We start from the raw sequence: 144,179 nt of genomic DNA on the forward strand, positions 1-144,179 counted from the left end.
AAAGTCATTCCCCAGCTCTCCTGTAGACCCCCTTTAGGTACTGGAAGGCTGCTATAAGATCTCCCCGGAGCCTTCTCTTCTCCAGGCTGAACAGCCCCAAATCTCTCAGCCTCTCCTCATAGGAGAGGTGCTCCAGCCCTCGGATCATCCTCGTGGCCCTCCTCTGGATGTGCTTGAACAGGTCCATGTCCTTCTTATGTTGGGGACTCCAGAGGTGGATGCAGTACTCCAGGTGGGGTCTCACAAGAGTGGAGTAGAGGGGCAGAATCACCTCCCTTGACCTTCTGGCCACACTTCTTTTCATGCAGCCCAGGATATGGTTGGCCTTCTGGGCTGCGATCACACACTGCTGGCTCATGTTGAGCTTCTTGTCGATCAGCATCCCCAGGTCCTTCTCCTCAGGGCTGCTCTCCAGCCATTCCCTGCTGAGCCTGTATTTATTCACCTCTCCAGCCTGTCCAGGTCCCTCTGGATGGCATCCCTCCCCTCCAGTCTGTCTACCTCGCCAAAGAGCTTGGTGTCATCGGCAAACTTGCTGAGGGTGTACCAACCCCACTGTCCACGTCACTGTCAAAGACGTTGAACAGTACAGGTCTGCATGACTCTCTTTCCTTACTCACAGAAAGAGCTTGACATAGTTTCCTTGGATACTATCCAGCATGTATCTCAGACAGTGGTTTTATTTTCAGATATTTTTTTTTTGTAGAAGCAGGTGATAGATCCTTTTATTTTTTATGAATAATTGGGGATGTGCGTGCGTGTTTTCTGAATTTCTAGCATCTAAGTTTCAGAAAGATTGAGATGCATCTGAAATCTCACAAGGATGAAATACCTTCATATCAGCAATTATCTCAGCATCTCATGAAAGGGTCATAGAGTTGATTTTCCCTAGATATGGCTGGACTAGGTTAACCTGTATTGTAACGCCAAGGACAAAAATGAAATCTTTACAGAATCAATTCCATCATTGCATGTTTATCTGAGAATTTTGCTGATACAAAATTTGTTTCTCTTTTTCTTCAGAAGCTTGGGCAAATCATCACGTACTAGATACCTAGATCATCACCTTCCTTCTGGAGGAAGACAAATTGAATAGGAGAACAGAGACAATTTAAAAGAAATTTCTGTTTGATAGAGATAGTTCATTTCATATTTCATCTATGATTCAAGTACAAGTTTGGCTCAAGCTAAAAGAGAAATAGCACTTCTTATTTTTATTTTGCAACCATCTCTAAAAGGAAGGAATGAAGTCCATCTGTAAAGACTTAGCCTTCTGTTTTTGCTGATACTCAGTGTAGCCGAGTACTCCAAAATGAGTGCCTTGGTTCTAGTTTGGCTCTAGAAATCTTTGTCATCATTTTCTTCCTCATAGAAATTGTGTGCCTTATGTAAGGATGATTACTGTTCCTGTTCTTTTGCTTTTCCATTGTTTCTGTTATTTCTGTTGTGTTTTTGCATCAGACAGGCAGGTTTATGTAATATATTCTTAAAATGTAATACGAATTTTCTGATGTGCGTACATCTGGATTTCACCCATAATTCCTGCCCCAAAAGGGAAAAGTTTATCTTCTAAACTCGAGGCATACAAGAGATGTTAACACAGAGGCAATGTTCTGATCAAAGAAACCAGGTGTGTAGGGAAAGGAGGTCAGAATATGTCCAAAAGCGTTTTATATCACCATAGTTTGCATATTTGTGTGGTTGATCTTTGATCTGCTGGTGTGGTTTGGGGTCAAAAGAAGTGCAACCCAAACTCTGTCAGTGGAAAACTGTGCAGAATTTTCTTTTAAAAAAATAAAATCCTTTTGTATAATCATATAAATCAGAAAACCAGCCAAAATTCTTTTTATTTTTAGTTTACCTGCAAAAATGGGGTATTTTTGCAGTTCAGTAATTTCATGCTGAAAACAATGGTGATGAAATATTTTTGATCAGATTTGTCTTTTTCCTTTAAAATATGAAATATACTGATTATCTCTATAAGAAGTGCATAAGCATATACATAGAAGCACTCAGACAGATAGAAGACAGATACAGATGTATCTTCACCCCGCTTCAAATTCCTTTTAAAAATTGCATCAGAATTGGATAAGTAAACAGGTACTGCTACTACTTTTCCCATACCTTTCACAATCGGCTTTTTTAGTTTCTTCTTATTCAGTGTGGGCAGTGGTATGGAATTATGTCTCATCCTTTTGTTTCAGGAAATATTGCTTCTTCCATAGTAGCTTACAATAACCATTATTATGTTATTTTCTAAAAGGAGACTTTCTTTTGCAAATACCAATTGTTTCTTGTTCCAAATCTTGCTTACAAGATTCATGGATTTCTCTCACTTCCTTTTTTCTCGCCTACCCTAGATGAGACATTTTGTCCCTGAACTGTGTCCTAATTCTATAAAAAAAAGGAAAATAAAGAATGTTCATGGCGAGCCCACAACATAATACATGTTTTCAAAATTACATTGAATCGCCCACCTCAAATGACTCAACCAGTGGGTAGCAGCAGAGTCATTTCAAGTGGCTGTTTTCCAAATCAGTGATTACTTACCACATTTCACTGTGGGCTGACTTTCTTCTTGTAAAAGGTATATTTTGGAGCCCAGAGACAAAAAGGTAACATCAGTCTCAGTCTTGAAGGAGAAGTGCTGTTGCATTCATATCCTTAAGCCCTGAATGGCAGTACAGACATAACAAACTTTAGTCTGTCCCTGGAAAATCCACCTCTTTGACAGGTGGAAGACCTGGAAATGGAAATAAACATCCTTGTGCATGGAAACATATATATTTTTATAATCAGCCTCAACCAACGTGAAAATAGTAGAAAAAGTCAGAAATTAATTGAATCTACTTCAATGTATATTTTGGGTGTTAATATATAGTCATATATCCAAATAGGCATTGCATTTTTTATCATTTATTTTGGCTGGCAGAAATCGTCCCTTTGAGAAGAGAATAGGAGACCTGGTAATACAGTTTCTTTTCAGAGGGCTTCTATTCATAGAATCATAGAATGGTTTAGGTTGGAAGGGACCTTAAAGCTCATCTGGTTCCAACCCCCTTGCCATGGGCAGGGACACCTCCCACTAGACCAGGTTGCTCAAAGCCCCATCCAGCCTGGCCTTGAACACCTCCAGGGATGAGGCATCTACAACTCCTCTGAGGCAACCTGTTCCAGCGCCTCAAACCAGGACAACCGCAACTCTTTGAATGCAGCCATCCAGCCCATTCCTTTTCCGCTGAGTGGTCCATCCATCAGATCCATGCCTCTCCCATTTAGAGACAAGGATGTCGTGCAGGACAGTGTCTAATGCTATGCACAAGTCCAGGCAGAGGATGTTAGTTGCTCTTCCCCTATCTGCCAGTGCTGTAACGCTGTCATAGAGGGTGACCAAATTTGTCGGGCATGATTTGCCCTTATTGTAGCCATGTTGGCTGTCACCCCCTTATTCTCCGTGTGCCCTATCATGCTTTCCAGGAGGATCAGCTCCATGATCTTGTTGGGCAGAAAGGTGAGACTGACTGACCTGTAGCTCCCCAGGTCTTCCTTTTTTCCCTTTCTAAAAATGGGGGTTATGTTTCCCCTTTTCCAGTCAGCGGGAACTTCACCACACTGCCACGGCTTCTCAAACATGATGGATAGCGGCTCGGCAACTACGTCTGTCATAATTCATCCATATTAGCAGATGGCAGGCTTTTGCAAGTGATTCCCAGGCCTCTCAATGTATAAAAACACAGAGTTTTGTTTAATACACCCATCTTTCAGGGGATCTAGTCCATTTTAAGGTGTATCAATATAGTATGGAATAATTTCCCTGGAGCTGTAGAAGCTGCTGTACTTTGAAGCCGTTAACCGTTAGCCATGGAAGTAAGCACACCGCTGGTATGACTAATGACAGGTTTCTAATTGTTTATAATAGATTATGTATTTATGTAGGAATTACTTCAAATGCAGCACCTCGGTCGTATGGCCTCCCCAGGGTGCTTCTCAAAGACTTTAGTCATTCTTACATCACAATCATTTCTTTTTAACAAAATATTTCTCGGTGAGGAATATTAGCACAGCAGGGGAGGCAGCTGCCTGCTGCATTTTCACTAGGGCTGAATTTTAGGCAGGCCACAATTTGGCTGTAAAATTACAGCTGCATATAGCTTGGGTGCAATTATTATCTCTCAGATGATGAGATCTCTCATATGTGGGTGCAATTTTATAACTACATAGTAAAGTAATCTTAATTACAGCTGTGCACATGCACAGAAGGAAAAATGTTAATTCCAGACTGACCTTTTAACAAAAAAGCCTTCCACTTTAATTCCAATATTGAACTCGCCTCTACTAGAGCCAAGTTCCACAAAAAAAATCTGTGATGAACTTTGATTTAAGGGCATTATCACATTTGTGGGACTAAAGGATTTTTTCAGGAAACATTTAAGTCTGTGATTCCACAGGTCCCTATAATTATCTGAAAAAGCTGGAGTCTTAGCAGAATTTCCAGCCTGGTAACCAGGATGTTGTTTCCTTGGAGTCACAAGGCATTAACAGACACTTTTTTCAGCCTCAGGACAGAGGAGAGATGGAGAGAAGCACGTTAATAAGATTCAGTTTTAGGTATATCTTGGTATGATGCTGGAAGTGTGGAGAAAAATTTTAACATATCTGAAAGTGTTATTTTAACCTAATCAGCTTAAACTGATATTATTATTTTGGTTTGTTTTTTTTTATTGTGATTGAAATATTTGTCCTTTTGTGGATATCATAAGCCAGAGGGAATGATTCTTTCCATATGTGATCTTTTCTTTTAAGTGAATATTGAATTCCTTGAGTTGCTAGCACCTGGTCCTAAGATGACTGTAATGACTGTGTAATGTATCCTTCTCTGAATAACTTAAATATGATCTCATTTTTCACTTATTTTCTAATGTTGTTTTGACAGGTCACTATTAAGGCTGCCTGATGCACCTGATGATAAGATGATGATTCACGTGCTGATTATTTTGCCAAATATTAATCATTTGTACTGAAATTTTATGTTCCAGATGTCTATCTGGGGACATTTTTTGTTTTTTGTTTTTTGTTTTTTTTTTAGTTCAGTTGAAATGGTCTATTCATTTCTGGCAATGAGTTAGAAAAGGTCTTCACTTTTGATGTTATGAAAATACGGTGATCATTTGTTAGGGAAATTTAAAACCTTTAATGGGTTGCAGCAATTTACTTTTTCTATGTGGTGAGCAGAAGTCTTTTGTCAGACATAATGCTCGTAGTCACATACTCCATTTTTCTTTAAAAAATCTGAGATTTTATGAGGCCAAGGCTTCTGGTTTATGGAACCAGTGACTTTAGGAAAATGAGAAGGTAGCCCAAAGTGCTCCATGGGTGAAGGACCCATGAGCATTTCCGCACAGAAGGGTTTCTGCTGAGACACTGGGGAGTGTGGAAGGACAGTCAGCCTGTGCCATGAGCTAGACTTTTGCCTTGTTAAAGGAGCATTAACCATGCCTCTTTGAGGCATATTAATTGTGCTAATTTTTGCTTAATGCATGTTTATAGTATGGGTAGAGGCTTTCCTAACACCCAGAGATGTCAGTGGAAATGCTTAGATCAACCAGGGCGCATACATTGGGCATGTATCACCCTTATGTTTTAAAAGACGTTAACAATATTATGTTGATGATGCAATATGTGTTTTTGCAAATAAGATTTTTAGCTGACTTTTTGCAAACAGCAAAAATCGCACAACATTAGTGAAGCTATAAATTTATTTTAGTTTGAAGGCAATGTATAAATTCAGTAATGTTAATTAAAGAATAAGTATTCGCAGATTTTAGCATTCCTAGCATGCTTTGGGGATTGATTAATAAGGGTAATACTTAGCTGGCACAATGGAATGATTTTCGACATCATTACCTTGTCCCATGAACGAGTCAAGCTAGAACCCTTGGGATTTGGCAACACTTTGTAAAACAAACATTACCAAACACATATGACTTTCTGAAGGACGAAACTTTTATAATTATCAAAGCATTTGAATGTACTAAATTGGGAAGTGATGCAAACCAAAAGGAGTGACTTGAGGAGATCAGGATTAGAGGAACTGTTTGAAGGAGTCAACAAAATGTTCTTCAGCCTAGAAAAATAACAGATAAACTAAAGTTAAGCTTAGATATATGATGGGATATGATATATGACATGGCAGCACTGGAGTCATAGCAGCCATCAAATTAGATACTAGGTAAAGTCAATATAGCTATTGATGAAGTTACTTATCAGATCTTTACATGGATAAGGAATAAGAAAATAAGAATATAATGTAAATAATAACACACGTAATATATACAAGATAACATATAATAATAGACATTCAGAGGGCGTTGCTAGACAACTAAGACACAATCTATGTGGTTTCATGCCATAAAATCGTTACAAGTACATCCCACAGGCACCTTACTAGATGCACCGCTAGAACAAAGTGAGAGCAGCAATCTCTTGGTGTCTCCCTAAAGACATCCAAACCAAGCAAGTTTAGGTCTTCTGTAAAATAGGCTTGGTAAACTTTCATACGGGAACTTTATATGAGAATATTTCCTGAGATCTGACCCCTAGGAGGGTTTAGCCTTGAAGAGAAGCACGTTCAAATAGGCCAGAGTGAAACCTGAGACAGAGCTGAGCTTCTCCATGGCCTTTCAGGACCGAGGTGCTTCTACACGTGCTCAGGTGTAGAACGATTTGCAGAGAGCTATCTTTAATAACTGAAAACTGAAGATGAGGTGTGGTTCCCTTCATGGCCAGCCCAGCAGGGCTTACAGCTTTGGACTTGGACTCCCAAATGTTGCGACTGATTTTATATTGTTTTTCTTAAACTGAATCTCAATACATAACGGTTGTAACATTTTGGTGTCTAACTCAGTTTCCACAGTGTCTACCTACATATTCGTGAAGACATTACCTGTAAAACACAGTCCTATGCCATGACTTCATTTGATCGATGCTCTTACAATCATAGTATCCTCAAAGCAGCAAAACAACTGCAAGAAAAGCACAGAACTGCTTGGGCTCACACAAATCAAAAGCACATGGATTGGCTGTGGGAAGGACGCAACACGGAGTTCATTATAAACAGGCCTTTGACAGCTCTTCTGATATTACCATATTTCCTGGTCACAGTATAGAAAGACAAGGACCAGCCAGGCCCCTACTGAAGCAAAGGTGGTGTTTTTTCAAGTGCAGGTGTTTAGTCTTGATAGCTGGGAGTACGAGCCCCAGCTGAAAATCAGTCAAGTGACTGCCTGAGACGTACCTAATTGCCATAAAGGCTGAAAGAACCCCGTCCCAAGAAAGTGCATTGCAGAATTTAAGTTGGTTCTTCTAGTCTAGGTACTTAGGAAGAACTGCTCTGAGTAGGAAAGAAGTCTTTGATTTAGGAAGGGTATCTTTTGAAAGGCTGGAAAATGTATAGATCTGTTCCATTAGGGGCTTAGGCCTAAGAAAGGCGAAATGAGGTCTTACAAAAATTCTGGCCTCTTATTTTTTTCTTTTCCCTTTTCTCACCTTCCCTTTTTTAATGTTTCCTAAGCTAAGATCAGTTTTCTAAGGTCGGATTTCACTGGTTTATAGAGCAGACTTTTTTTTTTTTTTTTAAAAATAGCTTTGAAGTGAATCCTTTCAACCTGGATAGGCTCATCTCACCTTTGCTGAATATGCTGCATTCTTCTGCTTTATTCTTACTTTTGTGGCTTTTCTCAAGAGAACAATTCTACAGATTAAATAAAAACAAAAAAAAAAAGTTAGTGTTTTGCCACTGGTGAAAAGAGGGCGTTTGCAAAATGAGATGGCAGGTGAGTAAAGAATACCAGACAAAAGGATTCCCAAACTGACATCATGTAGATAGGTTTATATAATTATTATATAAAAGAGGAAAACAGGGCTATTTAAGTAGTAGTCTAGTTTCACTTTCTCACATGAAAGTTATGCTAAGGTAACAGCTTGATTTCTTTCCAACTTGCCCAAACTCCTGTCTTTCACATTTAAATAGTTGGTAAGATGACTTGCAAGCAAGTTGTCATCCATAATGAGACCTTGATTGAAACTGAGGGAGAGAGGGAGCTTTTGAGATTGCAGAGAATGGATAACCTCCTTTTTGAGGATGCATCATCCCGAGTACAGTGTATCGTATCTCCAAACGTGTCAGAAGGTTTAGTTTTTAAGTGTGGTAATCTGTGTCTGTCGTTTTCAAAACTTGGTTCCGGCAAACCAATAGCTATGGCTGTGCTCAAAATCAGCCATCAGGCTTCAGGAGTGAAACTTCAGTTGTCCTGGATGTGGCATTGCCCCAGGTATTACAATAATGAAACTTTACAAGGGGTTTATTCTTTTTTTTAATCATAGGAAAAGTTTCGCTATGTTAAATCTTACATGGTATGCTACCTGTCAACTGCTATGTAAAATAATATTTAAAAATATTTTTGTTCTTTAACGTTTCTGTGATTGAGCTGTCTGCTCTTGCGTACTTAACAAGCCTTGTAAGTCTCGCCCGCTCTCTCTGTGTACCTACATGAGCATTGATGTATCTGCATAATGTCTTATTTAGGCCTACATATGGTTTGTGTAGATTTAGTGAATTAGTCTTCTAAAACAGATTTCCTGCCACCTTAGCTGTATTAAAGCTGACCCGTCTGTGTATCGTAACGTTCTCTTGTTTTAGATAATCACAGCCTATTACACCTCCTGTTGTAGAAACTGCATCTGGGACTTGGCCAAGTTATCCTAAAAATCACCCATCCCTGACAACTAAACAGCAATGACAAAATGGAGTAAAATGAAACGGCCCTTGAGGCGTCACCCAGCAGTCTGCTAACTGGGCAGTCTCAAGAGCAGGAAGGCTGAAAAACAGCCTGGCGTCTTTCTGAAGCTATTTTAGTGTCGCTGATTTATAGATCTGTTATTTTGTTTAGAGGATGAGAAAGAATAGCAAAGTAAACATGACGGAGAGGGCATCCACTTAAGGCTAAGGTCAATTACTCAAGGGAATAGATGTGCGTAATTGTGCACCTGATAACTAACATCATAAATAGACTGTTGATTTATAGCAGAGTCTTAAACTGCAACCCTTTTATCCAAACAATTATAATAATAGGAGGTTGATTATTTGTATTTGTTCCAAGTACTTGTGATGATCATCTCTGCAAAGATACAGGAGAAAAATAGACCAGTGTTCTCTTTGGCAGATATCCTTTCTCATTAGATGATAACTGGCGTTGTGGATAAACCTTTTATAGGTTAGGACAGACAAACAGTTTAATTATGCTCGGGAAGATATTAATTCCCAGATGCCTAGATCAGAGAATCTTCTGGCATCTCAAGTCATTGAATTAAAAGCATCTATCTGTCTTGCGAGTTCAATGACTTTTCATTAGCAATGATGTTTTGCCGCTCTTCTCTATTCTTAGCATAACTACAGTAATTAAGAGGCAATTTTTAAAATTCTGTGTTGGAACTCAGCGTGATTCGGAGTTTGCTGAGCTCGGGAAACCGATGTCTGTCAGGCAAACCGGAGGCCCAGTACCCAATTTCCAGGCCAAAATTGTCACTACTGAACAGTATCGGCATCCCCAAGCAGTGCAACTCCAATCCTGGAAATAGCTGCTTCGACAGACAGGGTTATTCTTTTGTTGCATGTTTCAGTTGTTGCGGGTTTTTGGGGGGGAATGAGGGCTTGGCAAGGGACTGTTGGCAGGGAATAGGGACTGCATGAAACTAAAGCAGTTTTCAAAAGTCAGAGAAGTCAGTCTTCCAGAGAAGATGCATCTTTTTTGTCTCCACCCAGACTTTTTCGTGTCTCTTTGGCTGTCTCTAAGTCTAAATCGAGGTCCAAATTTGAAAACTCTCATGCATTTCAGTAACCTTATAGATCCACTACACAAAAACATTAGAAGATAACTTAAGATCATTTGCAGATAATCACACTTTATTTATCGTTAAACCTTGTCTAAATTTATTTTCTATTTCTGTTTCATTGTAAGTCTCTATTTCCCTTTGCAGATAAATACAGGCATACATTTTGCTGTTCTCTAATTTTGCTGTTATGCCACTGACTAGTCTGCCTGAATTTTCCGTACTGTTTCCTGCATGCTTCTCTTTTCTGATTTTGGTTAGTGAGTTGTAATTCTGAGTTGTGTACATAAAGGCTCAGCTTGGGTTTTTCTCTTCTTCTCCAGAACTGAGGAACTTTACAGTAGTTATTAGCTAAGCCCATAATACTGTAACAAAACCTAGTTAAGCTTCATAATATGGTTCGGCTTTATCAAAAAAACTGCTGTGATCTCAATAAACTCACAGACTTTTGAGGAAACCATAAAGGAAATAAGTTTTTCTGTATTCAGTATTTATTTTGGCAGCTAATCCTCTGAATTCTGCAAAAGTACCTACAAAAATCTGAATTTGAGGGTATTGTTTCAATATGTAAAAAAAAAATTACTGGTGGATGTGGAAGTATTTACAGAGTTCAGTCCAAAAGCATATTGTTAATTAGCAAAACTTTCCTAATTTTCTTATCCTTAGCAACCAGAGAAATGGTATTCCAGCTAGGTAAAATGTTTAACACCGTAGGAAGGTACAGAAAGGAATTGCAAAGTTCTTCCTTCTGCTTCTCCTTTCAGAAGCTGCCACATGTTCAGCTCTCTTCTTTTTACCCGGTGTCCCCTCGTTATGGAGCTGATGAGCAGCGGGGCACAGGCATGTATTTTTTTTCCCTTTGGGCTCTCGTTACTTTCTACCCTCTTAAACCCTGAAAATGACTATGGAACTACTTCTTGATCACTGAGTACCTAGCTGGCATGCATCCTAACAGGATGCACCATTCAGTGGGAAATTGTACAAGACCATTGTTTGAGGACTTGTTTTCAGGACAGAAAAAAAACCCAAGTTTTGCTTGTCTTGGAAGGAACTTTCCACTTGGGAAGAGGGGAAATATTCTGCCCTCCCAAAGAGGAGTAGTGTTGTTATATGAGAGTTATATTCTGACCTTTTAAAATGCGTCTCCTTTCTCATGTGTTACATCCTGCTTAAGACCCAGGAACATTATTTACGCTTGATCTATTAAATGAGTTAGCGTTTAAAATGTGTAAAGCTCCGTGAATTACTAAAGTACTGTTAGTAAAATGTGCGTTTGGACCAGATTTTTCGAAGGGCTCTAATTTAATATTAACCTTTTTAAGATTTATAATTTTTAGCCATGTATTTGTCTGTGAGAGCAAATTAGAGAAAGAGGTGGCTAAGTAATGCCATTTTAACCTGCTATTAATTCAAGAACAAAATTATGCCTGTGGAAGCGTAAGACACGTTGACTCCTGTTTATGCACTTTGAAAATCAAAAGTCTCTTATATCCCATTGTTAAATATATGTTTTATATGTTCAGCAGATATGTACTCTAATACAAGCAAGAGGTCATAATTTCTGAACAGACTGTAGATGTTATTTTAATAGCAGATAAGCACAGCAGTACACGTTAAAAGGCTATCCCTTGCTTCAGCAGATTGTGCTCAGCTATAAATTCCATTTTCAGGGGTCTCCTTTAACTCAGTTTGGTATGAACTGTGTCAACCTCTGCCTTGCCCGTAACTTCACCTTCCTAGGCGTGAGAGTATAGGAAGTTCCACCTAAACATGGGGAGGAACTTCTTTACCTTGAGGGTGGTAGAGCACTGGAACAGGCTGCCCAGGGAGGTGGTGGAGTCTCCATCTCTGGAGACATTCAAAACCCACCTGGACGCGTTCCTGTGCAACCTGCTCTAAGGTGGCCTGGCCCTGCTCTGGCAGGGGGGTTGGACTAGATGGTCTCCAGAGGTCCCTTCCAACCCTGTGATTCTATGATTCTATGAGAGCATCCCCTCGTTCATTAAAGCATTGGATTATGTCTAGTGATGAAAGACTGAGGATTGCTCCAGAATGGTGCTATCCAGAGGATGAAGATAAACAGCTTTATTACAAATTCAGAAATACCTTTTAATGACCTCCACCCCCTAAGGAAAGGGAATTACTCGCACACTTTGTACTTGTTTTCCGTACAATCCCTTAATACAAGAGTAAAAGATCTTGTCATTTCTGTTTCAGAAGCGTTACTAACTGAAACTTCACATCCACTTCTTGTCTCGCAGCCACAGCTGACGTGTGGCTTTGGCAAAGCTCAGCATATTTCTCGCTCACCCCGTTCATCCTTCATGAAGAATGTGGCACGTGCCAGGAGCACAGAGCTCGAAGCCTGTGGCTGCAGGGTGGAGGCGGGTCAAAAAGCTAAAGTACAGTAATGTAAACTAACAGGCTGCTAGATCTGCCTGCGAAAATTCCTCCTCAGAACACAAAGAGGTAAGGAAGGGTTGCAGTTTGCAGCCTGTGAATGGGAGAGTGTTAAGATAACACTTTGTAAGTCGCTGAAGATGGAAAACATCTGTCTCTCTTATTCCTTCTGAGGGTGTCTCCTGGGACATGTGAGTCAGCCGCTCTCAGCCGAGCGATTCCTAGGCCCACACTCACCCTGCCGAAGAAGCATTTTGGGGAAAAAAGTAAGGAACATGTCGCTCAGTCTCCAGAGAGCCAAATCAAGGAAAGAATCTCTGCGATGTAATTCACTGACACACTAGATTTGCTTTCAGAGAGGCTAAACATTGACAAGGAAGAATGAGAGAGAGAGAGAACTGGGACTGTTTTCCCTGTGTTTTATACCCAAGCAACATACTTTTAATGCTAAAATGGTGGTGGATGAATAGGATATGGACCACAAAAGTGTTGCTTACCATTCTTGTGGATTAACTTAGTTTGGTTCTGTAATCAAAGTGCTAGTTGTAATGACAGTCAGCATTGAAATGAAAAATCTCTTCGGATTTCTAGTTGTGACACAGTTTTTTTCAACAAGAAGAAAAAACTTGGCTTTTGAAGAAGACTTTGATGTGAAGTCAAGGGAGTAAATTTATTTCAGCTAAGTCAGAATCGTGGCGTTAACCCCAGTATCTGATTTTAGGAGCAATTCTTCTTTTCCAACCTCTCTATAGTGTTTTATATTACGAAATATTTGGATAGAAATTCTCAGGCTGACTGTGCACACAATATTTGTGGTAATATCATTATTTCTTTCTTGAAGCCACCAGGCAATGAACAAAACAGCGATGTGCCACATCCTGCTTTGAAATCAAAAGTTTTCTTGGTAGTGAAAAAGAGAGGGTTTAAAGCGTCTCACTTAAAGGGACCTCAGGGGCCTTAAAAGGGCCTCACTTCTAAATGAGCTTTCTTGGTGGGATTAATAAAAATAGTTGGACATTTATCTTAGGCTATAATTCTGTTTTAGCTTCAGAGCTGTTATTTCACGTCATTCTTGGCTGCCAGGAGTCTCTCACTCACAATTAATAACGCATACAATACTATCAGCACAGAAGAATGGATTTAGAGCAAAAAACATTAGTTGAAATTCAGTTTTTCTCCAAAAAATAATAATGCCGTTGATGTTTTCTTTGGGAAGGAAAAAATTAATCAGATATACTTTCAAAGTAGAGTTGTTCGTTACTTGTCTCGTACCAGCATAGAACTTCTGTTTTTTCTGAGTACCTTAGAAGCTGGAGTATAGAAATGTAGATGTACTGTGAAGATCTGAGGAAAATTTTGACCTTAGCTGGACGCTGCTGACCCATTCTTCAAACGGAGTCCACTGTTAAAATCTCTTATTTATGCAGTTAATACAGTTCACCGTTATTATGTGATGCTGTTGACCTGAGTGCAGCCAACGGCTGTAACCAGCCTGAGCAAACTTGTATAAATATGTGGTGAGTAATGGGAAGCATGCCTTAAGCCTGTGCCTTCACAAATTCTATGAATTTTCAATGTGCTAAGTGTAGTACAATTTATTTGTTCACAGACCAAGGCGAAGCATTGGAATCTAAAGCTGTTGATATCCTTTGTTTGAAATAAGAAAGCACAGTCAAAACAAACAACTAGCATTTTAACAGAAAGGCACAGAAGAGCAGTCACATACAATCAAAGTCACCAGGGTTTTTGCTTCTCACACACTATTATATCACCCTCAGACAGAGGCTTTTGCTGCTTTCAGCATGTAAATGCAGTCATTGCCCCAGCAGGGCGCTCTGCCTTTCACACTGTAAAGCTCTTCTGCAAGATTGGGTCATGCAAAGAGATGCTCACCTCTCTGCCTCATTGTTTTAATATGTGGAGCGATGGTACTTTCCTCCTTTGTAGCATAATATTAAGTCTTTGACTGAAAGTGGGTTTTGTAGGAGTATTCTTCCTATCTTTTCATCACGACGTTTTTCCATTCTTGCAACGATGTGGAGTATGTTATTATTATGTTATTATTAGTTATTTTTTATTAGTTAGTTATTATGGAGTACGTTATTATTATTATGAGGGGCGGCTGAGGGAACTGGGGTTATTTAGCCTGCAGAAAAGGAGGCTCAAGGGAGACCTTACCACTCTCTACAACTACCCGAAAGGAGGTTGCAGAGACATGGAAGTCAACCTGTTCTGTCAAGTAACAGGTGATAGAACAAGAGGAAATGCCTTCAAGTTGCACCAACTTCCCTAAACCAAGGGAAGTTTAGATGGATGTTAGGAAGAATTTCTTTACCGAGAGGGTCATCAGGCATTGGAACGCATTACCCAGGGCACTGAGGGAGTCCCCATCCCTGGAGGTATTTAAGTTTTCTGTAGGTATAGTGCTCAGGGAAGTGGTTTAGTGGTGGGCTTCTCAGTGTTAGGTTAAGGATTGGACTAGATGATCTTACAGGTCTTTTCCGATCTAGGAGATTCTGTGATTCTATGTTCTCAAATACCTCGAAATCTCAGCATAGTTTTAGAGTTCTGCCTCTCATGAGGGGATCTGTTGGATACTTAGATATCTCCTCATCTTGAAAAGGGTTTAAAATGAAGAAGCAACTGAACTCAGTCTGGAACTAGGGTTCCAGAACACGAACTAATAATCCTGATTTTACAGTTAAACTCTGCTTTTCCTTGATCAGTTGTGACATTTATTCCCCAAAGAAATCATTTCGGTTTTGAGTGGTATTAGTAGCAGTAGTAGAAAACTGCACAAAGTTGGTGTTTTCAGTGGTTCTTCACGTGTGCCAAATCTCTGTGAGTGATATCAGCATTTTTCTGGAAATATGCTCTTGCCCATCTATAGCTGTTCTGTTCATTTTTCTCTGGTCATTGTTGTTAGTGGAAGAAAGAAAAGAGATAAAATAGTTTATTTCTTAATAAGGACATGTATAGTATGGCAAAACATTTCTACTGCAGGGACCAAAAAGTGCTTACATCCAGCAGAAAAGCAGACACATGGAGACACACTTTGAAGAACACCAAGAACAATAGAAGAAAGAGAGGAGTAAGTAGGCTCTTGACAATTGCAGAAATTTCTGCTGACACTAGAGAGATTAAAGTACTTTAGAGAGAAATCTGACTTTAATTCACGGAAAGTGGGGAAGAGGTGAAATAAGAAAAAACAAAGATCAGGAAGGACTCTTTGCCTGGAGTTTTTGCCTTTGCTAATGATCACCGAAGTTCTGCCTGTGTCTGCATATCTGTTTGTGCTCATTTACCTTTTATTTTCCGTCACTTGCAATCGACCAGGTGATGTTCTGGTGATAAAAAGCTAGGCTGCTTCACGTCTGCTGGGGAGCTGTCTCTTAAACAGTGAAGTGATTCAGGAATGTTAAAAATAAATGAAGATAATGTGTAATTTTGATGGGTATGACTTTTTAGTTTCCTTCTATACGTCCTTCCCCTTTACATTTCTTTCCATTTTTTTTTTGTTCTGTGTTAGTTCTCATTTGTCTTCCCCAGTCAGGAGTAGAGATCACATGCTATAAGCAAAAGCAACTTGTGACCGTCTCTTTGTGTCGGTGATTTCGCTTTAACTCAGGCAATAAATAGCGTACTACAGACGGTAAATCACATAAGAAAAGCTCTAGATGAGAGCTGTGACCGGCAACAGTGTGCTCGCAGCTCTCGTTTACATCTACCATCTGAGAGGTGTCTAGAACAACTGCTGTTAAAAAGCAACACCTCCAGTAACAAAGGGAAATTAGTCGGTAGGCATATGCCCAGCTAACTTCAACATCATAAAAGGAATAATTATAAATCATTATTCACTAAATAGAAGGAAAGTTAAGCTTGCCATAATACCTTTCATCTATCTGAGTATGTAGTATATAATGGATTCCGTGCTGAACGGAGCCTGAGAGATACCCCAGGAAGCAGAGCAATAGCTTACAAAACAACTATGAAATCAGTCTGTAACCTGAGGAGAGTTTAGATTTTTTTCCCCAATATAATTGCATGTTACAGTAATACACACTATTCTAGAACAAGGCATAAATTCAATTCACTTAATTTTAAATACTGTTTTTAGAATTCTCCTCTGCTATTTTCTAATTATTTCAGGTGAGACTATTAAAAAAATGAAAGAGAAACTCTTGGAAAAAGGTAAATAATTCGGTCTAGCCTAGCATGAATAACTAAGCTGCAAATGACTGTAAACTGAGAATAATAAACGTTTGGTAGAAATGTTTTTTTCTGCTTGAACTTGGGAAATAGAAACCATAGCGGATGTTTCTGTTCTATTGTTATGCAGAGTTTACCTGGTATCAGGAATAGGATTTACTGTGTTTGAATACTGTGTAGGGAAATCCCGATGGTACTGTTTTGTCTTCTGACTTATTGTCGCATCTGACCACAAAAGACAAAAAGGGATAGTGCAACCAGATTAAAATCCCCTCCAAGATTTCCTCTTCCAGGGGCTGCGTACCTGGAGAGCCCCCAGGCAGCGGGCTGAAATAGGGATTTAAGGCTGTGGAAAGTCGAAGGGATGCAAATTGCTTACAGTGACCAGGAGGCTCAGACATCCGCGCACCATTTGCAGCTTGTCTGCTCAGTACGCTCCAGGGAACTCACCCCGCTCTCCCCCTTTGTAAAGATCCGTTTTGAAATGCATCTGTCAGGAGTGGAGACCCTCCTCTTGCCACTGCCGAGGGAAAGCAGCAAAATTCCCCTGGAGAACTGCGTGACTTCTGTATTCGTGTACCTGTTTCACATCGTCTTTCAAACCGTCTGAAGTATCTTTTTCCGGCTTTTTCTCAATCTGAAAAAAAAAAAAAAAAAGATTCCATTTTACTTGTGTAATGTTGGAGCCTTGCAGGTTGCTGGGCTTTTTTTAAGTTTTAGGTAACTTTTATCTCGAAGAAGTTTACTATTAATAATATATTATGAAATCCACACAAAATAAGCAAAGAATCAGTTGGAAAAAAGACATTTCCATTTTCATCCAATTCTTAGCAACTCTTGGCCCGTTTTTAAGTTAGAGAGCAAGGAACAGACAGAACAGAAAGGTCATGGTAGGTTTTCATAGTTACATTTGACCTAATAGATTGTCCCAAGAGTGACTCTCTCTTTTGCTGCAGAAGGCTTTCTCCATGTGTTTGCCCACTGAAGGCCCCGCTCTGTGATCAGCCCCACAGCCGGGTCTCTTGTTTCCTTCTCTCACCATCATGGGTGTAAAACCTCTTATCCCCTCTAATTTGTGCCCCAGGCCATCTCACTTTTTCATCTCCCTCTACTCCAGACCTCCCTTCAGGTGATATCATTACCATTCAGACACCTTCGTTTTGTGCTCCTGAGCTCATGCTCATTAGCTCTGTTTGGACTGCTCCACTTTTCCCTGTTTTATGGGATGATATCACCACTTGCTCTTAGTTTCATTGCCCTGAAGCCACTTCATCAGCTGTGTTTGACCAGCCTGGGACTCAAGAAATTTTATCTTCAGATCCTTTCTGTCCCAGACAGTCCCTTCTGCTTTCAGTGAAGGCATTTTCTAGAGTAGTACAAAGTTCTAATATGTAAATAAAGGATAATGAATAAGGGATAAATCCCATGTCATTAAACAGCTAGGTGATCCACCAAAACAATAAGAAATGTCATCACCATGAAGGAGTTACTGTGATAAGGCAACTGTGTAAGTATTTATTTAACATTTGCTGTTTGTCAGTGACTGGTTGTCCAGGCTAACAAGGTTTTCTGCCTTCGGAAGGGTCAAATGGAAACAAATAGTTTTCATACTGATAGAGTTAGGATAAGCAGAGATTCATCTATGAAACGTTCAATTATTCCAGACAGTAGTTAGTAAGGGATTAACTTTTGAACAATGTTAATCAAACAACAACAAAAAAATAATGCCAAATTTATCATAAATGACAAAAGTCTCTCGCTTGCACAGAATGGCAAGAGCCATTGAAAGTCTGAATTTATTATAGGAGAGTTAAACCCTTCAGGCAAAGATAGGTCACTTACTAGAACAATTTGGTTTTCATTAACCTAAACCTGCCTGACCTGTTCATCTGTTTGTGTCCTATAAAATATCCTGTTAGTACATGCAGATGCAGTATTAGCAGCGGAAATTACATTGTCTCTTTGAACCTAAGAATTCTTGGTACAAGTCAATGAAAATTATCATATTCCCCAGAATCCTGCCCGGCAAGCCTGCTGGCCGTCTGGAGCGGGCTTCCAGGAAATAAACTGGATAAGATACCACAGAATAGAGTTAAAATTGGAAAATTTTACTCCAAGGTAGCCAGGAGTGCTTTGAAAACTAGAAATGACGTGATTTTATGAGGAAAGACTCCTGAAATAGCTTAGAGAGATTTAAAAAAAAAACCCAAAGAGATCTCAGAGCAACAGCAGTAACTTTGAATTCCTTACAAAATCTCCACGTAGAGCTGGTCTGTCTGCATCTTAAGGCTCACAGGACAGCGAGTTGCTGTAAACAGCTGTTCAACTGGGTGACACCAAGATGTTCTAATTTTCCTTGTCTAGGGAAGATCACGATGGTGACTTTGTATTTTGTGAGTATCCTAACACATACACACACATAATTTTCCTTGTTATAACAGGGAAGGCCAGGATGGTGACTTTGTATTTTGTTGGTATCCCTAACACATATATACAAATATAACATATATATACATGGGTAATAAAAAAGGTGAAAATACTTTTCTTTCAAAATCAAACTGGTCCTTTTTAGAGGACGTATTTGCAGAGATGTTTCAGCTCTTCAAACGCAAACTCACTTTCCCTTCAAGTTCTATATAAATAGCCAGGCAAATAACAGCCAGATTCTCAATCAGTAAATCTCAAATAAAATTGTTCTTTAAGTGACCATCCCATTCCAAAGCTTCCTGTATATTTTGAGAGTGCTGCATACAGAAGATATTAAAAATTTAACGTAAAGCTACTTATATTATCTACACCTAAAATTTAGGCATAGATCTAAAATTAATTGTCTCATGTTAAGCTGTTGTAACATCATTACTCCATTTTTGGAAATGGGAATAAGTCGGTTGTATTGGCTAAGGATTTGTCTGTAATATGTTAAACATTGGATACTACTCAGCTAAGCAGTAGGTGGTTTTTGTTTATAACATGTAGAAAATATTCTGAAAATATATTGCAGAAAGTGCTGGAAGGATGCTACGAAGCTGGTGAAATTTCTAGTATGTTATGCATACCTATTTATAGTACACATTTTTAGTGTCAGTAAGAGCTGCTAAATGGAAGACATACACTAAACCAGAAATGTTTTCATGGAAATTCCTAGTAATTCTAATGATGGGAAACACACACATCTTTATCCTGCTTGTTTAATAAACGTGTCTTGTAATAAACCTCAAAACATTTAGACTGTGAGACCAAGCAGCCAAAGGCATTACAGCAAAGTCAGCATTCCATTAACATTTATCATAAGGCTTTATAAATGCTATGGCAAACAACCTAATTTTGGTGTTGCTACCATCTTCCTCACAGCCTGCCCGAGCAGCTCCCCAGGACCACTTGTCCTCTAAAGTCCTTCTAGATGTGGTTCCCTTCTTCCCTTCCTCCCAAACTCGAAGGTGAAAAGGTATTTCTTCTCTCTCCTTAAAAGCATCGATGATTTTGCCAAGAGCCCTTTCTCATTGTGGGTCTTGGTTTGTTAGGTCCAGGGACCTGTTCCCTTCACCATTGCCCACAGGCTGAGGCAAGAATCATTTAGGTCAGAAAAGACCCTTAAGATTGTCAAGTCCAACTGTTAACCTAGCACTGCTGAGTCCACCACTAAACCATGTCCCTAAGCACTACAGCTACACGTTTTAAATACCTCCAGGGATGGTGACTCCACCACTTCCCTTGGCAGCCTGTTCCAGTGCTTGATAACCCTTTTGGTGCAGAAATTTTTCCTAATATCCAATCTAAACCTCCTCATGTGCAATATGAGGCCATTTCCTCTCATCCTATCACTTGTTAGTTAATGTTTTTTTTGAAGTATTAAGATCTGTGTTAAAATTTAAAAAAAAAAAAAAAAAAAAAAAAGGAGCATTTTCCTTTACTATTTCTTCCATAAGACTGAAATGCTACAGCATGCAGGAAGACTATGAGTATGAATGATGGGTAACTAAAAGACCAAGGGCAGGAAGATTTGTATTATCTCCAAAACAGTATTCCCTTTTAGGCCATATATAACCAGAACTGAAAGTTAAAAGTTTAAAATTCATCCATCAACACAGAAAGGTCCTTTTTTTTTTTTTTGGATGAACCTCCACTACTAGCATTCTTCCCGCCTATAATTCTGTGGGAATACTGGGAAATGGAAAACCCCAGGTATTAAGTATGATCCTGTAAACTTGCAACTGAGAAAGAGCTTTCCTCCCAAGCTTGAAGTGATAGGTTAATAGAATTTCCTTTCTCAAAAGCAAATATGAAGTTGCCAGAGAGATGTTGTGAATAGTTTTATTACCCATCTGCTTTGCGATTATGTACCCATTGGCAACCTGATTGCTCTATGCAAAGACAAGATAAAGGCTAATACTATATGGGATCAAGAAAAAGGACAGATTTTGATTTTACCTCTGCACTCCAGCGTAACTCCACTGACGCCATGGACGGCTTTGTTATTGTACTGGTGTGAAATCACATTCTTAATCCTGGCTTTGAACATAGAAATATATTCCACTGCGACGGGAAAGTGGGGACATGGTGGGGGGCAAAGAAAAGAACACTCAGTGCATGCAGTCCACAGAGTAATCCCCCATGTGCTTTCACATTAAAGTACAACTTGCCAGGTCGCAGAGGAGGGAACACACTTCTGAGCAAAGAGTAAACATTTGTCTCCCAATTAACGGTTTCTGCTCTTAAGCATTTCACATGCTTGGAAAGCCGAGATGCTTTAGGCAGAAATTGCATATGTACTTGTGCAACACGCTTCTGCTTATTTTGTTCCTTCAGATATTTTCAAGAGCTTTAATTTATGATTTTGAATTTCCAGACATTCCTGACAACGTTAAAGAGCTCTTCACCAACTTTACAAGAACTCCGCTGCGGTTTCTTTGTAGGAGAACGGTGTGCTACTTCACTCAAACTTAATGAGTTGAATAACTTGGCGTCTAATTGGACTTTAGATCCCTGCTTGTCTTGTTAATGCAGTGTTAAAACTGAAGGTGACCAGATGTAATCGCCGTAAAGACTCAGTATGCTATGTCAGATCATATTTTAATTCCTATTAAATGGACTTCATTTAGTGATACGAAATCCCAAGTATCTCTCTGTGCAGGTACCTGTTGAGCACCCCCCATGCTAATTTGTGATACAACACTAAATAATAATGAACTTAGAGTACTTAAAGTGCCAAAAATACCCCTGGAAATATAATTGCAGCAGATAAAACTACACGCTTTTTATTTTCTCTGGATTTCCAATCTACTAACCTGTGGTACGAGATGGGCTTCCTTCCGTCTTACCGTTCTGGGAATGAAATAGGATGATGGCTAGGTGCTCTGTAGTTATTATAGGCAGCTTTATATCACATTAATATGCTTTGGGGATAGATAAGGATCTCGGAAAGATATCCCAAAGAAAATAAGAAAATTAATGAGGAGGAAAGAGCAAACCATGACCCTGAATGGTAATGTGGGATACAGAGGAGCGAGAGGTGAATTTGAAAGCAGTGCCAGTTTGGATGGAGAGAGAATAAATGTGGAACTATTGAAGGCCTCTCTTCTGCAGTACTTAAGCATGTGTCTGTTTTGAAGCATGCGACCCTGTCTTACCCAAAAAACAAATACAAAACCACATATAGACATACTTAAGGGTCTTTCATCAGACTTAGGTCCTACTTAGCGATTTTGACTATACCCTGAGGCCTAAAAAATTTCCATTGCCGGTTCCCAGAGCGCTCACCATGCTGTTTTTTGAACGCTTGCCAAACTGCGTGCCCTTGCGTTGTACAGTCCATGCAATGCAATTTAAGAGGGAATATAAGGGGAACAGACATGACTTGAACTATGTCTGAAAGACTGATCCAGATTTGATTGACGCCTTATCTTTTAAAGCCTTCTAATCTGCCGGACAGAATATTGTAGGTGCTCATCTGCCTTGAGAGTTAGATTATGTACCATACCATTTTATAGCTACAGTCTAGTGATTTATTCATAGGAGGAAGCTATCAAATATTAACCATTTCAAGGAAAAAAAAAGTTTATGTAAGTAAGGCAAGCACTTGGAACGGTAAGCCTGATGAGTGAACACTTAACTACATGCGCTGTCCTTAATCTTGGTTAAGTAGTACACCCTGTTTGTGTCATGCAAAAAAATCTGAAATACTTAGCACTTTGCCAGTGATTTTTGTGCTTTATGAACTGTACCACAGGTAATGTGTACAATCTGAAATGTTTGTGAAGCCTTAAGATTTAGGTTACCTAGATCTAGTGGTACTAAAAGTGAAATGTGGTCAAGGTGGGACCATTCCTTCTGCCTTCAGACAGTAAGAATTCAGTCAGATACAGTCTGCTTGAAATAAAGGAAAAACTACTGGGGCATAGTAAGCAGGCTTGTATTTTTTGCACTTTTTCTTCATTCTTCTAATATTCCATACATATTTTAAGGTGCTTGTCGCTTCTAACATCACAGAAAGTTATTATGCGGATACTTGATCTGCCCCAAAAGGAATTCAGCATTTCAAGAAAGCCATTAAATTATGCACAATGTTAGCCTATGACTATCTATTCTTATCTCTATTACAGTTGCTGCCTATCTTCTATTTCTGCTCCCGTTTCACTGCTTTCTTCCCCCACTACTTAGCTGTGTCCTAGTTAAAATTCAATAGCCAGACCTTCGGGAGGAGTATCAGGTCCTCCATTGATACAATTCTGTGATTTATGAGAACGGTAGTGAAAATAAGTTTAAATAAGAAAAGTGTTGGTGATTTTGTACATACTATATTGTATTCCTGTTAAATATTTCACTTAATGATTGGAGGTGGAAAAAATACTTTCTCTCTAAAACCATTTCTAACATGTTGAAGACAAACAAGTTTGATCTGAAGATTTCAAGTTCATCCAGGAGGTTTTCAGCTGGAAGACACTTGTATCCTACAAGATCCAACAGACTCAAAAAAGAGACTGCTTATTTTACTTATGTAAAGCGTTTTTCTCAGCCGCATTTGAATGTGAACTTTCCCAACTGCTCAGACTGATGTACGTGCTTGTTAGGCCTCCTTCTAATAAGACTCCCAACTCAGAAACTGCAGTTTGGACCTGAAATACTTTTTTGTCAAAGCTTTTCTTGATCCTGCCGTTTAATCAGCAATCAGCTATCCAAAAAGACAAAAAAAGATTTCTGAAAACTTTTCACACAGCTCCACTGGTGATGGTATTCCTATATTTCAGAAGAAACGTGGTGCACCTTTACTAACTATTTAACTTAGCTCCTCTTCAGTAGGGGATGGTATGAAGACAGGTATTTAATCGAAGCTTTTGAATTTGCCTAAATATTTTAAATTGGCAGGTAATGGACTTGTGCGATTACCAGGAACTTTGATAAGCTAGAAATACAACAGGAATAGGGACTTTTTCTGAACTTGGATGCTTCTGTTCTCCATAATCAATTAGGAAACTTGGAGAGACTCTGCAGAGACTTTTTCACTTCGGTGAGGATATGTGGGAGGTATATGCAGACATCTTTGTGCTGTCTTTGGCAGTGATAGGTCCAGGTTACATTAGGGGAGCATTTCGGAGCATATTTGGAGTCTTTGAAAATGAAGAGTCTCATTATTTTCAAACGATCCCACTCTTCCAGCTCTGAAAATTCCATGATTCTGTGAATGCTAGGCACCAGTATAGGTTAGGGGTGGATATGCTGGGAAGCAGTTCTGAGGAGAAGGATCTGGGGGTCCTGGTAGATAGTAAATTGTCCATGAGCCAGCAATGTGACCTTGTTGCCAGGAAGGCCAATGGAATCCTGGGCTGCATAGGGAAGCGTGCGGCCAGTAGGTCGAGGGAGGTCATTCTCCCCCTCTGCTCTGCACTGGTGAGGCCACAACTGGAATACTGTGTCCAGTTCTGGGCTCCCCAGTTCAAGAGAGACAGGGAACTGCTGGAGCGAGTCCAGCGAAGGGCAACTAAGATGATTAAGGGCTTGGAGCATCTGCCTTATGAGGAAAGGCTGAGAGAGCTGGGACTCTTTAGCCTGGAGAAGAGAAGGCTGAGGGGAGACCTTATTATGGCGTACAAGTATCTAAAGGGTGGGTTGAAGGAGGATGGAGCCAGGCTCTTTTCAGTGGTTCCCAGTGACAGGACGAGGGGCAACGGGCACAAGTTAGAACACAGGAAGTTCTGTTCAAATACACTTCTTTACGGTTCAGGTGACAGAGCACTGGCACAGGCTGCCCAGGGAGGTTGTGGAGTCCCCTTCTCTGGAGATTTTCAAGACCCACCTGGATGCAGTGCTGAGTAATGTGCTCTGGGCAATCCTGCTTTGGCAGGGGAGTTGGACTAGATGATCTCTAGAGGTCCTTTCCAAATCTGAAGATTCCGTGATTCCATGGTAATGCAGCACTTGTCTCTTAGGTGGTGTTTTTTATTCCATTTTTGTCACCTTCCCAGGGAAAATAAAGTACGCATACATTTCTAATTGTGAACTACACATGCAATGTGTGGCAATGTGTCCTTTCATCACGCAGGAGCTCTTTATCCATCTTTTGGCCTGATAAGCTACCTTTAGGGGCATCACTGAGCCTAGTCTATGACAGGGGAACCACAATAGTGTGTTTATTGGTGGCTATTAGTCTCCTGAGGAATTGAGAATTTAAAAAGACAAGCCTGGCGTAGCCCAACCACAGAGCCTTCGTGTAAAGGTGGAAATGTCTAAAAGGTCAGCTGGAGAGTCAAGTGGTCCGAGAAGCCCTGTGGACCGGCAAGCTTTGTGGACAACAGCTACTCTCCGTAGACATCGCTTGGGTGCTGCTTGCAGAGCTATCTCTTTAGACAGATTCATAATGACCTGACACTGGGAGGTACTGGGAGCTCTCAAGTGATACATGTGTTTGGATATGGTGCATTTCACAGCATCAGACCTGCGAGCAGGAAACTATCTTCAGAGCTTTGTCATTTTAAAATAGAGCTGTATTTCTTTAATCTTTAGGACTGTACCAGGAACTGTAGTGTATATTCTCATTAAATTCAAAAATCTGGTTTCTATTAGTGAGTATATGAACTTTATTAAACAGAATATATTGGTGGGAAGGGGAACGTAGTTTATACAGTAAACATATGCCTGTGGGACTGTGAAGAAGTGACTCGTTAAAACGGCTCCAACATGTAAAGGATGCATAACAATCTCACAACAGCCTGAGATGCAAAGTTAATGCTGACAGTGTATAGTGCAGTAAGTTAATAGTACCTTTATTGTAGACATCTGCAGCTGAAGGATCCTCTTGGGATCACCATTTGCTTACCCAGGGAATTTGTTGACATGTTAGATGTCAGCATCCACAAGTTTTATGAACTGGAACAGAAGGGTGTTTCCTGATCTACTTTTTATAGGCAAACTCTTTGGTTAGCGATGTAGCGTTTGAGAGTACTGTTGGACTGGGCAGGGAGACAATTTGTCAGGTGATAGCTGGAGACTGGGTTTGTCCATGTGTGCCAAGGAAGATACTCTGGTGCGGAATACTCCTGACGTCGCATAAAGTTTTCAACGTTAGCTTTAAATCACCTGTACTACTCTCAGACTTCAGTAAATATTCTCAAGCAGTCATTAAATTACAGAGAAATTCCAATAGTATTGCATTCTATATCAAATATCAAATGAAAGCAGCATCATTAATGACACACTAATGAATACCACATGAATTAATAATAATCGGCTACTTTTTGAAGTCTCCCTGGCTTCCATCTGTCTTTTAAATCACTTCAAATAATTAATTGCTTAATGCTTGTCACCTTTGACAGACAGAAATAAACTGCAGATTAAAAATACCTGTGTTGGCAGTGGGCAGAGCAACGTAGTATGGCTGTTTGCTGTCAGTCGAGAGGGATGATGCGTTTTGCCCTGCTGAGCCTGCCGTGCCCAGGTAGTAATGCACAGAGAAAGGGGGTTGATACTGTATTGCTCGCTTTTGTCAAAAATTCACCCAGGCCCACAGATTTTTTGCATTTTTTTTCTTCTCTGCAGAGCCGAATCAATACCTCTGAAGACTCCGGTCCTCTCTTTGTAGCGCTGCTGCAGGACAATCGGTGGCAGTAACTTTCCCCTTTGGCTTGTCTGTGTCAGGAGGTGACGAGGCGGTGCAACAGAGCCTCAGTCCCTTCTGCTGAGACGAGACGGGGTGTCAGAGGTCTTTTTTAGGGTCGCTTCACTGTTGAGAACTGCCCTGACATCACCTTGGTCCATAAGTGACCAACCAATTGCAAGAAATTCCAGTCCCATGGACTTGGGATAAATATAAATTATAGTCTTAGGTAAATGCAAGCGCCTTAATGTAACATTGTTTGTTCTGGAAACTGCCTGGCCCTGAGGCAGTTTTAATAAATATTTATTGATTGATTTAAAATAATTAAAAATATATTCATTTGATTGTTTTTATTTATAGATACTAAGGAATGCAGCTGCTTGGAGACCTGCATCTTTTTAGCTGTGCTTAAAGCCAAGTAAGGTCAATTATTGAAATAAAGTTGTAGGGACCAGAGAATTCATGAGAGGCACGTTAATTTTTAATCAGTTTGAAAATGGGGAAGTCAGTCATGATGATTCTTTCTTCTCAAAAGATTTCAAGTTGCAGATTGTGCAGTCTTGCAGTTTCAAAAAGTACGGGAAAGCGTCTGAGAGAGGTTGTGGCAGGAGTTCGCCCCCGTTGTGTATTCTGCTTTATTCCACAATTGCAACCTTATTACAGTGCTGGATGCAAGAGTATCACTTTTATAAATTTTATAACTGGCAATACCGATATATATTGTACTGCTTAGGCGATGTGTAAGTTTCATAGCTTAATTTATTATTTCTTAGTCTTTTTTTTTTTTTTTAAACTTTGTTTTGTGGCTTTATGAGAAAGTGTGCAAGAGCGAGAAAAGGCGCAGGTGCTCTGTGATTCAAAGTGAAGGAAAGCCCAAATGATTGTCTCAACCTCTGATAAACACAGCTCGCAACATTCAACTGCTAATGCAAAATTTAATCCTAGCTCCACATTTTCCCTTCCTCAATCTTTTAAATGTGATACAGAATGGCAACCTCCTCCTTTATACTAAATGCTTTTTAAATGCACATTTTCAAGCTCTAAAGTTACTGGAGTAGTTTTTTTCATAAAATGATGTTATCCTGTGTACATAGAGAAAAATGGAGGGTAACAGGAATTTGTTGTGCTGGAGGGTGATAGCCGCTAGACTTTTGGATATTTAAAACTCTGGGAAAGATACTACAGTTTAAAAAAAACAAACAAACAAACAAACAAAAAAAACCAAAAGGCGGGGGGGGGAAAAGGTTCTTCTACATACTTCTGCGCCGATAATCACCGCAAATTCCTTGCAGAAAATTCCCCAGGTCGAAATGGTTTCTCACAGGGGTAGTTATGCTGGGCAGAAGGAGCTGCGGGGGCCAGGTCCCACCCTGGAGAGCCTGTGCTCTGCTAAGCAGCAGCTCCATCCAGCTCTAGGACAGCCGGGCTGTACCTGCCTGAAGGATTCCTGCCCTCTCTGACGCTGTCAGGTGCGTAAGCACAGCATTTGAGGAGGGGGCGGAACAGGGGAGAAACAAAGTCGGGTATTAATGGCAAAGGAACCGCACGTAGAACAAGGCAGTGGTGGAGGGACAAGGGGGCTTGCAGTGGCCCAGGTGGCGGTGGCAGTGCCTGGGAACCTGTGACCTCCTGGCTGCGCAGCCCCGTCCCCACGCTGCTGTGCTGGACGAGGTGTTGGCGCAGGGACTGTGAGTTGGTAGCAGAGCTGATAGTAACTTCTGCCGAGGAAGTAACATGGAAGTCAGGAAAGACATGACTAGAAGGGAAAGCGAAGGAGAAGGGAGATGTGATCTGGAAAATTGCTATGAAGCCGAAACGGGAAAGAAAAGCAAGGAGAAAAAAAAAAAAAAAAGAAAAAGGGGGCAAGCAAAGTAAAAGCAAAGCAATAACAACATAAGGCATAAGCTCAGAAGTGTTTTGCACTGGTATTACAAAACAAAAATTCCACTGGGAAAGGAGGGCAAGCTCTGGGTTAAGACAAGAGGCAGGATTTCGCTGTGCCTGAAAGCATCTTGTTGAGATGAGTTTTCTTTATGCATCCATACCCTTCACCTAAGTGCAGTAAGAATGGTTTGGGGCTTTGGTATGAAATGTATTTATGATTTTCTGCTCTCAGATAAATGTTCAATTTTTTTCAAAAATTGTTTTCTTTATTTAACCAGGACATGTACTTATACTGCCAAAGCTAAATGTCACTCCTATCTGCTAGAAATATTTTGTTTTGGGTAATAGCCCAATGCCTTTAACATTCAGTGTATTACGCTTTAGTTAAAAATAATGGGCAATATAGCTGTATTTCACAATGAATAAGTGTATTAATTACGAGACCAATCACACTAGACGCTGTTTGCTGCTCAATTCCCTTTGAATTTCAATGAATAATAACTTGTTTTAAAATAAAGGACATTTTTAATGCATCCAACAATGATGAAGTAGACTAATTACAGGTAATAAATATATTTTTATTGAAATCTGAATGACTACACTTGTCATTGGCTCTCCGAAGTATGCTATACTCATTTGATTTATATACCTTAAGATACATCAACTAATTAAGTGTTTGTTCCATTCCTAATTAAGAAAAACAAGTTAGAATTTCATCGAACCCAATTTTTCTTGAAGTCACGGAAGTAAAGCTGCTCTTGACCTAAATGGAAGCTCTGCTCATTCTGCATTTTGAGGCAGGAGCAGTCTGTTTACCTTAAAACTTTCGCAAAGGAGAATATGCAGCACTGGAAGCTAAGTACAAGTTTAAAAGACAGGGAGAGAGCAGGGAGAAGAAAAACGATGCTAACCCAAGGTAGCACTAACCCACGCAAAGTTTGGCTTCTTGCGGTGTGCTGGTTTACAGGCTCTCTCCGAAATGAGCTGACAGGCTTTAGGCTGCCGTTAGCCCCAAAGTTGGAATGCAGAGCAATCAGAGCAATCCTTTTCCTCATCGGTAGAGAAGAACTGCAGGTTCCATGGAGTGCTGTGGCCCTTTGTTCCCCCGATTCAATAAAAGTCATAAAGGCATCTTTAGCCTCCTGATGTTGGGGGCACCAAGCAGTCCCCTTGCCCCACTGTCGTCGACAAGAATTTCGGAAATGCTGAAAGTTCCTCTGCCTGGCTGTCACAAACATACGATCGTTTAATGGCTACTGGAAAGAGTTCCTAGTTCAGCTTCGAGGAGACCATTTATGGTCCAAGACAGGTTGCTTCCTGAGTTAAAACATAGCGGCGAAGTTGTTCCGTGCCTTCTGAGATTCCCCGAGGCAATAGGAATTACAGCCCCAAATATATCAAAATAAATTGTGCGGCCCCAGCCCTGGCAGCTGCCTAGTCCCACCTCAGGGTGGGATCTCACTTATTCACCTGCAGGCAGAAAGGCTGTACCATGAGGCTCCAGACCAATGACCGGAAAAGAAAAAAAAAATCAGAGGCTGTCATCTGAAGTTTTAATTTTGCTTTGTGTAAGCCTCAGCAATGTTCACTTAAACTTAGCTGTTTAAGCACTTATACCTGCTAGTAAATTCATATGCTGGAATATTAATGGAAAGGGAGCACAAAGGGTACAATCAGTCTAAGTTAATTTCGAAATTCAAATAAGTGATCGTGCATAGGTTGTTTTTTTCCAGTATTCACCATTTCTAATTAGGATGCAATATGACATGTCCTGTTTTCACATTTCATATGCTGCATATTTCAAGTAGCAAATCTAGACTCTCGAGATGATGGCTGGCAACTCGAGAGAAAGAAAAACATAAACAACTTGGAGAAAAAATTGAATATAATAAAAATAATCTTGAAAATATTCCAAGGCTAAGTCAATTCAGAAATATGTTCAAAATATGGAGTGTGAACATTGGCTTTCCGTAATACAGATGGAATCAATGCAAGGAGAATATTGGCTACAGATTAAGCTCTCCTTATCGATAAAGACGAACTTTTGCAATCTTCACCTTCTGAGGGATCCATCATGCGGTTTCTATCAATCCTGAAAAAAGAATCCTTCCATCGTTAGCAAGGTTCCATTTTTCACTTTAACGGAGTCTGAAAACAGTTTCTCATCAACGCAGTTCCTAAAGAAACTTAGCTACTCTGTTTTTTTCCATTTCTTCATATATAACAATATTCGGGTTTTTAGAGATTAATATCCATTTCTTAAGCACTATTGAAGAAAAAAAATATTTAATAAATAATAGCTTTATCCTGAAGGTAGAATTTAAAGGGCACAAGGGACTCCGCAAGAAAATATTAAATTATATATTAAAACATAAATACCCTAAAAAGAGTGAAACAAGTATCCTCTAATAAGAATACGAAGTACACATTCCAAAACGCATATCTATAATTGGAATAAAAATAGTGAAGCTAATGTGGTATTCAGATCTTACTCTGTTCCTACAATTAACTGGTTGATCTAACACACATTTAAAAAATAATATTTTCATTTGGCAGCAAAGAGCTGCCAGTGGAAGGAACATAGCCAAACAATGAGTTTGTGGTTATTTAAAATGAATGTTGAACTGTTTCGGTCTTAGATGGGTCGTAAGAGTTTAGAACAAAGCATCTGTTTTCCAGACTGGTGGAGATGGCAGTTATAGTACAACTCTTCTAAGCAGAGCTAAATAGGGCCGAGTAATCCTCGTCTCAGATACGGCTGCTTTCATCAGAAGTACAGTACAGATGCGTCAGGAAAGAGGTGCGCTGACAACTACCTTGAGGTAGTTGTCAGCCGAAAAGCTCATTTGACATGTAACCAAAACCCACAAACAGAAAAACTGACCAAGTAAAAAAGCTCAACGTCTTTTCCCTTCCATATTAAGCAATAGATTGACTTGCCCTCAATAGTTCAAGTTCAAACTAAGTCTGTGTCCCCCCCAAAAAACCAAACACATCGTTTAAATAACACATAAGGTCCAGTGATGACTCTATAAGTGATATACTTTAGTCCTGTATTCTGCAAGTACAGAAATTGTTTGTGTTTGATTTTTACCAAATAGAATAATGGCATCGAGCTTGATCATTAGTACTTAACTTACGAAGGCATCAAGAGCTTCAGTAACAGTAAGTGTGTTATCAAGGCTAACTGCTCATTTCATTAGCTTGTTCTCAAAGTTGTGCAATTCTTATTCAACAGAATAGTAATACTGCTTCTTTCAAGCTACTTTATTGATAGTTTAACAAAATGACAGAGGAATTACATTTTTCCCTGAAGAGAAAGAAAAAACAAAAGGTTGGAAAAAAATTAAGAATGGAGAAATTAAAAACAAACTGCAATTAGTTGTGCAACAGTGAAGCATTACGGAGATTTCACTTTGCCATTAGAAGGAGTGGTTCCTGAAAACTGGAGAATAAGATCCTTTAAGAAAGCAAAGATGCGTTATTGAGCTTTATGGACTAGGAAATCACAAGAGACCTCTCTCTGACATTCAATTTAAAAGGACTTTTAAGTCTTGTTTTTCGCTTCTCTCGGTGGCAACTCAGGAATGTTAGTTATCATCGGAAAGCGCTTCTGCTAAGTCCAGAACTCTTTCTAGAAATGTTTCTCTATTTCAGAATCTGTCTCCCATTCAGACTTCCCTGTCGCTAAGGTTTCCTATGCATGAGCTAAATATAAAGAGGTTCTAGTTCAGACTTTTCGTAGTATACTTAAAAAAATTCATCTTTAAGTGTCATCTGGTAATGAAATATGCTATTAACATGACAAAAGCAAACTTCATATATTATAAAATTATGTTTCACTGTGATTATTTAGAAATACAATATGCCTATAAGTGCATTTAAATCACACTAAGCAAAACAGCACTTTGTGAAGAGTTGGGTAGTGTTGGGTTTGGGGTGATTTTTCTTCTTAATGGACTGAACCACCCACTAAAAGATTTCTGGTTTCTTGGATGATTCATTAATGCTTCCTTCATTTTCCAATTTCTATGGGACCATCTGGCCCATCTTTGTAGAAAGGCATTTAGCTGTAAATATATTTTACAGTCTTTCTCAATTTAAAAGTAGTTGCCCAGCTGCTTCACAGAAACTGTCAGCAATTGGTAAACTCCTCAGAATTGCCAGCCTTCATTAGTAATCCAATCAGGATGTAGTTTAAAATACTGAAAATCAGATTATGCTCCATTGGACAGGAATTGGAGTGACATGATGTGCTGGGTTATCTTATTTTGCATCTGTGATTGCCTTTAATCCAGGAGATGCGTGCACTTGCTTTTGAAGGGAGGGCACTTAGACTGAGATTGGCTGTTCCTATGCATGTATGTGGTCATGTGTGCGTGTCCCCCGCAAAAGGCTACTGTTCAGGTTTTATCTGTCTCATTGGATCAAATTCAATGTCAGGCATCGGTAGCGTGGGTTGTACGCAGTAGCGGCTATGCTTTTGAGTTCCTGCTTTATCTGGTTCAGATTAATTGGAACTGTAAATTTGTGTTTTCTGATTTAAGTGGATTTTAGATCACTTCCCTTCTCTCTCCCTATTATCTTCTGTGCTATCAAAACCATATTTCTTTAACAGCTGGCAGTGCTTGCTGGTAATAAGATAAAAATGTGGAGGTAAGGCAATAAGGCTGGCACTTGGCTGCATTAAACAATTACATTAGTACATCATTTCTCTAGTTGCGAGATTCTCTGGTACAATAAGCAGGTGGGGATATTTATAAGAACAACGGTCTAATTAAAATTAATTTCCACACATGGAGAAAGTTACGCATTAGAGATCAAGCTGTATAAGGGCTTGGATGGATACAGAATTCCGTATTTATTTATAAGGCATCTATATTGCTCAAATATGTGCAGAGGAAAACTGCCATTTTACACTGGGCTGTACACCGTTTGGACTATTACATCCAGTAGTGTTAGATTTTCTGATGGGATAACTCATGTAAGTCATTAATGAAGGAGTAAAGTTTACCTCGTCTGGCCACATGGTGTTTCCTACAGTACATTTCACTATATTGCACTCAAAAGTAACTCTGAACTCTGAACCTGCTTTACACAGGTATTCTGAGTTACCCATTGCTATAATAAAAGAAAACAGGGCACCCAATACCTGCTACTTAGCTGTAGGAACCTCATCGTTTGTTAAAGGCTGAAAAGTCTGTTCGTTTTTAGGAGTTGGATGCAATCAGAGTTGTATTAGAGAGCTTTTATCAATTGTATATATGCCTCTAATTAGATGAGCCTTCAGGAACAGCTTTGAAACCATGAAGAGGACACGAAAACTTTATGTAAAAAATTCTATGAGACATTAATACACTACTTCCAGTTGAACTGAAGATTTTCTAGGTGTGAGATATAAAGAGAAATGTTAACAGAATAACGCGATGTCAAAGAAGTTTGTCTAGTCCTTATTTCCAAGAGAAATTTAGAAAAGTGTGAAGATAGGGTGTGACGGACAGGTCTACACAGAGTGGATAAAAGAAGATAAATTTCGAGACAATCATGTCTTTGGGATCTATTCAGTTAACAGGACAGAGGGAGAACATTTAAGTGAGTAGAGGAAAAGAGAGAAATTGTGTTAGAGGTTTGAAATCATTAAAATAGCATTTCATTAGTTTTGCTGAATCTGTAATGGACTAGTAATAGTAAAAAGCACTGAAACTAGATGTCTTAGTGGTATGAAAAGGTTAAAGTTTGGCGAGTAACTTCTCTTTGAAAATACTCTGTTAATAAATCTAATTTCTGACGCAAAAGAAAAATCATCTTACAGTTCATTGTGTAATGCATTCACGTCCTCGAAGCAATATTTTTGTTTAGCTTTAGGGAGGAAGTTACGGAGAGCTAGAAGTGACAAGTATCCATTATCAGATATTTGGTAGGGGTAATTTTCCTTAATTAAATCCATTGTTTATGGAGTCATTGGCACTCAGCTAGTGGAAAGTTTCAAGATAAGTGCTTTTCTCATAGGCAGTTGCATGGAACTATTTGACTGTGTTTGGTTACTTTATTAAATTCAGAGAACTCTGCCGATTCTGAATTTCATGTATCTTTTCATTTTTGTCTGCTATCAATGTGCTCTGTGAAGACTTTGGTTTTTCAACTAAACCCCCCCAGTTCAGTTCATTCCAGGCATAGTTTGGAGACTCATCCTAGAGGATAATTACACATTTCATGGCATTTTTATGAGCCTTTGCTTCATAGCTTGTGGATGTCTGTATTTCATAAGCTTTATAGTCCATGAAATAAAGGGGTTGTGTTGCAGTACCTTCAACAGCTTATACATATAACCTGAATGCTAATTTTTAGGAACTGAGACTTTAGACAAGTGGCATCATTTTCCTCTAGCAGTTGGGAGTCAGGAATGACTCTACTGAAGTGATTGGAGCTAGGCTAATAAAAAGCTTTTGAAAATCCCCTTGGTTCCTAAATACGGTATGGGTCCCAGTGGAATTTCCTCTAATCTCCAGGGAATTAGGAGGAACTCTGTATATCTTCATACATTTTTGTTGACTCTGAGACTGCTAAACACAGACGGTTCAAGCAAACTAAACAGTAATGCACAACACTTTTTCCACAACTGAAAAACTAATATGTGAAGTAGTGATTGTATCAATACACACTCAGCTATCAAGAAAAGTAAGCAAAAGGGAAATGAAAAATGGTACATGAAGGGAAGAATGAAAAAGGAAGAAAATGCAATCCAGCTGTCGTCTCCAAAAAATGATCCAGAGGAACAGCTGCTGTCAATTCTCAAGTGTGAGAAAACAGCTCTCGTGTTCGTGTGAAGACTGCTATCGTTCTATCCTTGTCATGTTTAAATATTAGGCTTACTTTTGTTTAACTATTCAGTAAAGAGCAGTTATGAAATTCCTTTCCTACTGGATTTGGTGATTGATCCTTTATTCAGATCTTCATAAAATATCCACCAAGATCTACCAGTGAGTTAGCTCTTTTGACTGGTAACACTGATGATTTTATTAACATAAATGCAAAAGTGAATGGAATATTTATACTCAGAAAACGATACTATAAACCCCATATCTTATATCTCATGAAATGATTTTGCTATGGATAAAGCAATGGATGCATTGGATACATAGGCTATATCCCATAGCTCTGGCTGAGTCTTCCTTTGTGATTTTACTGTCATAAATGATGGTACAGTATACTGGGGTAAATCACAGAGATTGCATAATTTCTTCCCTTTTTCTCTTTTGGTCTGTTCCTCGTTTCTCTTCTCTCTTTTGCTCCATCTACACTAGTGGTAGGAAAATGAGGTAAAAAGATCAATGACACGGTACGTATCCTTCCATACCACTTTCTATTCCAGTTGCTAATGTTTAACTCACGGATTAGGCATTATTTAGCCTTAAAAGTTCTCTATACTGCTTGAAAGCAAAATACACACATATATGCAAAATACACATGCACATATTTACATATATTTATGGATTTTTACACAATTTGTGTAGCAGTCAATTTTCAGCAAAGCTTTTGTGGTTATACAAAAATCCAAGGACATTTATTGGACAAAATGAAAGAAAGGGAAAGCTGATAAAATATGAAAAGTATAATTGTCTTGAAGAGTGCTAAGAAAATGAAATGCATGTTTCTGTTGCAATCCAAGAGTAAGAGAGAGATCTGACCGAGTAGAGAAATGCCTGTTCCAATATTACTTTTGAAAGATTTACAGTAACTAATGAGATAGTTCTGATTTGATCCATTTTGCGGGGGTTCAGCTCTATCATGTGAGAATCTCACTCATTCTAATACTTGATGAACACAACACTGAAATTCTTTGTCTAAATATTGTACAAAAGGTTATAGACTTCTTAATATGTTCAGTGTACCTTATAAGAAAATGTGAAGTATTTTGGCATCTCTTTCCCTAGTCCCAGCCATGACCAGGAATCACAGAACTTGAAAAGGAAAATAATCCAACAATAAGTTATGCAAAACTTGCTTGAAATTAAAATATTTTACTTGACAAAGATTCAAATCAGCTATTGTTTTAAATGATTCCTCAGCTTTCGCTGGTCAAATAGGATGGAACTACTAGAACAAGATTTGATGTAGGCTGCATTTCAATGACTAAAATGATAAACTGGCGCATTCTGTAGGAGGATATGAGCTCTGTAACTTGACCATTAGTTCAGCTGAAGATCTGAAATATTATATTTCAACATCACTGCCCCTTTGATTATGGACTGTTTAAAAAGAGTTTCTAATCCCAGGTGACTTCGAGTGATAAAAAATATATCAAAGAAAATGAAAAGGACATACGTTGTATCAGTTGCAGCTGCAAAAGTCTCAAGAACCATATGTGAGAAATAAAAGCATAGTTATTTAGTGACTGAAAGCATGTCACTGGACAGAACGGTGACTTTGATCCTGATGTATAAATGGGGAAAAACTAAGTAGCTTGAGAATTATGGACATGGGCTCTGAAACTTTTTTTTTTTAACTGAAGTAAGAAATTGAAAAACAGCATCATAATGCTCTTTCTGAACTTAATTCTTAATTAGCTTTGGCTTTACTTTTGGATGGCTTACTTTGAATTTATAAATAGTATTTATGAGCCTATTTTACAAAACTACTCTTTTTTCTGGTCTGTGTTTTTAAAACAATACATTAAAAGTTAATATAAAAAAATCTACAAGAGAACCATAAATTATAAGTAAATCAAACATCTAAAGTTAATTTAGTATTCAAGGTTTGGTTTGAACCTGTGACACTTTGAAAAAAATCTGAATCTAAACCATACACAACAGGACATGCATTGATTTTTGTGTTTTCCATTTTACATAGTGGACATTGATTTGCATTCCTAATAAGGCCATTAATAACACAGTGAAAGGAAAGGTAATCGTCATCCGGTATATCTGTAATAAGTTGGAATATCAGTCATTAACTGCTATGCCTGTAGTCACTTAACTCAGTACAAAATGCCCTCTTCCTAGATGCAATCTGAGATAGTATACCACAAAAGAGATTTTTGTGAAGTTTTTACTGGTCTCAATCAAAATCAATATTTACTTCAGATATTACTTATTTGTGCTCAAAGAAAGATGAGAATCGAGAAACTTTAATTTAAAGGAGACCTTTTTAATTAGAAGGGTCTTCATCGGAGAAAGAGGAGATGGTTTAAACATGGTGGAAATTTAATGGTGAAGAGCATTGCTATTTTATTGGCTAGAGTAAGGGAGCAAGACAGCAAATATGAATTACAAAAGGAGAAAACAGCAGGTCAGAACCTCAATCTACTCAATGTACTTTAATATAAACAGTAATAGTGGCACTATCAGCCGGAAGGCAGGAAGAATCCACCTGAAAGATACTTGAGCTTTGGTATTCTACGAAGTCCCAGGGAATATGGATTAGCAGATGGGGAGAGATGGTACAAAAAGGTGTGTTGTCACGTGGTTACCATCACAGCATAGCTAGGAACATAATTTAGCTCTAGAAAACACAGCTACTAATGATGGAAGTGTAGAGGTCATCAAACGTAACACATTCGTATTCTAAAAAATCACGCCTATGTTACCAGCCTCCCTGTTGTCTGTCCACTCATATTTTTTCAAGACACAGAAATACACCTAAGAGACACTAAAATGTAGCTTAAGCTGTAAGTAGCGGTTTTATAAAGGAATTACATACCTAGCTGTTTCACATAAATATTAAATAGATAACATGTTACATAGATGAAATTATAAATCTCACCTAACATAATTGTTAACTTGTAGAGACACCATAATTCCATTAATTTATCCAATAACTTAGATCTTCTTTAGTCCTTCTCTCTGTAGACGGTTAAAGGTAGAATGTGGCAAAAAAACATTGGTCTAGAAAAACTTTTGTTCTCTTCATAATCACGGAATCACGGAGTTTTCAGAGTTGGAAGGGAACTCTAGAGATCATCTAGTCCAACTCCCCTGCCAAAGTAGGATTGCCCAGAGCACATTACTCAGCACTGCATCCAGGTGGGTCTTGAAAATCTCCAGAGAAGGGGACTCCACAACCTCCCTGGGCAGCCTGTTCCAGTGCTCTGTCACCCTCACTGTAAAGAAGTTTTTCTGTGTATTTGAACGGAACTTCCCGTGTTCTAACTTGTGCCCATAAGGATGAGGTCTATCAGTTAAAATCTTATATCTCGTTTCTTATTTACTATTTTTATCTGTGTTGGACGTAGTACTGAGACTGGCTTGCTTACAGTGCCACAAACTCCCATCAGTCTCTTGCATAATTTCTTCACAATTTATTCTTTGCGGTTCCTTACCTAATGCTATCATTCCATGTTGGACACACCATTTCATCTCTCCCGTGAATGGTGCTGACTTGTACTTCCTAATCCCCTCAGTCCCATCCTTTCCAGCTGGCTCAAGGGTTCCTTTTCACATGATTTCGTAAGTATTTCAAATCAAAGTAATGCTGGTTCCGATCAGTGCTTACCGATCCTTCTGTATCCTCATGAGTCGCAATTCTCACGGTTATACAAGTATACTCTCTGGTTTGTTTTGCCCATCCAGTCATTGTGTACTTCCCATCGGTCAGTGTGGAAGATTGTATATTGAGCTGCTTTCCTAAAATGATAACCACAGAATTTAGTTTGTGCTTTATCTGCCTATTGGATTAGTTACCTACCTGTTTAAATATTTGTCAAAAACAAATTCAGATGTTAGCCAATGTATACGTAACCAAAAAGGGAGAAATTTTCTGGCATTCGTAGACTTCCCCAGGATCTCATGATGAGATGAACAGAAGCAGACAATCAATTCCACTTCTTGCATAAGAAGTTCATGACACTGTGGGAGGTCAATCTTTGCTTAAGATCTAACCAAGTTAATACCATTTTGCTGTTGAAGAAAAAGAATACCTGGTTAGACAGTTGCCGTGTGCCCATCTTCTCATTCTTCACAATGAGAAAAAAAAATTTAGGCAGTTTTGTCATCTTACATGAGTTTTCTCTTCATTCCTCCTAGGCCTTCTCACAGTTTGAACAACTTCAGAATAATTCAATGTCAAGGATGTTGCTTCTTCTGAGAACTGCACATCTGCCATTTTCAGATAAGTGTGGAGTTGTCTCCTGCCAGCTGCAGTACAAGTTCATTAATTTTGAAGGCATCAAAAAGGCCACCATAATTGATTGTTTAAATAGAAGTACCTCTTTTCCACACCTGCAAACATCAGGGCAGACCCTCTTTGTCTTGTCAGACCTGACAGCCACCATCACCTTACCAAAGTGTCTCACCTACTCAGCATCATTTCAAAAACCCTTTTAATAGGAATTACTGATGAGAGTCATAGCTTAAAGACATTTTGCAACAAAACAAAATGCTAGATTAATAATGAAGGTGGTAGGCGGTACCCAAAAGTGTCACTTGCTCCAGGGTTGGCATTTGTGCTAAGCTTCCTCTCAGGTCTTAACTCTGTAAGCTTGACAAGACTAGTCCAGTAAATATTGCGGAATACCCTGTGGCATTCTGTCATTTTCTGGACAGCCACTGGTGAAGCCCGAAGATGCAAAGCAAGGGCAAGAGGGCTGATCTGTGTGACTCAAGATTTGGTTTAGTCCAGGGAAAGTAGAGAGAGGAAAGTCTGGTATCTTGTTGGAGCCAACCACCCTCTCCTGCTGACCAAGGAAGCTAAGGCATGTTTTTTCCCCTATTTTCTCATGAGAACAATGATCCTTCCTTGCCTTCAACCTTAGCACCCCCAAAAGATGTGATGAGAAAGGCATTTTCAGGCAAAGACCACTTTCTTTCCCCACGTCTGCTCCTAATTTCCCTTTTCAGGGAACATGTTCTGTCTCTAGTCTTTCTTAATTTTTCTCGCCTGAGATTGTTTTGATTTCTGGTCAATAATTCCTCTCCATGTATCTCATGTCAATTAAGCACAGTGAGTAAACCTATTTTTGTACAGGATTACTGCTGTACTTTAAGTAATGTTTGTCTCTATGTTAGCAGAGTTTGAATGAATTATTAGTTTGAATAACTCATTAAATTTACTAAGACTGATTAGCATATGTTTAAAAAAAAAATTGGCTTTTGCAATTCTTTAATACCCTCTCATCTTTGAGGAAATCTGTGAAGGATCACATATTTAGAGTGTATAAGTGGACATGAAACGTGTATTACTTACACCCTAGAAAAATTTCAATCAAATTAATTTCATTTTTGCTTCCACATTTTAAAAGGTTACCATGTTACTCTGGCATACGTGCTTGGGAAAATAACTCACTCTTGAGGTAAGTGGCAAGGCATAAATCAGTTTGACATATTCTGTCTCCATGGTTAGGAATGGCATTGAAAAGAAGGTAACATAATTTTAAAGATAAAGAATAATATGGGCCACAACAACTGAGACAGTAATGAGTAAAAATTTCTATTCATTGTGCAAACTTGAATATAAAAGAAACCGTATCTGAGAAGAGAATCTGAGAAAAAGGATAAAATCCGGCATCGGTTCGTATCTGCTTTTTGAAGTCTGATTGTGTCCATGGAAAATGAATAAAAGAAACTGGGAGTGCTTTTTCTGATGAGCAGGTTTTTCAGCTGTTGACAATTCCAGATTTTTGCTGGCTAATACACTGTGTCAAGTGTATATTTAAATATACATAATTGGAGATCAGGAAGATTCCTTTTAATCTTCCTTAACTTCATTGCCAAGTGTAGTGCTTCGGTGTTGGAATGACATGCATATTGCTGTTGAACTCAGCAGAGCAGGAAGGATCAAACCATGGAGGCACCACTCTTCACATCCCAGGACGTTCTGCTTTATTAAAAGAGAGTCTTCGAGAAGCAGATTTATCTGAGAATTGACAGTGTTGTAGAAAGACTGGCAAAACTTTAGTTTTATGCAACATTTATCATGACCTTTTTTAACTGTATGGTAGAGGAGCTATGGAAGTATTCAATATCAGATATCAACTAGAGGAGTTGATATCTGATATTGAATACTTCCATAGCTCCAAAAGGAAATAGGAAAAATAGGCTGAAGGTATTAGGTATTTATTCCATTTTCAGGTTACCATGCTTTTGCAGTAAAACCACCGTTCATATCCTGAGTCCAATGTCTTCTGACTGTGTTCTTTTAGATACTGCCCACGTGAAGGGTATAATGTGTAATATGAAATATACTTATTTGTTCCTTGTTCAGTTTTCGTACTCTTACACTGGGCTGAGCCATGTATACTTTGCCATACCGGTCTGGGTAACTCCGGAAGTCATATATTTGCATTCCTTTGATTAAGTCAGGGACAAACAGTTACCCAGCCAGTTGATTGCCTCAGCTGATGTAGCTGTTTATCGATAATAAAGACTGCCCTCTTGCTCTCTCGTTGTTGAGAAATGTTCAGTTTCCTTTGTATCAGCTGTGGTCGATCAGCCTATATGTTCTTACCTAAAGTTGACGAGGAAATTGCCCTTACCCATCACCTGAGAGACGTCTTCCACTGTAGGGTTTGCTGGCTCAGCATACTCTTTCTCAAATTAGCACCGTGGTAGATACTGACCTCCACTTTCAGGAAAGAGATTTCCTTCTTCTTCCAGGTGTTGTCTCTACTATCAGGTCATGAACGCCTGTTACAATGGTTTAGTTGAGTTACAAATAAGCCAGTTCTCATTGTGAGTGACTGAAGTGAATAAGGCACCTGATCTGGGGTTGAAGTTAGTAGAATGAGATTGTCTCTTTTCTCAGATATCTATTGCACAATGTTTAGCACGATGCAGCTGATAATGACTGAAATCTTTGAGCTGGTCCTTAATCAAAAATAACAATGATGAGATTATCAAGTGTAAAAATAAAAAATGAAAGCATTTTTCTTTTTTTTCCTGATAAATATTGGCTGGGTTAAGTGTTTGCGAGGCAGCAAAAGCTTTGCCAGTTGGGGCAAACAGTTTACTTCAGAAGTTGCAGCTGTGTTTGCCGGGAGTTGCAACTCTCCCAGCTTCCTGCAAGCTTGTACCAGGAGCTATGCAGGGAGAAAAGGCAGTGGTAAATATTAGGTGAACCTCTAACTGCTATCGACGTACCTGGTGTGTCATAGGATGCAGTCACCATCCACACCAGCTGCATTTGATGTGTGCTTGGGACAGGATCACGTACGTGCGGGGGGGAGTGTGTTTGCCTCTAGCCTCCCCTTATCCTCCTAGATGGACACAGGGGTTCAGGATTCGTGCTTGTGTGCGGTTTAATGGCTAGGTGTCATGGAATACTGTGCTGGCTGCTGTTACCAAGGAAACTTGCGATACAGATTTTAGAAACTGTCTGGGAAAGAATTAATGAGCAGTTAACTTGGTTTCAGATCTAGCTGAGCAAAACTATTTGTGTGAAAAACGAGGGTTCATCCACACCAAAAGCCATTAGTGAAACCTTGATTAGGGCTCTTTTATGTGGTTCTGTAAGTGATTATTTTGAAATCTATTTCAAAAAATTAAAATATTTTGTTTCATATTTTTTCTAAGACATTGAACTTTACAAATGTTAAAAAATATTTTCATTTCAGGAAGACTTTAAAAGCGAGAATAAGGCTGAAAAGGACCTTATCTTGTCTTCTAGTGTATTTGCTTGCCTCAGGACAGGAGCAGTTATAGCTGAACAATTCTTGGCTGCTGCTAGTCTAACCAACCCTTGAAAATCTGGATTCCTCCACTTCCTTAGCCAATTTAATTCCTTCTTTATCCTCTCAATGATAAGTTTCTCATAACATCTAGCTTAAACCTCCATTGCTGCATTTTATGCACATCACTTTCACCTTATTCCCCAAGGGGTACAGAAGGCAATTTATTACCAACTTTGCTAGAGTAACCTTTTATGTGTGTGACTAGTACTCCCTTGTCTTCATTTTTCATTTTAAGACTGACCAAACCAATTCTTTCCAAATTTCCTTTGATTTCAATTCAAACTATCCTCACAGATAAAAATCAATATAAACAAAAACCTGTTGACAAACAAAGCGGTCCTCCACTTCGCTTGGAGCAAACTTTGCTGAGAGCTGAGACAATGTTCCAGATTCCTTCGTGTGGAAAGGAAAAGCCAAGCATCCAGTCTAATAATGTGCATTACAAACAAAATGAAAATTTGAGAAAATTCTGTAATTGAGTGATTTAATGGAGAGTGTTTTTTAAACATTATGAGGAAAGTAGTCTGTAACGTAATCACAGGCAAATAGCATTCCTTCTGGTTCTTGTATCTGCATTCACTGGATGATTTTTATTCGCTCTTTGATTTTAAAGCTTCTTATTGTTACCTGCTTGCAGTTAAAATCTTATTTTAAAAATTTATGTTTGTACATTAGAGAGTATAGTTATGTGGATACACCCCTTCATCATTACAGCTCAATTATAAGTGAGATGTTTGTTCTTGAACAAATCAGACTGAAGAAAATATTACTGGGAATTAAATCGTGTAACCAAGCATATTTGCACTTGAGGTACACGGCTGTAATTTTTGCAGAATAAAAGATGCCCTACTTTTCCAAATGTTGCTATTAAAAATAATTTTCTGAAGTGGCCATTAAAAAATATTTTGTGAACTTCTTTGCAGGAAGGAGTTTACAGCAAATTAAGGGAACCCCAAGAGACGTCATTTATTTCATTCCAACAATACATGAAACAATGACAAGTTTGCAAGCCATAACTTTGTTTTCCCATGTAGTTTCTGAGGCAGGCATCGTGTTGCATGCATGGGTACAAGACTCTTGCCATGTAGTTTATAGTTGGGGATGCCAAAAGCCCTCAGTCTGATCAGGAACTAAGCTCCGGAAGTAGATGACAGATGCAGGTCAATAGAGGTTCTTCAAGTGTCTCTCCTTGTTCCCAAGACTTAAGGTTACCAGCTTGCTACACGTTAATTACTACTGAGAGCTAATCCTTTTCCATCACGGAACTGCATGTGTAGGAGCACCTGGTTCTCCACTTGCTCCATTTGATGAGGAAAAGAATTTGTTCAGCTATTACCAGGGAGACCTCATCAGAAAGAGAAACCCTTTTTATTTGTGCCAACGTTGGTACTCACAAAACAGCCAGTCTTAATCCAGAGAGGCAAATGGCATTTCCTGCCCTTCTCATGCCCCAAATCAGTGCCATACAGTATCGCCTTCACCCAGAAGGAGTTTCGTCTGCTCACCTGGGATGCACGAGTGCATACAACTTTCACCCTGGTCCCTGAAATGGAGGGAACAGAGCCTAGAGCTGAAGTATAGCAGGAATGTTGTTCTTTCCTTGAATTGTCTCTGCTGTATGTCGTAGGTTATGGCTTACTAGGAGAAAACTGTAAGACTGGCACTTGGAAACCTTGGAAGCACTTTGGAATATTCTGGTATCTGCTTGAGTTGTACTGATACTCAAGCACAGTCTAACGATCTAAAAGAAATCACAATATTAAAAAGAGAAGTGCATAATTTTCTGAAAAATTGAAGAAAAAAAAAGTGGGAAAATACCTTTACACTCAAGAAACCTTTCCTTCTGTTTGGCAAAGCTTATGTGATTGGAGTTTATTGCTCACGTTCTTGAACATATGCACTGCCCAGGGATTTTTGGTTCACTTGCTGCTTCTTGAACTGGCACACATCACCTGCTTAAAGCAGCTATTTTAAAGAAAACAAAACCTGTAACATTTAAAAACAATAAGAATTTATTCACAGGATGGGGGAAGTAGAAAAAAAATGCAATTTCAGTCCTATGGGATCCTCATCCTTTTCAACTGATAAGTGGGAGAGTATTTTTTGTTTCCAAGGATTTAATTTTAACTAAACTCCTTTTCAATATGATAGCAAGAAAAATGAAAAATAGTTTGAAGCAAAAGTGAGAAATATGATTTTCACATGTTAATGGCACTGTGAATTGTTGGTTATTAAGCATCATTTTAATTTTGATTGGTCAATGAAACTGTGAGACTATGCTGAATGAAATTAGCTGGCTGTATTCCAGTAGTGACATCCTTTTTTTTTTATATTTGTATGCACTGAAACAGAATGCAAGTTTATATTTGGTAAATACTTATTTCACTCATTTAATGGCCTAATCTATAAATTAGAGTGAAAAAATCTTTTCACCCCTGTATTATAGTCAACTTCTGTTTACCGCTAAATGCTGTGAACATACTGCATTGATCATTTTTCTAATTAATTTACATTAAAATAATGGAAAAAATAATAATCGTTGTCTATGATTAAAATGTGCAATCCTGTATCCGCATATGATGCTGCTCGTACTTGACACATACACCTGACCCATTCAAAAGAAAAAGCATGCAGCGAGGCGTTCTCTCCAAATCGGGACAGCTCCTGACAGGGCCCTCTGCACCCTGCATGCATTTGGGTGCCACTTTTAAGTGTTGTAGTCTGGTAAAGTTCTATGACAGCATGTATGGTTGATTAAACTGTTCTTAGAATCAGTTCAATTTTGTGAACTGCAGTTATATCTTATTCCTGGATATTTTTTCACATAGCTCCCTTCCCTGTGAAGAAAGAATGAGCTGCTATCAATAGTATTCATACACGTGTACTTATGGTTTTGTGGACAGCCCTCTTTTTCCACGTTTTATAGTTACCGGAATAAAGTAAATATCTCTGTGAATTAAAGTGAAATAGTCCAGGTATTAGAGTGAAATGGAAGGAGCAAGAATTACGAAATATCCCCTCAAATAAAAGGGCCCTAGCTTTTTAGAGCCCAAAGGGTACATAGAGTAATCTCCAAATAGAACTACAGTCTTTACGTCTGAAATTGGGAGAGAAGCCTTCCTCATCTTTGGAAGTTGAACAGTGATTTTCGCCACAAACTTCTGGAACATATACATGCATATTGTTATTATCGTGTGGCTAGATGCCATTCAAGAATAGTGTATTCTTCTTTACTGCTAAATAAATTTAAGGCAAACTACTCTGTTTAGAGCCTGCAGTACAAAAAGTATGTAATTCTTTACATTCCTTATGAGCATTCATTGTTAGGAATACCCCTCTCCTTTTAAGTACAGGATGATGCTAATCATGTAACTGGTGTATAATTGTGCATACCCTCTTACAGACACACTTTAGCAACATAGTTTAATATAAATATATATCATTGTTCTCCTTGTAAATTTTTTAATCAATATGAAAATATTACCCTGTAATGGTTTATCCATAGTTATTATAATTATTATATATTTACTTACATAGTTATTTTGGCTGTATCTAATCTAGAAACACACAAATCTGAAGTAAAGATGAAAGGAGGTAGTCCTCAAATGGCGCCTAAGTAAGGAGCTCTTCCAAAGAACAAACAAACAAAAAGTAGTAAAAACATTTTCTTTTTTATGTAAGTAGCAAGAAAAGCAAACTCAAATCTCGTATTCAGTTCCTAATGTCTGCACCTGCAGTGTACACTATGGAGAACCCTAATGACTTTTATAAATGTTGATTAGCAGGTAAAAGCATTTATAAGTCTTGAAAAACCAACAGAGATCTGACAACTAGTCACCCTGTCTCCTGCCATGTGCGTGAAAAGATTATTATTTTCTTAAGGCAAAAGACAGTTTCAATATTCACTCTCCGTTCCTAAAGTAAACCAATTTAAAATTTGATCATGACTGTCAAGAATGACTACTAGCATGAAGATACAAGAATCTTGAAGGGATAAAATTCACCAAAAAAAAAAAACCAAAAAACCACACCAGGAAAATGTAGAATATAACAGTGTCAGAGAGATTTGAGTCTCATTCCTGTTCGTAAATTCTTATCCTTGATCAGATTCTTAGAATAGGCAAAAAAGAAGTGGGTAATTTTTCTGGCTACGATAAACTTAAACTTGATGCAGAGGCAGAAGGAAAACAAAGGAATCAAGTGCCTAAGTGACCTCTGAGCAAGTATGTCTTAAAAGCTAAGTTACAATGCATAGCACTGGAGGTAATGGGAGCAAAAGCTCTTTTTTTTTTTTTTAGCAATTCCATTAATGCTAGTCAAACACTTGCCTGTCCGATTGATCTGTCAGTGCTGTAGAAGAGACTGCGCTTAAGTATTTTTCCCATCTTTGCGCTTATCAGTAAGATATCAGTTGTCAAAGTCAGCCAAAGTGTGAGGCTCTTAGTGGAAAACACTTGCTCCAGAAGACGGAGGAAGGGAAAGAACAAAGCCAAATCAGGCTTCGGATGTTTATTCTGTCAGTGGTCTGTGACATCATATGAGTTTAATAAGAGCTTAACTGAACCCTTCTTGGGGAAAGGGAATTCTGTTGAAAGCCCAGGATTTTAAGAGGTTATCAAGGGACACGGATTTAGTTGATGAAATGTCATGTCATGAACCTTGCTCGTTGCTAACAACATAAAACAAAGAACGCGCTGTAGAACCAACCAAAGTAGTATTCTCTTTACTGATTTCCTTCTGACTGAATGGCTTCGCATCTATCAGTTGCAAAGAGCTGATCCCTTCTAAATTAAAACTGCCGTAGGTGTTGTGTGCTGTTCATAGGCTTCCACAAAAAGAGGTGTTACTGCACACGCAGAAGAACATTTGAAAGAGTATTATGCTCCCAGCAGTCAGCAGGTTATCTTTACACTAAAAATACTTTTAACAGTAACGATATCCCTGGGACCAAGAGTCATTGATTGTCCTAAAACCCAGAGATTATCAGTACTTCTGCAGCGAGAAAGCTCCTTTGCCAAACAGGCATGCAGATACAGGAAAGGCATAATAGCAGGGTGATAAAAATCTGGAGGTAATACAATGCAATGAGGAAGGTAGAACAGTTTGTCTTAGTTCTGTCATCCAACAATACTTCATAACCCAGAGGACATGGTTTTAATCAGTGGGTCTGAAATGTAAATGAAGCAAATTCTGACGGCCTTTGATCAAAGGCAAAGAGAAGGATGGAAAGCTTCTCAGATAAGTCTCTAAGGGAGCAGTCAGACTTAGTCAGATAAACAGAACAAAAGTAAAATAGATTCACATCCCAAATTTTTGCTAAATTTAGCTTTGACAAAAGAACTGAGAGGTAGCCTTAAGCCAATGTAATTAACTGGTTAAGAAAGTAGCAGTGGGCTAATACGTTTTGGTGGCGGACAATATGCCCACTGAAAACCTGTCTGATAAGGTGTGGGCTACAGAGATGACACCATCAAAGCAGTTTTGAACCCTTTGATGGGTGCCAAGAGACACAGTTTCTAAATGGGTATTCAGTTACTTACTGATTGGTAATTCAGAAGAATCAGGTTAATACTGCCTGCTCTAAAAACTCGGAATTAGCGATGGCTGACTTAGGATTCATTAAAAAGGCAATCAGCTGGAGTCAGACTTTAGAGTGCTTTGGTTACTGTAGAGAAGAAGAAAAGGCACGTTAGGGTGTGAGTTCCATTGCCGTTTTCTTTCCAGCAATGGACACCAATTCATTATTACCGTTAAGTGCCAGACTAAATACGTTCCAGGATCTTACAGTCACAGAGGGTATCCTACAATCATACAAGTCTGTTTCTTATGTTTAAAATGTTTAAATATATGTTAATACATTAATAAAATACAAAATAAAATCATAAATATTTAAATAAATTAAAACAGAAATTAAATATATGTTAATGTGTTAATATGCTTAAAAAGGCAAAGCAAACAAACACAGACCTCGTGTTATTTCATTGATTTTGACTCATTTACTGTGGGAAATGGATTTGAGTGAATTGGCTTCATAATGATCTAAGTCATTGCTCCACTTTTAGACTGTAAGTTTGGACACAAGGAAATAGGCTTCAGTAGGCATTTAAATGAAACGCAGTTCTGAAATGTCAACAATTTTACAATAATTTATTTAAATAATATTTTAAACAATATGATACAAGTAGAACATTTTGACCAATATATTTTTCAAAGTCACTCTTAGAATCAACCGGTCTTGTTATGGAGTATATTCTGTATATTCTAGGTCTGGTCAGGCCTATTGTGTGAAACTCTCACCGTTGTAGAGGCTCAGTTGTAGAGGCTCAGTTTGATTTCAAAATGTTCTGGTGGGCTATGAGGAGGATTTTAACAAAAATTAATCAGATTGCCTTCCAGAGCTCTCAACAGGCTGCTAAGCCAGGAAATAGGCTACTGAGGCGGATGTCTGATGATTTCCAGGTTCCCGTTGGGCCCACCAGCCAAGCTGCTGAAAATCTAGGGCTTCTTTCAGCTCCTTGACTTCATTAATGCCTGTTAGGCAACCACCAGTGTGAAAAACCGTAGGAGGTGAAAGCCAATAAATGATTTTTCTTAGTTTCCTTGCTGGCCATCAATGAGCAGTAGAAATAAAAACTCACCATACTCTTCTGGTCAGATTAACAAGAACACGGTCACATTTTTCCATCTCATGTCTCTGGTGGGCAGCGGGGAAACCAAGCTGAATTGTATAATATATTATATAATTATATACATGTATACTTTATATATATAATTATATACATGTATACTTTATATATATATAATTATATATAAATATATATATCACATAATTATATATTATATAATTATGTATAAATATACACAAAATATATATTTTATATACCTATATATATTTATATGTCTCTCTTAATCAGCAGTTGCCAGGACCATTTACCACCTGGCAGGGAAAGACTGCAGGTTGCATATATGATTTTGGTAACTTTAAATTTCGTTATTGCTCGGTCAAAATACATTTTCGTCAAGTTTTATGATTTTTGGTCTTAACCTGGGACAGGATTTATTTATTTCTATCATTTTTATGAGGTTTGTTTATTATATGGAAAATTTGCTGCTATTTGTATATTTAAAGCACAAATACCTTTTTACCCATTGTTCATGTGTAGTATCATTCCCAGGAATTTTCACAAACGAATTGAGAACATGTTCATGTACTGTTTGATCGCAGACTTCCTCATCAGCCTTAAACATGTAGAAACAAGGTCTATAATCCAATGAATGGGTATTTTTTTACTACCTTATTGTTCCCAGTGGGAATGTCCAATTCCACGTGGGCTTTTAGGTGCCTGTAAGTGAGGGGCTCATGAATTGTACTCATAAGGCACTGCAGGACGGTGGACAGATATATCTCTGTAGCACAGTGCTCATGCGAGAATAGCCTCGACACTGGTCTCTTCATTTCCACATGTCTGGACATCCTAAAGTTTGGCTTTATGAAAAGCTACGCGGGTTGTGTTTTTTTTCTAGAAAAAGGACTGTTGTGCCTTCAAAAACACGGGAAATCTTAAATTATTTTGATAGCGCTTGGGAGAGTATACAGTGGCTCACTTAACTAATTAGGAAACATTTCTTTCAGGATAAAAGAGGTATGGAAAATACATTATTAACATTTCTCAAATATTCATTAATGAAACTTCCAGTGTGCATTTAATAATAAATGGGCATTTACTAATAAAAGTTCATGTCTAGTTTTTGAAAAAATGTTCACAAGAGAAAGTCTAAAAACAACACTGTGATTCAAAAAGTAACAATGTATCTACTAACATTATTTTCTTTATGCTGGAAAAATGCTTTCGTATCATTCCTCAGTATCAGAACAGACTGTATTTGAAAAGTGAGAGTATCTGTGAAGAAATCCAAGTAGTGTACTATTAACATTAAAATAAGTTATTGATCTGTAGGCAAATCAAAAGAACAGTTCCTGAGTTCTGAATGTTGTGACCCAACACTGAGGGCAGTGGAAAGACTCCACTGATTTCAGTAATCATTAGGTTTTGACTTTATGTCCACCTCCAGGATTTGAACAACTCAGAATCATAAAATCAGTATAAAGCATATCTACTTGTACAATGTGATTTTATTGACTTTTAAAATTATTTAAGATGGGCCAATATTTTCACAGTTTGGAATAATTCCCACTGAAGACAATGGAAGTTATAGGAACCTCTATCTACACAAGTATCTAAATGTAGATGTAAAGCCTATCCTACAAACACTAAAATTACTCTTAATTCTGTGTATTTAAATGCACTAAAAACATGTAGTTTCACAGGTTCATGAATGTGTGCAACATTTCAGTCATCAAATAAATATGAGTCCTGAAGTTACTTCTATCTCCTGCATTAAAAAAAAAAAAAATCATTGGATTATATTTTAAGGCCACAAGCATGATGTGATTTAAACTGTCTGGCTCAGAGTCTTCAGATTACCTTTCTTTTACTCTGAACAATAATTTTCCATGGCAGCTGGATCATAAACCTACAAATATTTTCCTTTTTGAATGTTATTCTGCATTTACTTGTGTTTTTCATATCTGATTCTATATTTGTGTTGTGGAAGGCACATGTCAGCAACATGTGAGAGCTCACACTTGGGAATATTGCGTATATATTTCATATGCCTATCTAAAATCCCCAACTCCCAAGCTCACTGCATTTTTTTCTTGTTTTATAAATTCACTAATCCTTCTGTAAATAGTTCTGTGTACTACTGAGAGACTGGGCTTTTGTTTAGACTGGCTTCTGCATGTCCGCTCTATAGAGAATATCTTCAGTATTCTTTTAGGCTTCAACTTTTCCTTCAGTTAAAATCAATTTTTTTTTTTTTTTTTAAAAGACATTTTATAGAACAGAGCTTCAGAAAATTGGAAATAATTATATTACCTCTAAAAAAAAAAAAAAATTATCCATCTTGGTTATAGGAAAAAAAGGCAAAGCTGAAGAAAGAGAACTTGCACACCAATTTTGGATACAGGCATGTTTTACGTAAAAGGAGTTCAATGTTGCCATGGACTTTAGTGAACAGAAATGGGCAAAACAAAGTGGCAAATGGTGGGGTTTAAGTTACGGAGTCATTAGTAGGTCATATGAGGAGTATGTCACTCTTTAGGAACAGCCCTATGTACAGGCTGACGTGCAGCTGTGTCTTACCAGGACAGTGGCTCAGGAGACCTCTTTCAGGGTGGCACAGACGCAGCCAGGCAGGGTGTTTCTTCCTGTACAGGGGAAGAAGCCTACAGAGAAAATAAGAGTCCTTCTTGAAAGAGATAAGACCACATGAATGCTCGTGGGCAACTGGGCAACCTGCCTTACCTAGTTTCTAGAATACACGAACAAACAATTTGTCATGAGTAGAGACTACATCTACTCCTTCGTAGCCCTTTTTGAAGAGCTCAGCATACATGTTAGGATCGTTTATCACTACTTCCTGCAGACAAGTCATTGTTTGACTGCAGTTTTATCTTAATTTACAGTATGTTGACTTTAGTTTGCTTAGTACTAAACGTCAGAGCTAGAAGAAGTAAAAAAAATAAATAATCATAGGCTAAGTTTAAACTGTGGGATTTATTCTCTGATTTTACGTCATAGAAGTTAAGAGCAGTAAACAGAAGTGAGTTAAAAATCATAATAGAAACAAATCTCTACCGTAAAGTACACTTGCTGCTTTTTTACCATTTAAGAACATATTTTCACTTGGTTCATAAAACTAAAGTGGTCCAAGAACTATAGAATATCTAATTAGTGGGAATAGTGGATGTAACTGATTCTTTTTGGCTCTTACTTTCATTAAACTTCATATTCAATTACATGACTAGAATATCGAGCTCTGTTCCACAAAATCCTTGGGGGAGGGAAGGCCCTGCAGAAACTTTTGAAAGGGCCACAAAAGAAAAGCAAGGTTATTATTAGCTATCTTAATTTCTCTATATAGGCTGTTGTATCTCCAGTGGCAAATTGTCAGGGTGGCACCTCAACAAAAGTTGAAAATCAGCATTATGATATTAGGATCACAGAAGTTTAAGATCTTGAAAAATTTTAGTGTAGAAACTATTTTTTTCTCATATTGTCAGAATGTGTTTTAATTTTTAATTGAGCACAATTTCCAGCTGTCATCCGCAGCATCCCTCCATTCTCAGCTGTTGTCTCATAAATGGCTAGAGAATGCTCTTTCACTGTTTAGCACTAATTAATTTTGTTAATTAAATGTCACCCTGCTTTTTTCCTTATTAGAGTTTTTGTACCAAAATGGTTCCCAGGACATTGCTGCTAAAATCACTAAAGATTAAAAAGAAAGGATGGAAATTGAATGTGCAAGCGCTAGAGAATTCATTTAATGCATTGTAAGACTTGCAAATGCCTCTTGACAAGCAGGATGGGAACTATAAGACACTTCCCTCCAAGGGTGAGTTAATAGGCTAGTCATTCATGTCAAATGTTTTGTTGGTGGGCAATAGTACTACAAACTGCTGAACTCAAGAACCGGTGTCAACATGTAATGCTATTCTGAAATTTCTCATTATTGTCTGGGAATTTCCCCGCATTAATTACAGAAAGCCAGTGGACAAACATCTTGTTAGTTCTCGTTTCCTTTTTAGATCTAAAGTAGCAAGTGCATATAGGAAGAAAATGAGAAAGGCAGACTTTGTCTTGCTCCAATTTATTGGCAGCTCATCCATCCATTAAAAAAAAAAAAAAAAAAAAGAAAGGAAAAAAAAGGCTTGGATTGCTTTCTGGGGGCATGCCGACGCGTGTATGTGGGAGCTGGCAAACAGCCACGTAAAGATGAATGCTGCTTTTTGAACCCCTATAGTCTATGGCAGGCCATAATACATATGTTAATATGCTCTTTTGTAGCGTTGAAGGGTTTCGCTTTTTTTTGCTGGCACGATACCCAAGTACAGGGCAATTGTATTAAGTAACACGGAAAGCTGCCAGTGAGGAGTGTAGTCGGGGATATTATCAGGGGAAACATGCAATCTTCATTGATTTCTTGACACTATCATTAATAACGAAGCCAGGGTTTTCCTATAAGTCCCTGAAGTTTTTAGTCAGCATGTTCAGTTAGTTCTTTTTATTGTCGTTCATCTTTCTCCGAAGGCTTTTGGGGGAGTAGGGAGAGAGGAAGAGCAAACGCACCTGGTTGTGTTTCAGTGCTCTGGTTCTGCTTCGTTTTTCTCAGCTGCGTGGGCACGTGGATAGAAGGTGCTGTGTGTTACGCACAAGGCGGCGCCCTGGGAGAAACGTCTGCTGGGCTTTGCGTGAAGGTTCAGATGGTACCAGAATTAAGCACAGTGTTTCTGTCAGCTTTCGAGGGAATTGGATGGAAGCGTCGGTGGAGGATATTTTACTCCGTGCCCTTTGCTTGTCTGTGTGCATGAAGCGCACAGGGATGGCCTGGTTTCACAGAATGGTCAGGGTTGGAAAGGACCTCCGGAGATCATCTAGTCCAACCCCACTACCAGAGCAGAGTTTGTCAAAGGCGATATGGCTAGGAGTTACCATGCGTACAAATAAATTAAACTTGACTTACTTACTTAAATATCATGTTCAGCCCGAGCTAACTTTTTCCAGACAGCACCTGGAAATGCTTAGAAAGGGTTAGACACGCAATTGGGGTTTATATAGCTTAGCTCTCTAAAGCATTGTAATTCAACATAAAGCCTTTCTTTCTCTACGGACTCTCCCCCCTGCCTTGCCCCCCCGCCCCCAATAGATCAAGATCTTGGGAGGGGAAAAGAAATCTGTCTTGCAAATAAATATAGTAGAGAGTCAACCCATGTTCTCTTTCAAGCCAGGATTTAATTTAGATCTGCTTCTTGAACTTTCTAACATTTAAATATGCATGCACAGAGACACAGGCTCCTGTGATTGCTAATCTTCGTGTGTTAGTTTATTAGTTAGTTTAGGTAGTGTATTATTTAATACATTCTATGTAAGGCCTCTCTTACCTGTCTCTATGTGAGCAAAAAGTTCACAGTTACTATTTCGGGGACATAAAAACTGTATTGCCAAAGGAACAACAAAAGCGTCTTCTAATTCCAGTGAGAAACAGAGACAAATAGAAGAGACAGTAAGTCTCCAGTAAAGCTGTAATGTAAAATATATATTGTGATATAAATATATTCATGTTGATCTTAAGTAAAAAAGCATATTTTTTGATTATAATAGATTTATCAAATGGATTCTTTTGTCTGCCGGTGCATATTCAGTTCTTTAACTGTTAGCTCTTGAGTGTCTGCTGGTGTTTAAGCTGCTTTCATTGCCCACGTGCACATTTACATATGACTGTCCAAAGCGTTCTTCAGAGCTTAGTGAACTGCTTTGGTAAATGAAGGAGGGTAGTGCAGGTCAGCCACTAACTAACTAGTTTACCTCCTTGCCATGCTGACGCAATATGGAATGGGTTTGCTTTGCAGGTTTTTACTGACACCTTAGAGATGCTGAAACTGGAGTCTCTCAAATATGCAAATTCAGCAAAATCAGTCCCTACTTTTCTTCATTTGCTGTGTAATTTTTTTCCTCAGTGAAGATCTCTTCCTTTGGTAAAGTCTTAAGAAATTCAAGCAGCCTGTAAGCACAAATACATCGAGCTGATCTATTTAGTAAATATTTCAAAGTAATGAATGCTTTCCGAGAGTTTTGAACAGATTATCCACAACCAAACAAACATATAAACACAAACTCTTTTCAAAACAATTTCTTTATGACCTATAGTTCAGCCAGCCCTAGAGATGTGACAGGAGTATAAGAGTGATCAGGAGAGTAAAAATAATTGTGAGGAGAAACTTCAAGAAGCTGGCAACATTGCGTGAATTGAATAGAAGAAAAATGGAAAAGAAAAAGACAAAATTATAGAACAGATTTTTAAAAAGTAATAGTAACTGTAAGTATGTTGGCATCCCTAAAAGAAATGGAGGAAAAGAACCCCTTCCAACTAAATCATAAAACAGCTGGCTAATGTATACATATTACTGGATCTCAGTCATGCATACTAATAGGAGAAAAGCTAATATATTGTTCATATCCTAAACTTGTGTCTGGCTTAGAGTTACAACATCATTGGGAAATTGCTTAGAAATAAACTAAAGGATGAAGACTATTAAGATAATCTTTCTGCACTGGCAAAACTGTACAGTCGATACTATAATAGTAGTAATAATAATAATAATACCCTTTATCCTTGACATTGACATGCTAGGAATATTGAACAACACTATGTCCAAGCAGCTCACATGCGAAACTAATCCATGAACGCAGGTGTTTGAGATGAACTGGTTTCTAGCCACAGGAGAAAATTAGGTTGCCTGTGTGGATGGACAACAGGAGTATTATAACCTGCCCTTGGGAACAGGCTGTCATCAATTACCTCTCTCCTGTACGGGTCAACGGGGGGGCAGGGAAGTCAAAGCCATCGCCGTAGTGAGCAAGATCTAAACCTCTATCATGTCATTGATCCACCCCCAAAAGCCCTTTCCTGCGAGTTCCTCGTGGCAAGGTAAATACAGTTGTTTTTCTGACTTCTCACTGTTAGATGTTGTACGCGGTCTAACAGAAACAGAGTCAGCATCTCTGGTGCCGTATATGCCCTACCTATGCTATTGACGTATATTCAGCAAGTTTAAGTCAATTGCAATCATGTTCCAGCTTAAATGCCAGGGAGCATTCGGTGCCTTACAGCGTAATGCCAGTCTGAAGAGGGCTGTAACAGGAGATTAACTTGTAGGAACATCATACTAACTGAAAGAGAGAGCACAAAAATAAGAGGGAAAGCAAAGCAAGATTGAAGATTAAAATACGAACATCAGGAGATCATTTGAGAGCTTACTGGAGACTGGCCCAAAGTGAAGAAATGTGAAAGAGACAATAAAAAAACCGCTGGGGTTGTAGGAGAGGAAGTGGGAAAATATTACACACATTATGGTCATGTCTGAAAATGCAATCCTTCTGTTTGCAGAGATATGAGGGAAGAAAGGAAACACGAACCCCTTGGGTTGTGACATTCCTCTGCAGCCAAAATCTGGGGGATTTGAGGGATCTCATAAATTGAACAGGGCACTGAAAAAATCATTCTAACAGCTTCTGCAAATAGCAAAATTTTTATACTAAAACTGGGACTTGGCTATAAAACTCCTACGTCTGAATATGAGATATACTGTGAGGAAAAGGTTAGTGGATCTAAAAAGACGATAAAAGAAAAAGAAAAATGTGGGGTTAAATGAGAAGAGAAAAAACTGTGCATAGATGATCGGTGATCCATTGATTCTACAATCACTCTCAGAAAGGTTAAATCTTTCCAAATCCCAGTGACAGCAGTAGTAGTCCAAGGTAGCACTCTCACATATATGTAACAAGTCTATAAATTAGTCTATCTGTATGCACAGCACTCTACGACTGAATGTCTGAATGACATTGAATAGAGGGTTGGCAGCTGGATAGTTGGTAGTAGAAATTAAGCGATAGGTAGCTTCAGTTAAGGTGCAGGACACGAGTTAGTAAAGAGCAATTGCCTTAGCACATGGGAGCTACTTTTGAAATGGGAGAGAAGATAAAGCGCTCCCACGCCAGAGTTGGCAGGACTGGAAAGTCTCGGAGCAGCAGGGAAGTTACTCAGTATAAGCAAAACCCGTGCAGTTTTGCTTGTATTTGCGAGGAATAGATAACATGGATAAACCAGGTAATTTTAGTTATTCTGTCTCTGGCCGGATTCCTGTTGACATCATAAGAGCCTTTTAGCTATACACGGCCAAAGATTTACAGGGTACTGTTACGGAGGAGTCAGTTCCACAGTACGCTCAGGCCTATGTGCAATACAGGGGGAAAAATACCTGTTGGCAATTACACGGGGGTATGAGGTTTTGAGCATTTGATGGCAACACGTGAACAGCACAGGAGCAGAGAGATTTGTAGCCACTGAGCACTGGCCTTTCGTCTCTTTAAAATCCTCGGTAATTCCAGGAGTTTGAGCGATTCTTTGTGAGCGCTGTCCCGTTGACTTCTGTTTCACCTGCATACATCAAAATTATTTTGTTTGCTGGTGTAATCTTTTTTGGGGGCTTAATACAATCTATGTAGTTATGGTTAAGAAATTAAGTTAGCTGATAACATGATTTGCAATCAGAGATTATTTTCTTTTCTAAGAAATTAAAAGACTTAGTGAAAACCCATCATTTAAGAAGAAATGAAGAGCCCCGCGCAAATGTGGAATAATGTATTCGCTTCCGGCATTTCAACTACCTTGTCTGAGTAGCTTTGGGTGACTTTCAAAGTCGTGGTTGCTGGAACAAGATCTTGTGCTCCCTTTCATTGACTTGTATGCAACATTTATACTTGAAAGGCATGCTAAACTAATATTTTGGAGATAGTTTACAATTTTAGGTTATCTACCATTTAAATCTGTAAGTGTCTTGTAATACTGGTGAGATTTTGTACCATCTGGTTTCTCAGAGATAAAGTCCTCTTTTTATTAAAGCTGGCAAACAATCCACTTGCCAGACCTATCGTTGCATGATGTATCTGTGTCTTGGAATGCAGTTACAAGAAGAAAATATTCAGTGAATTTGTGTTTTTTTTTCTATTATTTTATGCTGTGATGCTGAAATACTAATACGTTGCCTTTCATCCATACCTTTAATGTTTTCTCTGCTTTATTTATTTTGCTATACAATATCTATTGCTTCTGCAAATATACACGTATGAATATAAGATCACTGGTAATATCTGCGTGCATTAAGTGAGTCATACTTAGTAATCTTGGTATTGAAACCTGTATTTAGAAATCTAGTGTCTTAGATAGATTTCCAAGAATACAACAGAGAAACAAGCACAGCCAGTGTTATTCATGGTGAAAGCTATTGGTTTGAAATTTTAAACTTATGGAAAAGTAAAACATATTAAATGGGGTCTGTCTCTAAGAACTAGTTTGGTGCAGGGCAGTTCTGTAGGTAAAACAGGTAAACTGTGCAATGAGACCAAAAAATAAACTCATGAAAAATGAGACAGTTGAGCTGTGCCATGTTTTATATGACTCACAATCCATCATCTTTGGTTTTAACCTATTTAGAACAGTTTGGTTAACATTCTTCAGGAGGAAAGGAAAACTAATGTTGACATAGCTGCTGGAATCTTTACGGACAGATACAAAAGTAGGGACTAACACAGTTACAGGCTGCAGGCTATTATGATGTGCTCATGTTCACTCATCAAATTCAGGTCTTCGGTTTCACTCTGTATGTGTTGCTTTGTATGTGAGAAAGAAGTAAGCATATGACTTCCATGATAGGTACAAGGTGCTTCTGCTTGATGTATTTAAAGAGCTTTTGTCTTCCTTCTTCTTTTTCTCCACTAAGGAAAACAAGAAATATATACAACGCTTATATACAATTTTGAGCAGGGAAGAGAGAGTTGAGGGAAATGGCATCACCTGCAGTAAAAGGGTACACTGTTCGATGTTACACCACTTGACACTTGTGGGTAATTTCATGAGCAAAAATCAAAACCTGATCTATTTTTCCCTGTGTAACTTCTGCTTCCCAGAGAAGCAGGGTTTGGGAGCTTTGTTCTGCTATGGTGCTCCCAGTGGTGCCTTAGAAACCGAAGGAAGCCACTTCAGATTGGACTACACGTAAGAGGAGAAAAGCTCAGGCAGGCTCACCACAGCTCCACCATGCACACCTCTGCTCCAAAGCAAGCAGCAACAGGGCATAACCTAACCTGCCAAGCCACAGGGCGAACAGCTTCTATTTCATAGAATCATAGAATGGTTTAGGTTGGAGGGACCTTGAAGATCATCGAGTTCCAACCCCCCTGCCATAGGCAGGGACACCTCCCACTAGACCAGGTTGCCCAAGGCCACGTCCAACCTGGCCTTGAACACCTCCAGGGATGGAGCTTCCACAGCTTCTCTGGGCAACCTGTGCCAGTGCCTTACCACCCTCAAAGTGAAAAATTTCTTCCTAATGTTTAATCCGAACCTGCCCTCTTCCAGTTTAAAGCCATTCCCCCTCGTCCTATCACTACATAACCTAGTAAAAAGTCCTTCCCCAGCTCTCCTGTAGGCCCCCTTTAGGTACTGGAAGACCACTATAAAGTATCCCCAGAGCCTTCTCTTCTCCAGGCTGAACAGCCCCAACTGTCTCAGCCTTTCACAAGAAGAAGAGGCAAAAGAAATATCAACATAGGCGTTTATATAATTCTTAAGCACTGGAGTACATATGTGCTTGTAGCAGCATGAGGATCTGGAGGGCTTTTAATTTAACTGGTACTGAGAAGTAGTCATCCTCTCTTGACCAGGGAGGGAGGAACATGAGGACGCTCACTGGGAAGGTGCAGCTCAGATGAGCTCTGAGCTCTGCCCTGATCACGGCGGTAACTTCAAAAGTGCACCCAGCTCTTCTGCAGGTGCTCCTCCCACCCTACGGGTGATCAGCCATACAGACTTGTGCCATGCAGAATTATACAGACGTACATAAATACACAGATACACACAGAAGAGATACAGGGAGAAGTATATACGCATATACAGTACACATGCATGTTTATATATAGTACCAATAAAGAACATTTCTTGATCATTTAAATACTAAATAGTCTATCTATGTTTCTTTTTACCTGTAAATACATCATAAACATTTATCTGTATGAATATAAACTCAGTAATTTTATTCTTCCTCCTTGTCATTATCAGTAAAGTATTTTTAAACATATTCTGTTATATCCTGTTGCTTTCAGTGAAATCATAAGTATTATTGCCTAACGAAGTATAATAATTTTTGTAATCTACCAGACTGTAATTAATACATGCTTTAATACCTAGCAACAGAAAACCAAAAAGACGCTCAGATGGACTGTGAGTTAGGTATTTTAAAATCATGCATTTCAAAAGAATGAAACAGCGGAACCACGCGTAAATCATGCTACGTATCAGCCAAAAAGGCCCAAAGTGTGTTTTCTTGCAGGAAATACAAAACATCTGTATTAATGGAAGTAAGGTGGAAAGATAGACTACACTTAGGAATGTTTTCCTTCTTCTTGCAAGTGTTTTTAAGTTACTCCATTCTCCTGATGTAAAGACCAGTGAACAAAAAAGGTAGTTTGTGACGGGAAAATTGAGTGTGAAATCCTGGCCTCGCACAATCAGTGTGAGTTTTGCCGTTCGCTCCAGTGTGGCCGGCTTCTCTCCCAACATATTTTCCCTGCGAACATACAGGCCTAATCCTACAAGTCTCTTCCAGAGTACGCCTATGCAAGCATGCGAGGCTTCTCAGTTTGCATTACCCGTGTCCTCGTTTTGTGGAACTGCACAGGGAAGTAAACAAAGGTACCTAGGAGAAAATAGAAAGTTGTTCTTTTTTTTTTTTTTTTTTTCTAACACTGAAGATCAAGAATAATAAATCTTGGCTCCTGAATTTTGGTATATAGCACTGGCAGTATCTTAGTGGGTTTTCTGTTGAAATCATTAAGCCAAACCACTTCTGCGGAGTCTAACCCTCAGTGTACGCTGTTGCATACAAAGCGTTTTCTAGTACAAACTTCTGATCATGTTATTAAAGCTCATCAAAACAAATTACGCCTTTTCAGATTTTACTGAAAAGTCAATTCTTCTTCCAATATCCAGTAAATTTTTTATGTCTAGGATTTTGTCTATCTAGGATGGCTATACTGGGTAGATTTGGGGGATAACAGTAGATGTACTTTTCTTTCCCACTACCCATTTAAATGAAGTTTTAAGTTTTCCTTAGAGAGAGTTAATAAAAATTAAGAAGTGACAGACAGCACAAGAAATCTAGCATTAGAGTTAGGATAATGCTCATAACAATGAAGAAATTTATGAAGAAGATTTATTTTGAAGGATTTTTAAAAATAATCTTTTACTCTTACACCTACTACTTTGGTGCTTCAGTCTCATAAATGTTTCTTCACATCAGTGATCATAAAAGAATTTTAGCTATGGTTTAATTATCAGAAACGGTTTTATTTGTGATTAAAACAACGTTTACATAAGAAATTTGTAGTTTATATCATTTCAGTAACAGTGTTTTGATGTCCACTCTTAAAAACCACTGGCAGTGATTAGTCACAGGGATTTTTGGAGAAAGCATGCAAATAGCCATCAATAGACTGGAACATACCTTCCCCCAAAAAAGAATACCTCATCAATACAAAACTGTTTATCATTATCAGAATAATGATGATTATTGACATGGTTATCAATATACTTTACAGACAATCAATAAGTTGGTTTAGAAACTCTCAGGAACTGAAAAGAAAGGGTAATGCAAGCTCTCATTTCCTATTGAGCTACTTTGCACCAACAAAGGAAAAGTTCACAACGGTCACGTGTTTCTCCACAGTGTTTTGCTTTCTCAGTTCTCTGCCAACTCTGTTTGTCAAAGAAATGTCAAATATACAAACCAAATAAACACACGATGTTTAACCTAATGATTCTGTAAGCCAATTTCAGAAAAACATTTTAAGCATAAAATTTTACCTATTTTTTCCAAAATTCTTTTTTAGCAAAACCATATGAAAATATTTTCCATAGTCATTCAGCTCTTACAAGGCCTCTCTGTGCTTCTTGTTACCGGTACTACAACGCCGTCATACCAATGACAATAAGGTACAAATTCAAAGCATGAGAATAAAGATAATTAAGAGTGAACAGTATCCATTCTGGATAATAAAGAAAATAATGGCTGACAAACTACACGCAAATCTGAGAAAAAAAAATAATCCATAAATCAAGCATGTTAATTGTTATTTCCACTACTTGTTAAGATGAAAGATGACACTATGTAGGCATTTTCTCAGCATGATCTCTCATAAACAGATGTCCAATGCCTTGGGTAAACCTGTACAAACTGAGAAGTATCTACTGACTGCATCATTAGTCTTCTTCTGATTTCAAGCCAGGGATGCTGAAGAACAAATTAGTCAACTGATCCTTGCCAAAGTCAAGTTTTATTAAGGAAAAGCATTTGTTGCAGGGTAGAAAGGAATGCTGAGAATATACTGAACTTTATATAACAAAATCCCAGTGAGAAAATATTTTTGTAATTTCACATTTGAATAATAATTTGCAAAGTTTACATTCTTCTCGCTGTGTTCAATTCATACCGTACATTCATCTTTCCTCTAAGAGATGCACTTTGAATCTGTTAAAAATACGAATATGCTTGAGGATACAACAGTTGATATTCAAGTAAAATACCACATTTTCCCAGCATCATTATTCACATGTACTCTATTAAGCACCGTTTTCTTGCCTACACCTAATAAAAGTGAAGTGCATCCCCAGGTCACCCATATGTGAATTCTCAGCTCTAATAAGCCTGCAGGTAATAGCAAGCAGCAAAACCACTTTTGATTTTGCAAGGCAGTATTGCCTGAAAAGAGACTGATGCAGATTGTGACATTTTTCTCATAAAAATGTAGAGAATTAACATGTTCTTCAGTATGTTTCATTTTTACTGAAGCTAACTTTTTACAGTATTTCAAAAGTGCCATTTAAATATCAGAAAGAAAAAATAATTGTTTAGGGATACACCTATCTGAAAAGTGGGGAACGATAGAATGTAATCAAGAAAAGAATAATTTAGGTCATGGAAAAATACTGCAAAAGACTTAATGGAAGATAGACATTTTAAGCTCTTATCTGTATATTTCTAATAAAAATAATATCTAGAAAAATAAATTAAAGAGATAATTATGCATTAAAGAATGAGAAGGTCTGGATTTGATCAACTCAGCATTTCTTCCTATCTTTACTATCTATAACTTTGTGCTTATTTTGTATGAACACAAACAACAATGAATTGCCAGAAACTAATTATCAAGGAAGGAAGTGGCCTTAAGAGAAAAAAATTACAGTTATATTGAAAACAGGCTTAAAAGAAGGCTGGTTATTGTTTTGTGTCATTGTTTAGCTTTTTCTGTTAGATGAGACAACATAAAAAATTAGGGACTAAAATACAACACTTTTGTACAGAAAAGCCGCGAGACGATTTCTCCCAGCAGTCCTTATTGCAAAAAATCCCGCTGAATGCCATGCAGTTGCAAAAATGCGTGTGAGCAAATAAGTCACTTGGAGATCCCTGCAGCATCTTCTTACCACTGCTTCAGAAATTAAGCTAAATGGGAGCTGGGTGTACCTACGGAGATCTGACCTTAATGGCTCTAATAGGCATTTGCCCGAGTACAGAATGAATAAAACCAGAGTACAAACCCAGGCCCTTTAACGAGGCATATCCTCATGACACAGAAAGATTAGGGGACGTTTTCCTGCTCCTAATGAGTTCGACAGGAGTTTGGCCATTGGCTTCAGCTGCAGCAGTATGGTGCTGTAAGCCTCCAGCTCTGGGTAGAGGGGGACATTTACTCTGCACAGGCAGTTCAGAGCTGCTTTGGTCATCCCCTGCACGCCCTCCCCAGCTCCTGGTCCTCGGGGGCTGCTCTGTGCACCTCTTCCTGTTCCAAAATTACTGTATTTTCCCACCACACTGATTGCTGAATTCATTGCCTTGCACTGGAGGTAGCAATACACTAAGCAAGTTCAATGTGCACAACTATTTCTTTTTTCCTTTCTAAATAATAGCCTAAACTTGCTTGTGTTATGATAGTGCATTAAAGGTATTCTGATTTTTCCAAACAGTAGTTCCTTCCTAAACTCATTGGCATTATAAATATTAATGATGCAGGTTTGATTAGCAATTTCATTAGCTTTGGGTAGACAGCAGAATAGCAAATGTCAATGTTTAACTTTATCTCCCAAGGTATGATAGTTAAAAATAACACTTAAAAAATCATAATTGCAATAAAAGCTAATGCTTATTAATTGAAAATAAAAGTATTGGTTGTTTCCATCTCTTTGACCTATTTCACATTTCATAGTAACAAATTAATATGAATTGGATAACAAAACCAAATATCTTGCTGGAAGCATTTGAAAAATTCAATTGGATTTTGAAATTACAATATTTAAGCGCATGGAGTCTACAAGTAAAATATGAGAAAGCCCTGTCAGTGAGTGCTTTACCAGTAGCATTAAAAAAATACATATTTTTTGTAGTTTTCATCACATCTGGGAATTAATTGCAATGCATCCATCAAATATTGCAGGTGATGTGACAAGTCATATAGAAAGATATTTAGAGTTCTATTATTTGATACCGCATTTCTCACTGTTTGACATTAGGATGTCTTTGTTTAGGACTATCAATGTAAAGCAACACTTGGAAGATTTTATCTACCACCAGTCGCTTTTTTTTTTGGTGATATAACACCTACTTCCTTTTAAGTCACATTCTCTTCCAAAACCGAGTTATAAGTGTAGGTAATTTGGATCTGAGCTTTTCTGAATTTGTGAATACAATTTGTCTACAGTAGCTGTAAGTACATGCATTAAGGCACTGTATGTTCTAAAATACAAACCCCAGATATACTAGAAGTATAACCTAGCATAAAATGTGTTAAAGTTTGCCATCAGAGGAAATGTCAAATAAATGTTTTAAAAGACCTTGTGAATCTGAATGTTTGCTAAATAAAAAACCTACAGTTTACTAAACTGAGATTAATGTATAAAAATATTCACATACAAAGCATTTCTTTACTATTTTAGTTATGACTGCTATAATAATCTGAAAGACTTGGATGCTTCGTGCTTCTAAGTCAATTTTATTTTTCAAAGTGTTAGAAAATTATTATTTCGAATTATGCTGCATATTGCTGAATGAACTGGAGCTGAATCAACAGCATATTTAGGTAGAGCTATGTATTTTTTCATACGGTGTAAATTTAGTAATTCCAAGTTTCATATTATTTTAACTCCGATCCCGAACCAGAACTGTGCTAGAGGGCCTCTTATGACAATACGACCCAAGAGTAATGGAAATGTCTGATGCCAAAGAACTGCACACAATAACTCAGGAAAAGCTTGTATGTCTAATTTCATATGCAAGTTCTCACTGCACATGAAAGTACCTGGTTACCGTGCCTCTGGGCAGCACGACAAAACTCTCAGCGCAGCGTTATGCTGGAAATGACTCTTGCAGTAACTTTATTAAATATTTAGCTTCAGAAAAACTTAGCAGAGACCTCACGATCCTCATTTTCCATGGATTTACATGCACCTGTGTGTAAACGTTCATGGCTAGCATGACCAGACATTTTGCCCCAAATGGTAAATCTCCTGGCCTTTTTTCTTACTGAATCGTGCTTACTAGGGTGTTTCATTACATTGGAAACGAGTGTGCTGGTTCTGACAAATTCGGCTTACGGACTCAAACCTCAGTGTGGCTATCGCCTTTCTGGGGAGTGGCTTAACTACGACTCTAGGCATTTAACTGCTTTTCTAGGAAGGAAGGTGGCGGACAGTCCTTCTTTCTCTGTCTCTTTCTCTCTCGGTTAGGTATTCTGCAGAAGACTTTTTATATTCTTTTAAAAAGAGTAATATTGAAAATGTTATTATTCTATCAGAAAAAGGACATTGACAGTAGCTCAGTGATAGAGATAGTTGCTTCAGCTGGAGGAAGCTGAGGTTAAATCCTGAGATTTATGGACGTGTTAAGTAGTTTTATTATTCACCTTTGTGCATGAAATGTGGGTAAGACATAGCTAATTATAGCAGGAGTTTCTCCCAGAGATAAAGCGCAGCCTCAATTTAAATGTCTCAAATTTCAAAAAGCAACATAGGTCTAGTTTTTGTGTACTTTCGTTCTACAACAGGAAAAAATGGAAGAAAAAGTACAGAAAGATAATTTAAAAAACCCAGGAAAAAAGATGTTAGGTAGAAGTACCTGGAAGTTAGGAGTGTGCAAATCTTGTAAACTCGCCCACATTCATCCTTATTGCTTACAAAGCTGGGAAGAACATGTGACAGCTGCTTAGAGTCAGGGTGGAAAATGATGAGTCGGGTAGAAAAGAAAAGGAAGTAGTAAAAGACATCTTATTCTCAAAGTACCTACTGAAATGCGGAGGAGTCTGTCATCTGGCACCCATCAGGATATAAACCCTGGCAACAAACACAAATAAATCCCAGAGGGAAGTTAGCAATACTTCAAAGACACCAAAGTAAGTTCACAGTTAGCTAGCAGTAGGCAGACCTCAAAAGTTTGTCATTATGGAAATATGAAATATATTTGCTGTGAATATACAATCCAGAGATTTAACTCTTTTTCTGCTGCTTCTTAGAATGGTTATTTTTTTGTTAGTGAGTCTTTGATGAAAAGCTTATTCTAATAAATTTTAGCCTATATGGTATCCATGAACCATTCATTAACTATTTGCTTTTATAAAGTGCACTTTGCCATTCAATTCATGTGCTGTTATTTTTGCTTCCTTATTGAACAAGTAAAATATTCAAACAAACAAACAAAAAAAATCAGTACCAAATGCATAAAAATTTTGTTTTTCTGTGAATGCTTAACTCTTCATGAGGTCTATACAGGTATTAATGTAGGGAAGAGCAATTCTTCAACCATTTCTGCAAACAGAATCTTAATAGTCCAGATGTTCATGAATAGTAAATAAAAAGCAGCAAAAACATGAATGAATGGAGCAGCTGCTCAGAAAGCAGCAGAATGTTTGCAAACACCATTTTGAAGTATGCAATCAGCCCTGGTTCAGCGGGAAAACTTGGATAACCAACAGAAAGTTTGAATAAGCAACTGAACATGTCAACAGTATTAGCTAGTCTATCCAAACTTTGAAACTATTCAGCTGAAACAGAAATTTCCTGTTCTTTTATGATTATTCCTTAGTCCCAAATGGATCAAAACCAGAGCAAGAAAAATGTTATCAGGTTTAGGCTGATGTGTCTGTATGAGGGCAGAGATCTCTGCACACACACGTACGTGCCTTTGCTCATGAATGTGACTGCCTTACATTGTGGGTTTTTAGGGATGTAGGCCCTAGATTTCCAATTAATGAACCATGAGCTCTCAGGAATTAGGTTTGATTTGTGGGCAAAAGATCAGGATATTCCACCCGTCCTTCTCCTGAAATTCTTAAAAATAAGTTATTTACAGGCTTGGTAAATAGGATGGGAGAAACTTTTATTTTAATTGCCATGACATTCATGAAAGGCCTACGTGCATAGAGCCTGTTCTTGTGCCGGCTCCTGCAAGACGTCCTGCCCAAATGAGGCCGGGGACCAGCTGTGTGTGCACACAGGCGCTGCTATGACCGCTCTCGTCTTGAAACTGCGGAGCAGATTCTTCTCCCCTCGCCATCTTTCCTCAGCAGTGAGTTTGCAAGGAAAGTCTGGAACATCAAGCTATACTTTCTGTCTTTCCAATTTTACCATTCCTTTAATTTTTGTGTGAGTTTGAGCTAACAAAGAACCACTGCTCCCATCCAATTCAATGGAATTTTTCGACTTTCCCTCTCCAATTCTGTTGCCGTTGAATTAAGCGTGTGATAAGTCTCCATTTTCAAAACCTTAAGAGTTTAGTCTTCCCATAGAGTTGCCTACTGAAAGAGTCATTTACCACCTGGGACTCTCTCATGTTGGGTATGTCTCTTGTTTGCTCATGGTGCCAGGTACGTCTCCAGCTGCCTGTGAAGCTCGAAGGAAGAAGCAGGAAAGCAGAGAGACTGCCTAAAAGACAGCGAAAAGTAGCAAGGAGACGACTGAGAAAAACAAGGTAAAGGCATTTAGTTGGCTTCAGTGGCAGAAAGCAGACAGTCTCTCTCACAGACCCGAAGGGGATTTTGGAGAGCTTGTTGCAATCTAAGAAGTCAATATAAGAAGCTGAATTAAAAACTAAGTGTCAAGGACATGGCTTGTAAACCACATCAGAAGAAAGAGATTTCTTCAACACAGGCTTATATCTTACTTTGTCCCATTCTCTTTTCCTCTGTTTTAAAATTCTGTGTTGTAATTTGTGCTCTGGTAAAACGCTGACTTAGAATTTAAAGCCCCTGTCATGTCTTTGCTGTGTTTACTGTAAAGAAAAGATACGGCTAGATGCACCCAAAACCTCTGGATAGCCATCTGGTCAATGCTGTCTGGCCCATTTATTCATCAAAATTAACTCAGCGGTGGTTCTAAGCTGAGCACCTGCAAACTGCAGCAGATAATGAATTTCCTCTCTTCACTTCCTTTGCCTCCCATCTGCAGGATTGTGCTTTGCTGCTATATGAGCAACTGATGTTAACAAACTGATGGTACAGAATGAATTAAAATTTGGAAGGAAGAGTAACAAAAATAGCAAAAAGAATGTTGGATGATTTGTATTATTTTTCATGAATAATTGCTGAAATGCTCCCTTTACCATCAATTATTTGTTTCAAATTTTGGCAATAACATTAATGCGAGGAAACAAAGGACCCACTTCTTCATGTATACACACACAAACTGGTTTCAACCATCAAGCATCAGAAATTGAAGATATGAGAGGTTAATATGCTCGAGAAGATCCGCCCAACTGTTTTGGCTGCACACAGGCGGTGCGTAGCAGGATTTTTGTCTTCATTGAGGAGTGTTTTGGTCTTTGTTGAAATTCTGTTGCTGATTCAGATTTCGGATTTAATGTGCCTTGTCTAAAGTGCAGTGAAGCCAATGCAGAGATGCCATTAAGCTTTAATAAACCCCAGTTTAGGCCCATAGCAGAGCGGACATACTTATGAGCCTAAAGACATAGCAAAATTACAGCCTTACTGGGCTACCAATGTCTAATAGGCCAAGTAACTACCTGTATACATGCATAGATTTGTCTCAGTAATTGTGTACTCTTATCATTTTAAATTCATATTGTCAGACTAAAATCAACTCCCATTGTACCTACAAGCAAAACTCATGCTGATGTAGCCCGCAGTTCATCCTAATGGCTTTTATGTTTTATGGAAATTCCTTGAGTCTAGAATATCAAGGATGTTATTCCAGGCAGACATACAAATATCATCACACTTGCTGTAATTTTTTTATTAGTTTTAAGATATATAGTCCCATGCCTGTTTTGACTAAGTATGCTCTAAAATTTCCAGCTGTCTATGGAAAATAAGCTGACTTGCATGCCATTCTCTATTTTTTTTTATTATCCTTTGCTATCTTTCCAAACTTTCTCTGACAAAATATAACTATACAAAATGTTCATTTTGGCTCTATGTTATCTGCAGTTCTTTTAGTGTTAGGTGTTCCAGTGGATACCTCATTTGTTTGTAGTGATCTCACATCTGTCTTGTTCATCCTCTTTCAAATTTGGCTGACCACCTTAGAGTCTTCCAGCAGGAGAGGGGAAAAACAAAATAACTTCTTACAAACTGTTTTGAAACCATTTCACAGCATTATGCTAATGAGATGAATGGGCAGGATGGGGGGTTATGTTGACAAGAGCATCAGCACCCAGAAGATACACACAATTTCCTTCAGTATCTGTGGAGTTCAGGCTGCTGCTTGAATGATTCAGGTGAAATCAGTTAACTAAAGCCACCCCTTCAGTAATGCCACCTGAGCACGAGGCAAGACTTCCTTGCCTTCAGAGGGTTGAAAAGGGAGGACTTGGGGCAGGATCGGGCTCTGCAGTGTCAAGGAGAGAGAGGATGGGACCACGGTTAAACCACAGCACTAAGAGTCAGGAGTTATCAGTTTTGTTCCAGAAATTTCAATTAGGCTAGTCTAAAAGCCTCCAGGTGGAGGTGAAATGCTGAGCAGCGATGTCTTGCATGATTCTACTTTAAATCTCTGAGGGCAGGCATCTTTGCTAATATTGGTAAGAGCTAATTTAGAGATATTCTCATAGATAATGTGACAGAAGTGGGTTATTGAGTAATATGAGACTCATGATCTCACATAGGGTAGCGTCTGCAAAATCAGGATGAAAGTTTAGATCTGATGTTGCGTATTTGGTCTTCTCTTGTGCTTAACCCAGGATTGTCATTTTTTTGTGGATATGCCTTGCATGTTTTTAAAAACAGTTAACACAAAAGGATAAACACAGAGTTTCACTTAAAACAGCTTACGCTTTTTTAGCTGTGCCCTTTGATTTCGTGTTTTGCCTGGCTACTGCAGCTTGATTAGAAGATGCCGAGTATTATAACAATGAATGGTCGAAAAACTTGTCATTTTTTACCTTGCCCTCTCATTTGAAATCCCACATGCTGTATTTTTAAATGAAAATGAATGATTCTAGTATGACCGGTCATAAAGCATTTTTTTCCAGAGTACCGTGTCATGAAAGGGCATATGCACAGAGCTAAGTGTCTAAAATGAGATCTTTATAGCCAGCTTAGACACTGAGAACAATGGACTGAAAGTGGTCACTAATGACATTGTTAATGATAGATACCATTACCTTAGAACAGATGTCAAAGTGAAATAGCATTATAGCCTTCAAGATGGACTGCCTTGTCCTTCTCAGTAAATCTATTAAGGTGGCTTGCAAGAACAAAACAGTGGGGTGTTTCTTTTCTCTCCTTTCTCTGAAATGCAAAACATTCTGTGCATTTGTAACTCATTTACCTGCAAAAGGCTCAAGTAAGAACAAATTATGTGAGCGGAAAAAGTATGTGGGGGAGTAAACAGAAAAGATTAAGACAGAAAAACAGGAAGATCATATGTATTTAAAAAAATAATTCTCGCTAGACAAAGACAAAAATATAATTAATCTAGACTAAGATCAAACACTAAAGTGTTGTCAGGAACTTTGAATTGCTGTAGCTGTACCTAAAGACGGCAGAGAAATCTGCATGGTGATAGGCATAAATACAGCCATGACATTCCTTATTAAGGTAGGAATGTGTGACGCTGCAGGAGTAAAAATATTAACAGAGAACAAGTCACTTGTGACTCTCATTTAATTATTTCTTTTTAGACATGTTAATATGTTAAGTTGATTTTAAAATCAGAAATTAGATTATGTATATATGTAAACACCCATATGTAAAACCAATTAAGCATGTGAAGGTCAAATAAAAGCATATTGAAATGTATCTGAGAACACTGACAAAAGAAAAGCCCTGATTTTTTTATTTTATTCACTCACCATTCAGTAACAGATCGATGAACATATGCATCAAATTAAACACATTACCACAATATGAAATGTACTTTTAAAGTACAATAAGTGCAGAGTATATAAAGTCATTTCAGGTGACTTATTTGGAATAACAGATTGAATATTGGTTGCAAGTACTCATCATACAAGCCATAGAAGGAGAGTATATTCTAGAGTATTACTTCTCTGTATCTCTAGGTTTTATCTCCTACAGTATTCATTTCTATATGTGTTTATATCTCTGGTTTAATAATGAAAAGAAGAACGGACATAGTCTTTTGGCTAGAACTGTAGCTTAAATTATCACAGCTGACAGCTAAATTGAGATATCCATCAAGCATATAAATGAATACATGAAATACTCATGTGTTATTCACCAGTTTTATCTCAATGATGTTCAGGGCCTCTGGATTATCATCCGCTGTTGTGGCTCTGCACAGCACTTTGCAAGGTAGTAAGTGTGGTACCTGCATTAGGAGGGTGGTTTAGGCAAAGGTAGATGCTTTTATGCTCTCAGAATTGTTCAATCAAATTACATCTGCAGTTTTTAATGTGGTTTGAACCATGTCCTGGAACAGGAGTCATTTTGATTTTGCAGAAGGCGGAATAATAGAGAAGAGAGAATATGGATCATAAAAACTTGGTACAAAGTTCAGTGAGTGCAACAGAATTGTTTCCATTTCTACTAATGTCACTGCTCTGGATCAAGGTTGGTGAATTGGTCTCAGACCAAATTTCAGCATACTCAAAACACGTTTCCTCACCCAGACAGAGGAAATTTGGGTCCAAATTTTGCAGCTTTTCTGCCATACAAATCAAGGGAACTTGTTATTACTCTCAGTTATTTCATATCCTCAGTAATAAACAGGGAAAGTGGCTCACTTCACATTTTGCTTCGTGTAGTGTTACGTTATCTTTGAGGCAGAATTTTTATCGTTTTGCTGTTGCACTGAACCTTGCCAAAAGAATCAGCAAGGGAAAGGTAAATTGAAATCAGTCCTTGCTCTCAGCAGCGCCTGTTCTGCAATAGCACCGGATGAGCTGAGGGAACATGAAGAATTTACGTAGGCACGCCCATCTCAGCGTGTTCTTCCAAGTTTCCAAATCTGCTTTCAAGACAAGCAGCGGTGTTTGGTACAGAAGTGGGATCAACAGCATTTGTAGTATCATGGAGAGAAGTGCTATTTTGCAAAGTGACAAGCGTAGTAAGTTAAGCATGAGCCTGATGAGCAAAGGGAGAGACGAGACAGTGATTTTCATGAAGCCTGGTGGGGTCTGTTTATGTGAGTCGAGGTCTTTAATGAGCAGCTTGCTGCAGATATGGTTATTGTCAGCACCTGTATCAGTTGCTACTTATTGGGATTTCAGTTCAAGCTGCTGCAGGAAATGTGATTTGGCTTTAGATTCGGGGTTTAAAATTTTTCTTCTGTGTTGCGACGTTGTACCACATTTTCAGATCCTTGGCACTAGCAAGGTGACACTAACAAGAATTAGGGTTCCTACTGACAGAGGACTTTCATGAGCTCAAACATGCTTGTGGCTTCTAGACGCACAGCAAATAATAGAACAGTTGCCAGACTAGCGGACTCTGTTACATATTTTCTCAAATTAAAACAAAACCAAACCCCAAAATCAATTAAATAAAAACCCTCTGTGTTAGAGAGCAGCAAATTCTTCAGCATTTCTGCTTCTGGTGTCTAAATGTGCGAACCAGCTGAATACTGACCTCCTCCTATAAACAAGAATGTGAATATGAACAAAAGCAGGTTTTTTTCCTGTTTTCATTATTTTGAGAAATTCGGAGAAAGCAGCCATGTGGGTTATACATATGTGCAAGCAAGGAAAAAAAGAATTGGCAAAAGAGCCTCCACATCAGGAGTGCCTTGCCTTCAATAATCCTTCTCCTAATGCTTCATTCCCTCAAAAACTCTCTTCTGATTCCAACAATGAGCTTTTCCTCTCTTCCAAAGTCACCACTACCTCTGACACATTTGCACTCCGCTTCTGATTTTGAACGGGTCATCTGAGCACATGGGCTATCTAAGGATGGTTGTTCTTTGAGAAGGTATTTCATGAAGTGGGATTTTTAAGAAAGCTGAGGTTATCAGAGATGAGGGGGTACTATGCATGAGAAAATATGTCATTGAAGTCCTCAGGATCCGTCTTTTATTACAATTCCTGGAAGAATTGTTGTTTAATCACTGGCCCTCTGTAAATTGTAGGTCTATTGGAAGCAGGTCTGTTATTAGCCCACCAATTCCTAGGGAGTATTTAAAAAAAAATCTTTGATTTTTCTGGCTAAAAATACAAGTAGAGTGACACTAAGTTGATTCAGGTTCTGAGACAACGGTTCTGAGTCAGTTTTGTGTCTGATCACCTTTCACAACTTCACTTTGAGAAAGGTGAATTTTCTTTCGTGGCTGTTGGAAATTAAAATGAATGGCTGAGATTTGGTCTGTTGGAGTACCAGACCACATTTTACTATTCCTGTAAAACAGACTGTCGTAATCATGAATGAACTGCCAACTTCACCTCAGTCTGAAGCATGGAGGCTTGTATACTGTCTTGCAAATGCTGATAAATCCTGCTCTTTCCAGTAAAGGGCTCTTCCATACCGCACCCTCTGGAAGAGGGTCTGTCATTGCTGAGTTGTTTAGTTGTGGACCAAAATGTCTTTCCCTGATTTTTTTTATTTCACAGGAAGACCACTTTAGCCAACCAATTATACTATTGAAAATTATATGCCAGTCTGAGCTGTTTTTAACAGGAAGGGAATCAACGTACTTGCCTTCTTAGAGACCTGCAGCTAAGTTACAAATAAAAGTCTCTTCTCCAGATATTCGTAAATGTGCACACTTTTACCTGTCTCTGCTGAAGGAAGAATAAATGAAGATGTCACCCTCAAGTCTCGGGCATTTGAGCTCTTAATAAATAATAGGAAAGTCCAAGGTCAACAACCTTTTTTTCTGAAGTACCTCTTTTCTTGTTCTCTTTTCCTCAAATGTAATGAGAAGACACATTTTAATAAATATAACCCACTCCTGTCCTAATGCTGAAAAGAAACAGAGGTCTTCCCCGTAGATGCTGATCTTTAACCCCAAGAGTTTTTCTAGGAAGGCAGGTTGTCAGTTGTTCAAGTTAAATCATTGCTTTTCACCAGCCATTTCTTTCTTTTTCCTTATGACCATACTATGTCACCTTAATGTACCAGTGGATATACGGTAAAAGCATCACACTCAACACCTATTTCTGAGAAACCAGAGGAGGCCCACAAGTACAAATAGGTATGGGTGAACTTGGATGAAATGTTGAGCTTAGTCCTGATTTGATTTTATCTCTATATCATCAGTCTCTTAATTCCGAGGACTTGGATATCCTGAAGTCTTTCATATAAGCTTTGGAAGTATCAGTTCCAGCTCTTTGTCTTAGGTAAGATGTGCTTTTCTTATTTGTATAGAAATAATTCAATGAGCTTATTGTCTCCAAAGATGTCTTTTTTTTCTCTTCACATCTGGCACAGCAATCGGTATCTTTTATCTGAAACCACGCCATTGTAAAATGAGGTAAAGCAGAACAAAGAAGAATCCTCTGACCTGTGGTGGTCTTCAGGTATTGAGCAAAACCAACTATTTTCTCCAATTGGATAAAAGCTTTTTTACTGTTTTTCTCCATTTGGCAGTTTAGGCACTTGGACTCACAAAGATTTATATTCAATGGAAGTGTCGGTAAGAGGCTGTCAGAATTGGGGAATATTGACATTTTTCAGTGAAACTATGGATGAAAACAGAAAAGATAAAACTGACACCATAAAACAAGGTGTAGAATCCTGTTCACATGCAGTCAATAGCAGATTTCCTAGGATTTCACCCAAGGGATTTTTAAAAGCATGTGGGTGACCTGGGAGCCCTTATAATGGGGTTTTATGGTGGAAAGCCATACAAACACTTTTTGAAGTTTCTGACTTTGACCCAAATTGAAGTATTAACTGGTATAGTAAATTGTGATTTTTTTCTTCTTGATGTCTACACTGTAACTAGGAAACAATTCAAATAACCCACAACAAAGGTGGTGGAAATCTCTAAGATTATTCAAAAAAAGGAAGGCAGGATAGCCAACAACTGCAAAAAGTTTTGTGCTTCTTTATTAACACTTCTTACTTGAGAGCTGCTCTTTTAAAATTTTGGGAAATTCAGTCTCTTCACTGAATTCCTGCAAATTGTCTAATAGGAGTTGTGTTTGGGGTTCTTCCTTATGATCCAGGCTTCCCTGCTGTGGGGAGCTGTACACCACATGCAAACTGCAGAGAAACTTGGACTTAGATGCAATGTGTTTATAGATGTGCTATGGGTTCTACTGCAACGTCTAGAAAATTTGCTTCCTTTGCATTACTGTTATTGAGAACCTAAATCTTGATGGGTAAAGTAAATGATAAATGGTCATTTTTTCTTTACTATATCCAGTACTTTATATAGAATACTAAAGAAACGGTCGAAAGAAAGAAAAGTCTCTCTGTATATTCATAGCAGACTTCTATCACTGACGTTTTTCTTTCTCTCTCAAATATCCGCTTTTTATGTGTACAGCCAACATTCATCTATATTGCAATCAGCAAGGTTGCATTAGTGATTCATCCAGTTTTCTTTGTGTAGCTCCAGTTCTTTACTATTTTATATTGTCTGACCAAAGCATGGAGAGATTTAGTCAGCTAATTAACTCGAAGAAATGAAATAACAAATAGCATATATAACATTCATGAAAAATAAAGATACCAGAAGTGGGCAATATACATGTCGTACAGATTTAAGCATATGTTTTGATTTTTATTTTTTTTGAGTAATTCCTCAGTAATAATAGTAATAATACTCAATTTATTTAGGATGAGAGACTGTAGGAAGGGTTTTCTTTAAGCGTAATGAGGACATTTCCAATGACATCTTTTTTCATTTATGAGAGAAGAAATTTTATTTCTGTCTTATATGTTTGGGTTTTTTTTAAAGTCCAGGCAGTTCATCCTATGGATTCAGTCTCTGGCTTTCAGAGCTGAGAATAATTTTATGTCCTCTGAATATTACCTGTGCCTTTCTTTTGTAGTGCATTGAAAATAATAACTCTCAAGATCACTGCCTTTCTTTCCTCATGCAATTTTGAGCTTGGCTACAAGATAGGCAATTGAATACAAAAGCTTCTTCATACTATCTCATGTCTTTTCTTTCAAACCCCACATCTTCTTGCCTTCACCAGCTTTGTAGTCCCTTTTTTTTCACTACTGAGGAAACTTTTTCCCACCGTTTGTCTACTGTGCTCCTCATGAGATGCAGGGAGTGCTAAATATTGTTTGCTAGTCTGCCCAGTGCAGTGTCTGTGCTGTGGCCCTCGCACAAGAGGTGGGTTGAGGACTAGAGTGACACAATGGTGGTGCTCCTGGCCAGCTCACAGCTGGTGGAGTCTTGCTTGGGAGCTAGTATCAGTCACAGCGTTAATCAAGAGAGAGACAGAGGGACACAGAAGAAGGAGCATCCTGCTCGCTCCTACTGTGTAGGCCACGCATGGATACACTTCCTGTTGATCAATTAGCTGCTGTAATATTCACCTTCATTACCTTCAGCTAAAGCAAACGTCCAACAGGAAGAAAAAGAGATGATAATTCTTTAGCCAGACACAGTGGGAACAATTAAAAAAAATGTTTTCCTGTTACAAAAATTTGCAAATCCAAATTTTAAAGCACTAATTATGTCCAAAGGCTCCAGAGCACCTTTGAATCCCTTGGTGGGAGCAAAGGTGAGGTATAGATTTGGTATAGCATGAACCCACAGGTGAGCCCACTGAAGCTCTTAAAGAAGTGCTAAACCCACGTTGGGTTGGTTTGTGCATGGATGTTGGATAGATCAGAATGTGGACAAATGTATATGCATCTCATTTATGAGAGGCTGAATATATTTAAAGAGACAGGAAGGACAACTTTAATCTGTCAGAATGTAACACAGAGGATGTAACATGCTCAGAGAATGTAACATGCTCTTTTAATCCCACAAGTAAAAATATTTTTTACAAAGAGGAAAGTTTAATGAAGGTTGACAGTAAGCAAGTACCTCTTAAATGTGTATATGTGGTAAATAACATCTCTCCCTGCTCTCTTAATCGTAGGAGGTAGTGTCAACCATTGTCTTGCCCAAGTGTTTTTCATACCCAGCCCTTAGACACACCATGTTTTGAATGACTTAGTGTATACATACTAATATTTGCAGCGTGTAGAGGGAGACTAAGAGCAGACTGAAGCCCTCAAGCTTTGGCTAGATGACAACATGGAAGATGGGTGAGGTCATAATGAATCATAATATGGATCATAATAATATGATTATTCATTTTTAATTCATTTGAATCATGCATATTTGTGTTGGGGCAAATTCTTGTTAAGGGCAGCTCTTCCTCTCTTTTCCCTGTCTGTTTTGCAAACTAATACTTTTATTGAAGTGTCGGTAATTTGTATGTGCACTGTCAGCTTGCTACAGATGGTGTAAACATTCCCTTGATCTGCCCCATACACGTAGGTTGTGCAGGAACCACTCAGAAAATCATTAAAAATAAAGGTGAAATTGAGCTTCCAGTGTAATTGTACAGCACCAAATTCAAGCGAGCACAAATGAAGTGAGCAGACGTTTCTATTTTTTTCCAAATGGCATGTATTATTTTCTTACAAGGGAAAGGAATATTTTAACAGGTTGTCTACAGTGGCTCCGAATCTAAACCAATGTCAGGATACAAGCAGCCGTAGAGCTGCTAGTGGTAGGTGTGGAAGATTGCTTACCTACCTGGCATCAGTTGGACAACCCATAACTGAAAAAGTGATATATGCACATAGTGTAAACTATATCTAGATGCACATCTGCTGTAAAGGACCAAGAGCTATTCCCACTTTGTCATGCAGTGTAGTCTTCTTGCTATTGACAGTTGGTGTGTTTTTGTGGAAAAAAAAAAAGTGGTTCGTAACTGCACCATCCCACAAAAGATAAGTAGGATTATTCAGGTTGGAAGAGACCTCAAGTGGTCACCTTGCCCAACTTCCTGCTTTTAAAGCTTTTGATTTGCCTTCTGCTGCTCATATATGGTGATCTAGCCTCTCCTCACTTACCATCCATTTAAATGATATGATGTGCGTGTTTGAGGAGTAGAATTAAGTGCTTTCCTCCTGTGTTTGGGCTCCCTAACTCCTAAAAAACATTTTGGTTGGGAGGCCCTTCTTTCTCTGTGCACATCTCCATCATCCATCACGCTCCCGTGTAAGTGGCAGGCAGAATCTGGCACTTAGTGAGTTGACTGGATTGGGAGCAGTAGCAAATCCCACCATCCCACTGCAGTTATGAGCTTTTAGTAAATAAACGGGAAACATTTCACATAATTAAATACCATCTTAGGAAACTGGAAAAAAAAAATGCCCTAATTTAGAAAATCATTCAGAATGGCATATAAAACATGCTGCTTAAATCTATTTTGTAGTGATTTTGCAGCAGAAGCACACATCTGAATACATTCATGAAAGATCACAATTAATCAGCAAATGATCTTTCAATCTGTTGTTTTTTTTCTAGGGCATGTTGTTGCTAACATTGCTTTAATAGCTTTACCATATCCAAACTCCACCTGCCCACCTTCCTGCCCCCTCAAAATTCCCATTTAACCAGGGTTCTCATTTTATCAATCACTTTTTGTAATAGGAGTCAGTTTTGTGTGTCCCACGTGGCTAAGCATTTCCATCCTTATATCAAGAATTAAGCATCTCCTGAGAAGGAAGAGAGGTCAAGTGCTGTAATAAAACAGATTCCATCAAGAATGTGAAAAAATGCTGCTCTGACCAAAGCTAAATGGAAGTATAGCTGGTTTGAGATGTGATGTGAAAGCGTAATGAGTAAGCTGAAGCTATTTCTAGAGTTTATGTCCACTGTGGTTGATTCCTCCTCATTCTTTCTGACACTGTTATTTACTCTGAGTCACACTGAAAACTCTTTATACATACGTGATGCATTCAGCTGACCAGGCCCACAGCCAGTTTCAAGCACCATAATTTCACAACGCATATCTATGCTTTTTGACTGTGTACCTTAAAACCATAATAAACCCTCGGGAATGAAAACTGATTGAGGAAAGGGCATAAACTAAGTATAAGCAGGCAGATATTGAGTAAGAAAATAGTTTCTCTGGACTTCTGGTGCGGAAAGAAAAGGGTCTCCGAGAAATCTGTCGGCCTGTCCCTGTAGTTCAATAGGTGAAATGTTTGCCACGTTAGTAGCACTGGAAAATCTCTTACAGGTTGCAGTGGAAACGGTATTTTCCACTGAAATTTTCTACTTGATAGCATACCACAATATTTTTTCCATTTTATATATTGAATTACCAGAGGAATAACATACAGGCTTTAGTATTTAGCAGAAACACAATGCTGTAGTTATTAGGTTGCTGTAATATTTCTTTTTTTTGGCAATAAATCTGCTGATTTTCTTTTTAATGAGAAATTTAAAAACCCGTCCATTTCCAAATATTCTGACTGACTGAGATGAAATGAACTTTTGATATTTATTCTGAACAGAACACATATTGTTTGAAGCAAAATTTAATTTCATTTTGAATCCAATTAAATATAATGTATTCTTTTTAAAAATATATCTTATCCCTTTACTCTCATTTCTGACGGAATAATGCTGACAATCACCATTAAAATCTAGTCTTAAAAAATATTACTTCATATGCAAACTGCAACAGTTGCGGCTGAGGAGAAAACAGGCTTATTTCACTAATGCTCAGTTAGAGGTACTTCGTAAAAGAAGATGATATGGAATTCTCTGTAAATTAATAAGTGCAAATTCATCCTTAAATTGGGAAGGAGGCACATCGGTTGTAAAGAATGATTAGAAATTCCTTGAATTTCTGAAAAGTTACTTGAAAAACTTTCATTCCTACTGTTTATTATTTAGACTATGTCTGAAAAAATATTATTTGTCAATCAGTTATTACTCCTAATCTACTTTGCTTGAAGATTGTTACTTCTGTATGGGCTGAGAAAGTTTGCTTTATTTTTTTTACAGTTATATAAGCTAATAATATAAAGGATGTGATCTGTACCTACAAGCCTTGTCTTTACTGTATCATACAACTACAAAATAAAGACGTTCCAGGGCATTACTAGAATTGCCATCCACCTTAGATTTTCAAAAGTACTGGAGATGATTGTTGGGTATTACTGTACAACATGTTGTCCTCTCAAAATTGTAGTGATCAATATAGCAAGAGCTTTTGAAACTACCCACCAACCTTATGGTCTGTGTGGTGCTCTACCTACCTGCATCATTAAATAAAAATAAGTATTTGAAGTTCCCTTTTTTAGAAGAAGACATATTTCCTTGCATAGGACTCAGCTAGACTACCTTCTATATCTGCGCAGAAGGGAAATATGATCAGCAGTATGGATAATTCTCTGCGTTGTGTGTTGAGTTCCCCAAATCAGGCCAGGTGAAGCTTCAATGCTTATTTTTTCTTGCTGATTATGGATATCAGTTTCTCAAAATGCTTCATCATTGCTGAAATAAACATTTTCTAGTGAAAAATATTCTCATTTCTTTTCATATCTTCCAGCCAGTGCAGTTTCATCACTATTACTTCTTGCTTTTTATGCAAAAAATATTGAATCTTAGGTCTCAGTTTTGCTTTTTTTTTCCTGAACATTCTAGATGAAACTCCTCAGGAATAAGACTTTCACCGTAAAGATGAATCAATTTACATTGTTATTAGAAAGAATGCCAAGACAGAGGCAATTCAATTTTCATAATATTTCCATTGAAGTGGACAAGGACCTTTTTCAGCCTTTTGATTTTTTGACAATTTGAAAATAGCAAAAATGTAGTTGCAAAAGGTGTATTTTGAGATTTCTGGACAGAACAAAATTTGAAAAGTAAAATTTAGTAACATGAATTCTCAGTTGTTCTCCACCGGAATGCTTACGTTTCCATAACTCGTACACTAGTGTCTACTTAAGAGTACATATGTGGTGTTAATTCTAAGTGTGAATAACTGTAATAAATCCAAATGAAATGGTTTGAGAAAATTAACCGCTTTGATTTTTTTTTTTCAGGAAAATAGAAAAAAATACTTAAGTATCAAGTTGTATTATCTTGAATGGATTTTTTTCTGGAAAAAAAAAAAAAAAAGGTTTTGTTTGTTTTGTGGCTTCTCCCCCTCAGAAACTGCACCCATGAAAGTTTTTCTCCTGTTTGTCTTATTCTTAGGCGAAGCCCCTCTTGCCTTACCTACAACAGTTCTCATGCTGCTGCTAAGGTTGATGAGTCAGTTCACGTGCTGACTATGAATGAATACATTCATAAATCTCCAATCACCTCACAAAAGAGATCAGTGTCATTCCAGAAAGGGACAATGTGGGGAAGTGATTTGTTGAAGGTCAGAAACCCAATGGCAGGTTCATGAGTTTAAATACATGTTTTCCACGTTGCGTAAAAGTATGTGACACAAGGATTTGATATGTGGTGGAAACATATGAGACAAAACCAGAGATCCACTATGGATTTGCCTTTGCAAAACTGCCATTAAACAGGAAAGTAATATATGTGCCGGAGACGGGTTTACAGTGTCTTACCTCCGAGATGCTTGTGTGGATTATGCTCTCTAAAATAAAGGAAAAATTCTTGAAATTAAAAGTCTACATAATATAATACTACGTGTAGGTTTAGGAGCTATATGGGGACTTCACACCACAGCTGTGTGACGTGAACAAGGGCCTGGGGACAAAGGTGGCTTATATAGATCACAAGCACTCTCAATCTGCACGTACGTATGTGTCACGGTGTCACCGCTCCTTCTCTCCGTTTACTAGTCATTCCACAGGGGCTTGTGGTCCCAGTACACCTACCACAATGAAGAGTCTCCCGCAGGGGTGACTCCTTTCGTACCTCTGAAGGTCAGGAAACATCAGGGAGAAGCCACCACAGCACCTGCGAGGGTGTGCGGGGTGGGACCGGTAGGGGCATGGGCAGTCATTATCCATGTGCGTGCATCTCTGTTGTGGAAGAAATAAGGACAGGGAAGAGGGGAATGTGCCACAGCTCTCAGCGTGTGCGTGCACGCTTCGGACACCAAAATATCGCCGTGTGTAAATGGCTTTCTGCAATATCATGATTTAGGTGTTTGTTCTTGGACTGATTCCTGCTGTTACTCACTGGAAGTGCAATCGGCTTATCAGAATTTTGTCTAGTCTTCCTTTAAATGTCCAAGTGATGTAATGAAGATGTAAAATAAGTCTTAAATGCAGTTTTTGTGGCACTTAGGAGAGAAATTTCTGCAATCCCTTTTTAGACCTTTAAAACTAATCTCTCAATTGCAAACTCATGCAGGCATGATCTCACCTTTTGGCTTTAAAGTCATTTCATCTTGCCAAAGACTGTTGCTATTCCTCACCTTTTAAATGCAATTTGATCTTCTCATGCAGCTCTAACAATAAGATTTTTGATGGGTTGAAGGCAATTGCAGAAAATAACAACTTGGCACAAGGGAATGTAGAATGACTGATAATTTTGCAGAAAAAAAATAACAAGTACTTGACTTCTGAGGCTTTAGGGTAGCAAATGTCCTTGCCTAAAGCGCATAAGCAAAACAGATTTTCTAAAAGGTTTTTGTTTTCCCTCCCGATTGCTTAATCTTCCAAAGCGCACACTTATTCTTTTTGTCTTTGCTAATAATTTTATCCTCATGAAAGGATATTGTCGTCAACAGAGATTTTCCTAGGGCAAGCTTGTTTCCAAATATTTGTTAAAGGGGTACAAAAATCCCTTCCAGACCTCCCCCTTGTTTGACTAATGCTTTCCTCCATAGGTGAGAAGAACCCAGGAGCTACACCAAATGCTGGATCCATGACCATATGCCTAGCTAGTTTAAACCTAACTCAGTAGCATCATTACATGACACTGCAGCTTACAATTCAGATACAAGTCCTTAGCCCTTGGCATGTCACTGTTAGTAAGATCATCTCTTTTAAGGTAAAAAAAAAAAAAAAAAAAAAAAGAAAAGGCAGTAAAGAGGTATTGTAAATTATTTAGGGCAGTATCTGTATAACAAAGGAATCTGTGTCACTTAGCAACTGCTACTGACGTTGTATGTTATGATCATAGTGGTTTAGCACTGTGGCTGGTTCTTGTCAATTCACTTCTGCTCCACAAATAAGTACCATTGGGCAACTTGGTTTTAGATATGAAAGTCATATCACTGCAGCGACGAAGACTGTTTAGCTCACCGTACTGTCACTGGATAGAAGGTGTGAGGCCATGATAAACTCTGAACAATACATCCGAGTTTTGAAGAAAAGTGTGTTGTAATGGAGCTATGCAGACACTATTTACAAGTATGTGATGGACTAATGTGGTCATTAGAACTGATGTTCCAAGGAAAGATAAAAAATCCAGTACAAAAGCAGACAAAAATCCTTCTGCTTTTTCCCAGGTAGACTCTCGCTTGTTTATCAACAGGTATTTCCAAGTGAAGAGCAAAAATCCATCCTGATTATATGGATCATATTGATTGTATTTAAACCAGCTACTCTGAATAGCTCAGTTTCATGAAATATCACTGTAAAAATTGATTCAAAATTTGCCTCTCTAATCTGGAGCCCAGGATGGAATTTATAATGTTCCAACTTTCAGCCGGCATGACTATTAGCATTAATTGCTTCCTGAGCATACTGCAAACAAAACATATTAAGATTACTTTTCTCTGTAGTACAACTCTAACACCATCATTATGAAATTTGATATAAATTTTGTTGTTCCATACGCAGAATTTCAAAACACTTGTATTTGAGCGAGCATATTATAGTCAATGTTCAGATTGCTAAACATTTTTAATATTCCATGCATGTACAAATAGTTTTCCCCATTCTTTTCCCAAGTACTATAATACTTAAAACCAATCTGTAAGATAAAAATTGTCATATAACCCTTCCGCACAAAAGACGTTAACTATACAAAATTGTAAGGATGTGCTTAAATGCCCATCTAAAATTGTTACATAAACCAGAATAAAAATATTATCACCCAAGTAAAATATATTTTGCATTACACAGTATAGATACTGCTGAGAAGATAGGAAGAAAATTTCATTGTTTTCTGCAAAAAAAGAAACGGCTATTGTAATGCTGTGGCATTTTATATAGATCAATTTCTGTGATCATATGTGAAATAAAAGATTCATGCAAGATCCCAAGCCCTCTTGTGTATGATTTAAAAAACAAGAAAACTAATGAAAAAGCAGCAATTGAGAATGCTTAGCAGTCTGTCGCATGTCAGCCTATGCTCAAAAATCACATTCTTCAGGTGGCACTTCCAAAGCCCTCCAAACTGCTAATCTGGTCCTGAAAAAGAAATAGCCACATCACTATCTAAAGCTTCACCCTCCCCTACTAATTCTGCCTCTGAATAAATGGGATTTGCAGCAGGTTTTAAAAATGAACACGTTTCAAAAGAAGGACTGGAGAGAATTCCAAAGTTGAAAGCTTTCCTGTGGAACGACTTGCCGGCGTACAGTCCATATGCCAAGATAACTAGCTACATGTCCTCTGCGGCTGCATTTTCATGAGGAGATAGATGTGGTCCCACTGCCGTGCAGCTTCCAAGCTAGTCACATTTTTACATTTTTCCGAAACAACGCACTCCACCTGCCACCAAACAGCTAGCTAATAGACACCAAAGAGCGCTGTGCTCTCAATGTGCGGGTCACAGCTTTCTATGCTACCTTGTCTCTAAGTTGATATTAAATTCAGCTTTCTGATGTGTAGCTATTATCTATCATAGTTGCTGTAAAAAGCGTAACACCCGAGAAAAATAGTTGTTCTTCATTGGATGATCAAGCACAATTTACGAGCTTCTGAAATTTTCTTCCCCTGTCACTCCCTCCAAATTATTGTCTCATTTGGCAAACTGAGTCATACGATCTTTGAGATATGCCGGGTGTTCTCCCAGATCTACCAATATCCCTTCCATTTTCTCAGCATCAGTACTTAGCTTACTCTACTCCCCATCCAGTTCTTGGTCCGAATGGTGATAGTGAAGCAAGGGGAAGGAAGGAGAGTATTATCAACACTTTGTGAACACTCCTCTGCTGCTTTCTTTTCCCTTAAACATCCGTGTACCCATCCATATGGGAGATTAGGCAGAACTTTGTGGCACAAGACTGACGTTCCCTTTAGCAAAGAAATGATTGAAAGCATAGACATTCATGGCTACTTGTATTCAAGTGCACCATGTAGGGTCTGGAGTTCAAGGCTGATGATAAAAATGGCCATTAATAGCACTGCTGTGATCATTATAATGTTAGATTTTTACAAATTCATTTGTGCCTTTAATAAATTTGAACAAATAATTACAGGCACTTTCATATACATGGTTAATTTAAGAATAAAGCTTGTGAATATTTGATTCTTGTTTTATTAAATTAAAATTCCAGGCTGATTAAAGAAACACAAGAATTTCTGCTTCCCTTTAAGAAGTATTCAGGACAAAAAACTGTTTCTTGTCTCCAAAATCTATACTTAGCATTTCCATATCCAAACACATCCACTGGAATTGTATAGCTGCTATATTGTTTTTCTATCCAGTGTGCTATAACTCACATAATGTTCAGGAGAGAATGAAAATATTAGTAACTACAATTGAGATGTCATTTCAGAAGTTTGGCAGGAATTTTAATTTTGTATTTCTGTATATCTACTCTAGATGGTACTCTTAAGGAAGTGAACAAATTAATGAATCCAATGTCCAGAAGCTAAGGGGGAGTGTCAGAAGAAGCATCCTGGGAAGATGGAGCAATAGCAGGTATGTAGCCGCTTCCCCAAATCCATCTTTCTCCATTGTTGGCTTCTTGTCGAGGTACAGTGATGGAAAAACAAACCTGCTTGTTAGGTATTGAACATTGCAGACCGTCATGAAAACAATATTTCAGCATTTCATTAGGAAGGGACGGGTCCATCAGCAGCCGGGGAGGTGTCTGCTTTCTTGTGGTCTGCCCTGTCAGGGTTTATGTCACAAGTCTGGCCACTGTGTTGGGTACATAGTATTGCCAAGCAATGAGGAGGAGGAGGCATCTAAGTGTTTCATGAAAACAGTCCCCAGCTATGTTTCAGAAATGCTTTCGAAATTTTATTAATATTCCTAAAATTAAATCCACTGGGGTGTGTCTCTGGAGGTGTTTTAATCTATCCCTGTAAATTCTGAGAACCACGTTTTGTCATGTTAAATTTGTTTGATCAGTTAAGGGTAGAGATTGATTGGTCAGTCTATCTGCCTACCTATCCATTTATCCTATCAGTCTAAATTTTCTACTGACTGGACTGAAGTGGACTTTTGCAAGGGCTCTGTTTCAGTGAGAATAAATATTTCTAATAGTCTGTAATATTTTGTTGCCAGCTGAAGCTCCAGTTGTCATACGTTCCCCATGGGGTATGTCTGCATTTTCCACGAATTCTATAGTATCCAGATTTATTTTGTATTCTGAGATGTGTCCAATAATATTAATTAATGTTAACAGGTTACGAACAAAATCTTCCATTTATGTATGAAAACGTGAACAGCATTTTTTGAGAAGTAAAGCACTGCTTTTATATTCTGTTGTATTATCCTATACCACTGATTCCCATGTCTAGTCAGAGCTGCACGGTGAGATGCAATTCCATTGGCAGTGGTGTGGGAAAACAACCCCCTTGGCATTAGTGAGGCATGAATGGTTCTGAAATAATGCCATTAGTAACCAGCTTTGAAGAGAATAATTTGGAAGCTAAATCCCAGCTATAAATTGGCTACTGAAGGTGAACATATAAGAAAAAAAAAACGTAAATAAACGGAATGGTCTTTCCTATGGCAGAGTATGGGAAAAAGATGACCCTTTGGTTTTATTTTTTTTTTTAGAATTGTTAGATCCCTGTCTGTAAATAGATTAACTCAAACTAATAGACATGGATTCAAACAGGGTGTTGTCAATCCAATTTTGAAGAGGCTTTAGATGATAATAATATTTTCTTATTGTTTTGACAAGGGACGCTAGAATGGGTCCTTTCTAGGTTTCCGAGTGGTTGAAATAACAAGTTTCCTCTAAAGAGCAAAGTATGTCTCAAGCCACTTTGGAAGTAAGCAATTCTGAATATAAATATTCTTTATTAAAACAAAAGTCAGTGGCAAATCCATCTGGGCCTGGTGCTTTTCCAGCTTTAACTTTTGTGACTGTTTTATTAAGTTTTTTTGCCTTTCAAGGACTTCTTTCTGTAAAAAAAATGAAATAATAAAAGCCTAAACATCTGCACTGATTCGGCTGAGTATGGCATAAAACTTCTGAAGTCAGTCATTGATTGTCAATTGCAGTGTTATTCCTATCCCAAATAGCAATCATTTTTATTTAGTAGTTTTTTTGAATAAGCACCCAAAACAGCAACTTGCTAGGCCCTACACCACACTCCCCCAAAAACTCTTTGAAGAAAACTAGGGCAAATGTTGATTTCTGCTTTTGTATCTTACTGATTTCAGACTTGCATTAATAAAGGTCCATAGTTTCTACAAGGAAAAGACTGATGTGTATCACAAGCAAAACCTTTCATTTCTATTACTTTAGCATTTTACTACTCTCATGTATTAAATAGATACATGCAAAAGGATACCCGCCAGTAAAAAAAAAACGTTGCTTGCCTAAAAGATATCAAAGAAGGGTCTGTCAAAGCGCTGTTTATTAAAATGTCTGAAATTCCAGGTGCATGCTACGCATGCAGAAATCGAGGGTACGTTAGGTTATTAGGTGGGAGCAAACAGGGTATGTCTAACGGGCCAAACCTCACTGCAGAACAAGATCTTTGAAAGCAAATGGCTCTCATGAAACAGTCATCCTTGCTTTTACTTAATGCCTGATGTACTACAAAGTAATTTGGATGACAGTAGACAGGCTGCATTGCAGGAAAGGAAGAGATCCTTAGCTGTAGGGCTACCCGCCTTCAAATAAGAGGTTGTCTCAGACCTGCCGTAGCAGACAGGCTCTTGTGTCTTGTGCGAGTTCAACGTGGGAAGAGGAACTGGCTTTTCTGATGTATCACCTGCATGGGAGAAATGCCATGTGGCATCCGGATTTGCGAAAAGGGTGGAAGTGAGTCAGGTCAGCCACAGTTGCTGGAAAGCGGGAGCTTATCAGATCCAGCCTCAGTGAGCTGAACTGACTTCCTACCTGGAAGCACTTACCCAATGAGTTTCCTTGGTTGGTGGGTTGTTTTTTGTTTATTTTCTCTTTCTTCTTTAAACAAGTGTCTCAGTCTCCCTGCCTGGGCGTGATAAACACCTGTGCCGTATCTTCACCCCAGGTCCTTTGCAACATCTGTCTCCCTCACGCCTAACTCCTGAAGCATGGCCACTTCAACTGTCTGAACGCTGATCAATTTTTTTCTCCCACTTAATTGGATTATTTAGACTCTTTCCATTCCAGAAGGCATACCGAATTGTTGGGATCATTGATCACCAACAAACACACGGACCACGCGCAGTTACTTAGCGCTGAGCTAAAAAGCCAGTATAATTCGAGGCAAGTTTTTTTCAATGAGCAATCTGAGCGGGTGCCTGGAGCTGGAGCGTGGAAGGGACGGTGTTTCCAGAGCTCCGCTGGAGAGCAGCGCCGCCCCAGCTGGCTCAGCCACGCCAGCGGAAGGATGCGATCAGCAAATCCTACGCTGCCCAAAGCAACGGGGGGTGTAACTTCTGCTCCTGCTCTGCTCCGCTCCTTGGCCTTGCCTAACGGCGGGTTTTGACAATTTCACGCGTTTAAGAATTGCGATCCCTGCTCTTCCCAGCTTCACGGCTCCTCTCCTTGTAGAGTAGCCGGAGTGGAGAAGAGGAGTGGGAAAAACATTACTGAGATAAGAGAAGGAAAAGGAAAGTTGAACGTTACTTACTCTGGGGAAAAAGGGGTGATAACAAAACAAGTAGGCAATTCACACCTGTAATTCTTAGACTGCTTCAGATGTACAAGCAGGTCACATTCACCTTACAGTCCCGGCATCTTGTAACATACTCAAAATTGAGCTTACACAGAAAAAGAAGGCAAAGATAACTCTTTGCAAAAAATTATACCCCAAACCACAATATAAAACGTAAATACTAATCTCAGAGAAAGGGAACATAATCATGACCATTGTCTGTCCTCAGTCCGTTGATGCAACCAGTCTGGTCAGAATTAGGCTGCTCCACTAGACGCAGCCAAGTCACGGGTGAAGCAGTAGTATATGACACAGTATATAATAAATCCGTTAACACAGAGGGCTTGGAGGAAGTGTGTATTGGGTTACTCACAGGAAGTGAGAGAACTCCAGGTCCCCTTTCTACTCCAGAGATCCAGCTGGAGAACATGATCAGGTGAAAACAGTTCCCGTAAAAGTGCTGCAAGCTTACAGGCGGAATGCCTTTTACACTTCTTACTATGGGACGAGGGGCAGCATCTTCAGAAACTTGGAAATCTTTCAAAGAGCCCTGAAAAGAAACACACCACTGTGGCAATATCAGAGTTAGCCATGGTAGAGCTTATTCCAAACAACATTCAGAACAGGAAAGAGCTAAGTCTATTAGGAGACTGTTAGTGATTTATTTGCTTTTTTTACAGAGTCATGTAGTGGGTAAAGGCAGCTAATCTTGTTGGACCCCATTAGGGAAGTCTCTTCAGGCTTCAGACAGCCATGCATCCCCCACCTGGGCTTCACAAGCAACATGACTGGAAATTTCATGTAATGTTCAAGGCTTATTTGCATAGGCATGGAAGCAGACTTGCATTAATAATACCTGTATTAAGGGCCTAAAAAATCCTGATCACGTCATTAGACATGCTCCCTGGACATTTTTTTTCTGCATCAGAAATATCTCCTGACCACCTCCTTTGTTTCTGTCACATCCATGATGGTTTGAAAAACAGTTTTATAATACAGCTGAAGTCAGAGTGAGAAGACTTAATTTCTACTTCATTTCTTTTTTCTTTTCCTGAAAGAGGAGAAGGAGGAGTTTTAAATATATCTAGTAGCATCTGACTTCCAGAGATATTACTCTTAAACCTTCAGAGTTTCAGATACAGAAAGGAAACTGGGAAGATCATAGGCAGGGTTTGCAGAGGAGAGGTAGCGAAGTCTGGATTCATTTTGTCATCTATTTAAGGAGACCTAGAACGATAATTCTGTACTTCTCACTACCCGGGATTTCAATTGAAAGCGTTTTATATATCCAAAAAATCACACCACCAAAGTAATAAGTAGAAGCAACCAAAGTAGTAAGTAGAAGCAGTGGAGTTGCAGGACAGGTGTGCCCAGTCCTATTGAGGTCCTTACAGGTTTTAGGAAAAGGCTTGTTTTGTGAGAGTTACGGGGTATTCTGAGTTTGCTTTTCTTTTTCCAGCCCAGAGAAAGCTGGGTTGAAACTGTGAAAACGCACCGTGAGATTTTCAAGGCGAGTGTGGCCGCACGCCAACAAGGACATTTCTACCTCTGAAAGGTAAAATCGGGGCTCTTTCATCGGCTGAGCTGCTCTGACGGGCGAGCTCACTTAAAAGGGAGAGCCGATTTCTGCCGCCTGCTCACGACACCGTGTCAGACGCTGCTGGGGCCCCGTGTGTCCCGCTCCCCACGGAGTGAGGAGGTGGCTCTGGTCCAGGGCAGCGGTGGTGGGGTCTTGGCCAGGCTGGGGGCTGCCGGCTGTATCCTGCCCAGCAGGGCTCCCTCCGACACCGACCCTCAGCTCCCCGCCTCTCTCTCCCCTGCATGTTACTGCTCCAGAAAGATGTTTCCTTGGCTTGCTTTTTGAAATACTATCAGCAACCTAAGACAGAAAGCAGAGATAGAGGTTCTGGACAATTTTTGTTGCTGACGTCAATCCAGGTCTGAACATTTATGGGAATCCAGCTGTTGCTGGATTCTGTTGAATATTCTGTTGAATATCTGTTGATATTCCTAATTTATTAGAATGCGGATCTTCAACAGTGTAAAAAAAACCATTGACCTTTCCTAATAACAAAAAATTGATAAAAAACATTGTCAATTAGATGCCGATAAAAAAATCAACATTTGTTGAAAGTTCTAGTGCAGTGGTTTGTCTTTTTTAAAATTACATCAATTTTCAATTTGTAGTTTTTAATCAGACCCCACTTAACCTGCTTTTTATTCCACCAACTTTTCAGTGAAATCCAGGCATCCCAGCAGTGTTTGGGATCCAGCAATGCCTAAGCAGCCTCACAGGAACTCAGTTCCCCTTAAAGTCTGGATGAACGAAAAAATGAGTTTGGCAGCATTCAAGCAATACATTCATGAAGTCCTTTGAAATGGGAATTCCAGTATAATTCAGCATGATTATAAATGCTCTAAAATGTGTAAGCCTAAACGGCAAAGGGAATTGTGCACTGTAGTTAGTGATAAATGTTCCATGCAATATACTGGTTTTAGCTGCCCCACTTACCCAATGCTCAGCGGAATTAAGTAGTTAAATTTACGTGCCGAGCACTGCAACTGTAACGCTGACTGTCAACCTCGGACCTGTTTTTCTCCTGAAGCATAATAAAAATACCAGTGGAAAAACTGTCCCAAACCTCAGTCTGGTAAAAGGACTGCAACTCAAGCAGAAAATGTAAAACACCTCTGGTTTTCCTGACCAACCTGTCACAGCCCAATCTGTTGTGACAGTGCAGGAGGCACAGCCTGAGAGCACGTTGGGGAAGGGGTCACGGCTTAGGCTCCTCTCTTTTTGACAGAGGTGAAAGTCTAGGCACTGAGTGCCTGCCTGCCTGTGCTAACAAGGTGGCTTTTTTGCAAGCCATCAAAGATGGAGGTGGGACACGGAGGGCTTTCTGTCTCCTGGGAGGTCCCAAGTTGGCCGCTGTCCTTTCGGGTCTGGAAGTTCTCTTAATTTCCCATTAAAGCTCTGGATGTACTTGTTTGTCCTTAGTGTGGAAAGGACAGTAGAGTACAGCCCTCCCTGCCTTCTCAATTTACTATTTCTGAAGCCCCGGCACAGCTGCTTATGACTACTGGTGGTAAGGAAAAAGTAAAGAAGGTTGTGTATCTGCCCATTTCTACACGTAGGTCTGAGCAACTAAGCACTTGCAGGACAGCAGTAGCTGATCTCCCCCAGCCAAAGCACAAGAATTTACTGTGATCTGAGCGAGCGTCGGAGGGAGGCGGTCTGTGGGTGACGCATGGGTCCTTCCTGCGAAGCCCTCCACAGCAAAGCACACAGAGGGAACCCAAAACCCCCACTCTGAAACAGAAAGGCTCACTAATTTCTGCCGTAAAAGAAGGAAAGAGCTACAGCTGTGTGGGTAAGGGTGGAGGGGCCATCTCAGGTGTTAGCAATCTCTTGTGATGAGACAGGCTGGGGACACCTTATATTCCTACGCTGCTACCTTGTGCTCCCTTTCCTCAGAAAGGTGCCAGCTTATGGAGACGGAGTTACGCATAAAGCTGGAAACAGTCCTTTCTGGTGCTACATCTCCCAGGGAGAGACTCTGAGGGTGAGTCACTGTTTATGGGATTATTCTGCTTTTTCTCTGATGTGCATTAGATCAAGAGAGTATGTCATTCCTGAGTCAGGGACTTAAGGAGATGAAAGATCAGAGAATGCAAAGATGAAGTGAGTTGTCCTGGCTATTTTGGGGTCTCTGGAACGTGAGAGGTTAAGGAGAAAATAGAGTCACTGGTTATATATGGTGGACATATATCCTATAGCATTTTAAGATGGACATTCTTGTAGATTTATCAATTTCTCTGCCTCTGTTTGAATAAATGCGTTTTCTGACTGCACCTGAAAAAGATCTAGAAGTTATCTGTAAAACAGGACCAAATAAATGCATGTATTGTGTATCTTAAAATATATCTTTAGTGCTAATAACTACAGCTGTATGCAAGGCAAAGAGTCCCTTATATGACCTCTTTATCTGGCACCACCAATTCACCTGAGTTTGCTCCTGTAGCTGAGGAACTTGCTTGAGCTTCAAGTTAATGCTTAACAAATCTGGTTCAATACAAACAGACCTCAGTTTTCTTGGGAACAGTGTTGTAAAAAATAGCAGTTGTGTACCGATTATTGTACGGCTTCATAGAAAATATGGGGAAAGGGAGATACTTGCATTGCTTAACTGAAACTTGCTGTAATAGAGCCTCAAGAGTGTGTTTGTGTGGGTGGGCCCTTGGGATGTCTCTAGCCTCTGGCAAGGAGCCTCAGAGATACCAACACATCAAAATGGAGAACATGTTTTCTTTTCCCTACCGACTCCCTTTCTTCAGTTTTCTCAGAAACAGTGACTTCTTAGTTCTGCTATTGATGTATTCCGGTCTTTGCTTTTACTTCTTCAGCTGGGTCATAGGAATCTCCCTTTTTTTTTTTTTTTTCCCCTTTAAAAAAAAAAAAAAGTCTCATAGTATTTTCAAGTTATTTACAAATCTTTGTGTTCCTGTTTGGCTAGGGCAGTCCAGGGCTGCCTTTCTTTTGCATCCTTAACTCATATATGTGAAGCAGAGTGTTTAACTGGTGTATTTCTTCTCAGCCCGTAACTGAAGTTTATGTTGAAGTGCTTTAAAAGCACGAAAGGCTATTTTTCTGTTTGATAAGCTAAATAAGGACTTGAAGCAAAATGTGTATCGTGAGCTACTGATTCAAATAGGCCCCAATTTTTTGTGGAAGTACATTTAATTCTTCTTGTAATGTCTCAGGAGATAAACAGGTTTGGGCAGAATTTGAAATGTAGGAAGTATTAGTATTTTAATGGGCTTTTTTCCCCCCAGATTCGGAGTGGAAGTTGAAATATTCAATCCACTGAAAAGATTGCCTAAAACTTAAAATGGAGGATAATATGTTTTGGAATTTGAATCCTTGATTGAAATAGAAATACTTTGTTTCAATTTTATATGTACTTTATTTCCAGCCTAAAAATATAAATTCTTATGTCTGTGTTAAGACTTTCAACTCGAAGTTTATTGCAACAGTTGAATTCCTGAATTTAAATGTGAGATTTCTGGTGATTTGCAGCCAAAGTGAGAACAGAGGGCATTCTGAAGAAAATATAAAATGTTTTATGCTATCGGAGGCCAAATACTTAAACTTTGAGATAGCACGACAACTTATGTGACAATGTGTAGTGAACGTGCCATAATCAACAGGAAAAACTAAGCAGCTTTAAAAAAGGGGGAGGGCGGGCGGGCGAATATAACTGTAGCAGTATTGGGGGGAAGAACAGAGGAGGCTGTCACGTATACGAGCAGAGTGATGGATTGTGAGATGCATCAGGAGTGCAAAGCGCCTCCCAAAAGGCAAGTTTTCTCTCATTCCTTCTCACTGCCTCTATTTTTTTCTTGCCAAGTTTCCGCAGGGATGTTTCAGAGTAGCTGTGCATACTTGAAAAGATTAGAAAAAGTGAGGCAAATGCTGCACTGACACGCACCTCCACTGACATCAAAGGGATGACATACCTCGTGTCTCTCCTGCTCCAGGTTTAAAAAAAAAAAAAAAAGAAAAAGAAAAAGCACAAACTGAGAAAACATGTCCACTGCTTAAAGAAGTGTTACTATTGATGCCAGAGGGAGAAGGCAGACGCTATCCAAAGAAAAAATGATTAATTTAAAAGACAGCTATGATCTCCTTTGCTCTGACCTATCCAATGGTGGTTCTGACCTACCGGACCGAGTCTTGACCTCAGGTTCCCAGCTGCATCCCTTGCTGAAGGCAGGTCGCACCTCAGGCCACATTTATACAGCCCTTTGCGTAAGGGAGGCCCCTATACAGTAAAGCTTCTGGGGTCCTTTAGTCCCATTGCAGTCACTCGCCTAGTTAAAGCAAAGCCTTTGGGGCTGTTCTGGTGAAGCGGGGTGGCAGGAATTATGGATTTCCAACAGGAAGGGCAGCCCCTCCTTCGAACTGAAAAATGTTTCAGTGAACAAACTTGTTTTTCATTTTGCATTTGACAATATTTCTGAATCCTAGGAATGTGGGTGGTGCTATCACAGCAACAGTCTCGGGGAAAAGTAAATATGTATGTCAGATACCATATGCCATTAGGTTTTTCTTCCCTCTGCCTGCCCCCCCGATAATAATTGTAAGGAGAAAAAATGCTGATGTTGGGTTCAGAGGAGTCCCCCATATAGGTAGTTATGGGTATCTACCTAACTGTTCTGGCAACAATTCTGGTTTGACCATACCCAAAATAATTTTCCAAAGCACGATTATGTTTTTATTTAGGTTTTACCTTAGTAGAAATTTTTGGTGACAAGTATACCTGCGTGCTCTTTCAGGTAACGCCATTAGCTGTAGCAGTGACAAGTTAGCAAGCGTGTAATATCCGAAGGCAAATAGATTTGTATGTCCTTTTTCATACTGGGTGATTATGTCGCACTCTCTGAAGATGTTTTAGATCAGTAAGGATGTCTCCTCGGGGAATCATAGTGATAACTACTTTTGACAAGTAGTAATAACAGAAGTTTAGTCCAACCATGAAATGAAAGACTTGTGCTGAAGCCAGGATTACTGGCAGTGGACTGCAGGGGCACTGTAATTGCACATCACTTGCTTTAGTGATGGCATGTCTGCCTTCGCTCCATCTATACGTGCGAATTCAGAATTGCCTGTTTCATACTATCAAGCAAAAAGCATAATATTGATTTGAAGGGATCAATGGTAAGAAGCATTGTTTTAACTTACTAGTAGGTAAGATCAATTCCCTCCACAGAAAGCCACTGTATTTTATGTTACAGTTCTAAATTCGGGGAGAATTCCCAAATTCTGTGTGACTTTATCGATTGACATCAATCTTAACTAATTAGAAGCAACTTAACGATCCGTTCAGTAGCTCAGTTAGGTGGCAAGATCCCCCAGGTAGGCATATCATGATACTTCTGAATGAACATTTGCAATGATCATGCGTCTTCCTTAGCTCTTTGTTGTTGTTGTTACTTTACTGAACTATCAAAGGCTGTCGTTGTTACATATTGACACAGAGCTACAGAATGGTTGATAAATCTATATTCGAGTTGCGTTTAAAATCAATATTATAGCAGTTACCGTGCCAAATCAATATTTACCAAGTTGCTAGCTCCCAGTGCCTGACGCGCTGTAATTATTCCTCTTCTCCCATGGAATATGGGGACCTAATCCAACGCTCACTGAAGTCAAGAGACTCTCATTGATCTCGGGCTTTGGATCAACCCTTGCTTGCTTTTATTTACTCATATTTGTCATAGGATTGTACAAAAAACTGCACACAACAGAAGGCCTGTTTACTTGGACTTTACATCTTCTCGTAATGCATTTACTATGAGCTTCTGCTATTATTAAAACGGGAACCAAGTTGCCAACTTGCCACTGTTGGATTTTTGGACTGTTTTGGTAGTGTTATACAGACAGTGCCTGCTTAATACAGATAAAAAAAAACATTTGCCGTAAGTTTTGATGATACAGCAACTCAGAAACAACACATTTGAGACAGATCAAGTAAGACTAATTGTCAAAATAGACTTGTGTAATTGTCTGTGCTTCCATGTTTTAATTGAACAGTGGGATATTTCTTACAAAAAGTGTGTTAATTGGGGTCTGCTCATGGGAAGGAGTGACTAATTGAACTGGCATGAGCCCGATAGCAGGTTTTTTTCATTAAAATGTTAACTTTTAAATCAGTGTTACACTGCAAATATTGTCTGTCTTTCAATTGGGTTAGTCTATCTGGCATGTGCCAGCTCAATTAGTAGCTTGCTTTCATGAGCAGACCCCAATTAACACATACTTTTCTTAAAGAAGTATTCCACAATTTAAATTAGCACATTTACATTAGAAGTAATTATACAGGGTTTGGTTGTTAGTTGCTCCTAATTTTTGTGATGAATAAATATGCTTTAATGGAAAATGACATTTGTTGATTAATTACTTAAGTTGTGTTGGATGTTTGTAGAAAATATTCAAATATGGAAGAGAGTAACTAAGCTAAGACCAAGATTTATTCATCCATAGGTATGGAAGGTGGAGTTTCTGTCACTGTTTATACATACTACCCAACAGGGTAGGTTTAGACTGAACTTTAGGAAAGAATTTTTCACAGAAAGAGTGGTCGGGCATTGGAATAGACTGCCCAGGGAGGTGGTTGAGTCACCATCCCTGGATGTGTTTAAGAGACGTTTAGATGTGGTGTTGGGGGATATGGTGTAGGGCAGAACTTTGTAGAGTAGGGTAGATGGTTGGACTCGATGATCCCAAGGGTCTCTTCCAACCTAGAAAATTCTATGATTCTATAATTTCCACACACATTATGCTACTCTCTGGTCACCCCTACAATGAACTAAACTTTTTTTTTTGGTGATTTTTTTCTGTATATTTGGCCTGACTATGTATGACTTTTGAAGCAGAACCATGTGAGGTAGCAACTAATTAGGACGCTTTAGCTGTAAGAGAGGTGAGCCGACTATCTTCTGTGAGTGAAAAATATGTGGAAAGGCATCCTTGGCATAATACAGGTGTGATGATGAAGGTCTAATCCAGAACTTCAGAGAAAGAACAGGAAAGCCATGACCTGGAACTAACAAAAGCATCTAAGCTCAGCCCTCCTGCTCATGAAGGAGACTACTCTCGAGTGACTGCTCAGGGAACTATAGAAATGGCCTTCAAGCTCTCAAAGCATATATTTAAGAAATACATGAACAATCTGTAGTGTGGACTCTGTACAGTCATTGACTTCACATGTGACAGGAAGTAAACCATGCTTAAAATTTTGCTATATGTGAGCGATGTTGCTGCTCTATAACAGGGCTTTTTTGCTTTAGAATAGAGGGGGGGGGGGGGGGGAAGGTTTCAGGTGAAAATGGCTGTGTTACCATAATCCATATGAACTATATGAAAGATATTTTACAGTTTGCATTTAAATTTGGAAGGGATCATTAAATTTAATTGAGTACCTGTATGATGAGAGTCATTAAATCTTCTTACATCTCTGTAACTTGTCTTTAAGGCATAACTTGTGGTTAGCCAAAGCATTCCTTCCCGAAAGGCATCCAGTCTTCAAGAGATACAATCTACCATTTTGATTAAGAGTGCAGTGATTAATTGCTCTCATTGTTACAAAACTGTCTAATTATCCACCTGGAGTTTCTATGACTTCAGTTTTTGGCTTCTGAATCTTGTTAATCTGTTGTTGTGGGGTTTTTTTTAATACGTACCCCTCCCCAACTATTAAAAAAAAACCCAACAACAACAAACAAAGCAACTTTGCTTTTTGTTACTGGTTATTTTTCCCTTTTGAAGAGGTGGTACGCCCTCAATGTTCTTTTAAAAATGTAGTCAGTGTCCTGGTGTTCCTCTGCTCAGATAACAGGAATGTTTCCAGTATACAGAAGATAAACATTGTCATTCTCGGAGCCCTTTCCATTACAGCTCTACATCTTCAACCACTGAGGTGTTCTTATTTGAAGAGTATATGTTTCAGTGTAGTCATGGTCCTGTACAAGTCAGTATTCTAAAAACACCGTTCTCAAGTGTTCTTATGTATCTGGTATTTGTTGGTTTTTTTTTTCCTTTTATTAAAAAACGAAAACCAACAAAACTACCTTGTTGTCATAGCATTACTGCCTATGCTATTATAATTGGCTTAAATAAACTATAAGGTTTGTCAAAAATCAATCCAAAGATGGGGAAGGTTTGGTGGGAGCAAATGCAGTCAGGTTGTGGTTAAAAGCGGTTTTGTTTTTCTTAACTCTCCTATACGTAATGGATGTGAAAAACAAGAGAATGCTTTTTCGAAGTGAAGTGTCAGGAACAGGCATCTGTGCCATGTAGTACAACATCTGACAGGAAGCCTGGCTTGAGAAACAATGCAATCCTCTGGAGGCTTGTCCAGCAAAAATATCATCCAAGGTCGCTGGGCTTCTACCTGTGTGGCAGTGCTAAATGTACTTAACAGCAGTGGAGAAATTAAAAGCCAAACAAAGTGCCTTCCCAAAAAACTAACAACCTACTTCTGGAAATAAAGAGAAATAGCTCTGTGCTATACAGGGTAAATCATAGAATGGTCTAGGTTGGAAGGGACCTTAAAGAAAGGGATATAGGATATGGTCTGCAGTTTTATGTGTCTGTATGTCTCCAGATGTGGTGTTAACTAATGGCACACAGATGATGGAGAGGCAAATGGAGGGCTTCCAGAGCCACAGGCACGTATCAGAGTCAAATAATTATCCATTAGTTGGTAGTAGTAATACCATTAATATAGTACCAAAAGTGCGTTAAGTCCTTTATAGGCAGCAAATAAGCCACAGAGCCCATCCTCAAAGAACCTATGGGGTTCAGCTCAGGTGAACCTTTAAAAGACATTTCACATCCATTTTTTTAGGGAAAGGGGAGAAGCAGGGATTCAGCCGTGGCAGGGTGGCCTGTTTTGAAGCAGAGTGCTTTTTCTTTCAAGAAAGTATCTAGGCATTTCTTTAACTGTACACTCACCTGCTGTTCAGGAGAGACTTGCTCCTGTGCTGGCTCAGGAGCCAGCAGCTGAGTGTGCTTGGGGGGGTATCGTGTTAGATATCTCATTTTTGTGCCGTCGTGGGTAAGAAAAAGAGTATATGTGGAAAAAGCAGAAAAATTCTAGTTAAAGATAGTGATACTGAAGGAAGTGGTTGTGCTTGTTGTAATGCAAGGTTACTGCTCTCAGCAAAGTGATAATTAAGTGTGTCGCTGCGGGGGGAAACGGTGCTGACCCACAGAGCTCCGTGCGCCTGGAGTACACCGAGAGAAGCTTTGCGAAACGTTACCCAAATTTCTTAACTTCCTTTTATATGTGTACTTTGTGCTGCCTGTTAACAGCAGAAATAATATTTCACTTTGAGAAACGACAAAATTAAAACTTACACCCTGCCCTCTGTTTCTCTAGGAGCAATTTAGTTTTGCAAGTGTAGACGTTATCCTACGTTTTAAGATGGAGCTTGTTATTCTGCTGGAGAATAAATGTGCCGTCAACGGATGATCACCCTAAGCAAGAAAGATTTAAATTCAGTTGGAAATGTGAGAAGTTTATATATGATTATGTGTATTGGCAAGAAGTTATATTGTAACATCGCTGAAGGTGAATTTGTGGCTGAAAACAGCAGAGAGACAACCTACTACTCAGTAGTAGGCTTTAACAAGGACACAGCTTAGATGACTGATGAGGTGTCTTCCTGTCTGTACAATCTGTGGTTCTATAAAAATAATTTCTTTGTTCAAATGGATGATAAATTAAGAAGTGAATGCCAATACCGTATTTTAAAGACTGTAAGCAGAGAAAGGGAAGAACAGCTATGATATTAACAAAGATGCTAATAATATTTTGCTCTGTATTAAATATTTTAATCTTTATCTCAGTTTAATTAGTTGATTAAGATTCACTTCATATCAGAATCATTGAAAGTTTCTGGGGGGGGAGTAAAACTAAAAAATGGAAGTTTGGTTCTTTTAAAGACTTTCTGTTGAGGACAAGGAATGCTGCAACACAAATTTTACTGACTCCATGTATAAAAAGTCTACTGTTGTTTGGACATATCCAAAACTACATGGAAGATGAAGGTGGGGAGGAGTCCCGACAAAAAGACTGACCAGATTTTTTGGTCACTGATTAATAGGTAATGTTAGTATCTTTGGTAGTCTTAAGGTACCCAGAGAGCAGCAAAAAGATGAAATGTGTAACCAGAGTCCTGGGAGACGAGGCCTAATAACCCCCTGTGCTCTTGTTCAAAAGACATTTCCATACGCTTGTTTTCCAGTTTAAGTTGCGTCTCCTCACTGAACATGACTGTAATCCCCCAAAGTCATGACGGTGTAAGAAATCTACCCTGGGTAGGCGGCAGCGTTTTGTTCTAATAATGTCAACAGCTGTCTTCTAACATTTAACCGCGTAATAGAGGGAGGGGGGAGGAAAGGAGCCACGCACGTATACAGTCAAGAAATGCAGTGTGACCATCGGGCAATCCATTAGATAGCCATAATGCTCACAGCTGGAAATTTCTTTGAGATGGCATTTGATAGCATCATTGTTAGCCTTCACATAATGCAATATTTATTACAGTAAGGGAAGAAGGGAGTATTTTTAGCTGCATCTTGAGTAACTTATCTCCATGGCAACCCCTTACTTGCCTGCACTGTTGCTGCTATATAGAATGTTGTCACATTAATAATAAATGGAACACATCTAACACATTTGGCTGCCGATTGGCTTCCAGCCACATATTTCTCTTGTTCTAGTTGAAGGGTTTGCAAAGCTTAGGGTCCATAAGCAAATTTCATTCATTTTGTTTCTTAGAGAAAATTGCCTTGGATTATATTAGAGCACTCGGGAGGTTTCATCAACGTATGCATTGTTTGTTGGGTTGGATTTTTTTTGTTTGCTTTTGTTTCTAGTTCCACTTTAAAATGCCAGGGAAATCCGTGAACAAATACAATTAGAAAAGCTAGAAACCCAGCAGCTGTGGAGTAATTTTATTTGACTTACATTTGTATGGATAAGAAAATGGCATTTTTTAAAATTGCTTATAAGGAACCCCTCTGACATGTTTTTGAAGAACAATACTTTCATTAATGGAAACATAAAGCAAGCAGGTCTCCAAGTGACATCCTAGACTTGCTGATCATTTCAACACGCATATGAAAAGAGCAGCTGCAAGCAGTCAGCCCTCGTTTTGTGGTCTAAATGTATGGCTTTCAAATTTGGCAAATGCTTATTACAAAGGTGAAAAAAAATAAACAAAAGAACATTACATTGCAGCTTAAGTTGGTCATGTTTTTTCTATAGATTCTAACAGTGCTGAACAATACAGCGCAACTGACTTAAGCTTGTCTATTAAGGCTTAAAATACTGCCTGCTTGGCATGAGAAACCATTTGGTGGAGCCCATTTAATTGACAGTACACAAGTACTTATACAAATATTAAGTATCCATGTCTGGATGACTTAGTCACATTTCTTTTGTCCATTTTCTCTCTTCACAACTCTTTACTTATTTCCAAATCTGCAAAAAAGGAAGAGGAGAAAAAAGGAAGAAATAAAACCATTGGTTTAGTTAAATAAACCAATGGTTTTATTTAATCTCCAATGGAGCATGTGTGCGCCCATAGGAATAATTCCCATAGGAATCTTTATTTATGAAACACCAATTACATTTTATTTTATATAATAATGATATGTTGCCAGTGACAACTGGTCTAGGATCATGTATTTATTGCTGTAATTTCCAACTATCCTCCTTTACAACTCCAAGACTTAAGGGAAAAAAGCTGGTTCTTTCACTTGTTTGTTCAGCTTTTAAAAAAAAAAAAAAAAATTGTGCTGTATGCTTATAAAAGAAAATAGCATTTTAAAAAACAATATAAAATTATTAGGTTCTTATATGGGAGTTTCAGTCACAAGCATGAGGTTACTACCCCCAGAATTTATAAAAAAGGAAAAGAATAGTTCATGTGAGTTCTCAAGCGCTACCTGGGAACCCAGAGTTTCTAAAAGCCTGATCCAAAATATTTAGTAGCAATCCCTGGGAGCATTAGTGACCTCTGAGCTTTGACTCAGTCTCTACTTCATGATGTCAACAGTTTGTAAAAGTTTTTTAGTTTTTTACCACAGAAGGCTTTTTTTTTTTTTTTTGCTATAAAATGTTAAAAACTAGCAGGATTTCTCTCATTAATTGTACCTAAACACATACAAAGAGTAAGTTTGCTCAAGGAAAATAACTGGTACCATTTTCTTTAAAGGACATTAAACAGCCCTGAAACTCAAAGTCAGTAAATAATCTAGCATTACTACTATTTTTATTTGGAGAGTCCTGCTTTTAAGAAGTAATAGCTAATTTGGGATGACTTGTATTAAGGCGGTAGCTTCTTGGCAGTACTGCCTGCCAAGGTGAGAGAAACATGCTGTGTGTATGCAGGGACCCACTGCTCCTCAATCATATGTAATATTGTCATGGTTTAACCCAGCCAGCAACTAGGACCACGCAGCTTCTCGCTCTTCTCCGTTCTAGCCTGCCCAGAAAAGCAGGGAGGAGGGGAAAAAAAGCTCATGGGTTGAGATAAAGCCAGTTTAATAGAACAATAATGTAAAAGGAACATAGTAATAAAAATGGTAAAAGACTATACAAGACACAAGTCACTCTCACCACTTGGTGAATTGGCTGCCTGGCCTGACTCAAGCAGAGATCACAGGTTCCCCACCACAGGCCAACCCCCGTTTCTCTACTGAGCGTAACATCTGTGGTACGGAATACTCCATTGGCCATTCTATTGTTCTGTCTATGCTTCTTCCCAACTTCTATGGGAAGCTGAAAAAAAGCCCTTGACTAGTATAAACATCGCTTAGCAACAACTAAAACAATATGCATTGCTGATGTTCCTTTCATACCAAATCTGGAAACAGAGCAACCACTAGAAAGAAAATTAATTCTATCTCAGCTGAAACCAGGACAAATATAAAGCCCCATTCCTAAGATTTCAGACGTTCATACTTACTTATCTTGAACTGGAACTCACTTGACATCTGCTGAAAGGCCAAGAGATGAATGAACATGGGGAAAGATGATTTTCTCGCTGTTGTAGCAGGTCACTTTACAGGTCACACAGGATAGGTGTGCTTCTGGACTTTAAATGAGAGACTTTGGGCCAGGCACTGTAGTGGATGAAAGGTGAAAAATCTTACAGGGTGTTCATCTCTCCCAAGCAGCTGGAATCCAGACGTCTGAGTTGCTACATGTAGCATAGCAGAAAGTCATGTTATTAATTAGGGAAATTTTCTAAAGCGCTATGAACCTTACATATATAATTGCTATTAAGGTGATTATACTTTAATTTAGCTTTCATCTCTGCTTGAGACAAATCTGCCAAAAAAATCCTGGAAAAAAAAAAGTTTCTATAATTAATAGGTAAGGGGTAGATTTCAAAATGAATCACGATTCCCTGATCTAGGACTTGGTGAATAAAAGAAAAAAGATGGCAGCTACTGTGTTTTAAGGTTTGTGTTTGTGATACTTAATGGAAAGTACAGGAATTTTAAGGAAGACAGTCTGTTGCTGAGGCCTCATCTTGTAAGAGTTTTGCACCTGACTTCATTGAAGTGGGAGGCTTGTCCTTGGAAAACCAGGTGGTCTGACCTCATTTTGCAATTCTTGGCACAGGCTGTTTTTCCATTTCACTACTTCTGCTCTCCCTCAGATTGCATGGATGTGCATTCTTTATACTTGGTTTGAAACCGGTTACAGTGACTAGCTGCATTGTGGAGTTCGCTGACTACCCTGAATGAGGGCAAAAAATGTGTATATCTTATTCCGACTATTTTATGAAATATTTGATATTCAACTCTACCTTTTCCAAGAATTCTAGATGTTTGAAGAACTTGTAGCATAGCTGTTCTTTTCATCTATGATGCTATATATTTCCCTGACTTTACTTGGCTGCTGTTTTGGTTTTGTTTTTTTTTTTTCCTCTCCAAAGTGTTACTTAGCTAAAAACGCCGACTGAAACTCAGAACCCCAACATAAGCACAGGAGCTATAAAACTGAGATGGCGACATCCTTTGTGCCAAGCAGGTCCTCTATTGTCTCTGTAATACTGCACATTTGGAGAAATAATATCACAGATTCTTCCTGTGGTACACACATTCCCATCCTTTCTTAGCTGTGGGAACGCGGTACTACAGAGCAGGTTAAACCCTGAGGACCACCCTGAGCCTTTCCAGGCTTTGATTCTGTCTTTCTTACGGGTTCAGGCCTTATTTGAAAGCAAGATCTGAGTGAGCAGCATCTTTATTTTCACACTATTTCACTAAATATGTTGTTCCACTGGCTCAAGGGCACAATTTTTTACTCTTTTTGATTTTATTTTTGGGATTGCTTTTAATCAGAAATCTAATGAGCTGCTGTAGATTCAGGAGGAAGAGACAGCTCTGCCTCAAAAACAATCATTAATTTGAAAACTTGGGGAGGGCTCTGAGCTTGCCTTTGTGTGAGCTCCTGTTTTCCTGTGGTGCCTTCCAGCACAAACTCAATCTCTGTAAAAACAGACAGTAAGAGCCGAACCAGTACGAGAGAGAGACACGTGCGGTCTTTATGATGAGATAAGCATCCTCGAGCTTTTCACAATTGTATTTGGTTTTCACCTGCTCATTTACTGTACACCTGTACCAGGCTGGCGCTGCTCTTGGCTTCGGTAGGGATGATTCTCAGTTTCAAAGCCAGATTTGTTCTTGCAATTATTCCACTGGCACATAATAAAAACTGTTTCCTGCACTCAGCAAAATGCAGCTAAATAAGAGTCCAGGTGTGCTGTGTTTGTCAGCCTTTCTACAGCGTAATACTAATCTTTGCTCTAAATAAGTAGCTTTAACAGACTGTAATAATAAACCCCTTGGCTAGCATGCCCCCCCAGGTAAAAAAACAGAAGGTACTCCAGTCCTCTGAACACAGATTTCAGGGTGGATCTAGATGGATTTTGTGGCACAGGTGTTGATGTAATTGGAATAACGATACGTGAGGGGAGCACACATGGTTCAGCCAGCCTTCGGACAAATGCTTCCACTGGAGTGGCGTAGCAGCTTGTCATTAATAGGTGGGGGTCCAGTCAGACCCATGTGGGAGATTGGGTTCAGGCCGTGTGTTGTGTTTCATTTTGTTTTTTAAAACAAACCAACCTAACCAACCAAACAAAAAAAAACCCACCCCAAAACCAAACAACAGAAACAAACCCCTTTCCCCACACGCACCCACAAAAACCACCATACCTTCAAGCTTTGCAGCTGCTCATACAACAAGGGTTAGGGGTTTTTTCCTGTATTACATGTGTGTATTTGCAATAAGATGATCATTTCCATATTTTATCTTGCTCCCTCTCCCTCTGCATATGTTCTGATATGTCTGTGTACACATATTCATGTATATTACACTTCATAAAAATATAAAGGTGGTGATTATGAGTTGATTCATGGTCAATTCATATTTTGATGGAGAGTTGCAAATCCATATAGATATGGATTTTTAATATTTTATTAAGCTGTAGTATGTACTGGTACATCTAGGCTTTTTAAAATCAGAATGGCTGATACACGCACAACATCTTTAAACACAAATATGTGACAGATACGAGTGTGTACCTTTGGCAGATGAAAACAGGTGCATCTGGAATGTCTCAACACTGAGAATGAGTTGTCGTGTCCGAGCGAAAGTATAATTCTGCACTACCTAAGCTACTTGTTTAGGGTATGAGCTAGGAAAAGCACTTAGCTACAAGATTAACTGCAAGGATGTGGTTACAGCTTTTGTGAGACTATTCATATTACTAAAATGGTACTTTTGCATTTTTCCGGTGATTATCATACTCTGTGTGATTGGGCATTGACATCCTATATAAGTCAAGGATAGTTGCACAGACACTGAAGGAGTGAATCAGTGTTTTCTTGCAGCAATTTAGCCAGATAGTGTGACAAAATTGTGTTTTAAGTCAGACTTCAATCTTAATTCATTCAAAATGTTCGTTTCCTCAGTTGCAAGACGACTTCTTTCTGGTTTTGTTTGACAGTAGAATATATAGAGACAAATACGTACAGTAATGTATTGAGGAGTAATATTTAACTGCTTTAAAGAAAACAAGTGAAATAAGTGTATACTCATCTGAATGAATACTGGTTCATTTGCACATGTGCTATATATATATAAAACAATGAACTTGCTAATTATCCTTTTCTTTGTCTTGAACTGTGTGACTAAGAGGAAGACCAAGCACAGGCTCAGTTTTGTATTGCTTGCTTTCCAAAAGGTTTACCTGACTGAAGCTGCTGCTTCAAATGACTTTAAAAAAAAAAAAAAAAAAAAATCCAGATATTTCCTAGTGCTCGCTATTAGCTTGATTCACAAGAGCTTTTCAAATGGATTCATTGTCTGGAGTTATTTCCTCATCTTGAGCTTGAATTGTGAACCTTTAATTTACCTGTTTCGTCTAGTATTTCCTGTGTGCTTGCTTCAAATTGTTCTAGCTCCTCTGACGTATTCGCTGCAAAGAATGCATTGCAGGTGGGAATGTCCCCAGTGTCATCAACTTCTCTTCTGTAAGCAATGGAGGTGGAGAAGCACCTCACAGGAATATAATTTCTGTTACCTTAGAAAAATATTTCATGATGTCATGAGTCTTCCTGTGGAGCAGCGAGTGTGTATGCTCTTGCTCACACTTGTCTTTAACCAGAATTTAGGTGCCTTACTCTTAGTTCAGTGGTTTAATATTTAGACATCACCAAAAGCTTGGTGAGGTCAGTTCTGCCTGTAGGCACATCTGCTGTTTCAAATTAACCTTCCCTCTTCACAGCCCCACATCAGTCAACATCTGGATTCCTAGAGTGCTTAGGAGGTGCTGCTAGGCAAGATGGGTGCTCCCACCAGCCCATGGTGGGGAGCCCCGGAGCTGCTAAAGGCCCTGGTTGCTATTGTGGAGGCAGTCCTCAGGTGGTCTCCTAGACCTGGCTTCTCTTTTGAGGTCTCTCTCTCTTTTAATCTCACACTCTCTCTCCCCCTACCCCAGTAGACAGCCAATTCCTAATTGACTACCATATGTCTCATGGAAAAATGGTATGGGGCAAATTGACAAATTATTAATTATTTAAACTTTCTTATAAGTACTACAAAGCCTCAATGTGTGGATATGTTTCTAGTAGAGACATTGAGAAAAGTCAGCCAATTCTGTAACTGACTTCCTAACCTTAGCTTCACCTGGTGACAGTGAGGTCTGTATTAGCGCTCCCACCCTTCACAGCAATACTGAATAAATCTGTTCCGTGGTAGTCTCTATTGAACTTTCTGCTGTGAATGGTTCTATATGGCATGACTCCCTTCGATATTGCAGCGCACAAATCGTGTCGTTGAGGACGCAGCGGTACAGACGCAATTAAAAGAACAAACATAGAATAATTGGACAACTTAATTTATGTTCTTAAAAGGCTACAAATGAAGCAAATATGACGCATAATCAGAGAACCTCTAAGGATAAACATTCATAGCTTATTTCCATGGTTACAACTTTATCACATAGATGCTGGAAAAATAAATCCCTACCTAAACACAGCATGTAGGAAGAGGTATTTCTCTCCTGCTTTTTCTCAGTTCTTGCATTGTACAGCTTCGTTACAATTGCTATTTTATTGAATTCCACCACACATACTTTTTATAAATAGGAGTTTTCTCTTTGTCTAAATCTAGCGGCCTCAACAGAAGATAAAATTCTAAGAGTCTCACGTCTGATACAGTTGGCCATGTACGCGCTCTCAGCACCATTCCTGTTCTTTATGTCACATTCCATTTTCACGTTGCAACCCTCAGGATGTTGAGGATGGCTACAGATTTCTCCACCACACTTGACAGACTGTCAAAGGGAAATACAGCTGTGGCTCATTGGTTAAGTACTCCAGGGAAGACCTTTGGCTGTTTTTCAGATGACACCGTGTAATTACAACCACATCAGTGAAAGGAGGTCAGATCTATCTTTCAGCAATGCTTTATTATGATGGACAGACTTTGGAATATCATTCATGTGGATGCCGTACCCAGTTACTGGTTATTGATCTGGCATTGTTCCGTATCAAATCCAACCCGATTCTTTGCATCGAGATCTCTGTCAACAGTGGCGTTTATGTCTCTGTTAACACTTCTTTCGTTCTTAGGAAGTCGAAGAGAGGGAAAAAATATATTCTCTCATTTCTAAATGCATCCATCGAGCGTGTTTTCAGTTTTTAACCACTCCCAAAGATGCAAGAGGCACATGTGTGGTCATCAGTACTTGAAGTGCAAAATAGTGTGCCCTCTCTTGGGGAAGGTGTGGTGGTAAGCGATAGAGAGCACAAATTTCTTCCCCATTTCACCTGAGGCTTATTGCAACTGACATCTTATGGCAAATGTTTTCAAAAGTATTTAGTGTTTTTAGAGGATGTAGCTTGACAAAGCTTAGGAAAGGCTCATCTCGGCAAGCCAGATCAAGTTTCTGAAAAAGCTTGACCTTCAAGGTGTCTCATTTGCAACATTCCACATGCAGCCAAAATACTTCAAAATGTTGGTATTCTCTGTATTTTCCGGTGAATGTGTTTTTAGCATAGTTAAAACACTCCACTTTTCTGGAAGCATAAACTTGCATAAACTTTCCAGAAAATTCAGTGCTGAGAACTCCAAATGATTAGCAGTATTTGATTTCTTATGTGGGCTGTTTTATCATATTATTCTGGAAGTAGTTCCATGGGTGGTGTGGTAGGAGGATGTTTGGAAAGAAAAAGAGCTGAGAGTTTTCACTAATCTATTTATAGTATTCATTAATTGATTTTATTCTTGTGGTTACCCTCCCATTAAAATCCATTTGAAGCTAGAGTGCTCTTGTCTATTAAGCTACTCGCCAAGGGTTTTAAATTACTTTGATAGTTTAAGAGAAAAATTGCGCTTATTTCTTAGTGTGTCTTATTGTTATGAAATTTAGCATTCACTTTTTCCTCAGTCTGTAATATTCTTTCTAGATTTGCAGGGATTCTGAACTAATTCTGAGTAGAAAAAGGAGGTTAAAATCAAAATTAGTTCTTGCTGTCAATCTCAAGCAGGTTTTGGTACTCTAGTTTGGTCCTGCCCAGTGTGCAAATTCATTATTGTTATATAAAAGATGACTGAAAAAAGGCATTCAGGTGGAGATGAACAAGTAGCATAAATTGTACAAAGCCAATAGCTGCATAATATGAGACATACGTGTGCTCTCTGCATTTGAGCATATGGGAACACAGAAGTAGCAGCTTATGGTGCCTTGCCCTGTTCTCCTCAAGCTCCTGTGGCCCTGCTGCTGAATTGCAGCATCCTGCAGCTCTACTTGCTGATGGATGGCCCAGCGCAGACGATGGGCTCTCGTCCCTTGTGCTGGTGATTCCAGTTGGCGGCAGATTATCCTGACGTTACACGCTCAGTTCTGCCTCTTGCATCTGCCCACAACAAAATTCCTGTTCTACTTTGCGGCTGAATTTGAGTTGGAAAAGTATCTTCAATGTCCTCTAATGAAGTTACCTTTTTATGAAGATATCAAGGGAAAGAAGTCGTTATGAGCACTTTTCATGGTGGTATAAATTCACACACTATTCATGCTTCATTGGACTTATTCCACAAGATCAGCGTAAAGCCATCTAGAAGAATATGTACCTTTAGCATACTGATAATATTCAACAACTAGATAATAACATTGGTGACATTTGCGAAGCCTGAGCGACTTAGGCCTTTCTGCGTTGACATTAATAGAAATGAGACATCTTTATTTCTTAGGCAGTAGTGGTTCAATGACCTTTTTCTTCTTTCTTCCGTTATTTTTGCATGCTCTTTGTGGCCATTGAAAGGAAACGGCAAAATACTTGCTTTTTCTACTCTTTTCTTCTGTTTGTCTTAAAATAGTCTTGCCCTTTTAAATGCCTGTCAAAAAGGGCTTCCCCATAGGTTTTTATTTCTGCTAAACATTTTGGGTGTTTGAGATGGCTTCTGATTAGAGCTAACTAAAGAAGTAGCAGTGGCATCTGGAAGCCATGGGGTTGTGATGGTTCTTTATCCCTGCCTTGCAAAACTGAATATATAACATTGCACTGCTAATGGAAGTCACCAGAATTGGCCTGAGACTTCTCTGCAAACTTTCCCCTTAATCTGGGAGTACTCCTATCCACTACAAAAAGCTATTTATGTTTCATTTTCACTATAAAGAATGGTAGAAGATTGACAGCAGTGCACTACTATTTTACAGTAATTGATCTTTTTCAAAGCACTTTGGCTTTCTCTGAAGATCTGTCATGTGATTCTTTACCTTGCTATTGCTATAGGTACCTCTCGCTGTTGCTTTCAGAGAAGCGGGAGTCAAGGTATTGTGGTTTTAACCACAGAATTACCTTTATTCTGCATTTATTCTGATATTCAATGTAATATTAATGGAAGTACCCTTCTGGCAGGGTGAGCCACGTTATCAGTAAATGTGCAATTGACTTCTGTGCCAAGTCTGAAGGAACAAAGGGAACTTGGAGACCCAGATCCCTGTGCTTGCCTGCCAGAGCAGTGTAATCGTTCCTGTGATCGTCGCTTACACAGCGTAGTACTACGTGTAGTTATCACTTGAGGGCTATTAGTAGTGATTGCAGTTTGGCCAGCATAAATGGTAAATGTCAGTGCAATTCTATCTTGTGCTGTTAATTGGCCTACCTGCATATCTAAAAAAAAAAGGCGAGGAAGGGCACTGTAGATTGTAGATGTACATAATTGTACATGTAATTACATACATAATACCACAGTATTGTAGACGCACATAAGTGTGAGCCCGAAAGATGGGGAACAGGGAAAAAGAGGGGAATGTTGAAAGTTCAGTATGTTGCACGCAGAGTCAGATACTACCACCGAGGGAGGACTGTGAAATCAAGACTAAAACACTTCAAGATTTGTGTTTAGTCATTTTTATTGAAGGGAAAAATGTTTCTTGCTTTTCCTTGCTGTAAGGAACAATGTTGGGGTTTTTTTTTAGCTGTATTTGTAAAGCAGATCAAGAAAGTGCTGTATGAATATAGCGAATCCAAAAGGATGTTTTTGACGCTTTTGAATAGGAAGCTCTCAATTGTTCACATATTTTAAAGATTTAAATTACTCGGGCTTCATAACATTAAATCCACATTATGATCTCTCGTATTATGAATCAAAAGACAGAAGGGAAAAATACAACTTTTACATAATACTATTCATCATGACAAATGATCTGCATCAAAGAACATAACATCCTGGCAAAGCTTCAAGATTACCCAGAGGACAGGCAATGGACAGGCTGTCGAGCCAAAGTAATTTCAGAAACAATTCCACACCTTCTTTATCCCTAGTGCGGAGCGGAAAAGCTATGAAACCCTCCAGCACAGTCGCTGTGTGCATTTGTTTAACCTACTGACCTTAACTCTCGCCCTCCCTGACAGTCTCATGTTTCTCAGCGTGGGAGGGGAAGGACTTCTATGCAGCTCTAAACAATATGGTTTAGAGTTTCTCTATTAAAGATTATTTCTTTCACAGCTCTTGGGCGAGGATAGCGCCTACCACGAGCATAAGCAGGGTGCCATAACAGCCTATCCCTATCTCCCCCAGCAAGCACGGGTATCTGCTGGAGTGATCAGCAAGTGTGCGGGAGGACTGAGCTGTGTTAGAGGCCGAGGACTTAGCTGGTGGTCACTGGCATAACAAATCAGTGTGATTGATTTGTTCAGAGCAGCTGACTGTCCCCTTGCGGAACAAGAATAATCTAGTTTCTTTTTCCGTAACACCAGTGAAATGGCTAACTCCTTACAAGTGCAGGCTCCAGCATGCCTGTCTCCGTATCTAGCCAAACTTTCTCCAGATGCCTCCACTGGATTGCCTTGTAGCATCAGAAGAAAAAGATCTCCCTTCATATTAAGCGTACCTTTGTATGAGACTGAGATTATACTGGATCTAAACTTCTATCTCAACATTGAGGAAATTAAAACTATTTGTTTTCATGAACCCTAAATTTAATCTTCAGTAAGTGCTTTTCTTAATTTGGTCAGAGAACTCATACTTTCATATATTAAACCCATTTATTCAGTATTATTAGCACTAAATGATGCGACTTGTCTAGTTTTCAGTATTTGCAGATATCTTGTTCATGGAGGTCAGTGTAGTACAGATGTACATATATTTTACTTGTTGGTAACAGAATTTGGCATTATACTGAGGACCACAGAAGAAATCCTCATGTTCTTAAATTACTGCCTGTCCAGGCAACAGTCGCTGTATCTAAATGAACTAGCGCTGCTTTGTTTAGCTGATGCCAAAAACTGAGTCCTAAGTGTATTAAAATTAATTCTTTGTTAAAGCACAGAGTCAAGGGCACGCAGGTCCAAATCTGACCAGAAAGGAGAGATTTGGTTTTTAAACAATCAAACAAAATAAACCCAACCAAAACCAGCAACAGCTCACCTCTGTTAACTCTTAATTTGGATGCCTGAGGTAGGAGCTGTATTTTGTGACGGAGATTTGTGGCTTGCTGTGTGGGAGGACAACGAATTTTAGGTTTTCTTGCAACACAAAGTCACTGCGGGTGCTGCATTAAAAGCAAGGCTGGAGTTAAATTGGGATGTACTCTAAAAGGTCACAGCGGGCAAGGGGAAGACTTGTGTGGACACCTTTTGTCACATGCTGCACATCAGTTTGCCTTGTTTTGTTCTAGTTTACCATCTTCTGTTCTAACAAAAGCCAGCTTTAGAAACTGAAACTTTTTGTCACTTTTGGCCTGCTTACTTCAAGAACAAAGTTGGCAGAGCCCCCAGTCACAGCCCTGGACTGCTCCAAACTTGTTCCAGTGCTGCAGTGGTGGGCTGAAATTGGCTCTTTTCTCACTTGTTTGCCACTGTTCTTATGAGAGATTTTAGAGATCCTTAGCTATCAAGTTGCTCTTGTGAGATTTAATTGCAAATATGTCAAATCCATCAGATAATCGTATAGGTGTTGTGTTTTGTTTTTGTTTTTTTTTTTTTTTAAAATCTCTACTGATGGAAGCCCAACCTTTCTAAAAAGTCTATCAGGCAATCTCCTCAGACAGTGGTTCACTCCTCTTGCGCTTAATGTTTAACATGATGTTAGAACCCTCTACTGCAACTGAATTATTACCGGTCTTATTTGTTGCGGAAATAGAGAATAGATTACTGTATTCAAACTACAGTAAAGTTGCTGCAGAGACAGTTATCTCTCATTTTCATTTCTTCACTAAATTAAACAATCAAGTACTTCCAGGTTTTTTTTCTCAGACACAAAGAGTAGTGACAGCAATTGGAGAACTCGCCTCTGGATTGTCTTCAGTTGATTGAAAAAGTAGTATCCAAAACTGGATGTAATAATTCCGATGATGCCTCATCAGTCTCTTAGTGTAATCCCATAGATTAGACATGGACAACTTGCCCATTTCCCAATGTGGACTTTGTTGGCTCATGTTCAGTTTGAGATATCAGCTGGATCCTTTTCTATAGTACCTGGTCATTTGTTTTCAAATACATGTTTTTGTAGGTGGTTATTCCTGTCTACGTAGAGCGGCGTATGTCACTTACCTTTATTGAGTTGCAGCTTTTTTTTTTATTATTGTCTTCCAGCTAACATTGGAATCCCCCTGCTTGGTATCACTTATAATTAAGCAAGCAAACATTTTAATAACTGTGTATGTGTAAGTGTTTTCCATATTTTTTTTTTTTTGCTGTCTAGAGTATTAGATCTTTTGATACTTTTTTTAAAAAGTGAAAAACATGGAGAATTTTATTTACATAATTGTGAACAAAGGTTGGCTGATGACATTCCTATAGATGAGAATATTGTATGACAAAAACTAGTTCTGTGCACAAGGTATGATTCTGACCAGCCTCATTTTCTGTAGGGGAGGTATTCAGGATATCTTTTTTCTAGATAAACTATTTATATCTTTTGATTATAGAAAATCTGAGGTCATCCATAAATCTTGAAAATCCCATTCCCTGACACTCAGATCTCAATCAAGTAATTTTAATATAACAATAAGCACAACAACTTTCAGGGAACTACTGTAAATTTTAGGCCATTCTTGATACTTAAAATTTGGGAGATGACAGGCTTTGTATTTGCATTTCAGATTGCATCCTGTCATGGGTATTTTTTTAAAGTACGCTTTATGACTAAAGCTATATCTCACAAGAAAAATAAGTTATAAAACCTGTTGAGCTTATTTGTATTTCACTGCTCAGTTCATGGAGCAAAAAAGGGGCCCTGTGAGGCCTCAGCTTGGTCCAGCTGGCACTGATTTAAAGCTGTGATGTGATAATGACAGTGTCTCAATTAAGCATTGCTTTAAGATATTGGGCTTGCTTGAACATGAAGCTCTTAATGTGCAAGCCCACATGACTAAAATCCAGAAATTGTTCATGTAACCATTCTTATAACAGAGTCCCTGAAATTATGCAGTTTCTGTAAAAGTTAAGAAAAAGAATAATGCAAGTCTGTTGTTGTAGGGGAGAAAATAGTGATGCTATCCTTCTTTCAGAATGTTTTAATGGAAGATGACTCTATAAAGACAATATCATACTTAGAGCAATATCTAAGATAGCTGGGATCTTAGGTAGACGGGGAAGGTCCTGGTTCATCTCTGGGTCCTGCATAAGTGCCTTCCCGTTTTGCATATTTGTGTTTGACAACACTGAGCCCTGGAAGTGTGCCATGTAGAATAGGCAAGGAGCTACCAAAAGCTTTAATGATTTTGCCCAAGCCAGTGCAGAAAATGCATTTAAACCCAGATTATCCAAGATGCTCCTTGTGCCTTAGGAACAGAAATGCCCTTTCTCTACTTTTCAGCTACTGATATAAATGGTGTACTGTGGGAAAAGATTGGATTGTAATTGCAACACGCAATCAGCATAGAGAAACTTGGTAAACAAAAGTACATTGCTGGTGGCAGTCAAGGGAGGAGGCAAAAGGAAAGCCTCATTAAGTCTGATTGTTATGGCACACAGTGATAATGGTCCTGTACATCAGATAATGATTTACTTAGTGTCTCCAATACACATTAGATAGATTATGTAAGTGCTTTATTTTTTTTCATTGAAAGAACAGCTATCATTAACGGCTACTGAAATAGTTGAGTAAATCTTCATGCTGCAGAGACAGAAAAAAAAAAAGTTAGCGATGTTAAAATAATGCAATTTCATCCCAAAGTGAATCATAATTACTAATGTTGAACACATGACCTTCACAATACAAAACTTTTGGAGAACTGTATTTTATCTTTCTGTGGGTTTGCAACTACCAATAATGTAAAATGATGGTAAAGTTTAGTGACTTGGGTTTTATTCACGCTAATGTAGAGCTTACAGGGCTGAAATAATTCCTTAATAAAATTGTAGGGTTTGAGTTGGAAAGTAAAGAAACAGGAGTAAGTCAATTATAGTCACCCTCCAGCGGTATACCGGGGTTCATTTGGTGAAGAAAGAAGTATGCAGGCCGCTGAGGCTCTGTGCTTGATCTTCTCTTTGGTCTGCCCTCGTTCAAGTCCTGTGAACACGATTTGGTGCCTGTGATGGCTGTGCTCAGTGTCTGCCTGAGAAGCACGGAGCAGGCATGGGACACTTGTGTCCTGTTCTGCCCACAGGGTGGGGTGGTAGTGGGGCATTTTGCTCTGCCTGCAGGCCCACTTCAGGTAGAAGCGTGAACCAACACGTGGCCAGAAGGGGTGTCAGATCTGGATGGTCTGAGAGATAGAGCTGATGTGGCAGTGTCAGAAAGACCTCATGTCCCAGCCAAGGGGAGGTCAGGTTTGATGTGCTTTTTACCTGTAGGAGACTGGGGACTGCTCTGGCTCGGGGGCGAGAGGAAGGGATGATTACTGGATTCAACAGCTTGATCCACGTCCATTTATTTCCCTCTCTACATCATCTTTCCAGAGCCCAAAATGTGCAAGCTGTCACACTTGCTGTTCTTCTCTAACCTGCTAAAGGCAATCCCCTCAGTCTTTTGAAACAGCAGCAAATTAAAGCTCTTTTTGAAGCCTGCAGATGAGCTAATATATATTTTATATGTTCTGTATACATACATACACTTGCATATCCTTCAAAGTTGAAAGGAGCCCATTTGAATTAAAGAGAAATTAAAATCTATGCAGATCAAAAGAAAAAAAAATAAACTTTTGTTTCTGGGTTTGAGGGTTTTTTTAAAGAAATAACAAATCTTTTAAGGTCTTCAAAGTATTTTCAAAATTGCTGGCAGCTTATCTGTGAAGTCCAGCTCTGAGTATTGGATATACAATTCACTTACTACTCATATTATCACTTTATCTGTCTGAAGACATTATGATTGCAATGAAGCAATTGTTACAAGTAATCCATCTACAATGTGTTGTCAACGTGTTTTCCCATTTCAGATTGCATGTGGATCACACAATCGTTTAAATCTGTAAGTGCCAACAAACGTATTTGTCAAACTACCATAAATTGCATTGTATGGCTACGGTTATGATTATTCATTTATCAGCCGTACATCTACTAATCACATTATGTGGTGATATGAATCATGCCACAGTGGAGCCATCTCATTTTGATAAGGGTATGCACGCTGAAAATTATGTGCAGTGTACTAAGTTCTCAGCATGAAGATGCTAGACAGGCATTTTCAAGGAAATTCCCCTTATTAGCAGCCAACTGTACCTGTTGGCTGAACAGGCTTTGACACTTCCACTGGGTTTCTTAGTTGCTTGGTAAAATTTACTATTTTTATTGAGTTTTTTAATAATAGCACTACCTGCAAGCAACTGGGAAAACAGTTCCGGTATCTCCATGGGAAGGACTGTCAGATTAAACATTATCAGCTTAAAAACCAGAAAGTTCCCAAAGCCTTGGGAGAAGAAAATGTATACAACTAAGGAAGTACTTGGAAAAGAACTCTATTAAAGGGTGAAAATAAAATTAGTACCGATCTCGAATAAAAATATTGTGGAGGATAACGTGGTTTTTCTTTAAGATGCTGTCTTGAGGGAGAAGGCGCTGATAAATGGGTTTATCCATTCTCCAGAAGCAACCAGTAGGTAAATGAGCTCAGAATCACTCCTTTTACACCTCCAACTTAAAAGCTACCTTTGTGAGCAGAGCACTCTCAGAAAGACTTGCCTATTTTACTGCTAGTTAGAACACTTCCGATCGCCGAGTCCGGTGTTGAGGAGCAAACACTTGAGCAAAGACCTGTCCTGCCCCTTCCCCAGGCTCGAGGCCGGTGGCAGATTGCTGCCCCACCACGCTTGGCTTCCAACCTCTCCTCCCTCCCTAGATGGAGAGTTTTGTCCTGTGCAGCTGTGCTGCATGTGGCCTGGGTGTGCTGATGCTTGAGTTCAGGTTGCCTCATCTTGTGCTTGGCCTGGTTCCTAGGTGGTGTGTGGAGCTGGGAGGATGCAGGGCGTGCTGCGATGGGCCAGGGCGTTGCGTCGCATTGCTGCGTTAAACTGCTCTGTTTCTTCTCTGTGTGTGTAGTCGTGGCAGAAAAGGCTCCTGGTTCCTAGGCAGAATCACAGCAATAACACCAGCAAACTCCAAAGCTGCATGCATTAATCCCAAAACCTAATGCGTTTGCCCAACTGCCTGTGCGCACTAGCCAAAGGCAGTAATTCACAAGAAGTGTTGGGGTTGGTTTTTTTTTTTTTTTTTTTTAAGTTTGCACTCATGTCACAATTGCCAAACTGCTGTGCTCTGTACTGTCATATTCTTCCAGTTAAGCGGTGAGCTTTGATCCTTGCTTTGCCTCCTGGCTTCAGCAGCTTCTTGGGGGAGGGGAAAATACAATATTCTGCTTTTGAAAATATTTCTCTGAACCCACACTCTTTGGGCAATGAAATAGAAGCTCTTCTGTAAGATATTCACTGCTGAGGAGAAACCTGTATGTTGGCAGAGTGGCGGAAATGAGTGCCTGCTTTTGCTATAGCTCTTTCTATAGATAAAGGGGTTCAGCTATGTATATATTATGTATGAAAGAATATATAGATCAGAGAAAGTGTACATACTTTTGATCTCAAATTGAATTCAAATAATTTGAGAATTGTTAACAAACCCCCAGCTGCAAACTTTTAACCAAACCTGAACTTCCATTTATTTCCAAGGGTTTTTTTTGTTTGTTTCGTGAAAGGCTGCTCAGTCATTTTATCATAGCAAATTCCTAATTTTAATCCAGATTGTAGTCTGTAGCAATCTATTATTATGGTAGGAATCAGGATGTGTGTGTATGACAAGGATGGGAAGTTTTGGGGTTTTTTTTGTGCTTTAGGGTGCTTCAGGCATTTAATTTTGTTGTGATTCAGAAGACAGACATTTGGAGTTTAAGTTCACTGTATAGTCAACGGAAAGAAATAGTTGTCTCTGGGAGGAGGAAGGGGTGAAACCAACCTGTTGTGATTCAGGACACTTCAGTGTGGACCCATCCAGGTCGTGCATGAAAGCTCCTGTAATTCTGCTGGAGAGCACGGTGGCCAAATTGCGGGGGGCTGCCAGGCAGCCCAAATGTAGGCCTCTAGGCAGAGCCTCCAGCTCACTACGGTTGATCCCCATTCTGCTTGGACTCGAGACAAACCTTGTCATGTAGCCTTTCAAAGGAGTAAATACTGTTTGAAATAAAGATGAGCTTTCTCATGAATTTTTGTGACACTTAGGTTTCAAGTCTATTGAGAAACAAATTGAACACGTTGGAAGTAATGAAAAACAGAAAGGCAATGTAAGCATTTCCTAACTGCTAGTGGCAGAGTCTGGGCCTGACACTAAAACTCAGTCTTTGCTATCGGACTGTTACCTACTGAATATGCAAGGAGATACAAAAGAACTTCCCATGCTAAAAAAAAAAATAAATAAATAAAAAAAAAAGCCCAGGAGAAAGAATCAGATGTTTTTTCCTCATTATAAGCAGCAGAAAAGAAACATTGCTGTAAAGGGAAAATCCGTAACAGGGCCATAAAATAAAACACACTGCGAAGGGATCCTGTAAGCTTCTGAGCATCCAGAAGAAAAAAAAAGTATTTACAGCCATCTCAGACTAAGAGGATGAAAGAAAAGACTGGATCCTTTGCAGTTAGCCTGGCATAAAACTGAGAAACTTGGTAAACTGGATGTTACAGAACAAATTTTAATTTTTTTTCAGGATAATAGAATCATCTTAACACTTCCTGTGGTTGGAAATGTTCTACTTGTAAGGGATTTCCCTGCTTCTACTTTAAACAAAACCAAAGAAACAAGCCATAAAACTTGTATTTTCTCTACAGTTGAGTAGTGTTTTTTCTCTTTAATCATGTGGCATGATAATAGTATCTGAAATTTTAATTAAAGCTTTCCGTTAACATCAAAAAGATCAATACTCTGCTGTAGAAAATGTGTCCTTTTCATTCTCTTTCAGTATGGCATCATGTCCTATGGAGGAGTTTGATCTATATCTAGGTGTTCTCAATTGTCTTTTGTATCTTATGCTAAAAGATGCTAATCAGTAGGATTTTGCATGTGCTAGGATCAAAAAACGTTCATCAGCCTTTCCAAATTCAGTTTGTATGCTATCCGCTGCATTTCTGGGTTCAATGGAAAGGGTTTCAATGCCATTTATATGCAAACAAAACTTCATTATCCAATGTAAATTGGTAGTTGAGCTACTGTGAGCACAGAATCAATGCCGATAGTAGGGATGCTGAGGATCCCTTTGGCAGCGGCTGAGGGGGCTCTGTGCTGTTTGGAGTCCAGCAGGAGGAAGCATTGAGCTGACTTGTTTTGACATGGCTGAGGTGAAATTGGTGCTAATAAGCAAAGACTTATATTGGCTTCTGCAGAACAGGAGCCTAATTGCTCATGTGTCTGCACTGCAGGCGTTGCTGTGGTGGCTGAGATGCCTCTGCACCACCCTTATCAGCGGTGGCATTAATAGGACAGGGCTGTCCTGGTTCAGCCCACTTACGCTGCTGTTACGCCTAGGGTGGTAAATCTCTTCAAACTCCAGAATACCGTGGAGTGGAGTGCAGAAATGTGGAGAGAGCGCAGGTGCAGCGCGGGGCTCGTGGGCTGAGGACACCCAGTAGAGAGCAGACATCATGAGAAGTACAGCACAGCTTCCAGGCGTTGCATCAATTTATTCAACACCAACACCTCTTTGAACTCCGTGTCTCTCAGCACGGTGCGCGAGTGTTGCAAAAGGCAATGTCAAATAAAAGCACTGTTGTTGCCCAAATGATGGAAGTATTCTTTACTCATCTCTGCTACACCAGTGGGATGAGCTAGACGTACGAGTACTGAGAACTTGAGTAGTATTTGGTGGCCATAGAAATAAGCATGGAAGACAATGAAGAAAGCCACAGCTTAACTCAAAATTAACTATAATTTGATGCAAAATTCATGTCCATGGGATTAAGTCCTCCCCTACCAAAGCCATATAGCTAGAGATACGTGTGTGTATGTGTACGCTCACTCAAATGTTTTTTGTCGGACAATGTACTGAGTAAGAAACACTGTTAAAATAATACCGATGTTACTGAAAGTTACTTCCAGATGTCACAAGACAATTTTTTTCAATAGGGGTTGTGAGATAAACTTGTACACAGTCCTATACCTCCGAAGTATAGGTGTTCTGCAATACCACACTGCTGTTCTCAGTTCTTTTGGCTTCTATACAATACCATAAACAACTATTAAAAGTATATTGAGAATGCAGCCCCCACGCTATACATTCCTCAGGATCTTACAACCGAGCAGTCTGCTCAGTGTGCCTTTGAAGTAGACGCAGTATCAGCAGATGGCTTAATTAAAAAATAAATGCATTTCTGGGATAACGCTGACTCGGAATGAAGAATACACGTGGCTGATAAAAGTAGTAAAACTGAAAACGAAGTCTAACAAAAATGCGTTCAGGTGAGAGTCACAGACAGTGGTACGTGTCTCTGTGTCGGAGTGATCCACACACCCTGTGTTCCCCTCGCTGACTGAAATTCTGATGAAGCCTTGATAGAAAGAGCTGACGAGTTTGAGAAATGGTCTGAGAAGAAACAAGGGAGATCAGAAGGAGTCCTCTGAAATTGAGGGAGGCCCGAGTGAAGTCCTCAATGTTATCACAGCTGGCTAATAACAGCAAAAGGTCAGAGCAATATAGTAATTACTCAAACTTAGAGTCGCTTTTTCCCTTTGGAAAATAACACCAGCTTTAAATAAGTCGTGAATAAAACATACTGGCCCGAATCTATTACCTTAAGCATCTCTGGATAGGTTTCTAAGAACTAAGGGACATAATGTATATTTACTTGCTTGATGAAAACTGACTCATCACTGATGTATCCTCACGGCCTAATTAGGATGCCTGATATATTTTGATGCTCAATGTATTTCCTCTTGCACACACTCAAATGGGTCAAATCTTGAACTCAGTTACACTGATGTAAATGCACAATGGAACAGATGATTTCAACTGCTTATTCTAACCTATGGCAATGTAGGAAAACAAACAATACACTCAGAAACTTTATTATTCTTAATAAGTAAAATAAGGAACCATGTATAGAAAACTTTCTGAAAGTTTTTAATTATTAGTTCTCTTCTACCAATAATCTTGAAAATCAAACTTCCCTTCCAATATAACAGTAATGTGAATGTGGCTGTTGTATTGATTACATAGCTATCTGTTTAGATTTTTGATTACTGAAATTCCTACCTAATATCTGTTCAGCAGTTTTAGCAAATTAACATAATCTGAGTTTGATTTGCAGGAGTTACAAAATCTGCTTCCTACACATTCATTCTTAATTTTGTGAATGAAAAGTAGTTACTTGCCCTGCGTTCAAATACTATGTGCACAGAGCATATACAGAACAAAGATGGCATTAGGTTGAATTAATGCAAATATTAGAATCAAGAACATGATTTGGTTGAACATGACACGTGAATTAATGTGATAGATCTGTTCCTCATCTGTATCTAGTAAACAGTTTCAAGTGTCTGCTTTCTGTGAGTCGTCATTTTTTAAGTATTAATGAATGGATCCTTCTGCCGCTGTATATCTTACTGAAAACCAGGGAAGTTAAATACCTGTTGGTGATGTTGAAGATGCTAAACTGTCATTACAGCTGGCTTTAAAATAGTTTTTATGTTCTCATTAATCACTCGTTTACTCTATTTCCTCTCAAGATTATTCAAAGGATTTCTTTTGATGCCGCTAGTGTTATCTTGTGACAAAGAACCTCTCTGCTAATGCGTGAGGTGACAGTGACTGAACTGCCTTCCAGCCCTACTCAGCCAGTACCACCAGGCTGTGAAATCTCACTGCGCAGTATCTCTACGGCAGTGGTGGTAGGTGGGGGTCAAAATGCTTGCGTCAAATATGCGTGCGATGTATACGAGAACTGCAGTGCTCCTAACAAATACAAGTATCTATATGTGGAGAAAGATAACTGTATATATGCCTTGTATGTGTAGTTTCTGATCTATAACTAGTACATTCCAATTAGCGCACTTTGTTCATTATAATTCACCCGTAATAATATAAGAATAACACATTAATGGGAAGTTGCAAATATGTTGTATAGAACTTTAAAACAAAGTGTTAATCTTGACGGGATTAAGAAAAGGCATTAAAATTAATGAAATGATTGCATATCAATCTGCATATGCAAATTAGGATAAATGGTATGCCCAACAATAGTATAAGCAAAAGATTATGATAATAAATTGCGTTATCTGAATTAATGACTGGCTAACCCCACTTGATAAGGTCATAGTAAGTCCCAGTGCACTTATTACTAAAATTTATCATTCAAGCATGTGTATGCATTTAATTATTACAGCCTATTTTAACAAGCAGATAAACTATGAGAGCAATGGAAAGTTTTCCTGCCCAGCACAAGTCTGTAAGAGAAAAGCTTTCTTTGTTCAGAATGCTTCAGATCTAAAGAATGGAAGATATGTCGAAAGGTAAATAGATTTCTGGCCTCATAATTTGACTTGAGGATTAATAAGTAACTCAGTTAACCCTAGCTGCTTACTGCTTTATAGGGTTAAAGATTTATGGCTTCTGTGGAACACGAGGGAGTCGGAGCTAGAACAGTCATGATGAAAGAAGTCATTAAGATGGCTTTATCCTTAGATCTGTAATTGTTGATTTTCCCAGCATCCCAGTCTAGAGCCAGGTTTTCTCAAGGCAACGATGGTTTCTAGCTGTGTACTTATACAGTACCTAGTACAGTAAATAATAAATTGCAGCACGGGCTTTTGAGAAATACTGCATTATAACGAATATTTATATTTGGTAGTTCTTATCTAGAGATCTCTGAAGGTATAAGAAGGCATTATTCTTCTGAGACTGCTTTCTGGAAAGGGTGTCATAATCTTGTTTGAGGTGGACAGTAAAAGATTTCTGTTTTCTTTCCCTCAGTGAAATGCAATTTCATGTTCTCTCTCGTTTGTGTGAATCACAAGTACCCAGCGTCTGTAGGCATTCACACAGCTGGTAAGCAGCCAATTTCTCATATGTGGACACCTTAGCAGTATTTACTGATGACAATTCTGCTAGGAGCACAAAGATGTATATGATACCGTGTTCCTAAAATCCTGTAGATGGATTCGCTAGCAGCGGAGGGAGGCTACCAGAGCAGAAGATCAGTTGCTATCCAGCTGGAACCAAATGAGCACAAAAACGTCGTTGGAAAAAAAACATTGGTGGAATATCTTAACTGGAATTTTGTCTGGGCTTGTGAAGCAGTCGTGTTCCCATTCGTAGCTACTGACTAGATGGAGGCGAGAGCCACCATTTCTCTACGCCTTTTGCGTAGAAGCAAATACAGAGGCAAGCTCATTTGCTGCTTAGGGAGATTTAAAAGGGAACTGGAAAAACTTGGCACACCATTTTAGGTATGTCGGGTATTCCCATCGCTGCAGAAGGACTGCTGTGAATCAACGGCCACTGCCCTTACTCAGAGCTCTGGGGAGCGATGCTTGTGGTGGCCACGAGCTGAATCAACAAGATCCCCATTACATGCAGAGGAGCAGATAACTTGAGGCAGCTTTAGCAAGGCAGAAAGGTTGGGAGGCTTTAGTATCTCGTTTCTGCAGAAGCACAATAGCCATCCAGTGACTGATGCCTTGATTCAGAACTATCAAATTAACTTCAGTAAAAACACACTCTAATGAATTAATCATAGGAATACACGTCTTACTCCCGGAACAAAACGTGGATGATCCAATTAACCATTTTCTACTAAGGCCTATGATTACTTTATTAGGGCTTTAAAAAATGGTTTCTGCAAAGCAGTATTTATTCCCAGTTTTCTACAGTTATCAGACAGTGCTGTCTAAGACCTGCTGTTGAGGCCTCTGCTGTCCCTTATCTCATTAAGTGTGACATAAACACCTTTGATGAAATGAAACGGTGAAGTGCAGCAAATGGAGTAAACTCTTTTTCTGCACAGCAATGCCCTGCTACATGCTTGCAATCTGATTTGCTGCCCTTTATTGACAGATGATAACATGTTTTGTACGCGTGCCAGCCCAAGATAGCCATTTAGAGCTTCTAAATAATTAAGTATTGATTAATCAACCTAGAGGGATATAGAACTTTTTTTTTTTCCCCGAGCTTTTGTCCATTCTTAAAGGTCTTATTATTTCTGCCAGAGGAAGCATGGGAAGCATAGACCTTCCGTAACTGTCAGGGGCTTAAAAAATTACAGGTATGCGCCGCTGTCCCCAGAGAAAACAGCCCGCCTGACAGACTGCCATTGAACAAGCATATGTGCCTCTTTGCTTTGCTGGGCTTGTTGTCCGCGGCGTCAGCTGTTGGTGGAGAAAAGTGCCGAAATTTCATAAGCCACAAAGCAGTTAGTAAAGGCCTGAAGCTCTTTTAAGGGCTGGCCGACTTGACTCCGGGAACGGAAACTTGTGGTGGCTTATCCTGACCTGTCTCTCTGTTGGCACAACTGGATCAAAAAAGTCTTCACTTAACACTTTTGGGGCAGAGTTGTTCAGGAAACAAGTCATTCTGCCTTTTTGAGGATTTCTTTTTTTTTTTCCCCCCTCCTAATGTCTAAAATGTGTGGCTCATGCATGTGAAAAATAAAACCTATAGGATATAATAGAGACTCCGGTGAAGGTAATGATGATCATTAAGTTGCTATTGATATATAATCTCAATGAGCTACTTGATCCTCCCCATCTGGGAGGATTTCAATAATATTGACCTAGTTCATTTCTCTTACCCTGAAAACAGCAATTGCCCTATAGATGGTAAATAATTTAAATGTATTGGTTGAGAGATTCCTCGTGTATCACCAGTTACTGAAACTGCACTTACAGCAGGTGGGTGAGTTTTAACAGTTTTAGAAAGGAATTCTTTTAGTGTGAAAAATGCCTCTTTCTTGATATTTCCATACAATTTGAAAAACTGAGGGTTCATTTGCCTGGAAACAGTTGTCACATCATGGTTGGAAAGTAGGAACTTCATGGACCTGGAAATTAATAAGGGGGGGTGATACATCAAGAGCAGGAAGCAGATGTGCTGGGGGTGCCAGATGTAGCTCATAGTAAAAAAAGCTGGGTGGTGGGTAATTTCTGTGAAGAGGGAGGTTTGGTAGGATGCTTTTCTTCCCTGTTTCTCAATTAAGAGAAGTTAAGGTTAATAATTTTGCAGGAATGAGCACTATTTAGAGAACTCTTGTCATATCGAATATTAGATTCTTAATTTCCTAGTTCACTGGACTTTTCTGTCTTGTAAGTGTTGAGTTACTATCAGTGAATGCAGGTAAGTCTTTCCGTAAGGTATCTGCAGAATTTAGAAGCACTAATATACCTTCAATCAAAATGATGATAAAAGCATTGAAAGATGCCTCCTTATTTCCACGCGGAGTGAATCTGCCTGTTAGTCATACTGGAGATATTTGGAGCATTTTTCCTGCCTACAGCATAGTCCATGTGTTTGCTGCCTTAAGGAATACCCAAAGCGTGCTTCTGTTGGGCAGTTACTGGTATGTTGTTTACTGGTGTTAAAACAAAGGCAACTTCTTGCACCTATAGCATTGTGACACACTCTTAAGGACTGTGAGTAACTAAGTTGGTGGCTGGTTTATGGTTGCAAGATGCCTGTATAATTTCGGCTAGACAGAACAAAACCCCAAACCACCCTACGTTTATGTTTGCATTAAAATACAGTTGAACGGTAAACCAAATGTAAATGGCTTGTGTGTGGCAGCAGTTCCAAGTGCCATGTGGCATGGCAGCCCCTCTTCCCCCCGCCGGCAAAAACAAGCAAGATTAGAGCTCTGCTGGTACGTGGCAAGCCCCTCAGCAAAGTGAAACCCAAGTGTGTCTGTGCTGCTAGCAATAACCAGGCAATTTTTGTTGACAGGGTTTGTAGCTAAGACTTCTGTAAGGCAAAAAGCAGAACAATTTTTTTTTTTTTTTTTTTTCCTGTGATACTGTGCACAGAGACAGCCTTTTGTTAGCCCCAAATGCCAACTGAAAGTGTCTTTCTCGTAAAACCATAGGTCATCCTGCCTGGCGTTTAAGAGAATAATGGAAAATTTGCCGGGGTACAAAGCAGCTCTGATAGTGAAATGTTGCGGTACGCCTACCTAGCTGTCTGTCACTTGTGGGCAAGCAGTTGCTGCAGGATGAGGCCAGATCATGATTTTGAATTTTCCTAACACTTTTGGTGGTCAAGAAGGAAAGGAAGATTCTCTGTTGCAGACCTCAAACGTGTATAGGCTTCTCTGTTACCCTGTTTATGGTCTGTTCTAGTTCAGAATCTATTTGATACCAATATGGGCTAAAAAGATGTCCCTCTTGCTCAATACAAGACAGGTAACGGGTTCAGAATATCGGAATACATGTTGATAATCAGGCTTCCAGTCTGCCGCTTATGAAATTTAATGAAAAAACATGCAACTGCCTGACAGTCTAAATTCAGCCTTGTTGCATGCTGACTACTTAGTCAAAACTCACAAATAATTGCCACATCCTTTTCTAAAAAGTGATCATTAATTCCAGTAATAAGCCACATGAAGTATTGTTGTGAAGAGCAAGGAAGCAATTGAAAGGCAAAGTTCTTCAAATAAACTAAGATGTTAATGACCAGAAACATCTGACGGGGAAATTGGCAGTGTATTAGAAATAAATTGAGATTTGCTTTAAAGTGGGTGAAATAGCGAATACATCAAGTCTGCTTTTTTCCCAGGAGTTTTGTCATTCTTAAAGGACAGTATCTGTTCATTTTTTCTTCGAGAGAGTCATGTGTGTTAGAATTATGATTGGTTATGTAGGAAGTTAGGAAGGCTTGTGTACAAACATTTTGGTTTTTCCCTTAAAATATAATCTGTTATGAGATCTCTATCTTAACAAATCTTTCTCACTTAAAGCATCACAGTAACGAGAAAAAAAAACCACTACACTCTAAATCTTTGAAAATCGTACTCTTTATAGGATGAGTAACTGAATGGCCTGGAACCTGTAGCTAAAGATCATGTCTGTCTTTTGTCCCGTTGGTTGGTTCTCCATAGTGCTTGTAAACCTTATCCAGTTAGGACTGTAAATCAAGTTCTCCACACAAATCTGAACTCTTTCGTAGCGTCTGTAGCACAAATGCTTTACTACTCTGAACTGGGTTTTCTCTTCATTGTTTTAGGCTCTGTTTTTGTTTGTCTCTACAGCTGACAGCCGTAGTTTTCATTGATCTTGACTCAGTTTCCGATTATTTTTTTTCTCTCTTAGTTCCTTTTTATTTATGTCTCTGAGCTCTCACTTGGCTCCCTGTCAACAACTGGAGTTGTTTGGTGATACTCAAGCTGAAATTTGCTTGGAAAATAAGGCATTAGAGCAATTATAGGGTTATAACTTTTCATGCAAAGTTTACTACTTAAAGCTGTGTTTAAGCAAGTCTGTCTCCTGTTCTGTCATATGATGAAGATTAGGTTATTTCCTGCGGCTGTCATACCTTCTGGACTATTTACTCACCATTTGAGGGTAGTTGAGATAAAAGATGCTCAAAGTGAACTTGCTGTCATCAAACTCTGTTTTCTGGTACTACAAAGGGAGCTTCTGGGGCCTATGAGAACTAACAATATCTGTCTACACATCTGAAAATTAGCAATGGTGCTTGATAAACAGGAAGAATTAGAAAGCCACGTTCCTTTCTTTATAACGGGTGGACAGTAAGGATGAGAAAGTAACCCTGCTTAAGATCTCAAACTGATTTGAATTTAGACCAGTGCAAGGACAGCAGAATTGTCTTCGTGCTGAGGTATATTTTTGGTTTTAGTATCTTACATTTGACTTGTATCACTTATATTATTCCTTGATGCTAAGGAAATTTATGGGAGAGGGTAACTGAGGAGGACTACCAGTGAACAAGAATGAGGAGGGAAAAGCAGCATCAAGCTTCAGGTAAGGACTGCAGAATGTGTATAGAAAAATTAAAAACCTCTTCTATTGTCATGAGTTTTACTCCATCCTAAGGTTGGGGGGGGGGGGGGAATCTGTGTGAGCCAACTCAGGCAGGACGCAGGAACAACCACAAAACCACGGATGAAAGACAAAGAACAAGTTTAATCTCAATACCTCGCAAATTGGGGAATCTCCAGAGCAATACCTGGGCAGAGGGACACGAGCAGGGCATGCAGACACCTCGGAGCGGGAGAAAGTCCTAGTTAGGAGTGTGTGAGCTCTGACTTGCTGTTCTCCCCGGCTTTTTACGGGTTCAAGCAGGCCTAGTTTCCCGCTGTGCTTTGATCTTCAACAACAAAGCAGTGATCTCACGTATGCTAGATAAGGTGTCCCTGAGTCCACCCCAGGTTTACATTATCGAAGTGCGGATGTTCTACTTTCGAGCACACAAGGCTGAGCAACAATTAGTGTGATATGTGTTGTCCAGCACTCCAGGTGCGAGTCACTTGAGCGTGTTTACAATCTCCTTGCCAGTCTTCTGTTATTTTCCCACAAAGTCTTTTCAGGGACTATTCATTACAGCTTACATTCTTAATTTGCAGTGACTGAAACTTGGGGTAGAACAGTCAGTTTTCTGTGCCAGGTGAGAAACCCTTCAAAATCAAGAAAATCAACAATAGTAATACTTTAAAAATAAACCAACCTCAATGTATCCATGAGCCATTCACTAAATATTAGGAACCTGTCTTTTGGACCAGTAGTGAGAAGCAGAGACCAGTTCCTGAAGAGTACTTGCTGGTAAACTTTTTCCTTCTTTATTCTACCCTAAAGAAAAAAAAAAATACTGGCTTTGTATGATGAAGAGTGATATGAATCTGCATAACCTTTCTTTCCAACACTATTTTAAAAAGTGATTGACTGCAAAGTTGTTGTCATGAATACATGTCTGAGCTTGAATTTTCAACAGCAGTCTCTGCTACTGATCTTGAGCTAAGTGAAAGGGTTTTCTTTGAATGCAGACATGGTGAGCGTGGCCACTGTGGGATAAATGCTGAGGCATTAATATTTTCCTTGGTGATCACGAATACTTGATAAAATAAGAAATGTACTGCTTTAAATAGACCAAAAAAAAAAGGAAGTACCCAACTTCTTCTCTGACAGCTCTTTATACCATTCTTTACCACAGCATGATTTATTTTTGCTAAATGAAGGAATATGCAATTATATTGGGTTGTAAAAATGAAATATGCAGCTTTGATCTGTTACCTGGATATATATTTCCTTATAATACATTAAAATACTTGATACTCTTTCTTTTTTTAAAGTATTTCAGATACACAACCCAATAATGGCATTATAACCATTGCATAAATAAAATTAATTTAAGATTAATAGAGAAATCCAAAGGAAAAGTGAATAACATAGCTGTATAAAAAAAATAATTGTGTATTGATTTTTTTTTTTTTTTTAACCTCTGATTTAAATACACCATCTTGGCACCATAAAGCTTCAGCAGAACTATGCATGTGTTTGGTTATTTATAAGAAATAAATAATTTTACAACAAATGTTGATGCTGTAGATAGCCTTAGGAAAATAAATGAAAAAAAATCACCTCAGGATTTTATCATAAGACTGAGATTTTTATAAACTCAACATATGGGAGATGGTGGGGGAGGGACAAAGAGCTATTAATCTACTGCTCTCTTCTAAAGTTTTGGAGAGAAGCAGAAACATCTTCAGACTGTTCTTAGTGGCACTTCCAACTTATTCAGAATGAGGTTGTGTTGAAATTTGTGCTGTGCCACTGGATTACGACTATTTGAGAGCTACCTGGCTTTTCATTTATCTCCCACAATGGTTTCAGTAGTTAAAACTTGGTAAGCGAAGCTGATAGAGATGATACACACAGAATCTGAAGAGACTCGCTCTCATCTCAGCGTTGGTTCAGACAGGCTAAAAGGATGAAAAATGTTGGAAGTTGTGCATGTAATAAAGATGACTTCCAAATAAGAAATTGCAGCTTCACAAAGAAAAGTACCTAGGGAGTTAGGTATGTCTCTCAAAATCAGACACAGTCTGCATCTTTCCTCCGCTGATTTTTTTTTTTTTTTATCTAGAAGTAGACTATACAGTAGCAAAGAAAATGTATTTCTGTGACAGTCTTAAAAGATTATAACGTACTTGTAAAGAGATTATACATTTAGAAGTTTTTGCTGTTACAAACAGGCTCGAGTCATAGAGATGACTTGAATCAATACTGAGGAACTGAGTCTTTCCTCTCTATTGCTAATTTTGTGTGAGAATATTGATTTCTGGAAAAAGTTGGAAGGCTGTGTCATTGCAGCAGTGGAGAATTAGGTGTAATCTTTTAACTTTGGTTCTGTATTTTATTTTTTCAAATCTAAAGTGTAAAAGTTGGTCTTGAATGCATATTCTTGTGCCTGCTCAATGGCTGATGCTTTCTTTACATATCCAGTAGTGAAAAAGATGTCATCAGTTGATCTGCTCCCCAAAGTGGCCAGACAGTGTATTGTCCTTTTCAGTGGGCATAGATCAATCAAGTAGCCCTTTCTCATTGAAAAGCAGTTCTTTTGGTGTGCCTCTTCACTCCCTTGTGTGACGATGCCATGGCTGCATCTCTTTTAGGCAGAAGTCCAGTCAAATTTCCGTAAGCCTATTGAGTAGGTCTACAGAGATGATCCATTGTATTTTTCAAATGTAAGTGTTGCTTACATTTAAATATAAGCTAGTGGGATGACAGTCCATTTCTTTTACTTTCTTTTAAAGTCTCTTATAATTTTAAAATGCCTGTAAAATTCCTATGTGATTTCAGTTTTATAGAAAATATTTTCATCGTGCAACCCAGGAGCTAGCATTTAATTTGATATTTTGAAAACATTTATACAGAACCGGTACAGTTGCCCTTGCTAGTTAACTGAGGCAAAGTTGTAGCTAAAGAATGCTTATACAGTTATCTTCTGCATGTGGGTGGAGGGAAAATTCTGGTAACACTTCTAACTGGTTGCACAGAATCAGCTTAATTTGCTTCGGCTTCATTTTCCTTCTGCTTCGTCCTCACTTCTTCAATATCCCAGCAGGTATTTAATATTTACAGTCCAGCCAAATAACTGGGTTTATTCAAATCTTTCTACATAGCAGACCTAAAATGAAATTATTTTCATCCTTCACCAGTTCCAGTCTTTCAGTAGTGTCATAGCAATAGAAATGGGGCACTTGCACTTTACTATTCAGTAAAGGCTAACTAAGTGTGTTTGAAGTACTCTAAGGTTGAGTGACCTTCAATGACTTGTGCATATAGATTATCAAACATCATAGCTGAACTAACAGACCATGAACAGTGTCCGATTCCTTTCAGGCTAAACAGTGCAGATAATCATAAGTATTCTGGGTGCCAGGGTCAAAAGAACTGCTTATCACTTTTCTGGCTTACTGAAGAATCTTTTAAAGTACTAAATGATACATCATCCCTGTCAGTGCGTTATAAAGGAATTAAGTGAAGCAAGTTCTGGAAGAGATTTTTGACAGCACATATCTGATGTGTCTCTGTCCTTTCATTCATATCTCCTCCATTTTTTTTAATGCAGATTACATGTCTGTCACTCAGATGCTTTATTTTGTAGTGAGCTAGTTTTCATCCCTAGAGGAATTTTCTCCATTAATCTAAATGAACAGTTTAAGAAGTGGTTAATTAATGTAGGAGGTCTGTTCACTGTAGGTGAACAACACTGCCTCATTTTCCAATTTATGGAAAAAAATGGGTACAAGAGGTTAATTTTTTTTTTTTACATCACGTTCTAGTTTCTAAAAGATACTAAGCAACTTGTGTCAGGAGAATTTCTTTGCCTATAGCCTGCTTTGCATGCAATTTCATAGTAGCTTACAGTAGCAAGGAGGAATTGATATAATTTGTGATAACACATTGGGCAGATGTTTTCTGGTGGATCAGAATTAATTGGAGTGCACCAGGAAAATACCTTCTAAGCTCTTAGTTATTGTTTTAAAGTCTCATTAGTATGTTACCAAGATGCTTCAAAAGAATATATATGTAGTTTTATATACGTATATATATAGCTATATATATACACATAATAAGACTGTCAGACCCCATGGAAGTATATGAAGGAATCGACATTTTTAAGACCTTCCTAAGGTTAATATAGGAAGTTTAGAATGGAGTCCTTAATTAAATGTACTACAGCAGTGGTTTTGGAAGAAGAGGGATGGTTATAAAACAGAAGAAAGGATGAAGCCTAGAGCAGTAGTAAAACGTTACACTCCTGCCAAATGAAAATTTGAAAGCATGGGTGAAATCACAAACTGACTGGCCAATTCTTTTCATGTGTAGTCTCCTGAGTTGTGGCATGAGTACAATGGAATCAAGGTATGCAAAACTGAGCAAAATCTCTCTGGCAAACCTGAAATAAACACTTGAATCAACGTTTGGGTGAATGTACATGTACTTAAATTTGTGGAATGAAGAGCATTAAATTTGTAGGATCTAAAAGTATAAAAATAATAATCATGACTTTTAACTTCAAAGTAGAGCAGAGGATAACAGCGTATTTGTACAGAAGGAATCATTAGGTATTTTGCTTGCACATCTGGGTAACACATGCTACAATCCTTGATGAACTGACCGCGAAAGATTATTGTTCTTCTGAATGAAGAAAACGTATCATGTTATGTTTGCAGCTCTACTTTTAAGAAAATAACATGCCACCAATTTGTTTGGTGCAGTGCTCAAATGCTCTGATGGCATGAAGTGTATCCTGTATAAACTGTGAACTCTATTTGAAAATAAAGTTTAAAATTAAAACTGGCATTTGTGGGCCTCCAGCTGGTGAATGCCGTTTTGCTGACATGCGACATCACTCCTGACACCCACAGTATGGTAGCTCATTGTCAGACATTGTGCCAGGCCTTTGCAATGCCAATGCCTCAGATGTTGTAATCTCCACAAAATGGTGCCCGACAGCAGGAGGCTTGCAAAGGCTTTATTTCACTCTTTATACAGAAAAGGCTCTGCCTCGCTCTGAGAATAATCTTTGTATATTGTTAAGGAATGATCTTGACTTTCAGTTCTGTGCAGAAGTTAGCCCGTCTCCTGTGGCAACAGTTGGTAGTTGCTTTCCTAGAAGGGCCTGCACGTCACCGCAGGGGGAAGTGATTAGGCCCTGTAGCGTAATAATGCTGCATTAGAGTTGTCCACAGACAACACGATATTAATGACAATGGGTCAGGTTCTCTTGTGTGATCTGGTTTGCTGATGGCCCTACTTTGTCGTAAAGGGTCCGGGTTATTTTCGCCTAGTGAGTGTTGGGTGCATGCAAGCAAATGCTGTAAGCAAGGGAGAATTCCAGTTCTGCAGTTGTATTCGGCAGGTAGTGGACACGGGAAAAGCTTCTTGCAGAAGCAAGATGAGTCTAAAAATGAGACAAAGTCTCCCAAACAATAAAAGGTTCCATTGGTGCTCAGTCTTAAATAGAAGAAAAACATTTTTGGAATGCTGTATGTTATTCTGTAATTTCAGGTGGTGCTATAACTTCAGCTTTACTTTAGCAAGTTTTCAGAACAAATTTTAAGGGTTCTATTTCAAATGCTATTAATAGTTCAGAATTAAGCTTATTTGTTCAGCGGGTGACAGTGGTACAGCTCCTCCCTATTTCCTATTAGCATGAAATAAGACAGTTTTTGCATCGTTGTTCTTACAGTGTAAGTTGTTATTGATCAGCTCTGAGCACAGAGGGTCATCTTGCTCTTCACCAAATAGCTGTACTCTAATCTTTTGTAGCTTATATCGACCAACATTAAGTAAAAATATGAAATAGCAAGCTTTGGATAATTATAATGTTGCTGTTTAAGTAGTATGTCTGCACCCTTAGTGAACTCATCTTGATATGGATTTTTTCACCTTCATAAAGCTATCCTTGAAGCAGGTAATAACAAAATTACCCCCCCACACACTGTAATATTAAGTGCCAGTAAGTCTCACCAGAAAAGGAAAAAAGTCACATAAAAGACCACCTATTGCAAGTTCTACTAACCTCTTAATGCCTTCAGTGGTGCCCTGATACAAATGTGAAGAATGAGATAATTACACAAGCTTGAAGGCTCACAGTGTAAATAAATCTGTGTATAATGATTAGCAAGGTTCTTGGAGTTAGAAAAAACAATGACAAGAGCTATTTTATAGGGTAATACTTTTATAGTAACTTATTTATGTGAAGCAAGCACATAGCAGAAATCAATTCTGGCACACTAACTGTTTCAAAATACTGTGTTATGATGGGGGGAAGGAGAATTAGTGACCTTTAATTTGAGGGATCAAAACTTTTAGCTGGAAAGCTATGAAACATCTCTACTCACTGTAGGCAGCACACATACCTGAAGATAATCAGATCACTGGGTACCCAAGCTAGTTAGGTGCGGGTTGCCATCTCCCTCAGCTTGCCTATGCTGCAGTTAAATTGTGGAAAAGTGGAGGATGTCTAGTAGAAATGAATAAACACCAGTGCAGAAGGGAGAGAGCTACGAAGGTGGGAAGAGAGGGTGAGCTTGTCTTTTGGAACACTTCATGTGTTCATTACTTATTGCTGCCAGTCATGGCTCCTGATGCTTTAAGGATGCTGAGGAGATTCCTCAGGTCCTCGGGACAATTCTGCAGCCTGGTACTGACTAGGAAAGGTTTACTCCTTCAGCAAGCATTAGAAGCAATTGAGATTCACTGATTTAACATACAGGTTAATGCTTAGGCAAATTGAATCAGATCAGTGTGGTGGCCTTCTACGGTGGCATTAAAGTGTTGGTGGATAAGGGAAGAGCAATGGAAATCATCTACTTGGACTTGTGCAAAGCATTTGACACTGTCCTGCATGACATCCTTGTCTCTAAATTGGAGAGACATGGATTTGGCAGATGGACAACTTAGCATATAAGGAATTGGCTGGATGGTCACACTCAGAGTTGTGGTCAATGGCTCAATGTTCAAGTGATGGACAGTGACAAGTGGGGTTCCTCAGGGGTCGGTATTGGGACTGGCACTGTTTAACATCTTTATCAGCGACAAGGATGTTGAGATTAAGTAAACCCTCAGCACCCTCACCCATGGTTGACACTCTGGAGGGAAGGGATGCCATCCAGAGGGACCTGGGCAGGCTTGAGAAGGCCTGTGCAAACCTCATGACATTCGACAAGACCAAGGGCAAGGTCCTGCCCTGCATCAGGGCAATCCCAAGCATAAGTACAGGTTCGGCAGAGAATGGATCGAGAGCAGCCTTGAGGAAAATGACCTGGGGGTGCTGATTGATGAGAAGCTCAACATGAGCTGGTAATGTGCAATTGCAGCCCAGAAAGCCAATCACATCCTGGGCTACATCAAAAGAAGTGTGGCCAGCAGGTCAAGGGAGAGGATTCTGCCCCTCTGCTCTGCTCTGGTGAGACCCAACATGGAGCATTGCATCCAGCTGTGGAGCCCCCAACATAGGAAGGATGTGGACCTGTTGGAGTGGGTCCAGAGGAGGATCAGAAGGCTGGAGCACCTCTCCTGTGAACGCAGGCTGAATGAGTTGGGGTTGTTCAGCCTGGAGAAGAGAAGGCTCTGAGGACACCTTATAGTGGCCTTCCAGTACTTGAAGGGGACCTACAGGAAAGATGGGGAGGGACTCTTTATCAGGGAGTGTAGTGATAGGCTGATGAGTAATGGTTTTAAACCAGAAGAGAGTAGATTTGGATTAGGTATTAGGAAGAAATTCTTTACTGTGAGGGTGGTGAGGCACTGGAACAGGTTGTCCAGAGAAGTTGTGGAGGCCCCATCCCTGGAATCGTTTAAGTCCAGGGTGGATGGGGCTTTGAGTAACCTGGTCTAGTGCAAGGTGTCCCTGCCCGTGGCAGGGAGGTTGGTACTAGTTGGTCTTTAAGGTCCCTTCTAACTCTAACCGTTCTATGATGTCTTCCTTGATCTTTGCTTCTGGTAGGCCATACCTCCTTCATCACAATGTCACGTTTTCTGAAGAAAATAATTTACCTGAAAAATAAACTTTGAAATTTGGAAACTTTTGGAAAAAGAGCTTTTCTGGAGAAAAGGACCATTTCTTCAAAACAAACATTTAAATTTCACCCTTTCCTCAGCCAGAGAAAAGTCTGAAATTAGTCATTGCGCTCCCCTCCCTCCTTCAAATCAAGCTATATTGCAGTCAGAATACATTTGAAAAGGTGAAGCACTTGCCAGAACACAGGAAAGCAAAATAACATGCATTTCTCTTCATTTTAAAAAAATAAATAAATAAAATCAAAAAAAGTCTTGTTCTGCTACTACTTCTCTGGGAGACTTAATCTTAATGGTATTGACATAAGCCATTTATATTTGAAATGAAAATTAGTGACCCCATTAGGAATAAAACTGCTATATTAAGTTGCATGTGTCAAATAAAAATGAAGCTTTTTCTCTGGGCTGTTGTTTGTTTTCCTTAACTATAAACAAAGAATGGCACAAGGCCCTCTCTCCTGTTGATTTTTGGTAAACCTACCCTGGTGACTATAATCATTAATTAGACTCCAATAAAAGGAGTTTTAAAAAAAGAAGTTGCACTTTGTTGACTTTAATTAAGCTTACATAAGCTTGTACACATGGGGACTTTCAAGAGAAAAGTGAATTTGCAAACCTGGCAATTTTTTGTCAAATTCACATAGCACTAATCAAAATGACATTGATTTGCTTAGATTAGCAGCTGACACCTGAAACTTCCTTACTTTGAGCTACTTGGAAGCACGAAGTTTTCTTGATGTAAAACTAGCAATGGGCTTTTCATAGCAGAGGATCTGCATCACAACAAGTATAAACTCCTTTCCAAACCAGCCAATCCTTCAACTGCTACTCTGGCCAGCAGCAAGTAATGTTTGTTTTCCAGAACCTGACGCAGGATAGAGTAATGTCTGGTGGCGGACTGTCGGACATTAGAAGTCAGTCCTGTCTTTTTAATCTGTGCTGCACTTTTTTTTTTTTTTAATTTCAGCTTCTTCCTCTCTATTCCAAGCACTGTTACATGCTTGAAAAGAACACAGCTGCAATATAACTGGATTTCATCCTTTCCTCAAATACACAGAAGCAAGGAACAGAAATCTAGAGATGTAAACCTTTTGATTGCAGAAAAGAAAATTCTGTGAAAGAGATTCCAGAGGAAAGACTCTATACTGCATCCATTTCATGTCTTAGTAAGCGGCTGATTTTTAAATTATATGTAGAGAACTTTTGTTACTAAAGTCGCCAGACTGCTGTGCAGTAGTGCGTGGTCAGTAACAGAGGCTGAGCTACAAGAAATGGAAGTGTGAAGAAGGTCTAAACAGGCCTTTTTTTGTTCTCTTGCTAACCAGATCAGAAAATAACCTGCAAATAGATCTCTGAAGTATATATTCTATACCCAGGATGCAGAAATATTCCCTTTGGTTGCTACACTGTAAACTGAGAGCACTGGAAAATGTGGGAAGAAGTCTTAGCAAGGTACAGTGCTAATTTGCTGGTATTGCTTGGTTTGCACCAAGAGAAAGGGCTTGGTAGCAGTACAAAGCATAAATTATGCAGGTAAGAAACCGGCATCACTTGAGCTCAATGAGAACTCAAAGAGCTGGTAAAGTATTTTTGAAACTTATGAGCTTTCTGTAAGCCCATAACCTTTCAAAACACTTGAACCTTTTTGAATAACCTTTCAAAAAAAAAAAAAAAAAAAAAAGCCTTGCTCTTGCACAAAAAACCCAGAGGTGCTACAAGCTGATTCCTGTTTCAGCTAAAAAGGCTTTAATCTTGTTCGGTTGCTGGCATGGCGCAGCATTAGAAGCAATCTTCTCTTGGCATCTAATCAGCATATAATTTCAATTGTCTGTCTGCTCTTCTTCCGCTCGGCTTTGTGTGACGGTGGTTTATGCTAGGAAGTTTGGGTTATCAAAGTAGAGCGGGGAGCTTCTGCAGGACAAATCCATGATGATTGCAGGGGTTTACATTGGGTGTGTTCAAAATCTGCCACGTGCCTTCTTTAATTAAATCAGAAACTTGCAGGAAACACATGGCTAGTGCCCCCAGAGGTGCCTTTTCAATTTCCCAATCAAAGCTGATGAAATTAGAATTGGCTATCAAATCCTTCTAGCAAACTTGCATCATTCTTTGCTAATTTCCTTCTAGTGGACCCTTGAGAGACACAGATAGTCTCAATGCTGCATATTAAACTTTAATTACTGATTTCTGTTATCAGGGTGAGATAATGCTCGGACAGAGATAGCTGCATCATAACTTGCAAGCTCCTCACGCTGAAAGCCACCCATAAAATAAATGAAAAATGAGTCAGCAACCTGTCACCAATCTCTGTCAGTGCATGCTGCACCTTCAGCTCTGCAGTAGGATGCCAGCTGGTCTTCTATTAACAGTAAACTGTAGATTTTTGTTTATTTATAAGTGTCGTTAATCTGGTAGGTTGGATGCAATTTGCTTTCCAAAAAAAAAGCCTGTACAGGGCTTAGCATCATCCATGCAGACACAATGGGCAGTTTATGAAAAATATCACAATGTATAAGCCACAGCAGCAGTGCTGTTACATTGGGGTTTGGAGCATTTTACTTATTATATTGCATAACGGAGGAATTCTTAAACCAGCATTGCTCGATTGATTTGTTTGTTTCTCTTAAGGAAAACTCCTATGACTTCAGATAAACTGCTTATACCACCGCATGCCTGACTTGGAACCGCTTTCCCTTCTGTGCAAAATTATCACACAGGATTTTAGGACTGTGATAACCTTGCTAAATTAAATGAGACTAGAGATTTTACTTGAAATGATCATATTTCTGCAAGACGGGAGCAGGTATAGGCAGATTTACAGAAATGGGGCAGCGTGTCCTAACCAGTAAATGAATGTAGGGGTGGAATGGCAACATTTATGCCAGTGTTTTAGAAGTTTATGCTAGAATTCTATAAGTATTCTAACAGGGTGCAGGCAAGAGATTTCCACCTTTATAGAACCAGGGTGGTGCAGTATTTTCTTTTTATAATACCTTCCTTTTGCTGTTATCCATCTCCTCTGAATTTGTTTAACTGTGCTACTGCTTACTCCGTTGTTCTGTCTTTCCATTAGACCTGCCTGGACTGTCTGTGTTGTGTTTGAATACTCTACTGTATATTTTGGCACTTGAACAAGCGCTCTGAGATAATAAAGTCCTACAGTTCTCACTCAGCATGGAGATTTTTCCGTATACCTAATTAGCATCATTTTTCTTCTCTTTGTGCTACTGTGTCGCTTCTTCTGCTTATCTAAATAAATGGGATTTCAGAGGAAAATCCCATCTTTACAGGGAAACACTGACACCCTGGCACTTACTTTGTATTGCAGGGAAATGGAAGGGAAATAACTTCAGATTGCTAGGCTGCTTGCGGCTGGGAAAGGGTCTATTGAGCTGTAGAATCACAGTATGGCTTAGGTTGGAAAGGACCTTGAAGATCATCGAGTTCCAACCCCTCTGCCGTAGGCAGGGACACCTCCCGCTAGACCAGGTTGCCCAAGGCCACGTCCAGCCTGGCCTTGAACACCTCCAGGGATGGAGCTTCCACAGCTTCTCTGGGCAACCTGTGCCAGTGCCTCACCACCCTCAAAGTGAAAAATTTCTTCCTAATGTTCAATCTGAACCTGCCCTCTTCCAGTTTAAAGCCATTACCCCTCGTCCTATCACTACATACCCTTGTAAAAAGTCCTTCCCCAGCTTTCTTATAGGCCTCCTTTAGGTACTGGAAGGCCGCAATAAGATCTCCCCAGAGCCTTCTCTTCTCCAGGCTGAACAGCCCCAACTCTTTCAGCCTCTCCTCATAGGAGAAGTGCTGCAGCCCTCAGATGATCCTCATGGCTCTCCTCTGGACACGCTCCAGCAGGTCCGTGTCCTTCTTATGTTGGGGACTCCAGAGCTGGATGCAGTACTCCAGGTGGGGCCTCACAAGAGTGGAGTAGAGGGGCAGATTTACTTCCTTTGACCTGCTGGCCGCACTTTTGATGCAGCCCAGGGTATGGATGGCCTTCTGGGCTGCGCTTACACGCTGTTGGCTCATGTTGAGCTTCTCATCAATCAGCACCCCCAGGTCCTTCTCCTCAGGGCTGCTCCCCAGGCATTCCCTGCCAAGCCTGTATTTGTGCTTGGGATTGCACTGACCCAGATGTAGGACCTTGCACTTGGTCTTATTGAACTGCATGAGGTTGGCTTGGGCCCACCTCTGCAGCCTGTCCAGGTCCCTCTGGATGGCATCCCTCTCCTCCAGCAGGTCTACCTCGCCAAACAGCTTGGTATTGGCAAACTTACTGAGGGTGCACTCGACCCCACTGTCCATGTGACCAACAAAGATGTTGAACAGTAGAGGTCCCAGTACCAACCCCTGAGGAATGCCACTCGTCACTGCTCTCCACTTGGACATCGAGCTGTTGACTGCAACTCTTTTGAGTGCAACTGTCCAGCCAGTTCTTTATCCACCAAGTGGTCCATTTGTCGAATCCATGTCTCTTCGATTTATAGACCAGTATATCGTGTGGGACAGTGTCAAACGCTTTGCACAAATCCAAGTAGATGACATCAGTTGGTCTTCCCTTGTCCACTGCCACTGTAACCCCTTTGTAGAAGGCTACCAAATTTGTCAGGCATAACTTGCCCTTGGTGAAGCCATGCTGGTGGTCACCAATCACCTCCTTGTTTTCTATGTGCCTCAGCAGTTTCCAGGAGGATCTTCTCCATGATCTTGCCAGGCACAGAGGTGAGACTGGCCTGTAGTTCCCTGGGTCTTCCTTATTTCCCTTTTTGAAAATAGGGGTTATGTTTCCCCTTTTCCAGTCAGCAGGAACCTCGCCAGACCGCCATGACTTCTCAAATGTGATGGCTAGTGGCTTAGCGACTTCATCTACCGGTTCCCTCAGGACCCGCGGATGTATCTCATCAGGTCCCATGGACTTGTGCACCTTCAGGTTCCTCAGGTGGTCTCACACTTGATCTTCACCTACAGTGGGCCGTTCTCCATTTTCCCAATCCTCGCCTTTGCATTCTGCATCATGGGCAGTGTGGCTGCAGTCCTTGCCAGTGAAGACTGAGGCAAAAAAGTCATTGAGTACCTCAGCTCAGTCTCTGTCCCGGGTAACCAGTTCTCGCATTTCCTGCCGGAGAGGGACCACAGTTTCCCTAGTCTTTCTTTTCTCGCTGACATACTTAAAGAAGGATTTTTTGTTTGTCTTAATGTCCCTGGCCAGATTTAGCTCTATCTGGGCTTTAGCTTGTCTAACCCCATCCCTGGCTGCTCAAACGATTCCTCTGTATTCCTCCCAGGCTACCCGCCCCTGTTTCCACTCCCTATAGGCCTCCTTTTTCCTTTTGGTCATGTCCAGGAGCAACTTGTTCATCCATGCAGGTCTCCTGGCTTTTCTGCCTGCCTTTCTCTTTGTAGGGGTGCATTGCTCCTGAGCTTGGAGGACGTGGTCCTTGAATATTAGTCAATTTTCTTGGGCCCCTCTTCCCTCCAGCGCTTCATCCCATGGCACCATACCAAGTGGGTTCTTCAAGAGGCCGAAGTCAGCTCTCCCAAAGTCAAGGGAGGTCAGCCTGCTGCGCGCCTTCCTTGCTGCCTCGAGGATCTCAAACTTGACCATGTCATGGTCACTACAGCCTGGGCTACCCTTGAGTTTGACACTGTCTCCCATCAGACATCAGGTATGTTAAAGACGGGTACTATATAGTATGCTTGGCTGCTATGGAAAAACAGAAAGGAAGCTACAGGACCAGTGCTGTGCCAGTATTCTCTGTTTTAAGATCCTTGCTTGGTTTGTTAGTCATTAGGGCATGTGTTTGTAGGAGTGTTAGAGCAAATGTATCGCTCTAGGAGTCGGGGTAGGGAGTTGTCTGTTTGCTTCGATATTTTCGTAGCCAATGTGTGAGACTGGCACAGCATTTCACTAGTTTCCAGTGCAGAGTATGTGATAAGTAGTAACAGGAAATAAAAATTGTGTAT

Source organism: Vanellus vanellus (assembly GCF_965231255.1).
Source record: "Vanellus vanellus genome assembly, chromosome: 5".
NCBI lineage: Eukaryota > Metazoa > Chordata > Aves > Charadriiformes > Charadriidae > Vanellus > Vanellus vanellus.